Source organism: Mustelus asterias, chromosome 7, assembly GCF_964213995.1.
Source record: "Mustelus asterias chromosome 7, sMusAst1.hap1.1, whole genome shotgun sequence".
NCBI classification, from domain to species: Eukaryota; Metazoa; Chordata; class Chondrichthyes; order Carcharhiniformes; family Triakidae; genus Mustelus; species Mustelus asterias.
This window is the reverse complement of record NC_135807.1, coordinates 1487709-1630208: the sequence shown is the minus strand read 5'-3', so window position 1 is coordinate 1630208 and position 142500 is coordinate 1487709. Positions and strand designations below refer to the sequence as shown.

Below are 142500 nucleotides of genomic sequence, written 5' to 3'. Positions count from 1 at the left end.
GGTGTGGGTGGGGGGGTGGGTACTGGGTGTGGGTGGGGGGGTGGGTAATGGGTGGGGGGTGGGTACTGAGTGTGGGTGGGTAATGGGTGTGGGTGGGGGGGTGGGTACTGGGTGTGGGTGGGTAATGGGTGTGGGTGGGGAGTGGGTAATGGGTGTGGGTGGGGAGTGGGTAATGGGTGTGGGTGGGTGGGGGGGTGGGTACTGGGTGTGGGTGGGGAATGGGTAATGGGTGTGGGTGGGTAATGGGGGTGGGTGGGGGGTGGGTACTGGGTGTGGGTGGGGGGGTGGGTACTGGGTGTGGGTGAGGGTGTGGGTGGGGGGGTGGGTACTGGGTGTGGGTGGGGGGGTGGGTAATGGGTGTGGGTGGGGGTGTGGGTGGGGAGTGGGTAATGGGTGTGGGTGGGGGAGTGGGTACTGGGTGTGGGTGAGGGGGTGGGTGTGGGTGAGGGGGTGGGTGATGGGTGTGGGTGGGGGTGTGGGTACTGGGTGTGGGTGAGGGGGTGGGTGATGGGTGTGGGTGGGGGTATGGGTACTGGGTGTGGGTGATGGGTGAGGGGGTGGGTGGTGGGTGGGGGTGTGGGTGGGGGTATTTGGGGAGCTCTGAAGTAGATTCCAAGCTTTGGTCACTGGAATTTTGATATTTTTATTTTACTATTTTCCAGGAAAAATACAAGAAAGTGGAAAGAACTTTGAAAGCGGAATATGAGCAAAAGATGCAGGACTTCCTGAAAGGGAAGAAGGATTCAGGATCCTCGAGGAAAGGGATGTGGCCGGAAAGTCCCAAAACAGCGGAGAAGATGTGGGAACAGACAGTGATTAGCGACTACACAGCAAAACACCGGGTGTGTGGCAGCTTTTAATCAGTGTCACAATTCTCCCTGGGGATGTGGGTGTCGCTCACTGGACCAGCATTTAATACCCCTCCCTAACTGCCCCTGAGCTGCCTTCTGGAATCGCTGCAGCCCCTGCGGTGTAGGTACACTCACAGTGCTGTTAGGGAGTTCCAGGATTTTGACCCAGTGACAGTGAAGGAACGGCCAGGATAGTGAGTGACCTGGAGGGGAATCTCCAGGTGGGGGTGTTCCCAGGTATCTGCTGCCCTTGTCCTTCTAGATGGAAGCGGTCGTGGGTTTGGAAGGGGTTTCAGTGATGAGGAACAGACACCTGATTACAGATAGCTCCAAGAAAAATAGGGTGGTAATAGTTGGAGATTTTAATTTTCCCAACATTCCCAACAGCCATAGTATTAGAGGGTTGGATGGAGAGAAATTTGAGTGTATTCAGGAGGAATTTCTCATTCAGTATGTGGATGGCCCGACTAGAGAGGGGGCAAAACTTGACCTCCTCTTGGGAAATAAGGAAGGGCAGGTGACAGAAGTGTTCGTGAGGGATCACTTTGGGACCAGTGACCATAATTCCATTAGTTTTAAGATAGCTATGGAGAATGATAGGTCTGGCCCAAAAGTTAATATTCAAAATTGGGGCATGGCCAATTTTGATGGTATCAGGCAGAAACGGTTGGCAATCAGTGACTACTGGCGTGCCGCAGGGATCGGTGCTGGGGCTTCAACTATTTACCACATACACAGACGATCTGGAGGAGGGGACTGAGTGTAGGGTAACAAAGTTTGCAGATGACACAAAGATGAGTGGGAAAGCAAATTGCGTGGAGGACACAGAGAGTCTGCAGAGAGATTTGGATAGGCTAAGTGAGTGGGCAAGGATCTGGCAGATGGAGTATAACGTTGGTAAGTGTGAGGTTATCCACTTTGGAAGGAATAATAGTAAAATGGACTATTATTTAAACGGTGAAAAATTACAACATGCTGCTGTGCAGAGGGACCTGGGGGTCCTTGTGCATGAATCACAAAAACTCAGTTTTCAGGTGCAGCAGGTAATCAAGAAGGCAAATGGAATGTTGGCCTTTATCGCGAGAGGGATGGAGTATAAAAGCAGGGAGGTCATGCTGCAACTGTACAGGGTACTGGAGAGGCCGCACCTAGAGTACTGTGTGCAATTTTGGTCCCCTTATTTAAGAAAAGATATATTAGCTTTGGAGGGGGTACAGAGAAGGTTCACCAGGTTGATTCTGGAGATGAGAGGGTTAGCTTATGAGGAGAGATTGAGTAGACTGGGCCTGTACTCATTGGAGTTTAGAAGGTTGAGGGGAGATCTTATAGAGACATATAAGATAATGAAGGGGCTAGACAGGGTAGAAGCAGCGAGGTTATTTCCACTTACAATGGAAACAAGAACTAGGGGGCATAGCCTCAAAATACGGGGGAGTCAATTTAGAACAGAGTTGAGGAGGAACTTCTTCTCCCAGAGGGTAGTGAATCTCTGGAATTCTCTGCCCAATGAAGCAGTAGAGGCTACCTCGTTAAATGTGTTTAAGTCACAGATAGATAGATTTTTAACCATTAAGGGAATTAAGGGTTATGGGGAGCGGGCGGGTAAGTGGAACTGAACCCACTATCAGATCAGCCATGATCTTATTGGATGGCGGAGCAGGCTTGAGGGGCCAGATGGCCTACGCCTGCTCCTAGTTCTTATGTTCTTATAACTTTCGAAAGTTAATTGGGAGAGTCTGTGGGAAGGCAAAGGGACGTCTGGTAAGTGGCACGCTTTCAAAAGTGTGTTAACCAGGGTTCAGGGTAAACACATTCCTCTTGGAGTGAAGGGCAAGGCTGGCAGAAGTCAGGAACCCTGGATGACTCGGGATATTGAGGCCCTGGTCAAGAAGAAGAAAGAAGCACATGACATGCACAGGCAGCTGGGACCAAGTGAATCTCTTGAAGAGTATAGGGGGTGTAGGAGTCGTGTTAAGAGAGAAATCAGGGGGGCAAAAAGGGGACACGAAATTATTTTGACAGATAAGGCAAAGGAGAATCCAAAGAGCTTCTACAAATACATAAAGGGCAAAAGAGTAACAAGGGAGAGTGTAGGGCCTCTTAAGGATCAACAAGGTAATTATGTACAGATCCACAAGAGATGGGTGAGATCCTAAATGAATATTTCTCCTCAGTATTTACTGTTGAGAAAAGCATGGATGTTAGGGAACTTGGAGAATTAAATATTGATGTCTTGAGGAGTGTACATATTACAGAGAAGGAAGTGGTGGAAGTCTTAAAGCGCATCAAGGTAGATAAATCCCCGGGACCTGATGAAGTGTATCCCAAGACATTGTGGGAGGCTAGGGAGGAAATTGTGGGTCCCCTAGCGGAGATATTTGAATCATCGATAGTCACGGGTGAGGTGCCTGAAGATTGGAGAGTGGCAAATGTTGTGCCTTTGTTTAAAAAGGGCTGCAGGGAAAAGCCTGGGAACTACAGGCCAGTGAGCCTCACATCTGTGATGGGTAAATTGTTGGAAGGTATTTTGAGAGACAGGATCTACAGGCATTTAGAGACGCAAGGACTGATTAGGGACAATCAGAATGGCTTTGTGAGTGGAAAATCATGTCTTACAAATTTAATTGAGTTTTTTGAAGGGATAACCAAGAAAGTAGATGAGGGCAGTGCAGTTGATGTTGTCTACATGGACTTTAGCAAGACCTTTGACAAGGTACTGCATGGTAGGTTGTTGCACAAAGTTAAATCTCACGGGATCCAGGGTGAGGTATCTAAATGGATACAAAATTGGCTTTTTGACAGAAGCCAGAGGGTGGTTGTGGAGAGTTGTTTTTCAAACTGAAGACCTGTGACCAGCGGTGTGCCTCAGGGATCAGTGCTGGGTCCACTGTTATTTGTCATTTATATTAATGATTTGGATGAGAATATAGGGGGCATGGTTAGTAAGTTTGCAGATGACACCAAGATTGGTGGCATAGTGGACAGTGAAGAAAGTTATCTCCAATTGCAGCGGGATCTTGATCAATTGGGCCAGTGGGCTGACGAATGGCAGATGGAGTTTAATTTAGACAAATGCGAGGTGATGCATTTTGGTAGATTGAATCAGGGCAGGACTTACTCAGTTAATGGTAGGGCGTTGGGGAGCGTTACAGAACAAAGAGATCTAGGGGTACATGTTCATAGCTCCTTGAAAGTGGAGTCACAGGTGGACAGAGTGGTGAAGAAGGCATTCGGCATGCTTGGTTTCATCGGTCAGAGTATTGAATACAGGAGTTGGGACGTCTTGTTGAAGTTGTACAAGACATTGGTACGGCCACACTTGGAATACTGTGTACAATTCTGGTCACCCTATTATAGAAAGGATATTATTAAACTAGAAAGAGTGCAGAAAAGATTTACTAGGATGCTACCAGGACTTGATGGATTGAGTTATAAGGAGAGGCTGAATAGACTGGGACTTTTTTCTCTGGAGCGTAGGAGGCTGAGGGGTGACCTTATAGAGGTCTATAAAATAATGAGGGGCATAGACAAGGTAGATAGTCAATATCTTTTCCCAAAGGTGGGGGAGTCTAAAACTAGAGGGCATAGGTTTAAGGTGAGAGGGGAGAGATACACAAGTGTCCAGAGGGGCAATTGTTTCACACAGAGGGTGGTGAGTGTCTGGAACAAGCTGCCAGAGGTAGTAGTAGAGGCGGGTACAATTTTATCTTTTAAAAAGCATTTAGACAGTTACATGGGTACAAAGAACAAAGAACAGTACAGCACAGGAAACAGGCCCTTCGGCCCTCCAAGCCTGTGCCGCTCCTTGGTCCAACTAGACCAATCGTTTGTATCCCTCCATTCCCAGGCTGCTCATGTGACTATCCAGGTAAGTCTTAAACGATGTCAGCGTGCCTGCCTCCACCACCCTACTTGGCAGCGCATTCCAGGCCCCCACCACCCTCTGTGTAAAAAACATCCCTCTGATGTCTGAGTTATACTTCGCCCCTCTCACCTTGAGCCCGTGACCCCTCGTACAATGGGTATAGAGGGATATGGGTACAATGGGTATAGAGGGATATGGGTACAATGGGTATAGTGGGATATGGGCCAAATGCGGGCAATTGGGATTAGCTTAGGGGTTTTTAAAAAAAATAAAGGTGGCATGGACAAGTTGGGCTGAAGGGCCTGTTTCCATGCTGTAAACCTCGATGACTCTATGACCTTCCCTTGGTCTCTTCCAGTGAGAGATTCTTCTGCTCATGTTTATTGTAGAAAGTAATACAGATGCAGGCACCCCCACAGACACACCCCCCCACAGTGAGACAGACACACCCCCCCCCCACAGTGAGACAGACACACACCCCCACAGTGAGACAGACACACCCCCCCCCACAGTGAGACAGACACACCCCCCCCACAGTGAGACAGACACACCCCCCCACAGTGAGACAGACACACCCCCCCCACAGTGAGACAGACACACCCCCCCACAGTGAGACAGACACACCCCCCCCACAGTGAGACAGACACACCCCCCCCACAGTGAGACAGACACACCCCCCCACAGTGAGACAGACACACCCCCTCCCACAGTGAGACAGACACACACCCCCACAGTGAGACAGACACACCCCCCCCACAGTGAGACAGACACACCCCCCCCACAGTGAGACAGACACACCCCCCCACAGTGAGACAGACACACCCCCTCCCACAGTGAGACAGACACATCCCCCCACAGTGAGACAGACACACCCCCCCCCACAGTGAGACAGACACACCCCCCCACAGTGAGACAGACACACCCCCCCCACAGTGAGACAGACACACACCCCCACAGTGAGACAGACACACCCCCCCACAGTGAGACAGACACACCCCCCCCCACAGTGAGACAGACACACACCCCCACAGTGAGACAGACACACCCCCCCCACAGTGAGACAGACACACACCCCCACAGTGAGACAGACACACCCCCCCCACAGTGAGACAGACACACCCCCACACAGTGAGACAGACACACACCCCCACAGTGAGACAGACACAGCCCCCCCACAGTGAGACAGACACACCCCCCCACAGTGAGACAGACACACCCCCCCCACAGTGAGACAGACACACCCCCCCCACAGTGAGACAGACACACCCCCCCCACAGTGAGACAGACACACCCCCCCCACAGTGAGACAGACACACCCCCACACAGTGAGACAGACACACCCCCCCCACAGTGAGACAGACACACACCCCCACAGTGAGACAGACACACCCCCCCCACAGTGAGACAGACACACCCCCCCCACAGTGAGACAGACACACCCCCTCCACAGTGAGACAGACACACACCCCCACAGTGAGACAGACACACACCCCCACAGAGAGACACAGACTCACACCCCCACAGAGAGACAGGCACACACCCCCACAGAGAGACAGGCACACACCCCCTCAGAGAGACAGACACACACCCCCACAGAGAGACAGACACACACCCCCACAGAGAGACAGACACCCCCACAGAGAGACAGACACACACCCCCACAGAGAGACAGACACACACCCCCACAGCGAGACAGACACACACCCCCACAGCGAGACAGACACACACCCCCACAGAGAGACACAGACTCACACCCACAGAGACATGGATGCACAACACAGAAATACACACGCCCCCACATCAGAGATATGCACACACATCCACAGAAACACAGACACGCACCCACAGAGACACAGGCATGCACACGGAAATGCAGACACAAAACCACACAGACATGAACCCACAAAGACAGATTTTTGAACAGTAAAGGAATGATGGTGGAGCAGCTCGAGGGGCCAAATGGCCTCCTCCTGCTCTGAGTTCTTATGTTCTTGTGAGACACACACACACACACGCACAGGGACAGACATGTAGACACAGACACACATGTACCAGCTGACACCCACTTGCAGACAGGCACACACACACCTGCGGGCATGAACTCACAGACACACAAACATGCACAGAGACAGACAAATAGACACAGGCACGCGTGCAGACATGCCCCACACATACAGAGAAACCATGAGGGAGAGCGACAGGGAGGGAAAAGAAAAGAGAGACTGTGAGGGAGATGGAAGGAAGGATAGAGGAGGAGGAGAGAGAGAAAGAGAGGAGGGGGAGAGACCGGAAGACAGCGGGAAGAGAGAGAGAGGGACGGGGAATTGGCAGAGAAGGAATCATTGGGCAGAGACGGATGAAGGAACTGGAGGGAGAGACAAAGGGAGAGATGGAGAGAATGCTGCTTTGTCTTTCATTTGGCAAGTCACCCCCAGGATTCCAGCTGGAATCTGCCAGTGAGCAGAGCGGGTTTGTCGTGTTGAGTTGCTGTAAATTCTGAAATGGGTTTTGTTGTTTGAACAGTTTTTACTGATTGCTTCTCACATTCGCAGAATGATCGTAAGAAAGCGCAGTCAGCAATGGAGGCTGCCTGGAAAGCCATGGAGAAGAAGGAGAAGATTCCCTGGATTAAGAAGGCAGCCGATGACCAGAGGAGATATGAGGTATGTGCAAAGTTCATGGTAAAGCTCCCAGAGGCACGAGGTCAGGTTTCCATTTGATTTGATTTGATTTATTGTCACATGTATTAACATACCGTGAAAAGTATTGTTTCTTACGCGCTATACAGACAAAGCATACCGCTCATAGAGAAAGAAAGGAGAGAGTGCAGAATGTAGTGTTACAGTCATAGCTCGGGTGTAGAGAAAGATCAACTTAATGCAAGGTAGGTCCATTCAAAAGTCTGACAGCAGCAGGGAAGAAGCTGTTCTTGAGTCGGTTGGTACGAATATATAAAAAAAAAGAGCGGCGAAAGTAAACATTGGTCCTTTAGAGGATGAGAAGGGGGATGTAATAACTGGAAATGAGAAAATGGCTGAGGCATTGAACAGGTATTTTGTGTCAGTTTTCACAGTGGAAAACACAAATAACATGCCAAAAATTGATGACAGGAAGGCTATGGCAGGTGAGAACCTAGAAACTATCATCATCACGAAAGAGGTAGTGTTGGGCAAGTTAATGGGGCGAAAGGTAGACAAGTCTCCTGGTCCTGATGGAATGCATCCCAGGGTTCTAAAAGAGATGGCAGGAGAAATAGCAAATGCACTAGTGGTAATTTACCAAAATTCGCTGGACTCTGGGGTGGTTCCCGCAGATTGGAAAACAGCAAATGTGACGCCACTGTTTAAAAAGGAGGTAGACAAAAGGCGGGTAACTATAGGCCGGTTAGCTTAACTTCTCTGGTAGGGAAAATGCTTGACTCTATCATCAAGGAAGAAATAGCGAGACATCTGGATATAAATTGTCCTATTGGTAAGACGCAGCATGGATTCATGAAGGGAAGGTCATGTTTGACTAATTTGGTGGAATTCTTTGAGAACATTACATGTGCAGTGGACAATGGGGAACCTGTGGATGTGGTGTATCTGGATTTCCAGAAGGCATTTGACAAGGTGCCGCACCAAAGACTGTTACATAAGATAAAGGTGCACAGTGTTACGGGTAATGTATTTGCATGGATAGAGGATTGGTTAACTAACAGAAAGCAAAGAGTGGGGGTAAATGGGTGTTTTTCTGGTTGGCGATCAGTGACTAGTGATGTGCCTCAGGGATCAGTGTTGGGACCACAATTGTTTACAATTTACATAGATGATTTGGAGTTGGGACCGTGTAGTGTGTCAAAATTCGCAGATGGCACTAAGATGGGTGGAAGAGCAAAGTGTGCAGAGGACGCTGAAAGTCTGCAAAGGGATATAGATAATCTAAGTGAGGGGGCGAGGGTCTGGCAGATGGAGAACAATGTTGGTAAATGTGAGGTCATCCATTTTAGTAGGAATAACAGCAAAATGGACTATTATTTAAATGGTAAAAAATTGCAGCATGCTGCTGTGCAGAGGGACCCGGGCGTCCTTGTGCAGGAATCTCAAGGAATTGGTTTGCAGGTGCAGCAGGTAATTAAGAAGGCAAATGGAATTTTGTCCTTCATTGCTAGAGGGATGGAGTTTAAAAACAGCGAGATTATGTTGCAGCTGTATAAGGTGCTGGTGAGGCCACACCTGGAGTACTGTGTACAGTTTTGGTCTCCTTACTTGAGAAAGGATATACTGGCACTGGAGGGGGTGCAGAGGAGATTCACTAGGTTGATTCCGGAGTTGAGAGGGTTGTCTTATGAGGAGAGACGGAGTAGACTGGGGCTAGACTCATTGGGATTCAGAAGAATGAGGGGAGATCTTATAGAAACATATAAGATTATGAGATAGAAGCAGGGAAGTTGTTTCCACTGGCGGGTGAAACGAGAACTAGGGGACATAGCCTCAAAATAAGGGGAAGCAAATTTAGGACTGAGTTGAGGAGGAACTTCTTCACACAAAGGGTTGTGAATCTGTGGAATTCCCTGCCCAGTGAAGCAGTTGAGGCTACCTCATTGAATGTTTTTAAGGCAAGGATAGATAAATTTTTAAACAGTAAAGGAATTAAGGGTTATGGTGAGCGGGCGGGTAAGTGGAGCTGAGTCCACAAAAAGATCAGCCATGGTCTTATTGAATGGCGGAGCAGGCTCGAGGGGCCAGATGGCCTACTCCTGCTCTGAGTTCTTATGCTCGTGACTCAGACTTTTGTATCTTTTTCTCGACAGAAGAAGGTGGAAGAGAGAATGTTCGGGGTGTGTGGGGTCCTTAATTATGCCGGCTGCTTTGCCGAGGCAGCGGGAAGTGTAGACAGAGTCAATGGATGGGAGGCTGGTTTGGACTGGGCTTTGTTCACAACCCTTTGTAGTTCCTTGCGGTGTTGGGCAGAGCAGGAGCCCCATACCAAGCTGTGATACAACCAGAAAGAATGCTTTCTATGGTGCATCTGTAAAAGTTAGTGAGAGCTGTAGCTGACATGCCAAATTTCCTAGTCTTCTGAGAAAGTAGAGGCGTTGGTGGGGCTTTCTTAACTATAGCATCCGCTTGGGGAGACCAGGACAGGTTGTTGGTGATCTGGACACCTAAAATCCTGAAGCTCTCGACCCTTTCTACTTCGTCCCTGTTGATGTAGACAGGGGCATGTTCTCCACTCCGTTTCCTGAAGTCGATGACAATCTTCTTCGTTTTGTTGACATCGAGGGAGAGATTATTGTTGCCGCACCAGTTCACCAGATTCTCTATCTCATTCCTGTACTCTGTCTCATCATTGTTTGACATCTGGCCCACTATGGTGGTGTCGTCAGCAAACTTGGCCACACAGTTGGCCACAAATTTGGCCACACAGGTCCTGGGGCACCAACTGCCCTCAGGATTCCTTACCCCAATGAAAACAAACCAACTCCACCAGCATGAGAGAATTGCATTTAGATAGCAGCTTTCACCATCACACAGGTGAGGACATCCCAGAATAACAGAGACCAGAGAATCAAGCAGCAAAGTGATAATGGCCTGATAACCTGTTGTTTGTAATGCTGATTGGCCAGGCTAGTGGGAGAATTCCCCTGCCCTTTGATATACCGCCTGCGATCTCTTACATCCACCTGAGCTGCCAGGACCTCGCTTTAATGTCTTACCCAATGGATGAGACCTCGGGCAGTGCTGTGCTCCCTCGGTACTGCATGGTGTGTCAGCCTAACTTTGTGTGCTCAAGTCATGGTTGCACAGTGGTTAGCACTGTGTCTCACAGCGCCAGGGACCCGGGGATAATTCCAGCCTCTGGTCACTGTGTGGAGTTTGCTCGTTCTCCCCGTATCTGTGTGGGTTTCCCCCAGGTGCTCCGATTTCCTCCCACAGTCCAAAGATGTGTGGGTTAGATGGGTTGGCCGTGCTAAATTGCCCCTTAGTGTGAGGGGGAGCGAGAGTAAATGAATGGGGTTATGGGAATAGGCCTTGGGTGCGATTGTTGTCAGTGCAGGATCAATGGGCCGAATAGCCACTTTCTGCAGTGTCAGGATTCGATGAAGTCTTGGAGTGGGAATTGAACCCAGAAACCTGTGATTGACGGGGAATGTGTGAGTCACAGTCACCAAGTGTATCAATGTCATAAAGTAGAAAACATGACAGTTTGAAAACAGCAACAACAAAGACTAAACAAACTGTTTCAGTTGTGGATTGAGGGAGCAATGTTGGCCCAGGAAACGAGGTCAAACTCTGCTCATCTTCAGCCAATGACACGGGATCTTTTACATTGCCAGAAATAGCAGTTGGGACCTTGAGTTAACATTTCAGCCAAAAGAAAGCACGTCAACAGTGCGGCACTCCCTCAGCACTGACCCTCTGACAGTGCGGCACTCCCTCAGCACTGACCCTCCGACAGTGCGGCACTCCCTCAGTACTGACCCTCTGACAGTGCGGCACTCCCTCAGCACTGACCCTCCGACAGTGCGGCACTCCCTCAGTACTGACCCTCTGACAGTGCGGCACTCCCTCAGTACTGACCCTCTGACGGTGCGGCACTCCCTCAGTACTGACCCTCTGACAGTGCAGCACTCCCTCAATACTGACCCTCTGACAGTGTGGCACTCCCTCAGTACTGACCCTCTGACAGTGCAGCACTTCCTCAGTACTGACCCTCTGACAGTGCGGCACTCCCTCAGTACTGACCCTCTGACAGTGCGGCACTCCGTCAGTACTGACCCTCTGACAGTGCAACACTCCCTCAGTACTGACCCTCTGACAGTGCGGCACTCCCTCAGTACTGACCCTCTGACAGTGCGGCACTCCCTCAGTACTGATCCTCTGACAGTGCGGCACTCCCTCAATATTGACCCTCTGACAGTGCGGCACTCCCTCAGTACTGATCCTCTGACAGTGCAGCACTCCCTCAGTACTGATCCTCTGACAGTATGGCACTCCCTCAATATTGACCCTCTGACAGTGCGGCACTCCCTCAGTACTGACCCTCTGACAGTGCAGCACTCCCTCAGTACTGACCCTCTGACAGAGCAGCACTCCCTCAGTACTGACCCTCTGACAGTGCGGCACTCCCTCAGTACTGACCCTCTGACAGTGCGGCATTCCCTCAGTACTGACCCTCTGACAGTGCGGCATTCCCTCAGCACTGACCCTCTGACAGTGCGGCACTCCCTCAGTACTGACCCTCTGACAGTGCGGCATTCCCTCAGTACTGACCCTCTGACAGTGCGGCATTCCCTCAGCACTGACCCTCTGACAGTGCGGCACTCCCTCAGTACTGACCCTCTGACAGTGCGGCACTCCCTCAGTACTGACTCTCTGACAGTGCGGCACTCCCTCAGTACTGACCCTCTGACAGTGCGGCACTCCCTCAGTAGTGACCCTCTGACAGTGCGGCACTCCCTCAGAACTGACCCTCTGACAGTGCGGCGCTCCCTCAGTACTGACCCTCTGACAGTGCGGCACTCCCTCAGAACTGACCCTCTGACAGTGCGGCACTCCCTCAGAACTGACCCTCTGACAGTGCGGCACTCCCTCAGCACTGACCCTCTGACAGTGCAGACGATGGTCTGTTTCAATACAGAAGGCTGCTATTTGGATTAACATCATGCCTGCTCTATTCTAGAGACAGTAAGAAGTCTCACAACACCAGGTTAAAGTCCAACAGGTTTATTTGGTAGCAAAATCCACTAGCTTTCGGAGTGCTGCTCCTTCATCAGGTGAGTGGGAGTTCTGTTCACAAACAGGGCATATAAAGACACAAACTCAATTTATAAAATAATGGTTGGAATGCGAGTCTTTACAGGTAATCAAGTCTTAAAGGTACAGACAATGTGAGTGGAGAGAGGGTTAAGCACAGGTTAAAGAGATGTGTATTGTCTCCAGACAGGACAGTTAGTGAGATTTTGCAAGCCCAGGCAAGTCATGAGGGTCACTAACTGTCCTGGCCGGAGACAATACACATCTCTTTAACCTGTGCTTAACCCTCTCTCCACTCACATTGTCTGTACCTTTAAGACTTGATTACCTGTAAAGACTCACATTCCAATCATTATTTTGTAAATTGAGTTTGTGTCTTTATATGCCCTGTTTGTGAACAGAACTCCCACTCACCTGACGAAGGGGCAGTGCTCTGAAAGCGAGTGGCTTTTGCTACCAAATAAACCTGTTGGACTTTAACCTGGTGTTGTGAGATTTCTTACTGTGTTTACCCCAGTCCAACGCCGGCAGCTCCACATCTATTCTAGAGATCCAGGGATGAAATTCTGAGTGGTGTGAATGGTGTGCAGTGTTAATCAGATGGTATCTTCATTATGTTCAAGTGAGCAAGAGCACTTGAAGAATGTGGAAGCTACATTGGGACATCTGCAAAAACATCATCCCCAGGTCAAAAAGGAAAGGGGTAACTTATTCAGAACAAAGAAAAGTCCAGCACAGGAACAGGCCCTTCGGCCCTCCAAGCCCGTGCCGATCATAATACTGAAACTAAACTATAAAGAACCTTCTGCCCTTACTCGGTCCGTATCCCTCTATTCCCCCTATTCATGTCCCCATCCAGATACCTCTTAAATGTTGCTAATGTGAATACATCTTCTCAATCTACAAATTACTTGGGTAATATAATTGATAATGATGACTTACATAAAGAACCAAAAGAAATGGCAGCAATTTTAGAAGCACATCATAAGAACATAGGAATTAGGAAGAGATGCAGGCTAATTCAGCCCTTCGAGCTTGCTCCGCCATTCAATCCATGATCTAAAGTCCACCTCCCCACCTGTTCCCCATATCCCCTTATTCCTTTTTCTATTAGAGATATATCTATCTCAACATCCTCAAAATGTGACGCAACTGAGGTTGATTAACTATTTCTCAGCACGGTGGCACAGTGATTAGCACCGCTGCTTCACAGCGCCAGGGAGCCGGGTTTAATTCCAGCCTTGGGTCACTGTCTGTGTGGAGCTTGCACGTTCTCCCCGTGTCTGCGTGGGTTTCTTCCGGGTGCTCTGGTTTCCCCCCACAGTCCGAAAGACGTGCAGGTTAGGTGGATTGGACGTGCTAAATTAGTCTCCCAAATTGTGGAGTTGGGTGTATTAGCCATGGTAAATTGTGGAGTTGGGTGTATTAGCCATGGTAAATTGTGGAGTTGGGTGTATTAGCCATGGTAAATTGTGGAGTTGGGTGTATTAGCCATGGTAAATTGTGGAGTTGGGTGTATTAGCCATGGTAAATTGTGGAGCTGGGTGTATTAGCCATGGTAAATGTGCAGGGTAACGGAATAGGGCCGAAGAGAGTGGGCGTGTGAAAGAAGCTCTTTCGGAGAGTCGGTGCAGACTCGATGGGCCGAATGGCCTCCTACACTGTTGGGATTCTATGGATTATGGTAAATTCGTTCCAAATTTATCTCTCATTTCTCCTCTTCCACAATCTTCGCTTGAATCGACACATGTCAGCCCCGATAGCTTACTGTGCATCCACTTAACCAATCAGCAGCACACTGCAACACCACCTGGAGGCTATGTCACACTCCAGTGTCGCTCTCATCCTTCAGATGAGTTGGGTTAATGGAGGCTCCACCTCCTCAATGCCTGAGTAACCCCACTCCCATCATCAGCATGACTGGCGGACTCAGACAGAGTGAGTCTTGTTGTAACAGTATTCCTGTTGTGTTGTAGAGGGAACTTATGGAGAGACGCTGCTGCCCCTCAGCGCAGAGCTCCAAGAAACTGAAGTTTGACGGCGAGCCAAAGAAACCACCAATGTAAGTGACTGTCCATCCACTGAACCCCCACTGACCATCCTCTGTCCACCCTCCATCCACTGACCCCCTCCATCCACCCCAGAAAGAGTGGCTAAAGTAAACATTGGTCCTTTAGAGGATGAGAAGGGGGATGTAATAACTGGAAATAAGAAAATGGCTGAGGCATTGAACAGGTATTTTGTGTCGGTCTTCACAGTGGAAGACACAAATAACATGCCAAAAATTGATGACAGGAAGACTATGGCAGGTGAGAACCTAGAAACTATCATTATCATGAAAGAGGTATTGTTGGGCAAGTTAATGGGGCTAAAGGTAGACAAGTCTCCTGGTCCTGATGGAATGCATCCCAGGGTTCTAAAAGAGATGGCGGGGGAAATAGCAAATGCACTAGTGGTAATTTACCAAAATTCGCTGGACTCTGGGGTGGTTCCCACAGATTGGAAAACAGCAAATGTGACACCACTGTTTAAAAAAGGAGGTAGACAAAAGGCGGGTAACTATAGGCCGGTTAGTTTAACTTCTGTAGCAGGGAAAATGCTTGAATCTATCATCAAGGAAGAAATAGCGAGACATCTGGATATAAATTGTCCCATTGGGAAGATGCAGCATGGGTTCATGAAGAGCAGGTCATGTTTGACTAATTTGGTGGAATTCTTTGAGAACATTACATGTGCAGTGGACAATGGGGAACCTGTGGATGTGGTGTATCTGGATTTCCAGAAGGCATTTGACAAGGTGCCGCACCAAAGACTGCTACATAAGATAAAGGTGCACAGTGTTACGGGTAATGTATTAGCATGGATAGAGGATTGGTTAACTAACAGAAAGCAAAGAGTGGGGGTAAATGGGTGTTTTTCTGGTTGGCGATCAGTGACTAGTGGTGTGCCTCAGGGATCAGTGTTGGGACCGCAATTGTTTACGATTTACATAGATGATTTGGAGTTGGGGACCAAGTGTAGTGTGTCAAAATTCGCAGCTGACACTAAGAGGAGTGGCAGAGCAAAGTGTGCAGAGGACGCTGAAAGTCTGCAAAGGGATATAGATAATCTAAGTGAGTGGGCGAGGGTCTGGCAGATGGAGAACAATGTTGGTAAATGTGAGGTCATCCATTTTGGTAGGAATAATAGCAAAATGGACTATTATTTAAATGATAAAAAAATTGCAGCATGCTGCTGTGCAGAGGGATCTGGGTGTCCTTGTGCAGGAATCTCAAGGAGTTGGTTTGCCGGTGCAGCAGGTAATTAAGAAGGCAAATGGAATTTTGTCCTCATTGCTAGAGTTTAAAAACAGCGAGATTATGTTGCAGCTGTATAAGGTGCTTCTGAGGCCACACCTGGAGTATTGTGTACAGTTTTGGTCACCTTACTTGAGAAAGGATATACTGGCACTGGAGGGAGTGCAGAGGAGATTCACTAGATTGATTCCAGAGTTGAGAGGGTTGGCTTATGAGGAGAGACTGAGTAGACTGGGACTATACTCATTGGAATTTAGAAGAATGGGGGAAGATCTTATAGAAACATATAAGATTATGAAGGGAATAGATAAGATAGAAGCAGGGAAGTTGTTTCCACTGGCGGGTGAAACTGGAACTCGGGGGCATGGCTTCAAAATAAGGGGAAGCAGATTTAGGACTGAGTTGAGGAGGAACTTCTTCACACACAGGGTTGTGAATCTGTGGAATTCCCTGCCCGGTGAAGCAGTTGAGGCTACCTCATTGAATGATTTTAAGGGAAGGATAGATACATTTTTGAACAGTAAAGAATTAAGGGTTATGGTGAGCGGGCGGGTAAGTGGAGCTGATTCCACAAAAAGATCAGTCATGATCTTATTGAATGGCGGAGCAGGCTTGAGGGGCCAGATGGCCCACTCCTGCTCCTAGTTCTTATGTTCTTATCCATTCTCCAACCACTGACCCCCGACTGACCACTCACTCCCCACCCTCCATCCACTCTCCATCCACCCACTGACCACTGTCTGACCATTCACTGACCTCTCTCCATCCCCTGTCCAGCCACTGACCACCCTCTGTCCACTCTCCACCCTCTAACCACCCTCCATCCACCGTCCATCCACTGACCACCCTCTGTCCACTGACCATTAGTGACAGTCCATTCACCCTGCAGTCTGCCCGCACCCAGCCTTGTGCTGCCCATTCAGCACCAGAGGCTGTTCACTGCAGCCAGTGTGAGGGTGAGGGGGCCACCCAAGCTCACGGAGGCACCAACACCCAAAGCAGAACACTGGCCCGCGTTCCTCTGAGTTGGTGATTTGAACGATTGCAATGCGGAATGGACAGTGTTTCACCCATTGCCCCTTCCCCGCTCGCCCCACCCCTCCCTCCCCTTCCATTCCCACCTGCTAACTCCTCTCCGGCCCCTCCCTCTCTGGCCCCTCCCTCTCTGGCCCCTCCCTCTACGGCCCCTCCCTCTACGGCCCCTCCCTCTACGGCCCCTCCCTCCCCGCCTCCCCGGCCCCTCCCACCCCGGCCCCTCCCTCCCTCCCCCTCTGGCCCCTCCCCCTCCGGCCCCTCCCACCCCAGTCCCCCCTGGCCCCTCCCTGCCCAGCCCCTCCCTCCCTCCCTCCCCGGTCCCTCCCTCCCTCCCTGGTCCCTCCCTCCCCGGCCCTCCCTCCCACCCCGGCCCGGCCCCTCCCTTCCTCCCTCCCCGGCCCTCCCTCCCACCCCGGCCCCTCCCTCCCACCCCAGCCCCTCCCCCCTCCCTTCCTCCCCGGCCACTCCCCCCCCCCATCCCTCCCTCCCGGGCCCCTCCCTCCCTCCGCTCCCCGGCCCCTCCCTCTCACTCTGATGACCTGTGCTGTGCTGTTGATGCAGGAGTGGTTACCAGATGTTCTCCCAGGAGTTACTGACCAGTGGGGAACTCAACCACTTTGGGCTGAAGGAGAGGATGGTGGAGATCGGGAAGCGGTGGCAGAAACACAGCCAATCCCGGAAAGATGGTTACAAGAAGCTGGTGGAGGAGCAGCAGCAGCAATACAAGACTGAGCTGGAAGCCTGGCTCAAAGTGAGTGTCCTCAATGTGTTAACACCAGGACTGTGTACAATCAGAGAATCACACAGCGCAGAAGAGGCCCTTCAGCCCATCGAGTCTGCACTGACACATTAGAAACACCTGATCTCCCACCTAATCCCATCTGCCAGCACTGGGCCCATAGCCCTGAATGTTACGATGTGTCAAGTGCTGATCCAGATACTTTTTAAAGGATGTGAGGCATCCCACCCCCACCACCCTCCCAGGCAGCGCATTCCAGACCGTCACTACCCTCAAATCCCCCCTAAACCTCCTGCCCCTCACCTTGAACCTATGTCCCCTCGTGACTGACCCTCAACTCAGGGGGAACAGCTGCTCCTTACCCACTCTGTCCGTGTCCCCCATAATCTTGAACACCTCGATCAGGTCTCCCTCAGTCTTCTCTGCTCCAATGAAAACAACCCAAGCCTATCCAACCTCTCTTCATAACTTAAATGTTCCATCCCAGGCAGCATCCTGGTGAATCTCCTCTGCACCCCCTCCAGTGCAATCACATCCTTCCTATAATGTGGCGACCAGAACTGCACACAGTGCTCCAGCTGTGGCCTCACCAAAGTTCTATACAACTCCAACTCTACTTCCCTGCTTTTGTAATCAATGCCTCGATTGATAAAGGTGAGTGTCCCATATGCCTTTTTCACCATCCTACTAACATGCCCTTCCACTGCCAGAGATCTGTGGACAAACACGCCAAGGCCCCTTTGTTCCACAGAATTTATAAGTTTCCTACCATTCATTGAGTACTTCCTTGTCAAATTACTCCTTCCTCACACTTTTCAGGGTTAAATTCCATCTGCCACTTATCTGCCCATTTGACCATTCCATCTACATCTTCTTGTAGCCCAAGACACTCTGTCTCACTGTTAACCACCTGGCCGATCTTTGTGTCATCCACAAACTTACTGATCCTACTCCCCACATAGCCTTCAATGTCATTTATATAAATGATGAATAATAGGGGGCCCAGCACAGATCCCTGTGGTACGCCACTGGACACCGGCTTCCAGTCACTAAAGCAGCCGTCTGTCTCCACCCTCTGTCTCCTACAACTGAGCCAATTTTGAATCCACTTTATCAAATTACCCTGTATCCCATGTGAATTTACCTTCTTTACAAGTCTCCCATGTGGGACCTTGTCAAAGGTTTTGCTGAAATCCATATAAACTACATCGACTGCACTCCCCTCATCTACACACCTGGTCACCTCCTCAAAAAATTCAATCAAATTTGTTCGGCGTGACCTCCTCTGATGAAGCCATGCTGACTATCCCTGGTCAAGCTTTCCCTCTCCCAAGTGGAGATAGATGCTCTCCTTCAGAGGTTTCTCCAATAGTTTCCCTACCACTGACGTGAGACTCCCTGGTCTGTAGTTCCCTGGTTTATCTCTACAACCCTCCTTAAATAGCGGAACCACATTAGCTGTTCCCCAGTCGTCTGGCACCTCCCCCGTGGCCAGAGAGGAATTGAAAGTTTGGGTCAGAGTCCCTGCAATCTCCTCCCTTGCCTCCCACAGCAGCCTCGGGCACAATTCATCCGGACCTGGAGATTTATCCACTGTTAAAGCTGCCACCAACTCCAACACCTTGTTCTTCCCTGTGTCAATTTGCTCAAGAACCTCACAGTCTCTCTGTCTGAATTCCACACCATCGTCCTCATTCTCTTGGGTGAAGGCGGATGTGATGTTTCATTCAACACTCTACCAATGTCCTCTGGCTCCCCCCACAGATTGCCCCCTCGCTCCCTAATGGACCCCTGCTCTTTCCCTGGTTATCCTCTTCCCATTGATATACTTGGAGAATATCTTGGGATTTTCCCTACTTTTACCAGCCAGAGTTTTCTCATATCCCTTCATTCTTAATTGCTTCCTTAAGCTGCACCCTGCATTTTCTAAAACACTATAACTTTGTTGTGGGAAATTTACCACCGGAGTCAGACTGGAGGTTCAATAACACAGCTTTATTTCGGACACGAAGCTTCGGGGAGAAGGCACTGGTACTCCGCAGTACTTGGCAGCTACCTTCTCAATCATACAATAGCAGTCGATCATTTTTATACCTTTCAGACAATAGGTAGTCCGGACATTAGCCGTTTAACACATCATTATAGTTGAGTAGACAGATCATGGTGATCGATAGTTAACACATCGTTACAATCAGATAGGTACAGACATGGGCAGTTAACATCGCATTGTTCATAGAATGGATACATTTCCTCTATCAATGACTGGTTTCGATCTATACATACAGTGATTGGTTTTGTTGTATTTATGTTCCCATCTGGGGCTGATCTTATTATCAGTCTTTATTGTTCTGGGTCTGCCCTTATCTTTAAAGTGCCTCAAGCTCTGACTAGCTTCCTGCAGCATTTCGGTTCCTGCATGTTTTAACTTTAACTGTGCTAAAAGCCAGTGCCTGTTAATGTCCCTTCCCAGGTAACCATTTTGTGTGCCAGGCAACCATTCCTTTATTTTCCCCACTTCAACTTTCTATAACTCACTATAAAATAATGAGGGGCACAGATCAGCTAGATAGTCAATATCTTTTCCCAAAGGTAGGGGAGTCTAAAACTAGAGGGCATAGGTTTAAGGTGAGAGGGGAGAGATACAAAAGTGTCCAGAGGGGCAATTTATTCACACACAGGGTGGTGAGTGTCTGGAACAAGCTGCCAGAGGTAGTAGTAGAGGCGGGTACAATTTTGTCTTTTAAAAAATGTTTAGACAGTTACATGGGTACAATGGGTATAGAGGGATATGGGCCAAATGCGGGCAATTGGGACTAGCTGAGGGGTTTAAAAAAAAAAGGCGACAAGTTGGGCCGAAGGGCCTGTTTCCATGCTGTAAACCTCTATGACTAATGCCTCCTTTTTAAAAGCTGTTCTTTTTCTTCTAGAATCATAGAATCATAGAAACCCTACAGTCCAGAAGGAGGCCATTCGGCCCATCGAGTCTGCACCGACCACAATCCCACCCAGGCCCTACCTATCCCCACATATTTACCCGCTAATCCCTCTAACCTACGCATCTCAGGACTCTAAGGGGCAATTTTTAACCTGGCCAATCAACCTAACCCGCACATCTCTGGACTGTGGGAGGAAACCGGAGCACCCGGAGGAAACCCACGCAGACACGAGGAGAATGTGCAAACTCCACACAGACAGTGACCCGAGCCGGGAATCGAACCCGGGACCCTGGAGCTGTGAAGCAGCAGTGCTAACCACTGTGCTACCGTGCCGCCCGATTTCTATTTATATCCTGAATATCTCTGGTCATCCATAGTTCTCTGGGCTTGTTATTCCTATCTATCACCCCTGGGGAACACATTGGGCTGCATCCTCACCATTTCCTTTCTGAATGCCACCCACTGCTCTTCTGTAGATTTTCCCGTTAGTAGCTGTTCCCAGTCTACCTCGGCCAGATCCTGTCTTATTTTACTGAAATCCACTCTCCCTTCCTTGTTAGACCTTCCACATACTGATTAAAGTTCTCCTGTACACATTTCAAGAAATCCACTCCATCCAAGCCCTTAACACTATGTATAGAACCATAGAAAATTACAGCTGAGAAACAGGCCTTTTGGCCCTTCTTGTCTGTGCCGAACCATTTTATGCCTAGTCCCACTGACCTGCACTTGGACCATATCCCTCCACACCACTCTCATCCATGAACCCGTCCAAGTTTTTCTTAAATGTTAAAAGTGACCCCGCATTTACCACTTTATCCGGCAGCTCATTCCACACTCCCACCACTCTCTGCGTGAAGAAGCCCCCCCTAATATTCCCTTTAAACTTTTCTCCTTTCACCCTTAACCCATGCCCTCTGGTTTTTTTCTCCCCTCGCCTCAGCGGAAAAAGCCTGCTTGCATTCACTCTATCTATACCCATCAAAATCTTATACACCTCTATCAAATCTCCCCTCAATCTTCTACGCTCCAGGGAATAAAGTCCCAACCTATTCAATCTCTCTCTGTAACTCAGCTTCTCAAGTCCCGGCAACATCCTTGTGAACCTTCTCTGCACTCTTTCAACCTTATTTACATCCTTCCTGTAACTAGGTGACCAAAACTGTACACAATACTCCAAATATGGCCTCACCAATGCCTTATATAACCTTACCATAACACTCCAACTTTTATACTCGATACTCCGATTTATAAAGGCCAACGTACCAAAGGCACTCTTTACGACCCTATCCACCTGTGACGTCACTTTTAGGGAATTCTGTACCTGTATTCCCAGATCCCTCTGTTCAACTGCACTGTTCAGAGTCCTACCATTTACCCTGTACGTTCTTCTTTGGTTTGTCCTTCCAAAGTGCAATATCTCACACTTGTCTGCGTTAAATTCCATTTGCCATTTTTCAGCCCATTTTTCTAGTTGGTCCAAATCCCTCTGCAAGCTTTGAAAACCTTCCTCACTGTCCACTACACCTCCAATCTTTGTATCATCTGCAAACTTGCTGATCCAATTTACCACATTATCATCTAGATCATTGATATAGATGACAAACAACAATGGACCCAACACCGATCCCTGTGGCACACCACTAGTCACAGGCCTCCACTCGGACAAGCAATCCTCCACAACCACTCTCTGGCTTCTTCCATTGAGCCAGTGTCTAATCCAATTTACTACCTCCCCATGTATACCTAGCGACTGAACCTTCCTAACTAACCTCCCATGAGGGACCTTGTCAAAGGCCTTGCTGAAATCCAGGTAGACAACATCTACCGCCTTCCCTTCATCCACTTTCCTGGTAACCTCCTCGAAAAACTCTAATAGATTGGTCAAACATGACCTACCACGCACAAAGCCATGTTGACTCTCCCTAATAAGTCCCTGTCTATCCAAATATTTGTAGATCCTATCCCTTATCACACCTTCCAATAACTTGCCCACCACCGACGTCAAACTTACTGGCCGATAATTTCCCGGATTTCTTTTGGAACCTTTTTTAAACAACCCAGTTATATCCCAGTTAATGTTGGGAAAGTTGAAATCACCGAATATAATAATCCTATTATTGTTTTTACACTCCTCCACAAACTGAGCACAGATTTGCTGCTGAATATCCCGCTGACTACCTGGGGGGTCTATAATAAACACCTAACAATGTGCCTCCTTTTTTATTCCTAAACTCTACCCACAAAGCTTCATTTGATGCTTCCTCCGAGATATCGCCTCTCCCGACTGCAGTGACTGATTCCTTAACTAAGAATGCAATGTCTCCTCCTCTTTTACCCCCTTCCCGTCTCACCTGAACGGTCTATCTCCTGGCATGTCGAGTTGCCAATCGTGTCCTTCCTTTAACCACGTCTCTGTGATGGCGTCGATATCACACTTCTACATCTTAATCATTGCCCTCAACTCATCTGTTTTACATGCAACACTCCGAGTGTTAACGTAGAGGCCATCCAGCCTGACCTTACTGCCTTGAAACATAATACAGCTGCACTCCCTCTGACTTGTTTGTTTTGCTCTATGATTGTATTCCCTTATTCTGCAAACAATCTCTGTCCCCTCCGCCTGCCAAATTAGTTTAAATTGTACTCCAGTGTTATACAGCGATAGACCCGTTCCACCAGTACTGTACCCCAGTGTTATACAGCGACAGACCCGTCCCACCAGTACTGTACCCCGGTGCTAAACAGTGACAGACCCGTCCCCACCAGTACTGTACCCCAGTGTCACACAGCGACAGACCCGTTCCACCAGTACTGTACCCCAGTGTTAAACAGTGACAGACCCATCCCCACCAGTACTGTACCCCAGTGTTATACAGTGACAGACCCGTCCCCACCAGTACTGTACCCCAGTGTTATACAGCGACAAACCCGTCCCCACCAGTACGATACCCCAGTGTTATACAGCGACAGACCCGTCCCCACCAGTACTGTACCCCAGTGTTATACAGCGACGGACCTGTCCCCACCAGTACTGTACCCCAGTGTTATACAGCGACAAACCCGTCCCCACCAGTACGATACCCCAGTGTTATACAGCGACAGACCCATCCCCACCAGTACTGTACCCCAGTGTTACACAGCGACAGACCCATCCCCACCAGTACTGTACCCCAGTGTTATACAGCGACAGACCCGTCCCCACCAGTACTGTACCCCAGTGTTATACAGCGACAAACCCGTCCCCACCAGTACGATACCCCAGTGTTATACAGTGACAGACCTGTCCCCACCAGTACTGTACCCCAGTGTTATACAGCGACGGACCTGTCCCCACCAGTACTGTACCCCAGTGTTATACAGCGACAGACCTGTCCCCACCAGTACTGTACCCCAGTGTTATACAGTGACAGACCCGTCCCCACCAGTACTGTACCCCAGTGTTATACAGCGACAGACCCGCCCCCACCACCACTGTACCCCAGTGTTATACAGTGACAGACCCGTCCCCACCAGTACTGTACCCCAGTGTTATACAGCGACAGACCCATCCCCACCAGTACTGTACCCCAGTGTTATACAACGACAGACCCATCCCCACCAGTACTGTACCCCAGTGTTATACAGCGACAGACCCATCCCCACCAGTACTGTACCCCAGTGTTATACAGTGACAGACCCGTCCCCACCAGCACTGTACCCCAGTGTTATACAGTGACTGACCCGTCCCCACCAGTACTGTACCCCAATGTTATACAATGACTGACCCGTCCCCACCAGTACTGTACCCCAGTGTTATACAGTGACAGACCCGTCCCCGCCAGTACTGTACCCCAGTGTTACACAGCGACAGACCCGTCCCCACCAGTACTGTACCCCAGTGTTATACAGCGACAGACCCATCCCCACCAGGCCTGTACTGCTGCGGTATACAGCGACTTGTTGGACTATTTGCATTGGGTTTGTCGAGCAATAATCTGATTTTGTTTTTTCATCTCTTCCAGTCTCTGAGTCCGCAGGAACGCTCAGTGTATAAGGAATATTTGACCTTGGTGAGTATTACAGAGTGACAACAACAGAAAAATCTCTGTCTAAATGCAATTGTACCACAAAATAACCTGATACAAGTTCCCCTCAGTCCTCTGTCTGCGGGGATCCTTGTCTGGCCTTGGAAAGCCATTTCGATGCACTGGCATGGATTGAAGGGATTGAATGACCTCCTCCTGTTCCTGTGTAACAGACTCAAGGGGCTGAATGGCCTCTTTTAAAGCCAGGGATTTTGTCAGCCACAGGGGAAGTGCTTGCCAACGACATGCTGCTGTCTTACACCGAGCCCTCTGGGGACTCGCAGTGTGTTTTCCCCAACTCCAGTGGCGAGGGGTCGGCAAGTCAGAAACACGCTGCACGACCCGCGTGCTCCAGATTTTAAACACTCGCCGGTTCGTGCAGACGGAAAGTGTGGGCTCAAAATCACCCCAAAGAGTTTCACAGCGTGGGAAGAGGTCCATTGTGTCCATGCTGCCCATCAGGCACCTGTCTAATCTAATCCCAAACTGTGATGCTGCCTTTGCCAAATAGTCAGCTGCAAATCTGAGGGGGAGGTGCTGGGATACAGAGCTGTGGCTTTGGAGTAGAGGCTGGAGCGGGGACTGTTTCCACCCAGTTACCGGGGCCTTGAGGCAGTGCTGGGTGGAGCCGAGTTCGTGGCTCTCTGACCAAAGGTGATTTTCAGTGAATGAAACTCCGGTGAACTGCAGAGTGGGAACGGACGGAGAGAATCGAACCCTTCAGGTGAGTGTGAAATCCTGGACACAGCCAGAGTCTGTGACGTGACTCTCCCAGAACCTTCAGTCCAGCAGGGACTCCGAATTCAACTCTATTTCATTCTTATTCCAGAAACGGAAAGGAACAGCAAAGTCTGGCGGTCCCGTGGCCAAAATGAGAGCCGCCTCCCACCTCACATCGGCAAGTCACCTTCCACCATCACACTCACGCTCACTGAGCGAGTGACGCACATTCCGCTAAACCCCCCCCTCCCCTCACCCTCCCCCCTCCCCCAACCCCCCCCACCCTCCACCCTCCCCCCACCCTCCCCCCTCCCCCCCACCCTCCCTCCTCCCCCCACACTCCCCCCTCCCCCAACCCCCTCCCCCCCACCCTCCCCCCTCCCCCCCACCCTCCCCTCACCCTCCCCCCTCCCCCAACCCCCCCCCAACCTCCACCCTCCCCCCACCCTCCCCCCTCCCCCAATCCCCCCACCCTCCACCCTCCCCCCTCCCCTCACCCTCCCCCCACCCTCCCCCTCCCCCAACCCCCCCCACCCTCCCCCTCGCCCCACCCTCCCCCTCCCCAAACCCTCCCCACCCTCCACCCTCCCCCCACCCTCCCCTCACCCTCTCCCCTCCCCTCACCCTCCCCCCTCCCCCAACTCCCCCCACCCCCCCCCCCCCCCCCTCCCCCAACCCCCCGACAACCCCCACCCTCCCCCCTCCCCTCACCCTCCCCTCACCCTCCCCCCCTCCCCCAACCCCCCCCACCCTCCACCCTCCCCCCACCCTCCCCCCTCCCCCAACCCCCCCCCACCCTCCCCTCACCCTCCCCCCTCCCCCAACCCCCCCACCCTCCACCCTCCCCCCATCCCTCACCCTCCACTCACCCTCCCCCCTCCCCTCACCCTCCCCCAACCTCCCCCCATCCCTCCCCCCTCCCCCTCACCCTCCCCCTCCCCCCTCACCCTCCCCCTCCCCTCACCGTCCCCCCTCCACCCTCCCCCCACTCCCCTCCCCCCACTCCCCTCACCCTCCCCCACTCCCCTCACCCTCCCCCCCTCCCCTCACCCTCCCCCCCTCCCCTCACCCCCCTCCCCTCACCCTCCCCCAACCTCCCCCCCTCCCTCCACCCTCCCCCCCTCCCCTCACCCTCCCCCCTCCCCTCACCCTCCCCCAGCCTCCCCCCTCCCTCCACCAGCCTCCCCCCTCCCTCCACCCTCCCCCACTCCCCTCACCCTCCCCCACTCCCCTCACCCTCCCCCACTCCCCTCACCCTCCCCCACTCCCCTCACCCTCCCCCACTCCCCTCACCCTCCCCCACTCCACTCACCCTCCCCCACTCCCCTCACCCTCCCTCACTCCCCTCACCCTCCCCCCTCCCCTCACCCTCCCCTCACCCTCCCCCTCCCCTCACCCTCCCCCCCTCCCCTCACCCTCCCCCCTCCCCTCACCCTCCCCCAGCCCCCCCCTCCCCTCACCCTCCCCCCACCCTCCCCCCCCCTCCCCTCACCCTCCTCTCACCCTCCCCCCTCCCCTCACCCTCCCCCCTCCCCTCACCCTCCCCCAGCCTCCCCCCTCCCTCCACCCTCCCCCACTCCCTCCACCCTCCCCCACTCCCCTCACCCTCCCCACTCCCCTCACCCTCCCAACCTCACCCTCCCCCACCCCTCACCCTCCCCCCCTCCCCTCCCCCCCCTCCCCCCCTCCCCTCCCCTCCCCCTCCCCCCCCTCCCCTCACCCCCCTCCCCTCACCCACCCCCCCTCCCCTCACCCTCCCCCCCTCCCCTCACCCTCCCCCCCTCCTCCTCTCCCACCCTCCCTTTAACACCCAGTCTCTTCAGCTCCCTCTCTTGCTCCCAGTGCCAACTCCCCCTCACTCGCTCCTCCCTTCCACGCTCGCCCCACCTCTCGCTCCCCTCCCCCTCTTGTTCCCACTCCCTCTCTCGCTCACCCCCCTCCCCCTCCCCTTCCTCGCCCCCTCCCTCTCCCACTCGCCCCCTCCCTCTCTCACTCTTCACTCTCCCCCCCTCCCGCTCCCCTTCCTCTCCCCCCTTCTCTCTTGCTCCCCTCTCTCTCTGTCGCTCTCCACCCTCCCTCTCTCGCTATCCCCCTCCCTCTCTTGCTCTCCCCCCTCCCTCTTTCGCTCTCCCCTCTCTTTCACTCGCTCTCCCTCTCTCGCCCTCTGCCCTCCCTCTCTCGCCCTCTGCCCTCCCTCTCTCGCTCTCCGCCCTCCCCCTCCCTCTCTCGCTCCGCCCTCTCTCTCCCGCTCTCCCTCCTCCTTCTCTCGCTCTCCCCTTTCCCTCTCTCATCCTCCCTCTCCCGCTCTCCCCCTCCCTCTCCCGCTCTCCCCCTCCCTCTCCCGCTCTCCCCCCTCCCTCTCCCGCTCTCCCCCCTCCCTCTCCCGCTCTCCCCCCTCCCTCTCCCGCTCTCCCCCCTCCCTCTCCCGCTCTCCCCCCTCCCTCTCCCGCTCTCCCCCCTCCCTCTCCCGCTCTCCCCCCTCCCTCTCCCGCTCTCCCCCCTCCCTCTCCCGCTCTCCCCCCTCCCTCTCCCGCTCTCCCCCCTCCCTCTCCCGCTCTCCCCCCTCCCTCTCCCGCTCTCCCCCCTCCCTCTCCCGCTCTCCCCCCTCCCTCTCCCGCTCTCCCCCCTCCCTCTCCCGCTCTCCCCCCTCCCTCTCCCGCTCTCCCCCCCCCCCACTCCCTCTCCCGCACTCCCTCTCCCGCTCTCCCCCCTCCCTCACCCGCTCTCCCCCTCCCTCTCTCCCCCCTCCTTCTCCTGCTCTCCCCCCTCCTCTCGCTCTCCCCCTCCCTCTCTCGTCCTCCCTCTCCTGCGCTCCCCCCTCCCTCTCTCGCTCTCTGCCCTCCCTCTCTCGCTCTCCCCCCTCCCTCTCGCTCTCCCCCCTCCCTCTCTCGCTCTCCCCCCTCCCTCTCGCTCTCCGCCCTCCCTCTCTCGCTCTCCCCCCTCCCTCTCTCGCTCTCCCCCTCCCTCTCTCACTCTCCCCCTCCCTCTCTCGCTCCGCCCTCCCTCTCCCGCTCTCCCCCCTCCCTCTCCCGCTCTCCCCCTCCCTCTCCCGCTCTCCCCCCTCCCTCTCCCGCTCTCCCCCCTCCCTCTCCCGCTCTCCCCCCTCCCTCTCCCTCTCTCCCCCCTCCCTCTCCCGCTCTCCCCCCTCCCTCTCCCGCTCTCCCCCCTCCCACTCCCGCTCTCCCCCCTCCCTCTCCTGCTCTCCCCCCTCCCACTCCCGCTCTCCCCCCTCCCTCTCTCGCTCTCCCCCCTCCCTCTCTCGTGCTCCCCCCTCCCTCTCCCGCTCTCCCCCCTCCCTCTCCCGCTCTCCCCCCTCCCTCTCTTGCTCTCCCCCCTCCCACTCCCGCTCTCCCCCCCTCCCTCTCTCGCTCTCCCCCCTCCCTCTCGCTCTCCCCCCTCCCTCTCTCGCTCTCCCCCCTCCCTCTCGCTCTCCGCCCTCCCTCTCTCGCTCTCCCCCTCCCTCTCTCGCTCTCCCCCTCCCTCTCTCGCTCTCCCCCTCCCTCTCTCGCTCTCCCCCTCCCTCTCTCGCTCTCCCCCTCCCTCTCTCGCTCTCCCCCCTCCCTCTCTCGTGCTCCCCCCTCCCTCTCCCGCTCTCCCCCCTCCCTCTCCCGCTCTCCCCCCTCCCTCTCTTGCTCTCCCCCCTCCCGCTCTCCCCCCTCTCTCCCGCTCACCCCCCTCCCTCTCCCGCTCTCCCCCCTCCCTCTCCCGCTCTCCCCCCTCCCTCTCCCGCTCTCCCCCCTCCCACTCCCGCTCTCCCCCCTCCCTCTCCCGCTCTCCCCCTCCCACTCCCGCTCTCCCCCCTCCCTCTCTCGCTCTCCCCCCTCCCTCTCTCGTGCTCCCCCCTCCCTCTCCCGCTCTCCCCCCTCCCACTCCCGCTCTCCCCCCTCCCTCTCTCGCTCTCCCCCCTCCCTCTCCCGCTCTCCCCCCTCCCTCTCTCGCTCTCCCCCTCCCTCTCTTGCTCTCCCCCCTCCCACTCCCGCTCTCCCCCCTCCCTCTCTCGCTCTCCCCCCTCCCTCTCGCTCTCCCCCCTCCCTCTCTCGCTCTCCCCCCTCCCTCTCGCTCTCCGCCCTCCCTCTCTCGCTCTCCCCCTCCCTCTCTCGCTCTCCCCCTCCCTCTCTCGCTCTCCCCCTCCCTCTCTCGCTCCGCCCTCCCTCTCCCGCTCTCCCCCCTCCCTCTCCCGCTCTCCCCCCTCCCTCTCCCGCTCTCCCCCCTCCCTCTCCCGCTCTCCCCCCTCCCTCTCCCGCTCTCCCCCCTCCCTCTCCCGCTCTCCCCCCTCCCTCTCCCGCTCTCCCTCTCCCGCTCTCCCCCCTCCCTCTCCCGCTCTCCCCCCTCCCACTCCCGCTCTCCCCCCTCCCTCTCCCGCTCTCCCCCTCCCTCTCTCGTGCTCCCCCCTCCCTCTCCCGCTCTCCCCCCTCCCTCTCTCGCTCTCCCCCCTCCCTCTCCCGCTCTCCCCCCTCCCTCTCCCGCTCTCCCCTCTCCCTCTCCCGCTCTCCCCCCTCCCTCTCCCGCTCTCCCCCCTCCCTCTCCCGCTCTCCCCCTCCCACTCCCGCTCTCCCCCCTCCCTCTCTCGTGCTCCCCCCTCCCTCTCTCGTGCTCCCCCCTCCCTCTCCCGCTCTCCCCCCTCCCTCTCTTGCTCTCCCCCCTCCCTCTCTCTCCCATCCTCTGAATCTGTTATTTTGCTCTTCAGGATTCCTCTGAAGATGACGAGGATGATGAGGACGATGAGGATGATGCAGGAGGCAGCGATTCCTCTAATTCTGATGATGATGGAGAGAATTCCTCAGCATCGTCCAATAGCAGAGAGATCTCTGATGAGGAGGAAGATGGAGACGTGAGTTCCTGATCTGACGCCCGATCGCGATGAACTGTCCCCACACGCTACTTGTCCACTTGCACCCCCTCCCTGAGGCTGGTTTCCCGGTGTCCCAAGCTGGCTATTCAGCTGGGTGTGGAGAGATGGGAGTGGCTGGTGTCGCGATTGCAGCTGTTTCCAATCCTGCGCACACTCAATGTCCTCAAACATGTGCTGTGTGGCCAGGGGGGACCGCGAAGGAACAGCCAGGTATTTCCAAGTCTGGATCGTAAGTGAGGGAGGATTTTTTTTCAGGATGTGTGTGGGGCGGGGGGAGGGGTGTGGGTGGGGTGGGGGGAGGGGTGTGTGGGGGGGGGGGGGTGGGGGGGTGGGGGGAGGGGTGTGTGTGGGGCGGGGGGGGGTGGGGGGGTGGGGGGAGGGGTGTGTGTGGGGTGGGGGGGTGGGGGGTGGGGTGGGGGGGTGGGGGGTGGGGGGAGGGGTGTGGGTGGGGTTGGAAATGGAAATGAGATGTTTTAAAGGGAGACAACATTGACTGTTTTGTGCTCTGTTTTTTCCCGTTTATTCTAGAACAATGATGATGATGATGAGGACCGGTCTAACGGCAGCACCACCTCCTCATCCTCCTCACAAAACAGCTCCGATTCAGACTCTGACTGAACTCTTTCCCCAATCCTCCAAGAACATCAACTGTTGAATGTCGGGAGCAGTGGAGACGCCCCTTAATCACGGATCCACGTGATTGAAGATGGCAGTGGTAGCTGGATGGCTGTCGGTATTCAGGAGGCCTGTTGTTCTGTCCCTGTGTCCCCCCCTGCATGGAGTGTGCCATGGTGCTATCACAGTCGTAGACACAGCTCTCCCCTTTTCCCCTGTTCAGACTGAAATCTCTGCTCCAGTGAACTGCCCTGACAGCTGTAAATACACTTCCGTTTGTCGGTGTGATCAGTATTTTATATTTAGAAGTAGAAAGTGAACAGTCAAAGCATTATGTTTTTTAATTATTTTAATCTCCCATCAAAGTTTCTGCATTTCTGTCTCTGACTCCTGTTTGCTCCGTTCCTTGGCTGATAGGCTCCCTCTGAACCAATCACAGCTCCTCAGAAAAGGTGCCCGTAAACAGGTCCCCCCGCCCCAGATCCCCAGATCTCAGTTGGGTTCAATCCTTTCCCAGATTCCACCTTCTGTTTCAATAACCATTGGCCGCTCTCTCTCCCAACATCTCCCAGCTCTGCACTGAGACCCCAGTTTGGAGCTTCTTAAACCTCTGCAGTCCAGCTGTTGTAGGTACACCCATGGTGCTGTTAGGGAGGGAGTTGCAGCATTTTGACCCGGCACCAGTGAAGGAACGGCGATATATTTCCCAGTCGGGATGGTGAGTGGCTCGGAGGCAACCTCCCGGTGGGGGTGTTCCCGGATATCTGCTGCCCTTGTCCTTCTAGATGATGGTGGTTGAGGATTTGGAAGGTGCTGTCTGAGGAGCCTTGGTGAGTCCCTGCAGTGCATCTTGTAGATGGTACACACGGCTGTTACTGTATATTGGTGGAAATGGAAATGAGATGTTTTAAAGGGAGACAACATTGACTGTTTTGTGCTCTGTTTTTTCCCGTTTATTGAATGTTGAAGGTAATGGATGGACTCTTATCCAAGAACCCCAGTTATAATTGGATGAGGGAGAGTTGTACACTCCTGAATAAGTGTTGGTAAATAAGCCAGAGACAGACTCTATTATGTTGCAGAACGCTAACAGTAACCATGATTCACTGAACAGAGAGCGAAACTGATTGTTCAGAGTGTGGTGGTAAAGGATGGCTATTACCGGATATTAACTCACTGGATTGTGTTGAATTGAAACAGTGGTTATGTCCCTGGACTAGTAATCCAGAGAGCCGGGTTAATGAACTCATCGGGAAAGATGGGTTCAAATCCCACTATGGCAACTGGTAGAATTTAAAATTAAATTAATAAATATGGAATATAAAAGCTGAACTCTGTAATGGTGACCATGAAACTATTAATTGTTGTAAATGTCCTTTAGGGAAGGAAAACTGCTGTCCTTACCTGGCCTTCATCTGACTCCAGACCCACAGCCATGTGTTTGACTCTTAAACGTCCTCTGAAAATGGCCGTGCAAACCACGGGACCATTAGGGATGGGCAGTGAATGGTGGCCTCGCGATGCCCACATCCCATGGACAAAATATTAAAAAACTTCTTTTTATGTTAAGAATTTGATTGTTCCTTATCTGGATGCCAAACCGGGGATACTTGTGCCAGTAGGTGACGGCTGGGAGCCGGGGATTTCTATGGTACAGTTCGATAGTTTAGAAGATTTTGGGTTTTATTTGTGGCACTTTTGTAAATGTGGAAAATTATTGACCCCAAGTCCCGGAGCTGTGGAATTCGGAGAAAGGAAAATTCTGTTACTGGAGAAATTCTTTATGTTGAAGCAGAATTCACAGCTTGAATGGCACGAGGCGTTTGTACGATTCAAAAATTTGTAAAACATTTTTAAACTCATGATGGAGTTCAGTGTTGAGAATTCCATTGATTTTATCCAGATAATTGGAACGTGTGGAGATTCTGAACCAACTGAGGGCTTGGTAAATACTTGGTAAATACTTGGTAAATACTTGGTAATAAATGTCAACTTGAAATATTTGCCTGGAACCTGCTTTATTTTTAACACAAATCCTTAATCCTGGTTTCTGTGTTTTACAAATTAAGGATAAAATTTCAGGAGTTAAACTACAATTGCTGCTGCTCAGTGCCCCCTCCCCCCCTCCCTCACCCCCTTGCAAACCCCCCACCCCCCAACTGGGGAGAAAGGGTCAACTCATGATTCACAAGGAGATAACGTTTCTCCCAGGTTCTTGTACCCTTTGGACTCACCAGTGACTGAAACTGGAAATCCACTTGTACAAAGCACTGAAAATGTTCTGCTTGGGAACTCCAAGATTCATTTCCTTCCATGAAAGACCCCATGGATCCGAATGGAAACGCTGCCATTTCTCTTGCAGGAACTAGAAACTCGAGGCTGCTCAGTATGTTTCCACTGTCTTCCCAGTATTCCTCTTTTTTCCCCTGACTTTTTTATACCACGATGTGGAGATGCCGGGCGTTGGACTGGGGTAAACACTTTTTTATACCACACCAGCCGAACAGCAGAACATTTCCTCTTTTCAAATATGCTAGATGCTGCCTGGAATCTCTCCTCTGATCAGAAAAAAATCCTCTCTTTTAAAACCACACAGAGAGTTTCCACCCTTTTCAGTTGGACATTGAGTCTCCCGCTCTGCCGCGACACATTACAACACACACCCTGCAGCTTCCGGGCCTCCACCCCATTTATTTTCTGGTAAGAAACGTGATATTTTTTCCTTTTAGATCCAGTAAGATCATGGCTGATCAGACTGGGACTTCAGCTCCACATTCCACCCACCCCAATAACCTTTGACTCCCTCATTAGTCAAGAATCTACCTCAAAGGTAGTGATCTCAGGATTACTGCCCGTGCCATGTACTAGCCAGAGTAGAAAAAGCAGGATATATCAGATGAATACATGGCTGAAGAAATGGTGTGAGGGAGAGGGTTTCAGATCCCTGGGGCACTGGGACTGGTTCGGGGGGGAGGTGGGACCTGCTCAAGCTGGACAGGCTACACGTGGGCAGGACCGGGACTGATATACTAGGGGGGAGTATTTGATAGAGTGATTGGGGAGGGTTTAAACTAGAATGGCAGAGGGAAAACCAAGGGCCAGATTCAAACAGGGTCTCAGTGAAAAATAGTGGGATTGGAACCAGTCATGTTAAAAAGACGGGCTTAAAGGCTTTGTGCCTTAACACACACAGCATTCACAATAAAGTGGATGAACTAATGGCACGCTTAGATCTAAACGGGTATGATATAGTCGGGATTACGGAGACACGGCTGCAGGGTGACCAGGGACAGGAACTGAATGAACATCCAGAGATATTCAGTATTTAGGAAGGACAGACATAAAGGTAAAGTTAAGGTGGAGTCACATTGCTGGTTAGAGAGGAAATTAACACCAAACTAAGGAAGGATATTAGCTCCGACAATGTGGAATCTATCTGGGTAAAGCTAAGAAACACTAAGGGACAAAAAACATTTGCTGGGGTTGTATATAAACCCCCAAACTGTAGCGATGATGTTGGAAATGACACTAAATAGGAAATTAGAGATGCATGCGATAAAGGAACATTTGTAATTACGGGTAATTTTAATTTGCATATTGGTTGGGCAAATCAAATTAGTCACAATGCCATAGAGGAGGAATTCCTGGAGTGTATACGGGATGGTTTCCTGGACCAATATATGGAGGATCCAGCCAGTGAACAGGCCATTCTGGATTGGTTATTGTGTAATGAGAAGGGAATCATTGCCAATCCAGCTGCACAATTCCTTGGGGTTGAGTGACCAGAACATGATAGAATTCTTCATCATGATGGAGAGTGATGTAGTTGATTCTGAAACTAGGGTCTTGAATCTTAATAAAGGAAACTCTGATCATATGAGGCACGAGTTGGCCATGATGGATTGGGAAATGTTATTTACAAGGAGGATAGGCAAAGGCAAATATTCAAGGAGCACATGGGTGAACTGCAACAATTGTTCATTCCTGTCTGGTGCAAAAATAAAATGGGAAAGGCGACCAAACCATGGCTTATCGGGAAATTAGAGAGAGTATTAGATCCAAGGAAGACCCTTCTGCACTGTAGGGTTTCTATGATTTCTATGAAAAGGTTTGGTGAAGACAAATGTAGGTCCCTTACAGTCAGAAACAGGGGAATTTATAATAGGGAATAAAGAAATGGCCGAGCAACTGAATACATACTTTGGTTCTGTCTTCACAAAGGACACAAATAACATAGCAGAAATGTTGTGAGAGGGAGGAACTGAAGGAAATCAATATTAGTGGATGTGGTTAATTTGGATTTTCAGAAGGCTTTCGACAAAGTCCCACATAAGAGATTAGTGTGTAAAATTAAAGCACATGGGATTGGGGGAAGTGTGTTGAGATGAATAGAAAACTGTTGACTGATAGGAAACAAAAAATAGGAATTAACAAATCAATTTCCGAATGACAGGCAGTGACTAATGAGGGATCAGTGCTGGAACCCCAACTGTTCACATTATATATTAAGACTTGGTTGAGGGAACGAAATGTATAATCTCCAGATTTGCAGACGACACGAAGTTGGGTGGGAGGGTGAGCTGTGAGGAGGATGCAGAGATACTTCAGCGACAGGCTGAGGGTGTGGGCAAATGATTGGCAGATACAGTTAAATGTGGAGAAATGTGAGGTTATCCATTTTGGTAGCAATAACAGGAAGGCAGACTGTTATCTGAATGGCCATAAATTAGAAGAGAATGTACAATGAGACCTGGGTGTCCTTGTGCACCAGTCGCTGAAGGTAAGCATGCAGGTGCAGCAGGCGGTAAAGAAGGTATATTGGCCTTCACAGAGAGAGGATTCGAGAACAGGAGCAGGGATGTCTTGCTGCACCTGTATAGAGCTTTAGTGAGGCCATACCTGGAATATTGTGTACAGTTTTGGTATCCTTGCAGAGGAAGGATGTTCCTGCTCTAGAGGGAGTGCAGTGAAGGTTTACCAGGCGGATTCCTGGCGTATGAGTGGGGATCGAGTCGGTTAGGATTGTTTTCGCTGGAGTTCAGAAGAATGAGGGGGGATCTCATAGTAACCTATAAAATTCTAACAGGACAGAGTGGATAGTCAGAAGCTTTTTCCCAGGGGAAGAGTCAATTACTAGGGGACACAGGTTTAAGGTGCGAGGGGCAAGGTTTAAAGGAGAGATGGGGAGATCCTAAATGAATACTTTGCGTTGGTATTCACAAAGGAGAGGGATGTGTTGACTGGGAGTGTCTCGGAGGGGAGTGTTGACCCGTTAGCCAAAAATTCCATTACAAGGGAGGAAGTGTTAGATTTTTTAGGGACTACAAAGACTGACAAATCCCCAAGGCCTGATGGAATCTATCCAAGGCTGCTCAGGGAGACGAGAGATGAAATCGCTGGGCCTCTGACGCAAATCTTTGTCTTGTCATTGGACACAGGTGAGGTCCCAGAGGATTGGAGGATAGCTAATGTGGTCCCGTTATTTAAGAAGGGTAGGAAGGATAACCCGGGAAATTATAGGCCGGTGAGCTTGACATCCGTGGTAGGGAAGTTGTTGGAGAGGATTCTTAGAGATGGGATGTATGCGCATTTAGAAGGGAATAAACTAATTAACGATAGTCAGCATGGTTTTGTGAGAGGGAGGTCATGCCTCACTAACCTGGTGGAGTTTTTTGAAGAACTGACCAGAATGGTTGACGAGGGAAGGGCCGTAGATGTCGTCGATATGGACTTTAGTAAAGCGTTTGACAAAGTCCCTCATGGTAGGTTGGTGCAAAAGGTTGGATCTCATGGGATAAAGGGGGAGGTGGCTAGATGGGTGGAGAACTGGCTTGGTCACAGAACGAAGTTGCCTGGACCTGCAGAGTTTCACTGGCTGTCTTGTCTGGAGACAATACACATCTTTTTAGCCTGTCTTGATGCTCTCTCCACTCACGTTGTTTTGTTTCTTAAAGACTTGATTAGTTGTAAGTATTCGCATTCCAACCATTATTCATGTAAATTGAGTTTGTGTCTTTATATGCCCTATTTGTGAACAGAATTCCCACTCACCTGAAGAAGGGGCTTGCAGCTCCGAAAGCTTGTGTGGCTTTTGCTACCAAATAAACCTGTTGGACACGTAAAAACACATAAAATGTGTTTACCCCAGTCCAACGCCGGCATTTCCACATCTTGGTCACAGAAGACAGAGGGTGGTAGTGGGTCTTTTTCCGGCTGGAGGCCTGTGACTTGTGGTGTTCCGCAGGGCTCTGTATTGGGACCTCTGCTGTTTGTGATTTATATAAACGATCTGGAAGAAGGTGTAACTGGGGTGATCAGTAAGTTTGCGGACGACACAAAAACGGCTGGACTTGCAGATAGTGAGGAGCATTGTCAGAAGCTACAGAAGGATATAGATAGGCTGGAAATTTGGGCAAAGAAATGGCAGATGGAGTTCAATCCAGATAAATGCGAAGTGATGCATTTTGGCAGAACTAACGTGGGGGGAGCTATACGATAAATGGCAGAACTATAAAGGATGTAGATACGCAGAGGGACCTGGGTGTGCAAGTCCACAGATCCTTGAAGGTGACGTCACAGGTGGAGCAGGTAGTGAATAAGGCATATGACATGCTTGCCTTTATAAGACGGGGCATTGAGTATAAAAGTTGGGGTCTGATGTTGCAGATGTATAGAACGCTGGTTCGGACGCATTTGGAATACTGCGTCCAGTTCTGGTCGCCACACTACCAGAAGGACGTGGAGGCTTTAGAGAGAGTGCAGAGGAGGTTTACCAGGATGTTGCCTGGTATGGAGGGGCTTAGTTATGAGGAGAGATTGGGTAAACTGGGGTTGTTCTCACTGGAAAGTCGGAGGATGAGGGGTGACTAATAGAGGTGTATAAAATTATGAAAGGCATAGACGGTGAACGGTGGGAAGCTTTTTTCCAGATCGGTGGTGACGTTCACGAGGGGTCATAGGTTCAAGGTGAAGCGGGGGAGGTTTAACACAGATATCAGAAGGACGTATTTTACACAGAGGGTGGTGGGGGCCTGGAATGTGTTGCCGGGCAAGGTGGTGGAGGTGGACACACTGGGAATGTTTAAGACTTATCTAGATAGCCATATGAACGGAGTGGGAATGGAGGGATACAAAAGAATGGTCTAGTTTGGACCAGGGAGCGGCGCGGGCTTGGAGGGCCGTAGGGCCTGTTCCTATGCTGTATTGTTCTTTGTTCTTTGAGATGTATGAGGCAGATTTTTTACACAGAGGATGGTGGGTGCCTGGAACTCGCTGCCAGGGAAGTGTGGAGGCAGATACGATAGTGACCTTTAAGGGGCGTCTTGTCAAATACATGAAAAGGATAGGACGAGAGGGATATGGTCCCTGGAAGGGTAGGGGGTTTTAGTTCAGTCGGGCAGCATGGTCGGTGCAGGCTTGGAGGGCCGAAGGGCCTGTTCCTGTGCTGTAATTTTCTTTGTTCTTTGACTGATATGGGGCCTCACGGTGACAGTGGTTAGCAGTGCTGCCTCACAGTACGAGGGATCCAGTTTCGATGGAGTTTGCACGTTCTCCCCGTGTCTGCATGGGTTTCCCCCCGGGTGCTCCGATTTCCTCCCACAGTCCAAAGACATGCTGGTTAGGTGCATGGGCCTAGGTAATTGTGTGGGATTGCGAATGGAAGAGTAAGAGTTCTGGCAGACTCAAATGGACCCAATGATCCCCTCTGTGCTGTAGGAATTCTATGATTGGACAGGGTATGTAGGAAGGATATTCCTGAGTCCAGAATCAGAAGTCACAGTCTGAGGTGAGGAGAGCACTGCTGCCTCACAGCGTCAGGGACCTGGGTTCGATTCCCAGCTTGGGTCACTGTCTGTGCGGAGTTTGCACGTTATCCCCGTGTCTGCGTGGGTTTCCTCTGGGTGCTCCAGTTTCCTCCCACGGTCCAAAAGACATGCTGGTTGGGTGCAATGGCTAGGCTAAATTCTCCCTCACGTACCCCAACAGGCGCCGGAGTGGGGTGACTCAGGGATTTTTCACAGTAACTTCATTGCAGTGTTAATGTAAGCCTACTTGTGACACGAATAAATAAACTTTAAACTTCTTCTCTCTGAGTGGTCAGCTGTGGAATTCACTCCCGCAGAAAGTAGTCGAGGTCAAACTGCTTTCAATGCAATCTCAGATGCTGGAGAACTCAGCTGTAATTCCCTGTACTCCCAGCAGGAGAGGCTGATGAGCTGACTGCTCGAGGTGCTGACCACTCAGTTACTGAATAAAATTCACCCTCTCCCCCATTCATTATCCCGATGTTCCTAAAACAATTCCTGGGATCTGGACTCCACTGTACTATTCAGAGCACATTCTGTGTGTTATTCACTCTGTCAGCAATGTTCTGAATCCTGTTTGATCAGGAAAGGAATTGAGGACGTGAGGTTGATGCTTGTGGAGCACCAGAAGGTTTGGGAAAGATTTCAATTCAAAGAGCAGTTCACAATTTTGAAAGGTTTAGATGGAGCGAACAAGGAAAAACATCCCCATAGCCGGCTCCAACGCACCCCTCCCTGATGAGCTCAATGCATTCTACATTCATTTTGAGCAAGAGATCAGCGAGAGCATGCCCTCCACCCTGGATGAACCTGTATCTGGGGTCACCATTGCAGACGCCAGAGCAGCTTTCTCAAAGGTCAACCCACAGAAAGTGACTGGCCCGGATGGGGTACCCGGACAAGCACTCAGATCCTGCCCGGATCAGCTGGCAGGGGTAGATCTTCAACCTCTCTTTACAACAATCTGAGGTCCCTATCTGCTTCAAGAAGAAGACCATCATCATGGTACCTAAGAAAAACCAAGCAGCGTGCCTTAATGACTATCGGCCGGTGGCTCTGACATCCATCATTATGAAGTGCTTCGAAAGGTTAGTCATGGCGCGAATCAATTCCAGCCTCCCGGACTGCCTGGATCCACTAGTTTGCCTATTGCTGCAACAGGTCCACAGCAGACGCTATCTCCCTGGCCCTGCACTCAACCCTCGAACACCTAGATAACAAGGACCCCTATGTCAGACTCCTATTTACCGACTACAGCTCAGCCTTCAACACATTATTCCCACGAAACTCATCTCCAAACTCCGTGGCCTGGGCCTCGGCTCCTCCCTCTGCGACTGGATCCCCATGATCATCCTCAACACCGGTGCCCCACAAGGCTGTGTTCTCAGCCCCCTACTATACTCCTTCTACACCTATGACTGTGCGGCCAAATTCTCCTCCAATTTGATTTTCAAGTTTGCTGACGACACCACTGTAGTGGGTCGGATCTCAAGCAATGATGAGACAGAGCACAGGAATGAGATAGAGAATCTGGTGAACTGGTGCAGCAACAATAATCTCTCCCTCAGTGTCAACAAAACGAAGGGGATTGTCACCGACTTCAGGAAGCGTAAAGGAGAACATGCCCCTGTCTACATCAATGGGGATGAAGTAGAAATGGTCAAGAGCTTTAAATTTTTAGGTGTCCAGATCACCAACAACCTGTCCTGGTCCCCCCATGCCAACACTATAGTTAAGGAAGCCCACCAACGCCTCTACTTTCTCAGAAGACTAAGGAAATTTGGCATGTCAGCTATGACTCTCACCAACTTTTACCAATGCACCATAGAAAGCATTCTTTCTGGTCATATCACAGCTTGGTCTGGGGCTGCTGCTCTGCCCAAGACCGCAAGGAACTACAGAAAGTCGTGAACATAGCCCAATCCATCACGCAAACCGGCCTCCCATCCATTGACTCAGTCTACACTTCCCGCTGCCTCGGAAAAGCAGCCAGCATAATTAAGGACCCCACACACCCCGGACATTCTCTCTTCCACCTTCTTCTGTCGGGAAAAAGATTTTTAAAAGTCCGAGGTCATATACCAACCGACTCAAGAACAGCTTCTTCCCTGCTGCTGTCAGACTTTTGAATGGATCTACCTTGCATTAATTTGATCTTTCTCTACACCCTAGCTATGATTGTAACACAACATTCGGCACTGTCTCATTTCCTTCTCTATGAACGGTATGCTTTGTCTGTATAGCACAAGAAACAATACTTTTCACAGTATACTAATACGTGACAATAATAAAATCAAATCAATTCAGCGCCGTGGACCCAGGTTCGATTCCCGGCTTGGGTCACTGTCTGTGCGGAGTCTGCACGTTCTCCCCGTGTCTGCATGGGTTTCCTCCAGGTGCTCCAGTTTCCTGCCACAGTCTGAAAGACGTGCTGGTTAGGTGCATTGATCCGAACAGGTGCCAGAGTGTGGCGACCAGGGGAATTTCACAGTAAATTGCAATGTTAATGTAAGCCTTACTTGTGACTAATAATTTAACTTCAACTTTTAGTCAACTTTATCTTTATAACCTTGCAATTGTCTTAATTTAACTTTAAGGCAGTAGGTCAGGCTAATCTTTCCTACCTGTTAATGTGAAATTCAACCATGTTATGATCACTCTTACCTAGAGGATCCTTACAATGAGGCCATTAATTAATCATGTCTCATTACACATTATCAGGTCTAAAATAGTCTGTTCCCTGGTTGGTTCCAAAATGTATCGTTCTGAAATATTGATTCGAATTCACACTCCTGGAAGTTACTTTTGCCAATTTGATTCATCCAGTCCAAATGAAGATTAAAATCCCTAATAAATATTGCAGTGCTTTCTTACAAGCCCCCATTATTTCTCGAGCTGTTTACAGGTAAGCAGGTGTTGCTTACTGGCACTTGTTTTTTTTTAAAGCTTATTCAGGGGATGTGGACGAGGCTAGCATTTGTAGCCCACCTCTAATTGCCCTTGACAAGGTGATGGCAAGCTGCCTTCTTGAATTGCTGCAATCGATGAGGTGTAGGTACATCCACAGTGCTGTTAGGGAGGGAGCTCCAGGATTTTGACTCATCCTGTTCCTTACTGATTGGGAAAGTTGGCCACATTGAATTTGTTCCTTTTTCAGTGAATTGGATGTTCCTGGACAAGCTTCAACCACAGCAGGTTCATGCAAGAGATTTAATGGACAAGTGAGGCAAAGAGTAGGGGTAGGAAGGTAAGTGGAGTTGAGGCCACATCATATCAGTCATAATCTTATTGAATGGTAGAGCAGCTTGAGGGGCCAAATGGTCTGCTCCTAATTTGAATGTTTGTTGGAATTCGAAAGAGCATATCCCTCTGGGCAAGTGGTGAAACTGAATTGAATCAATCTGGGTAATCTGTGGTCTGACACCAGAAAAACCAACCACCATCAACACGGTCAGGTTGTTGCAATAACCCAACCAAGTCTAATGCTGTTCAGGGAAGATGCCAGCCCCACCTTGTCTGCACCACACGAACCTCTAGTCCCACACTTGTCATTGATTCTTGATGCCCTCAGGATTGCAGAGATGGGAAATCAGATCTGCGTGGCCTGTGTCGCAGAGTAAATGATGGGAAGAGATTCTGAAGATCCATAGTGCGACGGAGTACAACTGGGGCAGCGAGAGGTGACTCATGTCCTAATGTTCCAAAACTCAAGTAATGTTCAGTGTCTCAAATGATTTTACATGAAGACAGTCTGAGGATCTTGTGTGTGTTTATTCTCGGGTATTTTAGAATCCCAATCCAGGGTCACACTGGATCGATCATTCCGTAGTTGTGGTTGATACAAACAACTTAAAACTAGAAAGAGGTCGGTCCACCAGTGTCTCCCTTGAGATAAACACGTCATAAACTTTAACCTCGACCTTGCAACACTCCACACAGCTTGCATTAAAAAATATTCGACCTCAAACACACATCACATCGATATCGATGCATTTGCTTTGTAATTTCACCTCTTTTTGTTCGATTCACTGTTTAAACCCACCCCAAATCCACACTCAGAAGATCCTGTTAAAACCCCAAAACCCACCACCCAAAAATTCATCTAATTTAAAACACTACGTTTATCTGACCTCCCCATCTCCCACCAAACTACCCCATAAGCCCCATCTTCCCTCACCCCCATCCCCCGAAACCCCCCCTCCCCTGACATCCCCCATCCCAATTGGAATTAAAGTATACTTGCATTCTGCACACCAGTGACTACCTACATCCCACGCACTAACATATCATCATTAACTACTGTACCCAGGTCAGCCATACTCACCCGGTCCATCGTTACCACGGCAAGGTGTATATTTTGTGGAAGTCACATTCTGTCATGTATCGACTGACAGAAAGAAAGCAGCTCCAGACAATATGGAGCCAGGCCTGATCATAATCATTTTGAGACTGTCCTTATTCCCAAACCCCTCCCATTGAACAGTATCCAGTCAATACTACAGCTAGGAACTCCCCTAGCAACCACCTTCACCAGTACCATCTCCCCTAGCAACTACCACCATCAATCCCCTCTCCCCTAGCAACCATCACCATCAATCCCCTCTCCCCTAGCAACCACCACCATCAATCCCCTCTCCCCTACCAACCATCATCAATCCCCTCTCCCCAGCAACCACCGCCACCAACACCCTCTCCCTAGCAACCACTTCCATCAACACCCTCTCCCTAGCAACCACCTCCACCAACACCCATTCCCCTCGCAACCGTCACCATCAATCTCCTCCTCCCCAAGCACCCACCTCCACCAACACCCTCTCCCTAGCAACCTCTTCCACCAACACCCTTGCCCCTAGCAACCACCTCCAACACCCTCTCTCCTGGCAACATCTCCACCAACACCCTCTCCTCCGGCAACCACTTCCACCAACACCCTCTCCCCTAGCAACCATCTCCACCAACACTCTCTGCTTCAGCAACCACTTTCACCAACACCCTCTCCCTAGCAACTACTTGCACCAACACCCTCTCCCCAGGCAACCATTTTCACCAACACCCTCTCCCTAGCAACCACTTCCACCCCCACCCTCCCCTGTAGCCAGCACTGAGTAAACAAGGATATGAAGCATCCTGCCTGATCCCAGTCCAATTTCACCGTCATATTCAAGTTCTCCAACAATCACACAAAATTCCATCATTTGTAGGGAAAGGATCTGCTGTTGGTTAAAGTGGATGGAAAGACAGGCTCACAATAACAAGTGACACACAGAGTATTGTGTGCTCCAGGTTAAATTGTCTGGATGAATACAGCTCCAACACCATTCAAAAAGCTTGATGGAGCCCGGGACAAAGCGGCCCAATTGATTGGCATCCCATCCGTCACTGACATAGTGGCAGCTGTGTGTACTATCAACAAGATGCACCACAGCAACTCACCAAGCTTCCTTAGGCAGCACCTTCCAAACCCACTACCTCCGCCACCAAGAAGGGCAAGGGCAGCAGATGCAAGGGAATATCTCCACATGCAAGTTCTCTCACTGTTCTTCATAGGGTTCACACTTGGTTCAGACAGATTCCCTTTAGGCAGTGTGCCAGTGAGAGGATGCTGGAGTAATTCAGCAGCATTTGGGGTCTTGCCCCCAAGGTTCGCCAGTTAGTATCTAGTTCCTGACTTGTCTCCTCAGTCGGGGACCAAGATTACTGAAGATGGGAGCCGGATTCCCTCTTCCTATTGAGAAGGTTGCAAGGTGATGAGAGGTAATGATAGGATGGAAGACAGCTGCAAGCCTCGAGAGGGCCAGTGAACACTCAATTTAAAAAAAACTTTCATGAAACCTCCCTGCAAATTCTTAACTTAACCAAAACTTCACTCACACTCCAAGATTCTTTGTTTAAAAGCCTGTCAGCTCCAAGGATGGTACAAAACGTCTGGCAGTAGTTAGCATGTGATCACACAAAAGCAAAAAAAAACACACAAGATTCTCGTTCCACTCTGAAAAACAGAGGAGAAATAAAAAGATTGAGCAGCCCCAGGATTCCAATCGCGATCGGTGCTCTGACGTCTGGGAGCTCTGACGGCCGAGGGGGAGGTGCCATCACCTTCTCCAAAATAGAAACAGGAGCAGGGTACAAAAAAGCTAGTCTCTGATCGTCATAACTGCACATCCAGGAGTCTTTTCCGTAAATAATGTTTAACTTCCTCGATCCCATTCAGCTTCTCCAGCTCATGGTAAGGTAGCTGTAAGTGAGAGCAAAGGAACACAGATTAGATTGAAACAGTGCGCTGCTGGCTTTCTGCGCGTGTGAGGTAGAGTATCTGTTCTTTAGCTCAATGAATCGTTATGACACAGACATCCCTCCCTGCACCTGGGCTAAGGTCAGCCTTCACAGCACAGGTCAGATGCCCGGTGTAAGCCCACTTTGGAGAGAGTGCAAAGAAGGTTCACCAGGATGTTGCCGGGTCTCGAGGGTGTTGGCTATGAGGAGAGGTTGAATAAACTGGGATTGTTTTCACTGGAAAGACAGAGGCTGAGGGGAGACCTGATAGGGGTCTACAAAATGATGAGAGGCACAGACAGGGTGGACAGTCAGAGGCTTTTCCCCAGGGTGGAAGTGTCAATTACAAGGGGGCACAGGTTCAAGGTGAGAGGGGGAAAGTTTAAGGGAGATGTGTGGGGGAAGTTTTTCACACAGAGAGTGGTGGGTGCCTGGAACGCGCTGCCAGAGGAGGTGGTGGAAGCAGGAACATTAGCAACATTTAAGAGGCATCCAGAAGGTTTTAAGTTTAAGTTTATTTATTAGTGTCACAAATAGGCTTACATTAACACTGCAATGAAGTTACTGTGAAAATTCCCTAGTTGCCACACTCCTGCGCCTGTTCGGGTACACTGAGGGAGAATTTAGCACGGCCAATGCACCCTAACCTGCATGTCTTTCAGACTGCGGGAGGAAACCGGAGCACCCAGGGGAAATTCACGCAGACACGGGGAGAACATGCAAACTCCACACAGACGGTGACCCAAGCCGGGAATCGAACCTGGGTCCCTAGTGCTGTGAGATAGCAGTGTTAACCGCTGTGCCACCCATACATGATGAGATGGGTACATGAATAGGGAGGGAATAGAGGGATATGGACCGAGTAAGGGCAGAAGATTTTTTTTTTAGTTTAGTTAGGGCATCCTGATCGGCATGGGGTTGGAGGGCTGAAGGGCCTGTTCCTGTGCTGTACTTTTCTTTGTTGTTTGTCTTGGTCCCCCTGCTTGAATAAGGCTGTAAATGCATTGGAGACGGTTCAGAGAAGGTTCACTAGATTGATTCCAGAGATGAAGGATGTCTTGTGAGGCCAATATTCTCTAGAGTTCAGAAAAATGAGAGGAGGTCTAATTGAGGTTTATAAGATGTTAAAGTAGATTGACAGGATCGATGTAGAGCAGATGTTTCCCCTGTTGGACATTTTAGAACGACAAGCCATAGTTTTAGGCTTAGATTTAAAATTGAAATGAGGAGGAATCACTTCTCCCAAAGGGTTGTGAACCTGTGGAATTCTCTATCCTAAGGTGCAGTGGATGCCCGAACACTAATCACATTTGAGGAGGAGATGAAGAGGTTTTTAATTAATAATGGGATGAAGGGATCTGGGGAGCGCGCAGGAAGGTGAAGGTGCACCTCTTTTCTATGTTTCTAAAAGCTGTTCCTATTCCTGATGTACAGGGACTAGTGGGGGCACAGATTGCAGATTTTGGGTGAGAGATACAGCGGGATGTGAGGAAGAACGTTTTACACAGCAAGTGGGAATAACCTGGAACACACTGCCTGTGGTGTTGTGGAAATGGAAAACAATAATCATTTCAAAAGGAAATTGGACATGTACTTGAGGAAAATAAATTTACACAACTATGGGGAGAGAGTAGGGCAGGGGGTTTAGTTTGGGATTGATACAGAGCTACAGGGAGAAAGTTGGACACTGGGATTAATTTGGATTTTGATACAGGGCTATGGAGAGAGAGCGGGGCAGTGGGATTATTTTGGGGATTGATACAGGGCTATGGGTAGAGAGTGGGGGCAGTGGGATTAGTTTGGGGATTGATAGAGGGCTATGGGGAGAGAGTGGGGCAGTGGGATTAGTTTGGGGATTGATAGAGGGCTATGGGGAGAGAGCGGGGCAGTGGGATTAGTTTGGGGATTGATATAGGGCTAGAGGGAGAATGGAAGGCAATGGAATTATTTTAGCAAAGAGCTGGCATTGACTAAACAGTTTCCTCCTGTGCTGTAATTCTCAATGATTTGATGAAGTTAAGCATTGTACCTGCAGAATGGTATATCCTAGTAGTCGCAGGTGTCGATCCCGCATTGCTCGAGACCCCACCAGCACGTCCGAGTTGTGGCAGTAATGCCATTTGTCATTGACTGACATCACAATCCTGTGGGAATTGGGGAGGAGGATGTGTTACTGATGAGCCTCAACAGACTGGACAGGTAGCTCAGGTCAATAGCACACCTGCCCAGGATTTAAACACCAAAACCCTCACAAGTCACAGCTATATAAGACCCTCGTCAGACCCCACTTGGAGTACTGTGCTCAGTTCTGGTCGCCTCATTACAGGAAGGATGTGGAAAAGATTGAAAGGGTGCAGAGGAGATTTACAAGGATGTTGCCTGGATTGGGTGGCATGCCTTATGAGGATAGGCTGAGGGAGCTCGGTCTTTTCTCCTTGGAGAGGCGTAGGATGAGAGGATACCTAATAGAGGTATATAAGATGTTGAGAGGCATAGATCGGGTGGACTCTCAGAGGCTTTTTCCCAGGGTGGAAATGTCTGCTACGAGAGGACACAGGTTTAAGGTGGTGGGGGGTAGGTACAGGGGAAATGTTAGGGGGAAGTTTTTCACACAGAGGGTGGTAGGCGAGTGGAATCGGCTGCCGTCAGTGGTGGTGGAGGCAAACTCAATAGGGTCTTTTAAGAGACTCCTGGATGAGTACATGGGACTTAATAGGATGGAGGGTTATAGGTAGGCCTAAAAGGTAGGGATATGTTCGGCACAACTTGTGGGGCCGAAGGGCCTGTTTGTGCTGTTGTTTTTCTATGTTTCTAAGTCTCTCAGCCTCCAACATTGCCACTGTTGGATATTGAAACTGCTAGGTTGCACAATTAAATAATCTCTAGCTCTTTGCTCCTCCACAACACCCAATGCCACTGATCTGCCCCCTCTCCAGAGAGCAAAAACCACATTGGTCGTTTTTAAACTAGGTGGGCAAGAGAAGAATCAAATTCATGCCGACTGAGTGACTGGTCAAGTGATTGCCTGCGTTTACCTGTTCACTTGTTCCATGTCCGGGTGTCTCTCTTTCTCAATCAGCGGTGATTGGTTGGAGATCTGTAGAGGTGCTGGCACTGGGCTCACCAATTCCACATGCCCAACGCTGCCCTGGCTCTCAGGGTAATGAGGACTGTCGTAAAAACCCGGAGCTGACTCCTCCTGTCTGAAAAGATTGTGCTCCTGATTCTGGGGGACTGCCTCTGTTTCCTCATCCAGGATCTTTCCGATGGGGAACTGGAAGAGGGAGCTGGAGCCCATGACCGGTGAGCAGCTGGTGGTGTTGGGGACCTGGTTCAAACAGTCAGACGGGCTGCTAAGCGTGGAGCTCTCCTGGCTTTCCAGCGATTGCTCCTTGGTCAGACTGGTGTAGTAGTTCGAAGGGGGATAATAAGCATTGTACTCGATCGCTGAGCTGGTCAAGATGGAGCGGCCACCGCTGCCCGGGGGCTGGATCCGAGTGACATAATCCACATCCGCTGTCAGGTCGCCGTCTGCCTTCTCCTTCGCTGCCACCTCGTCAAGCCCAAAGGGTGAGAACTTCTGGAACTCTGAGGTGAGGGAGGGGATGTCAGGTTGGATATGGAGGGTTGTAGGGTTCTCAGTGGGTTTTGAATTGGGGCCAGAGGGGCACAGCGGAGTGCCAGCATTGTGAATGGTCCCGTTAATATGAAGAACGGTCCCAGAACCATTTATCCACAGTAAGAAATCTGCAACGCAAAGAACAACCGTATATTAGCACATCCCTCATTCAGCCCCATTCCCATCTGCCCATCGTGAACCCTGAACTGGTGAGCTGCGGTGGAACAGGGCAATGTGACAATATATTAAATATCCAACTTTCCATCCCAAAAATACAGGTGGCCCTTCCTGCTGTGTGAACCAGTGTCAGGTATACATGCTAAGGGTACAATAACAGAAGCTCTGCTTCTGCACTGAGAACCCAAGAGTCATGAGTTCAAATCTATTACTCAGGAAATCTTAACAATACACTTAGAAAATGAGAGTATAATCAAATTAAATCAACATGGGTTTAAAAAGATGGAATCCTATTCCTTTTCCAAAAGGCATTCCGATGATGTGCCACACAAAAGATAAGGGCTCATTGGAGTTGGGTCAGATATAATCATAGAATCATACAGCGCAGAAGAGGCCCTTCAGCCCATCGAGTCGGCACCAACACATTAGAAACACCTGAACTCCCACCTAATCCCATCTGCCAGCACTGGGCCCAAAGCCCTGAATGTTACGATGTGTCAAGTGCTGATCCAGGTACTTTTTAAAGGATGTGAGGCATCCCGCCTCCACCACCCTCCCAGGCAGCGCATTCCAGACCATCACCACCCTCTGGGTAAAAAAAGCTTTTCCTCACAACCCCCCTAAACACCTCACCCCTTACTTTTAACTTGTGTCCCCTCATAACTGGCGCTTCAACTAAGAGGAATAGCTGCTCCCTATCCATTCCGTCCCTCACAATCTTGAACACCTCGATCAGGTCGCCCCTCAGCCTTCTCTGCTCCAACGAAAACAACCCAAACCTATCCAACCTCTCCTCATAACTTAAATGTTCCACCATGGGTAGATGATTGGCTAATAGACGGGAACACTGACATGTTGTGAAATTGAATAAACCAGGTAATTTGTGGTCTTGCATCAGGACAAATCAGCATGGAGGCCTGAGAAAGCAGCCCACACAGAGGGAGTTTCTGCACTGCCAGAGATGCCATCTTTTAGATAAGATATTAAACCAAAGTCCTCCCTCACTCCTTGTTCGGATGAATGGATGAGAAAAGGCGCAGAGAAATTCTCCCAGTGTCCTGTTCAATGTTCATCCCTCAAACAGCATCATCAAATTAGGAGGGATTCATTGGTTGTTTATCTCAGTGTTAGTTATAAATTGGCTGGCATGAAAGAAGCTAAACCAGTCGCGAGGCTTTATTACTAATGGAAAGAACTGGGCACAAGGGAGGTTCTGAAACCTGTGTTGAAACTTAGTTAGCCGACATTAAGAGTATTGTGAGCTGTTCTGGTCACCACATTATAAAAAGGATATACAGGCACTGAAGAGGGTGCAGAGAACAATGACAGGAATTACTTTTTAAAAAATCAATTCATTTACGTGATGTGGTGTCGCCAGTTAGACCAGCATTTATTGGGGTAGCGCGGTGGCACAATGGTTAGCACTGCTGCCTCACGGCACCAGGGATCCAGGATTGATTCCGGGTTTGGAATTCCACATCATGGAAATTCCCCCTTTCAAGGTGAGGGGGGCAAGGTTCAATACAGATATGCGGGGGACGTATTTTACACAGAGGGTGGTGGGGGCCTGGAATGCACTGCCAAGCAAGGTGGTTGAGGCGGACACGCTGGGATCATTTAAGACTTACCTAGATAGCCACATGAACAGACTGGGAATAGTCTAGTTGGGCACATGAGCGGCGCAGGCTTGGAGGGCCGAAGGGCCTGTTCCTGTGCTGTATTGTTCTTTGTTTCTTTTGGATCATTGTGTGAAGTTTGCACATTCTGCCTGTGAATGCGCGGGTTTCCTCCCACACTCCAAAGTTGCACAGATTAGATGGACTGGCCATGCTAAATTGCCACTTAGTGTCCCGGGACATGTGAGTTAAATGGATTAGCCATGGTAAAAGTGTGGGGTTATAGGGATAAGGCAGGGAGAAGGCCTGGGTAAGATACTCTGTAAGAGACACTCGATGGGCCTCCTTCTGCAATGTAGGGATTCTATGATTTTATATTGTCCATTCCTAGTTGCCCTTCAGAAGGAGGTGGGGAGCTTTCTTTGTGAAGCGCTGCAGTCCGAGGTGTTGGTACACCCACAGCGCTGTTTCAGAGGGAGATCCAGGATTTTGACCCTGTGACAGTGAAAGAACGGCAATATATTTCCATGATGTGGAGATTCTGACATTGGACTGGGGTGAGCACAGTAAGAAGTCTCACAACACCAGAAGTCAACAGGTTTATTTGGTATCACGAGTTTTCGGAGCGTTGCCTCTCACCTGACTCACCTGATGAAGGGGCAGCGCTCCGAAAGCTTGTGCTCCCAAATAAACCTGTTGGACTTTAATTTGGTGCTGTGAGACTGGATATATTTTCAAGTCAGGATAGTGAGTGACTTGGAGGGGAACTTCCAGGTGGTTCTCAGGTATTTGCTGCCCTTGTCCTTCCAAATGCTGGTGATTGTGGGCTTGGAAGGTGCTGTCTAAGGAACCTTGGTGAGCTCCTGCAGTGCACCTTGGAGGCAGTACACACGGCTGCCACTATTTGTTGGTGGTGGAGAGAATGAATGTCTGTGGAAGGGGTAGCAATCAAGTGGGCTGCTTTGTCCTGGATGGTGTTGAGCTTTTTGAGTGTTGTTGGAGCTGCATTCATCCAGGCAAGTGGGGAGTATTCCATCGCACTCCTGACTTGTGCCTTGTAGATGGTGGACAGGCTTTGGGGAGTCAGGAGGTGACCACAGGATTTCCAGCTTCTGACCTGCTCTTGTAGACACAGTAATGATATGGCTGGTCCAGTTCAGCTTCTAGTCAGCAGGATGTTGATAGTGGGGGATTCAGTCATGGTAATGCCATTGAATATCAAAAGGCGATGGACAGAACCTCTCTGACGTCAGAAATGTGTGGGTTAACATATGAGGAAAGGGTTAATAGGCTGGATATCTTTGCTCTTTAGAGGTTGAGGGGTGATAGAATTGGGTCTTGAAAATGATGAAAGGTTTTGACCGAATGAACAGAGAATCACAGAATGGTTACAGCACAGTAGGCCATTCGGCCCGTGCTGGCTTCCCCATTCACTTGGTACCATTCCCACGTAATCCTGCACATTCTTCCTTTTCACATAATAATCCAATTCTCTTTTGAATCTCCACGCACAGCCAGCGCACGCACAGCCAGCGCACGCACAGCCAGCGCACGCACAGCCAGCACACGCACAGTCAGCACACGCACAGCCAGCACACGCACAGCCAGCACACGCACAGCCAGCACACGCACAGCCAGCACACGCACAGCCAGCACACGCACAGCCAGCACACTCCACATTTTAAGCATTCAATGTGGAAAAAGGTTGTCTTGTTTCCGTTGCTTCTTCTGCCAATTGTCTTAAACCGAGTCACTCAGGAATACAGAAGTTGAGTATTGCTAAAAGGAGACACATGTTGTGGAAGCTTTTTGTCTTGCACTCATCAGGACAGATGCAAGAGTACCAAATGTTAAGTGGAACAACAATTTATACCACATGTGAAAAGGGGTGTTGTCTGGTTGGCAAGTTTACTCCCCAGCCAGGCTTGGCCAATGTGAGAGGGGCATGAGGAAATCTTGGTGAAAATGTGAATGTATAGCCAGGTGCTGGGTCAAAATCCTGGAATTCCCTCCCTAATGGCATTGTGGGTCAACCCACAGCACGTGGACTGCAGCGATTCAAGAAGGCAGCTCACCACCACCTTCTCAAGGGGCAACTAGGGATAAATTCTGGCCAGCGACGCCCATGTCCCACAAATTAATAAAAAAGAAAATCCAACATATTTATAGTGAGTTACATCTCAAAATTCCTTTTCCATGCCACCTTGAAGAATCCAAGAACAGTAAGAGAATTATTAGTAACAGACGCAAAGGGTCCAGTGTGCACTGTATGTAAAACTAGACACAGGGTTAAAAAGCTAACAATTCCCCAGCACCTTTCACAACTTTGTAAGTCCCAAAAGGCTTCACAATTAATGAAGTCTTTCTGAAGTGCGGTCACTGCTGTAATGCAAGGAAACATGACAGGGCATTGTGACATTCTGAGAACCGAGAAACTATCATTATCACAAAAGAGGTAGTGTTGGACAAGTTAATGGGGCTAAAGGTAGACAAGTCTCCTGGTCCTGATGGAATGCATCCCAGGGTCCTATAAGAGATGGGAAGAGAAAAAGCAAATGCACTCGTCGTAATTTACCAAAATTCACTGGACTCTGGGGTGGTTCCCGCAGATTGGAAAACAGCAAATGTGACGCCACTGTTTAAAAAGGAGGTAGACAAAAGGCGGGTAACTATAGGCCGGTTAGCTTAACTTCTCTGGTAGGGAAAATGCTTGAATCGATCATCAAGAAAGAAATAGCGAGACATCTGGATATAAATTGTCCCATTGGTCAGACACAGAATGGGTTCATGAAGGGCAGGTCATGTTTGACTAATTTGGTGGAATTCTTTGAGAACATTACATGTGCAGTGGACAATGGGGAACCTGTGGATGTGGGGTATCTGGATTTCCAGAAGGCATTTGACAAGGTGCCGCACCAAAGACTGTTACATATGATAAAGGTGAACAGTGTTACGGGTAATGTATTAGCATGGATAGAGGATTGGTTAACTAACAGAAAGCAAAGAGTGGGGGTAAATGGGTGTTTTTCTGGTTGGCGATCAGTGACTAGTGGTGTGCCTCGGGGATCAGTGTTGGGACTGCAATTGTTTACGATTTACAGAGATGATTTGGCGTTGGGGACCAAGTGTAGTGTGTCAAAATTCGCACATGACACTAAGATGGGTGGAAGAGCAAAGTGTGCAGAGGACACTGAAAGTCTGCAAAGGGATATAGATAATCTAAGTGAGTGGGCGAGGGTCTGGCAGATGGAGAACAATGTTGGCAAATGTGAGGTCATCCATTTTGGTAGAAGTAACAGCAAAATGGATTATTTAAATGGTAAAAAATTGCAGGATGCCGCTGTGCAGAGGGACCTGGGTGTCCTTGTGCAGGAATCTCAAGGACACCCAGGTTTGCAGGTGCAGCAGGTAATTAAGAAGGCAAATGGAATTTTGTCCTTCATTGCTAGAGGGATGGAGTTTAAAAACAGCGAGATTATGTTGCAGCTGTATAAGGTGCTGGTGAGGTCACACCTGGAGTATTGTGTACAGTTTTGGTCTCCTTACTTGAGAAAGGATATACTGGCACTGGAGGGGGTACAGAGGAGATTCACTAGGTTGATTCCGAAGTTGAGAGGGTTGGCTTATGAGGAGAGACTGAGTAGACTGGGGCTATACTCATTGGAATTCAGAAGAATGAGGGGAGATCTTATAGAAACATATAAGATTATGAAGGGAATAGATAAGATAGAAGCAGGGAAGTTGTTTCCACTGGCGGGTGAAACTAGAACTAGGGGGCATAGCCTCAAAATAAGGGGAAGCAGATTTAGGACTGAGTTGAGGAGGAACTTCTTCACACAAAGGGTTGTGAATCTGTGGAATTCCCTGCCCAGTTGAGGCTCCCTCATTGAATGTTTTTAAGGCACGGATATTTGCATTTTTGAACAGTAAAGGAATTAAGGGTTATGGTGAGCGGGCGGGTAAGTGGAGCCGAGTCCACAAAAAGATCAGCCATGATCTTATTGAATGGCGGAGCAGGCTCGAGGGGCCAGATGACCTACTCCTGCTCCTGGTTCTTATGTTCTTATGTTCTCATGACACAGCAAGATCCCACAAACCGCAATGTAAAAATGGCCAGATTCTGAACAATTTAAATGATGCTGCTTGAGGGATGCATGTTGGTCACGCCAATCCTCCGGTTCTTCATCACACCGTGCTATTAATGTCCACCAAAGAATGGAGACGGAGCATCAGTTAATGTCTTATTTTAAGGATGGCACATCCAAGAGTGCAGGACAATCTCAGTACTGACCCTCTGACAGTGCGGCGCTCCCTCAGCACTGACCCAAAAAACATCCCAAAGCTAATACCCAAGTGTCCATAACTTCAACGATCCCCAGCGTTGACTTTAAGAACTCAATACATTGCACCCTGCACTTGTGTTGCATAATTAAGAAATTGTTCACTGAGTTCTGTACAGCAATATGATAGGATGGCCGCTCATTGTGATTCAAAGTGGCCTTTACCTGTGTAATACCCTGGGGGAAGGACCTCATCCTGTTTGTAACATTGATCCCCAATCAGCTGCCTCAAAGCTTCAGCCACCAACCCTTTGTAACTGGAAAACACAAATCAGAGTCAAATTTCAGCAAAACACATGCAACTAACAGCTTTGATTTATTTTGCAACTTTCACACAGAGAAACATCACAAGGCCCTGCCCCGCAGTGCAATAAATAAAAACAGATGCCAAGGTTTGGTCAAAATGTTAGTTGGTGACCAGGAATCAGAGAGATGGATTTTAGGAAGACAAAGAGGGTTGAGAAGTGGATGGGTTCAGCAAGGCAATTCCAGTGTCTGGGTTCAAGGAGCGTCAATACACAGCCTCCAGTAGAAGGACAGAGAGAAGTGAAGTGCACAGGAGCCAGATTCAGAGGGATGAGGAGCTGAGGGTAAAGGTTATAGGGCAAGGAGAGGTTACAGAAATAGATGATGAACCGGGTACATTGCATGGTGCTATAGTTAAGTTGTGTGTGAATCCTCAGGCTACTCCTCGCTTTTTCTAGTCCAGGACAGTGCTGTACATCATTAACGGCAAAATGGAAGAGGAGTTGGAGCGGCTGCAGAGGTTTGGAATCATTGAGCTCATTCAGTTCTCAGGTTGCGCAGCTCCAATTCTCCTTATTCTTAAACGTGATGGTACAGTGCGCAGAGGCGGGGATTACAAACTCACCATTAATCAAGCCTCCAAGCTGGTCACTTACCATTGCCATGGGTGGAAAATCTGTTTTCAAATCTTTCAGGAGGCACAATGTTCTCAAAACTTGACACGAGCCATGCCTACCAGCAGCTCTTGTTAGGGGAGCACTCAAAACAGCACGTCACAATCAACACTCACAAGGGTTTGTTCAAAAGGTGGCACGGTGGTTAGCACCGCTGCCTCACAGTGCCAGGGATCTGGGTTCGATTCCCGGCTTGGGTCACTGTCTGTGCGGAGTCTGCACGTTCTCCCCATGTCTTCATGGATTTCTTCCGAGTGCTCCGGTTTCCTCCAACAGTCAGAAAGACGTGCTGGTTCGGTGGATAGGCCGTGCTAAATTCTCCCTCAGTGGACCCGAACAGGCACTGGACTGTGGCAAGGAGGGGATTTTCACAGTAACTTCATTGCAGTGTTAATGTAAGCCTTCTTGTGACACTAATAAATAAACTTAAACTTAAATACAACCGTCTGGTTTTCAGAGTGCCCTCCAGTCCAGTGAGTTTTTAGTGGACAGGGGATTTAAAGAACAAAGAAAATTACAGCACAGGAACGGGCCCTTCGGCCCTCCAAGCCTGCACCGACCCTGCTGCCCTAAACTAAACCTAGACTAAGCAAAGACCCCCTACCCTTCTGGGAACCATATCCCTCCATTCCCATCCTATTCATGTATTTGTAAGACGCCCCTTCAAAGTTGCTATCGTATTTGCTTCCACTACCTCCCCCGGCAGTGAGTTCCAGGCACCCATCACCCTCTGTGTAAAAAACTTGCCTCGTCCATTTCCTTTAAACCTTGCCCCTCGCACCTTAAACCTGTGCCTCCTAGTATTTGACCCTTCCACCTTGAGAAAGAGCTTCTGACTATCCACTCTGTCCATGCATGCCCCTCATAATCTTAGTGAGAAGTTTAACAACATCAGGTTAAAGTCCAACAGGTTTATTTGGTAGCAAAAGCCACACAAGCTTTCGGAGCCTTAAGCCCCTTCTTCAGGTGAGTGGGAATTCTGTTCACAAACAGGGCATATAAAGACACAAACTCAATTTACAGAATAATGGTTGGAATGCGAATACTTACAGCTAATCAAGTCTTTAAGATACAAACAACGTGAGTGGAGAGAGCATTAAGACAGGTTAAAGAGATGTGTATTGTCTCCAGACAGGACAGCCAGTGAGACTCTGCAGGTCCAGGCAAGCTGTGGGGGTTACAGATAGTGTGACATGGACCCAATATACCGGTTGAGGCCGTCCTCATGTGTGCGGAACTTGGCTATCAGTTTCTGCTCAGCGACTCTGCGCCATCATGTGTCGTGAAGGCCACCTTGGAGAACGCTTACCCGAATATCAGAGGCCGAATGCCCGTGACTGCTGAAGTGCTCCCCAACAGGAAGAGAACAGTCTTGCCTGGTGATTGTCGAGCGGTGTTCATTCATCCGTTGTCACAGCGTCTGCATGGTTTCCCCAATGTACCATGCCTCGGGACATCCTTCCTTGCAGCGTATCGGGTAGACAACGTTGGCCGAGTTGCAAGAGTATGTACCGTGTACCTGGTGGATGGTGTTCTCACGTGAGATGATGGCATCTGTGTCGATGATCCGGCACGTCTTGCAGAGGTTGCTGTGGCAGGGTTGTGTGGTGTCGTGGTCACTGTTCTCCTGACGGCTGGGTAGTTTGCTGCGGACAATGGTCTGTTTGAGGTTGTGCGGTTGTTTGAAGGCAAGAAGTGGGGGTGTGGGGATGTTCGTCTTCATCAATGACATGTTGAAGGCTCCGGAGGAGATGCCGTAGCTTCTCCGCTCCGGGGAAGTACTGGACAACGAAGGGTACTCTGTCCACTGTGTCCCGTGTTTGTCTTCTGAGGAGGTCGGTGCGGTTTTTCGCTGTGGTGCGTTGGAACTGTTGATCGATGAGTCGAGTGCCATATCGTGCTCGATATGGCGCTCACAAACATCACGATATGGCGCTCGACTCATCGATCGACAGTTCTGACGCGCCACAGCGAAAGACCGCACCGACCTCCTCAGAAGGTCACGGGACACGGTGGACAGAGTACCCTTCGTCGTCCAGTACTTCCCCGGAGCGGAGAAGCTACGGCATCTCCTCCGGAGCCTTCAACATGTCATTGATGAAGACGAACATCTCGCCCATGCCATCCCCACACCCCCACTTCTTGCCTTCAAACAACCGCACAACCTCAAACAGACCATTGTCCGCAGCAAACTACCCAGCCGTCAGGAGAACAGTGACCACGACACCACACAACCCTGCCACAGCAACCTCTGCAAGACGTGCTGGATCATCGACACTGATGCCATCATCTCACGTGAGAACACCATCCACCAGGTACACGGTACATACTCTTGCAACTCGGCCAACGTTGTCTACCTGATACGCAGTAGGAAAGGATGTCCCGAGGCATGGTACATTGGGGAAACCATGCAGACGCTGCGACAACGGATGAATGAACACCGCTCGACAATCACCAGGCAAGACTGTTCTCTTCCTGTGGGGAACACTTCAGCAGTCATGGGCATTTGGCCTCTGATATTCGGGTAAGCGTTCTCCAAGGCCGCCTTCACGACACACGACGGCGCAGAGTCGCTGAGCAGAAACTGATAGCCAAGTTCCACACACATGAGGACGGCCTCAACCGGGATATTGGGTCCATGTCACACTGTCTGTAATCTCCACAGCTTGCCTGGACCTGCAGAGTCTCACTGGCTGTCCTGTCTGGAGACAATACACATCTCTTTAACCTGTCTTAATGCTCTCTCCACTCACATTGTTTGTATCTTAAAGACTTGATTAGCTGTAAGTATTCACATTCCAACCATTATTCTGTAAATTGAGTTTGTGTCTTTATTTGCCCTGTTTGTGAACAGAATTCCCACTCACCTGAAGAAGGGGCTTAAGGCTCCGAAAGCTTGTGGCTTTTGCTACCAAATAAACCTGTTGGACTTTAACCTGTTGTTAAACTTCTTACTGTGTTTACCCCAGTCCAACATCGGCATCTCCACATCATGACCTCATAATCTTGTCGACTTCTATCAGGTCGTCCCTCAACCTCTGTCGTTCCAGTGAAAACAAACCAAGTTTCTCCAACCTCTCCTCATAGATAATGCCCTCCATACCAGGCAGCATCCTGGTAAATCTTTTCTGGACCCTCTCCAAACCTCCACATCCTTCTGGTAGTGTGGCGGCCAGAATTGAACACGATATTCCAAGTGCAGCCTAACTAAGGTTCTATAAAGCTGCAACATGACTTGCCAATTTTTAAACTCAATACCCCGGCCGATGAAGGCAAGCATGCCGTATGCCTTCTTGACTACCTTCTCCACCTGTGTTGCCACTCTCAGTGACCTATATACCTGTACACCCAGATCCCTTTGCCTATCAGTACTTGTAAGGGTTCTGCCATTTACTGTATATTTCCTCTCTGTATTAGACCTTCCAAAATGCATTACCTCACATTTGTCCAGATTAAACTCCATCGGCCATCTCTCCGCCGAAGTCTCCAACTGATCTATATCCTGCTGTATCCTCTGACGGTCCTCATTGCTATCCGCAAATCCACCAACCTTTGTGTTGTCCGCAAACTTACTAATCAAACCAGTTACATTTCCTCCAGGTCATTTATATATATTACAAACAGCAAAGGTCCTAGCACTGATCCCTGAGGAACACCACTTGTCACAGCCCTCCATTCAGAAACACACCCTTCCACTGTTACCCTCTGCTATTCCTCATGTAGCAGTTTACTTCGACATTTAATCACAGGGAAAACTGAGGAGGAAGAGTACCTCAGTCAGCTGACTCAAGTGTTGGAGATTTTCAGAGACAGGCTGTACCTGAAGCACAGCAAGTGCATCTTCCTGGCACAGTGTCACAAAATCACAGTGCAGAGTCTGTCCCTGATGGGAGACAAAGTCAGAGCTATCGAGGAAGCTCCAAACCCCACAAGTGTGTCTGAGCTCTGACCATTTCTGAGCACGGTAAGTTACTATGGGAAGTATCTGCCAGACCTTTCAATGGTGTTGGCACCACTGTACCTACTGCTTCACAAAGAAACAAAATGGAAGTGGGGGCCAGCACAAAAGAACGTTTTCAAAGATGTGAAAGCAGTGATACAATCCGCTAATCAGCTAATTCACTCTGATCAGACAGAGAACTCTTTCTCTCTGTGATGCCTCACCATAGTGTTGGGACAGCACTCTCAGAATTGGGATAATCGCAGTTCAACAAGGAAGGTCCAGCCATCGGCTTTGCTCCGAAATGGTTTCATCAGCTCCTTTACGGTCGTTCATTCACTGTATGTACTGACCACAAGCCATTGGTGAGTCTTTTCACTGAATCCAAGTTCATTCCTCCCACAGCCTTGGTGAGAATCCAGCGCTGGGTTGTTGCACTAGTTTATCAGTATAACATTGAGCACAGGGCAGGGAAGGACGGTGCAAAAACACACACACAGACACACACACACAGACACACACAGACACACACACACAGACACACACACACAGACACACACACACAGACACACACACACAGACACACACACACACACACAGACACACACACACAGACACACACACACACACACACACAGACACACACACACACAGTCGTCTCCCTTTACCAGACCTGCCAACAAAAACATTATTCCCTAAAAAAAAGTTTTCTTGCTCGAGAGACTTTCATATTCTCCAGTGAATGCCAAACAGATAGAGCAGTGGACGGATTGGGATTCTGTTCTATCCCAGCTGAAGACATGCCTTACGCAGGGATAGCCTGCTGTTGGTGGCTTTAATGGGGAAGGAGATGGAGACGGGATTGAAAGGAACAATAGCTGGAAAGCATCCCACATATCCTGATTTGAAACCATGGGGGCAATTCTCCAAGCCGACAGGCCAGGTGTCATATCATCATAGAGGTTTACAGCAGGAAACAGGCCCTTCAGCCCAATTTGTACATTCCGCCCAATTAAGGAGGCTCACGTGGAGGCCGTGTGGCTGATTTCCCACTCGGTGCCACTTGAATCTCCAGCTGTCAGATTTCCGGGACCATCAGCTCCGCGCCAGAAATCGGCTCAGAGCTGTATAATATATTCAAATGCTCATTTAAATCATGAGTGGGCCTGGGACTGAAGTCTCCACACCACGCCAGGAGTGTTTCACTCCCGCGGGGTTTACAATAGCTGCCCACTGCGGGGAACTGGCAGCCTGACCCTGCTGGAGTGAAGAGGGGCCATGGAGACCCCCAAAGAGTTCGGGGGTGAGCCCCCTGGCATTTCCCAAGGGGCAATGTCTCGGGGGCATCTTGGCACTGCCCAAGTGCCAAGGGGGCAGGGCCTAATGGCAGGTCAAGGCCGGTAGGGGGTCCCGCTGCCACTCTGCGGTGACAGAGAGAGGGAGGCCAGTGATCGAGGCTGGCCCGGGGGGTCAGCAATGCAGGGTCATAGGGCTGACCAGTGGTCAGGAGGCTGGCAGTGCGGGGCTACTGCGCATGCGCTGATCTTGGCTCTGACAGATAGCAGTGGCCCACCCAGTGCTGCCGGCCTCTCCAGTGGGAATAGAACATAGAACAGTACAGCACAGAACAGGCCCTTCGGCCCACGATGTTGTGCCGAACCTTTTCTGAAACCAAAATCAAGCTATCCCACTCCCTATCATCCTGGTGTGCTCCATGTGTCTATCCAATAACCGCTTGAAAGTTCCTAAAGTGTCTGACTCCACTATCACTGCAGGCAGTCCATTCCACACACCAACCACTCTCTGAGTAAAGAACCTACCTCGGACATCCTTCCTGTATCTCCCATCATGAACCTTATAGTTATGCCCCCTAGTAACAGCTACATCCACCCGGGGAAATAGTCTCTGAACGTCCACTCTATCCATCCCCTTCATCATTTTATAAACCTCTATTAAGTCGCCTTTCAACCTCCTCCGCTCTAAAGAGAAAAGCCCTAGCTCTCTCAACCTTTCCTCATAAGACCTACCCTCCAAACCAGGCAACATCCTGGTAAATCTCCTCTGCACTCTTTCCAGTGCTTCCACATCCTTCTTACAGTGAGGTGACCAGAACTGCACACAATATTCCAAATGTGGTCTCACCAAGGTCCTGTACAGTTGCAGTATAACCCCATGGCTCTTAAACTCCAACCCCCTGTTAATAAACACTAACACACTATAGGCCTTCTTCACAGCTCTAACCACTTGAGTGGCAACCTTCAGAGATCTGTGGATATGAACCCCAAGGTCTCTCTGTTCCTCCACATTCCTCAGAACCCTACCTTTGACCCTGTAATCCGCATTCAAATTTGTCCTACCAAAATGAATCACCTCGCACTTATCAGGGTTAAACTCCATCTGCCATTTTTCGGCCCAGCTCTGCATCCTATCAATGTCTCTTTGCAGCCTACAACAGCGCTCCACCTCATCCACTACTCCACCAATCTTGGTGTCATCCGCAAATTTACTGACCCACCCTTCAGTCCCCTCCTCCAAATCATTTATAAAAATCACAAATAGCAGAGGACCCAGCACTGATCCTTGTGGTACACCGGTGGAACTGATCTCCAGTCTGAAAATTTTCCATCTACCACCACCCTCTGTCTTCTATGAGATACAGTAAGAAGTTTAACAACACCAGGTTAAAGTCCAACAGGTTTATTTGGTAGCAAAAGCCGCACAAGCTTTCGGAGCTGCAAGCCCCTTCTTCAGGTGAGTGGGAATTCTGTTCACAAACAGAGCATATAAAGACACAAACTCAATTTACATGAATAATGGTTGGAATGCGAATACTTACAACTAATCAAGTCTTTAAGAAACAAAACAATGTGAGTGGAGAGAGCATCAAGACAGGCTAAAAAGATGTGTATTGTCTCCAGACAAGACAGCCAGTGAAACTTTGTGGGGGTTACAAATAGTGTGCCATGAACCCAATATCCCGGTTGAGGCCGTCCTCGTGTGTGCGGAACTTGGCTATCAGTTTCTGCTCAGCGACTCTGCGCTGTCGTGTGTCGCGAAGGCCGCCTTGGAGAACGCTTACACCTCATGTTCTATGAGATAGCCAGTTACTTCTCCAATCGGCCAAGGAATAGGCCATCGGAATAGGCCCCAGCCACTGATTTTTTCTGAGATTCACGCTAGTGTACTCTGCAGTGCAGTGTGGGCGATTCATTTTGAAAATGCCACTGAAAAAACAAGCAGGATTTGCTCCCAGTTTTACATGAAATTGACACTTAGGATTTTTTGGGGAGAATCCCACCCCATATGTGTCAAGAAAGCTTGTGTTGACCATCCAAGGTAGGTGCCTATTTTGGGGAATTTAAGTGATGTGTGTCTGCGTGGAAGAATTCTTGAATAACTACACGAAGGACACTCTGGTCTCGTGCAGATGAAGGGATTAGCACGTCGGCAGCAGTGTCTGGGTACTCAGGTTGAAGAAGAAGTGGGACAGTGTCAATCCTGTGCCTGGATAAGAAATACACCACTGCTGTGTCCCTTACACCTTTGGAAGTGGCCTAAAATGCCATGGCAACGATTGCATGTAGGTTTTGCTGGTCCGTTAGAGGGTTACATGTCCTTCCTCATATCTGATGCACACCCAAAGTGGCCAGATGTTGGTATCTACAGCAACTGAACAAAGCATTCAAGAACTTGACAAAGTTTTTGCAAGATCTGATAAACCGGAACAGTTTGTTGGCAATAATGGTGCACATTTTACATCACAGGCGTTTGCGGATTTTCTCAAAGTAAATGGTATTCAGTATATAAAACCCACACCTTATCATTCATCAACTAATGGATTAGCTGAAAGATTTGTACATCTCTGAAACATTCTTTAAAAGCTCCAAGAGAGCAAGGATCATTATCACGTCATGTAAATAGCTTTTGGCATCTTATAAAAACACTACTCATACAGCTACCCAAAGTTCACCTGTATTACCACTCCAAGAGAAATTTATGAACTGTGCTTGACTTGATATCAGCTCCAGCAAGTTCAGAGATAGTCACGCGTCAACGACAATCTCAAGTTGCTGGATGAGAAGTGAGGGCAAAACAACGCTCATTTCAACCAGGAGATCGAGTGTTAGTGTGTAATTATGCTGAGTGAGAAATGGGCACCACCTATAGTTTTAGCAAAAAACAGGTCCAATTTCATACACAGTTCAAACCAAAGGTGAACTAGTTTGGCGACACCATGCTGACCAATTGTTGTCATCTCAAAATAATTTCTCTGAATCATCTCCAGAAATACCAACTTCTTTAGTTCCTCGAGTTGTGAATATTACTACAGGAAACCGTATTGAATCGGAGTTGCCTGATGATTGTGTCTTTGCTGCTGCACCGTGTCAGAATGATGTAGAATTAGTTCCAAGACTGCAAAGAAGTTCCAAATCATACTTCTGGTGTAAAGAACAGTCATATTTCAGAATGTCATATACAACCAAAGAGGAAGAGGCATTTTCCTGATCGACTTTCCCGTTGACTGTCAATGATACATAATTCTGCGTCCAGGATATTATTGATCCAATGTATAACCCCATAGTAATTTGTTGTCATGACAACAGAAGTAAAGGGGGAGGGATGTTATATATTTAACAGGGCTGCATGATTACTGTAAGAGCTGATCACATGATTTGATGGTGATGTCATTGGGGTGTTGCACAGGCTGCTGTTTTATTTTCAGATTGTAATCGGGACAGGCCAGAGCTCCTGTACATAGATAGAGCCACTGTACATAGAAAGCCACAGCACAAACAGGCCCTTCGGCCCACAAGTTGCGCCGATCACATCCCCACCTCTAGGCCTATCTATAGCCCTCAATCCCATTAAATCCCATGTACTCATCCAGAAGTCTCTTAAAAGACCCCAACGAGTTTGCCTCCACCACCACCGACGTCAGCCGATTCCACTCACCCACCACCCTCTGAGTGAAAAACTTACCCCTGACATCTCCTCTGTACCTACCCCCCAGCACCTTAAACCTGTGTCCTCTCGTAGCAACCATTTCAGCCCTTGGAAATAGCCTCTGAGAGTCTACCCTATCCAGACCTCTCAACATCTTGTAAACCTCTATCAGGTCACCTCTCATCCTTCGTCTCTCCAGGGAGAAGAGACCAAGCTCCCTCAACCTATCCTCATAAGGCATGCCCCCCAATCCAGGCAACATCCTTGTAAATCTCCTCTGCACCCTTTCAATGGCTTCAACATCTTTCCTGTAACGAGGTGACCAGAACTGCGCGCAGTACTCCAAGTGGGGTCTAACCAGGGTCCTATAAAGCTGCAGCATTATCTCCCGACTCCTAAACTCAATCCCTCAATTAATGAAGGCCAGTACGCCGTACGCCTTCTTGACCGCATCCTCCACCTGCGAGGCCGATTTAAGAGTCCTATGGACCCGGACCCCAAGGTCCTTCTGATCCTCTACACTGCTAAGAATGGTACCCTTCATGCTCCTGGAATAACTCTGTTGTTAGTTTGAATCTACGTCCAAACCACATTGTTCTCAAAGCCAAAATACTACAACAATCTGAAACAAAAACAGAAATTGCTGGAAAAACTCAGCTTCTCTGACAGCAACTGTGCAGAGAGTGCAGAACCAACGTTTTGAGTCTGGATGACCCTCAACCACTAACAGTTAGGACAGGGTGAGGGATTTATATCGTTATTGTCAGGATCAGAGAATGACAGATTTACACGAAACCCAAGAGGAGATCGGGAAGAAATGGTCGAGAGCTTCAAGATTTTAGGTGTCCAGATCTCCAAAAACCTGCCCTGGTCCCCCCATGCCAATACTATAGTTAAGAAAGCCCACCAACACCTCTACTTTCTCAGGAGACTAAGGAAATTTGGCATGTCAGCTACGACTTTCACCAACGTTTACAGATGCACCATAGAAAGCATTCTTTCTGGTTGTATCACAGCTTGGTCTGGGCTCCTGCTCTGTCTAAGACCGTAAGAGCCTACAAAAGGTCGTGAACGAAGCTTGGTCTATCACACAAACCAGCCTCCCACCCATACTTCCTGCTGCCTCGGAAAAGCAGCCAGCATAATTAAGGACCTCACACACCCCGGATAGGCTCTCTTCCACCTTCTTCCGTCAGGCAGAAGATACAAAATTCTGAGGACATGTACTGCCCAACTCAAGAACAGCTTCTTCCCTGCTGCTGTCAGACTTTTGAATGGACCTACCTCACATTAAGTTGATCTTTCCCTACACCCTAGCTATGACTGTAACACTACATTCTGCACCCTCTCCTTTCCTTCTCTATGTACGGTATGATGTGTCCGTGTAGCACAAGAAACAATACTTTTCACTGTATACTAATATATGTGACAAGAATAAATCAAATTAAATCAAGAAATTCAGAGTTCCTCAATTTGGGGCTCATGAAGCGATGAATTGAAGTTCAGAGCAGGATGATGATGCTAGAACCCTAGCAGAGCCAAATTAAACTTACAGATTCTGTAGGATCATTTTATTCCATCTGTTACATGTTTGTGCATTCTGGCCAATCTATGTCCTGTCGCAGTCAATGGGATCTCTTCACTGTTTGCCACCTCTCTGAGTTTGCAAAGCTGGAAACTTTACTCTGTACTCCAATATCCAAGTCATCGATATATATCAAAAAGGCAGAGCTCCTCGATCTGAACAGCACAATCTAAAAAACAACCACTCACCACAACTCGCTGTTTTTATCCTTCTGCCAATTTTACATCCAGATTGACAATGACCCTCTTATTCCATGATCCGTGTGGGTGGCACGGTGGTTAGCATTGCTGCCTCACAGCGCCAGGGACCAGGGTTCGATTCCCGTCTGCACGTTCTCCCCGTGTCTGTGTGGCTTTCCTCCGGGTGCTCCGGTTTCCTCCCACAGTCTGAAAGATGTGCTGGTTAGGTGCATTGGTCAGGCTAAATTCTCACTCAGTGTACCCGAACAGGCGCTGGAGTGTGGCGACTAGGGGATTTTCACAGTAACTTCATTGCAGTGTTAATGTAAGCCTACTTGTGACACGAATAAATAAATTTAAATCCATAATTCTATAAACTGGCCTACCATGTGGTATCTTCTCTAACACTTTCTAAAATCCCTAAAGACAACATCCATGAGGCAGGACATTTTCCTCAGATTGGTTTTCCCACTGCTGGAAAGCGGAAAGTATGACAGTATCATGTAATAATTCAAGACCTGGAAAGGACAGGGTTCCGAGCAAAGCTCGGAGCGAGCACTGACCTGTACTTCCTGTTGACCTCATCCGCAGTCAGCACGCGGTCAAACATCATCACTTTGTACCTGTCCTCCAGCCGAGGACCCTTGTAGTCACGATGTTCCAACTCGACCGCAGCATCAAGTAGAGACAGGTAACGACGAACAATCAACCCATAGGGACTGTCTGAAAAAGCAAAGGCAATGCTACAAACAACCAGAGTTCCACTTGAGACCCCAGAGTGAGTGATTTACACAGTTACTCTCAGGATCTCAGAGTGGAGGAATTGCAGTTATCATCGGGATCACAGAGTGAGGGTTTTATAGAGTCATAGAGTCAGACAGTGCAGAAAAGGCCCTTCGGCCCATCAGCTCTGCACCGACAATATCTACCACTGAAGGCATGCTAATCCCATTTTCCTGCAGTTGTCCCATATCGTTGAACGTTATGATGTTTTAAGCCCAGATTAAACTGCATTTATTTCAGTGCAAGAGGCCTGACGAGTAAGGCAGATGAACTCAGCGCACAGATGGGTACATGGGAGTGGGATATTATAGCAATTACTGAAACATGGCTCAGGGAGGGACAGGACTGGCAGCTCAATGTTCCAGGGTACAGATGCTACAGGAAAGATAGAATAGGAGGCAAGAGAGGAGGGGAAGTTGCACTTTTGATTAGGGAGAACATCACGGCAGTACTGAGAGGGTATATATCCGAGGATTCGCCCGCTGAGTCTATTTGGGTTGAACTGAGAAATAAGAAGGGGGAAATCACTTTTATAGGGTTGTACTGAGGCCCCCAAATAGTCAGCGGGAAATTGAGCAGCAAATATGTAAGGAGATTACAGATAGCTCCAAGAAAAATAGAGTGGTAATAGTAGGGGATTTTAATTTTCCCAACATTGACTGGGACAGCCATAGTATTAGAGGCTTGGATGGAGAGAAATTTGTTGAGTGTATTCAGGAGGAATTTCTCATTCAGTATGTGGTTGGCCCGACTAGAGAGGGGGCAAAACTTGACCTCTTGAAAAATAAGGAAGGGCAGATGACAGAACTGTTAGTGAGGGATCATTTTGGGACCAGTGAACATAATTCTATTAGTTTTAAGGTAGTTATGGAGAATGATAGGTCTGGCCCAAAACATAAAATTCTAAATTGCTGCAAGGCCAATTTTGATGGTATCAGGCAGGAACTTTCAACAGTTAACTGGGGGAGTCTGTGGGAAGGCAAAGGAATGGCAGGTAAGTGGCACGCTTTCAAAAGTGTGTTAACCAGGGTTCAGGGTAAGCACATTCCTTTTTGGAGTGAAAGACAAGGCTGGCAGAAGTAGGGATGACTCGGGATATTGAGGCCCTGGTCAAGAAGAAGGAAGAGGCACATGACATGCATAGGCAGCCGGGATCAAGTAGATCCCTTGAAGAGTATAGGGGGTGTAGGAGTAGGGTTAAGAGAGAAATCAGGAGGGCAAAAAGGGGACACGAGATTGTTTTGGCAGATAAGGCAAAGGAGAATCCAAAGAGCTTCTACAAATACATAAAGGGCAAAAGAGTAACAAGGGAGAGAGTAGGGCCTCTTAAGGATCAACAAGGTCATCTATGTGCAGATCCACAAGAGATGGGTGAGATCCTAAATGAATATTTCTCGTCAGTATTCACTGTTGAGAAAAGCATGGATGTTAGGGAACTTGGGGAAATAAATAGTGATGTCGTGAGGAGTGTACGTATAACAGAGAAGGAGGTGCTGGAAATCTTAAAGCGCATCAAGGTAGATAAATCCCCGAGACCTGATGAAGTGTACCCCAGGACATTATGGGAAGCGAGGGAGGAAATTGCGGGTCCCCTAGCAGAGATATTTGAATCGATAGTCACAGGTGAGATGCCTGAAGATTAGAGGGCGGCAAATGTTGTGCGTTTGTTTAAGAAGGGATGCAGGGAAAAGCCTGGGAACTACCTGTAAACCTAACATCTGTAGTGGGTAAGTTGTCAGAAGGTATTTTGAGAGACAGGATCTACAGACACAAGGACTGATTAAGTACAGTCAGCCTGGCTTTGTGAGTGGAAAATCATGTCTCACAAATTTGACTGAGTTTTTTGGAGGGGTAACAAAGAAGGTCGATGAGGGCAGTGCAGTTTATGTTGTCTACATGGACTTTCGCAAGGCCTTTGACAAGGTGTCACACGATAGGTTGTTGCATAAGGTTAAATCTCACGGGATCCAGGGTAAGGCAGTCGAATGGATACAAAATTGGCTTCTTGATAGAAGCCAGAGGGTGGCTGTCGAGGGTGGTTTGCAGATGACACCAAGATTGGTGGCATAGTGGACAATGAAGAAGGTTATTTCGGATTGCAACGGGATCTTGATCAATTGGGCCAGTGGGCTGACGAATGGCAGATGGAGTTTAATTTAGATAAATGCGAGGTGATGCATTTTGGTTGATCAAACCAGGGCAGGACTTACTCAGTTAATGGTAGGGCGTTGGGGAGAGTTACAGAACAAAGAGATCGAGGGGTACATGTTCATAGCTTCTTGAAAGTGGAGTCACAGGTGGACAGAATAGTGAAGGCGGCATTCGGCATGCTTGGTTTCATCGTCAGAACATTGAATACAGGAGTTGGGACGTCTTGTTGAAGTTCCACAAGACATTGGTAAGGCCACACTTGGAATACTGTGTGCAATTCTGGTCACCCTATTATAGAAAAGAGATTATTAAACTAGAAAGAGTGCAGAAAATATTTACTAGGATGCTACCTGGACTTGATGGTTTGAGTTATAAGGAGTGGCTGGATAGACTGGGACTTTTTTCTCTGGAGCGTAGGAGGCTGAGGGGTGATCTTATAGAGGTCTATAAAATAATGAGGGGCATAGATCAGCTAGATAGTCAATATCTTTTCCCAAAGGTAGGGGAGTCCAGAACTAGAGGGTATAGGTTTAAGGTGAGAGTGGAAAGATACAAAAGTGTCCAGAGGGGCAATTGTTTCTCAGAATGGGGAGTGAATGGAACAAGCTGCCAGAGGTAGGAGTAGAGGCGGGTACAATTTTGTCTTTTGAAAAACATTGACATGGGTACGATGGGTATAGAGGGATATGGGTCAAACGCTGGCAATTGGGACTGGCTTAGGGGTTAAAAAAGGGGCGGCATGGACATGTTGGGCCCTGTTCCATGCTGTAAACCTCTATGACTCTATGCTCATCCATATATTTTTTTAAAGGTTGCAAAGGTTTCAAACCTCCACTATCTTCCCAGGCAGTGCATTCCAGATTCCCATCTCCCTCTGAGTGAAAAAATGTTTTCTCAAATCCCCTCAATCTCCTGCCCCTTACACCAAAACTACACCCCCTCGTGATTGACCCCACAACCAAGGCGAACAGCTGCTTTCTATTCGCCCTGTCCACACCCCTCATAATAAAGAACAAAGCAAATTACAGCACAGGAACAGGCCCTTCGGCCCTCTAAGCCTGCACCGACCATGCTGCCCGACTGAACTAAAACCCCCTACGCTTCCGGGGACCATATCCCTCTATTCCCATCCTATTCATGTACTTGTCAAGACGCACTATAAAAGTCACTACCGTATCTGCTTCCACTACCTCCCCCGGCAACGAATTCCAGGGACCCACTACTCTCTGTGTAAAAAATCTGCCTCGTACATCTCTTTTAAACCTTGCCCCTCGCCCCTTAAACCTGTGCCCCCTAGTAATTGACTCTTCCACCCTGGGAAAAAGCTTCTGACTATCCACTCTATCCATGCCCCTCATAATCTTGTAGACTTCTATCAGGTCTCCCCTCAACCTCCGTCGCTCCAGTGAGAACAAACCAAGTTTCTCCAACCTCTCCTCATAGCTAATGCCCTCCATATCAGGCAACATCCTGGTAAATATTTTCTGGACCCTCTCCAAAGTCTCCACATCCTTCTGGCAGTGTGCCGACCAGAATTGAACACTATATTCCAAGGGCGGCCGAACTAAGGTTCTATAAAACTGCAACATGACTTGCCAATTTTTAAACTAAATGCCCTGGCCAATGAAGGCAAGCATGCCGTATGCCTTCTTGACTACCTTCTCCATCTGCATTGCCAATTTCAGTGACCTGTGTACCTGTACACCCAGATCCCTTTGCCTATCAATACCCCCAAGGGTTCTGCCATTTACTGTAAGTTTCCTATCTGTATTAGACCTTGTATAATCTTATACAATCTCATATTATACAATCTTATTGTCAGGATCCCAGAGTGAAAGATTTACACAGAGCTCCAGTGGAGATAGGGAAGAAATTCAGAGTTCCTCAGTTTGGGGATCAGGAAGAGGTGAATTCAAGTTCAGAGCAGAATGATGATGCTAGGACTCAAGTGGAGGCAAATTAATGCACAAGTTTCTATTACTCTTTCACAAGATGTGGATGGCACTGGCTTCGCCAGCAAATGTAAATGTGAGTCATCCACTTTGGGAGGAATAACAGCAAAATGGACTATTATTTAAATGGTAAAAAGTTGCAGTCTGCAGTTGTGCAGAGGGACCTGGGTGTCCTTGTGCAAGAATCACAAGGAGTTGGTTTGCAGGTGCAGCAGATAATTAAGAAGGCAAATGGAATTTTGTCCTTCATTGCTGGAGGGATGGAGTTTAAAAACAGCTGTATAAGGTGCTGGTGAGGCCACACCTGGAGTACTGTGTACAGTTTTGGTCTCCTTACTTGAGAAAGGATACACTGGCACTGGAGGGGGTGCAGAGGAGATTCACTAGGTTGATTCTGGAGTTGAGAGGGTTGGCGGCTTATGAGGAGAGACTGAGTAGAGTGGGGCTATACTCATTGGAATTCAGGAGAATGAGGGGGGATCTTATCGAAACATATAAGATTATGAAGGGAATGGATAAGATAGAAGCAGGCAAGTTGTTTCCAGTGGCGGATGAAGCTAGAACTAGGGGGCATGGCCTCAAAATAAGGGGAAGCAGATTTATGACTGAGTTGAGGAGGAACTTCTTCACACAAAGGGTTGTGAATCTGTGGAATTCCCTGCCCAGTGAAGCAGTTGAGGCTACCTCATTGAATGCTTTTAAGGCAAGGAAAGATAAAATTTTTGAACAGTAAAGGAATTAAGGGTGATGGTGAGCGGGCGGGCAAGTGGAGCTGAGTCCACAAAAAGATCAGCCATGGTCTTGTTGAATGGTGGAGCAGGCTCGGGCGACCAGATGGCCTACTCTTGCTCCTAGTTCTTATGTTCCTATACAGTACCCCTGACAAGGACTCTGGAGTGCGGCGGTACTGATGGGCAGTCTGTGATGAGTAATTGGATAGTGACACGTGGGTTAACCAGTTCTTGGCTTTTTGCATCGTGTTAAGTAACCTCACCCCAGCTCTTTGCCATCTTCCCTCAGAGCCGATAGTTTGTTAACTGCCGCACTCCCACTCTGACTAAGATCCCATCCCCTCACCCCACAGTGGTTATAAAGTGAGCTCATACTCATCACGTTGTTAATGAAAGCGGCAGAGAAGACTCGGTCGAGTATCGCTCCCGGGAAGTGTCCAAGTTGGAACATGGACATGAAGATATTGACTGTGGCCAGGGGTGAGTTCATGGCTTTAATCTCCAGCACCGACTCCAGCTTTTCAAAGAACTTGGCTTCATTGGAAGGTTTGTAGTTCATGCGACTGAACGGGAAGACGAGCTTCTGAATTACCTGTAATACAATAAAACCTAGTCAAACACTGTCTAACGTGTTCCAAACTTGCCACATCCATAAGCAATGGCCATCAATGGCCCACTGCTGCGAGCAATATGTTATTTCACCATACAGATTCGAGGTCCCAGATCAATGCCCATATCAGGCTCTTAAATGATAAATTCACATTCAATCCCGGCAAACATTCACACCCTCCCAGGGACCCCCAGTAAATATCCACACAAACCCGGGGAACCACTGTAAACATTCACCCACTGTCTGGGATGCACTCTCGGGAACACTCTGTAATATTTATAGATTCCTGGAATCCCTCTGTAAATATTTTCATTTTCCCGCGGACCCCCTGTAAATATCCACGCTATCGATATCCACACACTCCAAGGGGCCATCTGTAAATATTCCCACCCCCCAGAGACCCCTGTAAATATTAACTCTCCTGGCAACTTCCTTTAGAAGCCTCCTGTGAATACTTAGAGTCCTAGGCATCCCCTGTAGATATTCACAAGTTCCCTATCTGCAGATCCCTCTGTGGGAATCACCTGGCCTATCCCTGGATCTTTCTGTGGGATCGCCCTCCCTATTGCCAGATCGCTCCATGGATTCCACCTCCCTGTTGCCAGATTGCTCTGTGGGAATTTCCTTCCCTAATCCCGGATTGCTCCATGGATTCACCCTCCCTATCTTCTGTTTGCTCCCTGGGATCACGTGCCCCACCTCCGGATCACCCCATGGGACTACCCTGGTCTTGTCCACCTCTGAATATCCTCCAACCTCAGAGTTCCTCTAATTCTGGCCTCTTGAGCATCTCTGATTTTAATCGCTTCACCACTGCGGCCAAAACCCTGAAAGCCTCTCTCCTGAAACCACTCCAACTCTCTCTCCTCCTTTAAGATTGTCTTTAAACCCGTACCTTTTAGAGTCAGAGAGGTTTACAGCATGGAAACAGGCCCTTTGGCCCAACTTGTCCATGCTGCCCTTTTTTTTTTAAAAAACCCTTAAACTAATCCCAATTGCCCGCATTTGGCCCATATCCCTCTATACCCATCGTACCCATGTAACTATCTAAATGCTTTTGAAAAGATATACTTGTACCCACCTCTACTACTACTTCTGGCAGCTTGTTCCAGACACTCACCACCCTCTGTGCGAAAAAATTGCCCCTCTGAACACTTTTGTATCTCTCCCCTCTCACCTTAAACCTATGCCCTCTAGTTTTAGACTCCCCTACCTTTGGGAAAAGATATTGACTATCTACCTTGTCTATGCTCCTCATTATTTTATAGACCTCTATAAGGTCACCCCTCAGCCTCCTACGCTCCAGAGAAAAAAGTCCCAGTCTATTCAGCCTCTCCTTATAACTCAGTCCATCAAGTCCCGGTAGCATCCTAGTAAATCTTTTCTGCACTCTTTCTAGTTTAATAATATCCTTTCTATAATAGGGTGACCAAAATTGCACACAGTATTCCAAGTGTGGCCTTACCAATGTCTTGTACAACTTTAACAAGATGTTCCAACTCTTGTATTCAATGTTCTGACTGATGAAACCAAGCATGCTGAATGCCTTCTTCACTATTCTGTCCACCTGTGACTCCACTTTCAAGAAGCTATGAACATGTACCACTAGATCTCTTTGTTCTGTAACTCTCCCCAACGCCCTACCATTAACTGAGTAAGTCCTGCCCTGGTTCAATCTACCAAAATGCATCACCTCGCATTTATCTAAATTAAACTCCATCTGCCATTCGTCAGCCCACTGGCCCAATTGATCAAGATCCCGCTGCAATTGGAGATAACTTTCTTCACTGTCCACTATGCCACCAATCTTAGTGTCGTCTGCAAACTTACTAACCATGCCCCCCCCCTACATTCTCATCCAAATCATTAATATAAATGACAAATAACAGTGGGCCCAGCACTGATCCCTGAGGCACACCGCTGGTCACAGGCCTCCAGTTTGAAAAACAACTCTCTACAACCACCCTCTGGCTTCTGTCAAGAAGCCAATTTTGTATCCATTTAGATACCTCACCCTGGATCCCGTGAGATTTAACTTTATGCAACAACCTACCATGCAGCACCTTGTCAAAGGCCTTGCTAAAGACCATGTAGACAACATCAACTGCACTGCTCTCATCTACCTTCTTGGTTACCCCTTCAAAAAACTCAATTAAATTTTTGAGACATGATTTTCCACTCTCAAAGCCATGCTGACTGTCCCTAATCAGTCCTTGCATCTCTAAATGCCTGTAGATCCTGTCTCTCAAAATACCTTCCAACAATTTACCCACCACAGATGTGAGGCTCACTGGGGTTCCCAGGCTTTTCCCTGCAACCCTTTTTAAACAAAGGCACAACATTTGCAACTCTCCAATCTTCAGGCACCTCACCCGTGACTATCAAACAAGCTTTAGGCATCTGAACATCACCTTCTGCAAACTGGTGTCAAACCTTGCATAATAACACTTGTGTGAAGTGCCATGGGACATTTTATGTTAAAGTTGCTGGATAAAAGCAAGTTGCTGTTTCATTTTCCTCCCAATCACCTCAATCAATACTGACCACGACCCTCACTAAGTGGTGAAGCTCCGGAAGGTTATGTTAGAGAAGCTAACAGTAATTACCTTACTGTCCAGGTATTCACCCTTTTTGATGAGAAATTCTGCAATTGTGTCCAGAAGCTTCGTCTCACGCAGTCGATGGCGAGCGATATACTTTGCAATGAGTGCCATGGTGTAGGGGGTGATGCTGTCCACTTTCTTTGGAAGTTCCTCTAAAGTAGAAAGAAATATCCTTACAAAAGAGGCTGTGTATCCTTCTTAGCGCAATGGCTTGGTGTGACCCAGAGCAACTTCAGCAGCCTTGGGATAGGCAATGGAATAACCAGGCTCCTATTCCTGATCTCAGGCTGTGACCTGTGCTGAGGTCACGAACATTTAGATCAGATAAAGACACAACATGGCCGAGCTGCAAAGCCCTTTTGAGCTGACTGGCCTTCAGATGCCCTCTGTCTCGGGTCACACACAAATACGGATCAAGAACAGCTTCTTCCCTGCTGTCATCAGACGTTTAGAACATAGAACATAGAAAGCCACAGCACAAACAGGCCCTTCGGCCCACAAGTTGCGCCGATCACATCCCCACCTCTAGGCCTATCTATAGCCCTCAATCCCATTAAATCCCATGTACTCATCCAGAAGTCTCTTAAAAGACCCCAACGAGTTTGCCTCCACCACCACCGACGTCAGCCGGTTTGAATGGACCTACCTTACATTAAGTTGATCTTTCTCTACATCCGAACTATGACTGTAACACTACATTTTGCACCTTCTTTCTCCCCTATGTACTCTATGAATGGTATGTTTTGTCTGTATAGCATGCAAGAAACAATACTTTTCATTGTATCCCAATACACGTGACAATGAGACAGGGAAGTTATGGTAGATTACAGGAACCGTGGTATACAAAGGTTGTAATGAATCTAGTCAAGAAGAAAAGAAAAGCTTACAAAAGGTTCAGAGAGCTAGGTAATGTTAGAAATCTTGAAGAGTATACGGCTAATAGGAAGGATCTTAAGAAGGAAATTAGGAGAGCCAGAAGGGGTCATGAGAAGGCCTTGGCAGGCAGGATTAAGGAAAGCCCCAAGGCATTCTACAACTATGTGAAGAGCAAGAGGATAAGACGTGAAAGAATAGGACCTATCAAGTGTGATGGTGGGAAAGTTTGTATGGAACCGGAAGAAATAGCAGAGGTACTTAATGAATACTTTACTTCAGTATTCACTATGGAAAAGGATCTTGGTGGTTGTAGTGCAGACTTGCAGCGGACTGAAAAGCTTGAGCATGTAGATATTAAGAAAGAGGATGTTTTGGAGCTTTTGAAAAGCATCAAGTTAGATAAGTCGCCGGGACCGGAGGAGATGTACCCCACGCTACTGTGGGAGGCGAGGAAGGAGATTGCTGAGCCTCTGGCGATGATCTTTGCATCATCAATGGAGACTGGAGAGGTTCCGGAGGATTGCGGATATTGTTCCTTTATTCAAGAAAGGGAGTAGAGATAGCCCTGGAAATTATAGACCAGTGAGTCTAACCTCAGTGGTTGGTAAGTTGATGGAGAAGATCCTGAGAGGCAGGATTTATGAACATTTGGAGAGGTATAATATGATTAAGAATAGTCAGCATGGCTTTGTCAAAGGCAGATCATGCCTTACGAGCCTGATTGAATTTTTTGAGGATGTAACTAAACACACTGATGAAGGAAGAGCAGTAAATGTAGAATATATGGAATTCAGCAAGGCATTTGATAAGGTGCCCCATGCAAGGCTTATTGAGAAAGTGAGGGGGCATGGGATCCAAGGGGACATTGCTTTGTGGATCCAGAACTGGCTTGCCCACAGAAGGCAAAGAGTGGTTATAGATGGGTCATTTTCTGCATGGAGGTCGGTCACCAGTGGAGTTTCCCAGGGATCTGTTCTGGGACCCTTACTCTTTGTGATTTTTAGAAATGACCTGGATGAGGAAGTGGAGGGATGGGTTGGTAAGTTTGCTGATGACACAAAGGTTGGAGGTGTTGTGGATAGTGTGGAGGGATGTCAGAAGTTGCAGCGAGATATTGATAGGATGCAAGACTGGGCGGAGAAGTGGCAGATGGAGTTCAACCCAGATAAGTGTGAGGTGGTTCATTTTGGCAGGTCAAATAAGATGGCGGAATATAATATTAATTGTAGGACTCTTGGCAGTGTGGAAGATCAGAAGGATCTTGGGGTCCGAGTTCATAGGACGCTCAAAGCAGCTGTGCAGGTTGAGGCTGTGGTTAAGAAGGCGTATGGTGTACTGGCCTTCATCAATCGAGGAATTGAGTTTACTAGTCGTGAGATAATGATGCAGCTATATGAGACCCTGGTCAGACCCCACTTGGAGTACGGTGCTCAGTTCTGGTCGCCTCATTACAGGAAGGATGTGGGAGCCATAGAAAGGATGCAGAGGAGATTTACAAGGATGTTGCCTGGGTTGGGGATTATGCCTTATGAGGATAGGTTGAGAGGGCTCGGCCTTTTCTCCTTGGAGAGACGAAGGATGAGGGGTGACCTGATAGAGGTGTATAAGGTGTTGAGAGGTATTGATCGAGTGGATAGTCAGAGGTTTTTTCCCAGGACTGAAATGGTTGCCACAAGAGGACACAGGTTTAAGGTGCTGGGGAGTAGGTACAGAGGAGATGTCAGGGGTAAGTTTTTCACTCAGAGGGTGGTGGGTGCGTGGAATGGGCTGTCAGCAAGGGTGGTGGAGGCAGATTCGATAGGGTCTTTTAAGAGACTTTTAGATAAGTACATGGAACTTAGTAAGATAGAGGGTTATAGGTAAGCCTAGTAATCGCTAAGGTAGGGACATGTTCGGCACAACTTTGTGGGGTGAAGAGCCTGTATTGTGCAGTAGTTTTTTTTTCTTTCTTTCGAATAATAAATCAAATTAAATATGTATTGAGGTAGCAGGCGGCGATCAGTAATAGTACAACTAAAGTCCCAACACAGAGTTGGAAAGGCAGGAAAGTGTGATAGATTTGTCACTGTTGTGTGTTGCGGTTGAAGTGAAAGAATAAAATCAGCTTATCAGGAAGGGTTAGAGATGAGCAGAAACAGTGATGAGTACCTGGAATGGACACAGGGTTAGGGGACTCACTCTAAGAGACAGTTGGATGCTGTCATGGATCAGGCATGAAGATGGTATAATGCTACGTAACAGTGCAGGGAAAGTCACAAAGGTGAAGGTATGTTGCAGTGCAACACTGGCTTAACAGATTTCCATTCTTACCAATTATGACAGAGTGATGAGTGAAAGTCTATCAGCATCCTACCTGCCAAGCTGCTGATGAATTTTTCCTGCCTGTTCTCATAGAAGAGTTGAGAACTGAAGATCAGCTCCAGTGATTTATTACTGGTCTCCCGGGAACAAGTGGCCAACATCTGATCCAGCAGGGTCAGCTCATGGTCCCTCACATTGGTAACATGGCCCAGAGTGTGCTTGACTAATCGCAGAATCTTCCGGTTGTTGAGAAGCTGATCACTGCTGTAACTATCAGATTGCAGCTCCTGGGCCTTCAGTTTGTAGTAGGACAGCAAGAGGAAGAGGGTCTGAGGGTGACGCTCCTTCTCAATGTTCTTCTCGAGGCCAGTGAGACAGCTTTCGACCAATGGGTGCTCGGTAGATGGATGTAGCTTCATAATGCTGCTGAAAACCATGGAGATATCTTTCTGATTGAACTGTGAGAGGCGGATCCGTGATTCCTCCTCCAGCACCTGAACAATCTTGGAATCGCTTGGAAGACCTGGCAGCCCAAAGAGAAGAAAAACTTGACTGACACAGAACAAGGATCAAAAACAAATTATTCTCTGGCTACTTTAAGGCTGTAAAGTGATGATAAAGTGAAGGTATGTTGGACAGCGGGATTCGTCTCACAACAAGGAAACACAGATAATGGGCCTCGTGTTCGCACAAATCATGCCTGAGGCTGAGGAATGGTCTTAATGTGAGGCTGGAAGATTGAAGTATCATCCAATCCCCCTGAACTCTCTCCATAAATACAGCCTTTCACCCCCGATACCCATCTCACTCAATCTGTTCTCACTCCAACGCTACACACATGCTACTGTTTGCAACTTCACTGAAGTTCTTTCAGGATGGAACAAGCAGGGTGGATAAAGGGGAATCAGTGGATGTAGTGCATTTGGATCCCCAAAAGGCACATCAACATACAAACTAGAAGCAAGAGTAGGCCACTGGGCCCCGCTCCGCCATTCAATAAGATCATGGCTGATCGACTGTAACATCCTCTAAATTCCCACCTACCCTTGATAACCTTTCACCCCCTTGCTCATCAAGAATCTATTAACCTCTGCTGTAAAAATATTCAAACACTCTGCTTCCAACACTTTCTGAGGGAGAGTTCCAAAGACTCACCATTAACTGAGAGAAAATAATTCTCACGTCTTAAACGAGCCTTATTTTAAAGTGACCCGAGTTCTAGATTCTCCCACAAAAGGAAACATCCTTTCCACATCCCCTGTGTCCAGATCCCTCAGAATCTTATATATTTCAATCAAGTCACCTAGGGCGACACGGTAGCACAGTGGTTAGCACTGCTGCTTCACAGCTTCAGGGTCCCGGGTTCGATTCCCGGCTCGGGTCACTGTCTGTGTGGAGTTTGCACATTCTCCTCGTGTCTGCGTGGGTTTCCTCCGGGTGCTCTGGTTTCCTCCCACAGTCCAAAGATGTGCGGGTTAGGTTGATTGGCCAGGTTAAAAATTGCCCCTTAGAGTCCTGAGATGCATAGGTTAGTGGGATTAGCGGGTAAATATGTGGGGGTAGGGCCTGGGTGGGATTGTGGTCGGTGCAGACTCGATGGGCCGAATGGCCTCCTTCTGCACTGTAGGGTTTCTATGATTCTATGATTCTACTCTTCGAAACTCCGATGGTTGTAAGCCTAGCCTCCAACCTTCCCTTGTCAGACAACCCGTGCATTCCAGGTATTAGTCTCGTGAACCTTCATTGAACTGCTTCCAATGCATTTGTATCTTTACTTAAATAAGGAGACCAATACTATACACAATGTTCCAGATGTGGTCTCACCAATGCCCCATACAACTGAAGCAAAAACCTCCCTTTTCTGTATTCAACAGACGATAATGATAGCTTTCCTGATTACTTGCTGTACATGCATACTATTACCAGGACACCCAAATCTATCCCAATTGCTGAGTTCTGCAATCTCTCACTATTTAAATAAGAAGTTTATTTTTTTATGCTTGCTGCCAAAATGGACAATTTCATATTTGCCCACATTATACTCCATTTGCCAGATCTTTGCTCACTCACTCAACCTATGGATGCCCCTGTGTAGCCTCCTTATGTTCTTTTCACAACTTGCTTAAGGTTTAGCTCAGTTGGCTGGACAGCTGGTTTGTGATGCAGAATGATGCCAACAGTACTGGCTGAAGTTATTCATGAACCTTGCCCCATGCCTGAGGTGTGGTGATCCTCAGGTTAAATCATCACCAGTCAGCTCTTCCCTGGAATATGGCGACTTTACCTTTTACTCCTTGAATTTTGGTACCCCAATATAGCATCTCCAACAATGGTCTCCAAAGCTTTCCCTCTGTCATTTATATTAATGATTTGGATGAGAATATAGGGGGCATGGTTAGTAAGTTTGCAGATGACACCAAGATTGGTGGCATTGTGGACAGTAAAGAAAGTTATCTCCAATTGCAAAGGGATCTTGACCAATTGGGCCAGTGGGCCGATGAATGGCAGATGGAGTTTAATTTAGACAAATGCGAGGTGATGCATTTTGGTAGATTGAACCAGGGCAGGACTTACTCAGTTAATGGTAGGGTGTTGGGAAGAGTTACAGAACAAAGAGACCTAGGGGTACATGTTCATAGCTCCTTGAAAGTGGAGTCATAGGACAGAGTGGTGAAGAAGGATTTGGCGTGCTTGGTTTCATCAGTCAGAACATTGAATACAGGAGTTGGGACGTCTTGTTGAAGTTCTACAAGACATTGGTAAGGCCATACTTGGAATACTGTGTGCAATTCTGATCACCCTATTATAGAAAGGATATTATTAAACTAGAAAGAGTGCAGAAAAAATTTACTGGGATGCGACCGGGACTTGATGGTTTGAGTTATAAGGAGAGGCTTGATAGACTGGGACTTTTTTCTCTGAAGGGTAGGGGGCTGAGGGGTGACCATATAGAGGTCTATAAAATAATGAGGGGCACAGAGAGCTAGATAGTCAATATATTTTCCCCAAAGGTCGGGGAGTCTAAAACTAGAGCGCATAGGTTTAAGGTGAGAGGGGAGAGATTCAAAAGTGTCCAGAGGGGCAATTTGTTCACACAGAGGGTGGTGAGTGTCTGGAACGAGCTGCCAGAGGTAGTAGTAGAGGCGGGTACAACTTTGTCTTTTAAAAAGCATTTAGACAGTTATATGGGTAAGATGAATATAGAGGGATATGGGCCAAATGCGGGCAATTGGGATTAGCTTTGGGGTTTAGTTGGACAAGTTGGGCCAAAGGGCCTGTTTCCATGCTGTAAACCTCTATGACTCTCTGACAGATATCTACAGTCAGTGCTTGTGGCTTGAGGAACTTCAGTTACTGAGCTGGAGGCTGAGCTGCAAACACTGCGACACATCAGCAAGGGAGACAACTTGTTTCAGGAGGCAATCATATCCCTCAGGACAGGGTCTTCAGGTTTGGAAAGTGGTCAGGGGACAGGAGGGGGTGACTGCAGCAGCTGAGGCTGGGAAGGGAATCCAGAGAGCAGGAGTGCAGAGTCAGCCCTTGCAATTGTCCGATAGGTTTGAGGTTCTCTCAGCTTGTTTGGATGAGTGTGGGGGCTGCAGGAAGGATGAGCTGACTGACCGTACTACAGGAAGACATTCAAGTTGGGGGAGCACATGAGAATGTACTCGTAGTAAGGCACAACATAGTGACGGAGATTGACACTGTTCTCTGTAAAAAGAGCCAGAATCCAGATGGCTGTATTGTCTGCCCGGTGCCAGGCTCAGGACATCTCCTGTCGGCTGAAGAGGAACCTGCAGCGGGAGGGAGGGGAGTGGATTCTATTGTCACAGTCCATTTAGGTAGCAATGACATGGTTGAACAAGGAAAGAGGTTCTGCATAGAGAGTTTGAGGAGACAGGGAATAAATTAAACAACAGAACCCCCAAGGTTATAATCTCTGGATTAATACCTGAACCATGTGCCAATTGGAACAGGGTACATATAGTTAGAGAGATGAATATATGGCTCAAAGACCGGTGTGGGAGAAGTGGGTTTCGGTTCATGGGGCACTGGTAGCAGTACTGGGGAGAGGGGGGGCTGTGCCATTGGGATGGTCTACATCTGAACTGTGCTGGGACCAGTGTTCTTGCAAACCGCATAACTAGGCCAGTAGAGGGGGCCCTCTAGTTTTAGACTCCCCTATCTTTGGGAAAAAATATTGACTATCTAACTGATCTGTGTCCCTCATTATTTTAAAGACCTCGAAAAGTTCACCTCTCAGCCTCCTACACTCAAGAGAAAAAAGTCCCAGTCTATCCAGCCTCTCTTTATAACTCAATCCATCAAGTCCCGGTAGCATCCCAGTAAATCTTTTCTGCACTCTTTCTAGTTTAATAATATCCTTTCTATAATAGGGTGACCAGAATTGCACACAGTATTCCAAGTGTGGCCTTACCAATGTCTTGTACAACTTCAACAAGACATCCCAACTCCTGTATTCAATGTTCTGACCGATGAAACCAAGCATGCCGAATGCCTTCTTCACCACTCTGTCCACCTGTGACTCCACTTTCAAGGAGCGATGAACATGCACCCCTCGATCTCTTTGTTGTGTAACTCTCCCCAATGCCCAACCATTAACTGAGTAAGTCCTGCCCTGGTTCAATCGACCAAAATGCATCACCTCGCATTTGTCTAAATTAAACTTCATCTGCCATTCGTCAGCCCACTGGCCCAATTGATCAAGATCCCGTTGCAATCCGAGATAACTTTCTTCACTGTCCACTATGCCACCAATTTTAGTGTCATCTGCAAACTTACTAACCATGCCTCCAATATTCTCATCCAAATCATTCATATAAATGACAAATAACAATGGACCCAGCACCGATCCCTGAGGCACACTGCTGGTCAAAGGCCTCCAGTTTGAAAAACAACCCTCTCCAACCACCCTCTGGCTTCTGTCAAGAAGCCAATTTTGTATCCATTTAGATACCTCACCCTGGATCCCATGAGATTTAACCTTATGCAACAACCTACCATGCGATACCTTGTCAAAGGCCTTGCTAAAGTCCATGTAGACAACATAAACTGCACTGCCCTCATCTACCTTCTTGGCTACCCCTTCAAACACTCAATCAAATTTGAGAGACATGATTTTCCACTCAGAGCCATGCTGAATGTCCCTAATCAGTCCTTGCACCTTTAAATGCCTGTAGATCCTGTCTCTCAAAATACCTTCTGACAACTTACCCACTACAGATGTTCAACTTACTGATAGTTCCCAGGCTTTTCCCTGCAGCCCTTCTTAAACAAAGGCACAACATTTGCCGCCCTCCAATCTTCAGGCACCTCACCTGTGACTATCGATGATTCAAATATCCCTGCTAGGGGACCCGCAATTTCCTCCCTTGCCTCCCATAACGTCCTGGGATACACTTCATCAGGTCTCGGGGATTTATCTATCTTGATGCGCTTTAAGACTTCCAGCACCTCCTTCTCTGTAATATGTACACTCCTCACGACATCACTATTTATTTCCCCAAGTTCCCTAACATCCATGCTTTTCTCAACAGTAAATACTGATGAGAAATATTCATTTAGGATCTCACCCATCTCTTGTGGATCTGCACATAGATGACCTTGTTGATCCTTAAGAGGCCCTACTCTCTCCCTTGTTACTCTTTTGCCCTTTATGTATTTGTAGAAGCTCTTTGCCTTATCTGCCAAAACAATCTCGTGTCCACTTTTTGCCCTCCTGATTTCTCTCTTAACACGACTCCTACACCCCCTATACTCTTCAAGGGATTCACTTGATCCCGGCTGCCTATGCATGTCATGTGCCTCTTTCTTCTTCTTGACCAGGGCCTCAATATCCCGAGTCATCCAGGGTTCCCTACTTCTGCCAGCCTTGCCCTTCACTCTAAGAGGAATGTGTTTACCCTGAACCCTGGTTAACACACTTTTGAAAGCATGCCACTTACCAGACGTCCCTTTGCCTTCCCACAGCCTCCCCCAATTAACTTTTGAAAGTTCCTGCCTGATACCATCAAAATTGGCCTTGCCCCAATTTAGAATTTTAACTTTTGGGCCAGACCTACCATTCTCCATAGCTATCTTAAAACTAATAGAATTATGTTCACTGGTCCCAAAGTGATCCCTCTTCTGTCTTCTGTCACCTGCCCTCCCTTATTTCCCAAGATGAGGTGAAGTTTTGCCCCCTCTCTAGCCGGGCCATCCACATACTGTACCTTGGAACATTGAGCTGCCAGTCCTGTCCCTCCCTTGGCCATGTTTCAGTAATTGCTATAATATCCCAGTCCCATGTACCCATCCATGCTCTTAGTTCATCTGCCTCTTGCATTGAAATAAATGCAGTTTAATCTGGACTTCCCTTGCTCTCTGTCTTACTTTTGCCTGATCTGTCTGGTACTGGGATTACTGACACTGCCTTTACTACTTAATGTGCTCTCTTTAACTTCTGTGCTGTCCTCCAACTTCTCTTCTGTCTCTGTAACTTTGTGTTAGTCTTTGCAGTAGAAGACACAAATAGCATTCCAAAAATACTGAAAATCAAGGGGCAAAAGGCATGGGGGTGGTGGGGAAGGAAATAAATATAACTATCACTGGAGAAGAAGTATTAGGGAAACTAATGGGACTAAATGCCAATATGTTCCCAGGACTGATGGGTTGCATCCTTGAATGTTAAAGGAAGTAGCTAGAGAGATAGTGGATGCACTGGTAATAATCTTCCAATAATCCTTAAATTCTGGAAAAGTCCCAGAGGATTGGGAAACTGCCAATGCAGTAACCTTATTCAAAAAAAGAGGGAGACAAAAACAGGTAACTATAGGCTAGTGAGGTTAACATCTATCATTGGGAAAATGTTCGAGTCCATTATAGAGGATGTAATAGCAAAACATTTAGAAATACATAATATAATCAAACAGATTCAGCATGGCGTCATGAAGGGGAAATCATGCCTGACTCATGTATTAGAATTCTTTCAGGTGTTCATGAGCAGGATAGATAAAGAGGAACCAGTAGACGTAACATTTCCAAAAAGCATTCGATAAGTTACTGCACAAAAGGTTACTTAATAAGATCCTATGTTCCTAAGGTAACAGCCTATGCTTTTGGCAATGACATATTAGCATGGAGTGAGGAGGGGGCCATTTAAAGGTTGGCAACCTTTAACCAGTGGAGTGCCACAGGCATCAGTGCTGGAGTCACAATTATTTACAATATATATTAATGACTTGGACGAGGGTGGTGGGAATGTGGAGCTCACTGCTTGAAAGGGTGGTACAAGCATTTTAAGAAGCGTTTCGATGAGCAAATAAAATGCCAGAGCACACAAATGCTGGAAAATAGGATTAGAACAGATAGGTGCTTGGTGGCCAGCACATACATGATGGGCTGAAGGGTCTCTTTGTGCTGTAAAACTCTTATGACATTGAACGTACTATTGCCAAGTTTGCAGATGACACAAAAATAGGTGGGAAGGCAAGTGGTGAGAATGACACAGATTCTCGAGTGACGTAGTGAGTGGATGAAAGCTTGGCCGATGGAATATGATGTTGGAAAATGTGACGTTATGCACTTTGGAAGGAATAATAAAGGTGTTGAATATTATTTAAATGGAGAAAGACTGCAGAAAGCTGCAGCACAGAGGGATTTGGGAGTCCTTGTGCATAAATCACAAACAGCTAGCATGCAAGTTCAGCAGGGAATAGGGAAGGCAAATGGAATGTTGGGTTTTTTTTTCAAAGGGAATGGATAAAAAAATAGGGAAGTCTTGCTACAATTATACTGCACTTGGAATACTGTGAACAGCTTTCGATCCCTTATTTAAAGGAAAGATATACTGTCAGAGAAGGTTCACTAGGTTGAGCCCGGGTATGGAGGGATTTGCATATGAGGAGAGGTTGAGTAAGTTAGGCCTGTACTCATTGGAGTTTAGAAGAATGAGAGGCGACCTTACTGAGATGCATAGGATTCTCAGGAGCTTGATAGAGTAGATGTTAAGTGGTTGTTTCCCTTGGTGGGAGATTCTAGGACCAAAGGTTATAATCTCAGTGTGAGGGGTCACCCATTTAAGACAGTGATGAGGAGGAATTTCTTCTCTGAGTGAATCTGCTTTTTCTTGGATTGCCACCTTGGCATTGGTGGAGAGGCTTGAACATTCTGCTGATCCCGAGAGCAATGCTGCTGGGAATATTAAACTCCTGGCAGGGTCACCCATGACAGTAAGTAATACTGTGTGCAGTTTTGATCTCTATACAAGGAAGGAAGCAGTACAGCAAAGGTTCACTGGACAGGCTCCTGAAATGAGATGATTGTCCTATGATAAGAGACTGAGTAAACTGGTCCGATACTCATTGAAATTGAGAAGGAGAGGTGATTGCATTGAAATATTTCAGATTCTGAAGGGGTTTAGCAAGGCGGACACAGAGATAGTTTCCCCAACCTGGGGAATCTAAAACATGGAGGCACAGTCTCAGGACAGCGCCAATCATTTCGGACCAAGCTGAGGAGCAATTACTGAAAGGCCTGTGAATCTTTGGAATTCTCTACCCCAGAGGGTTGTGGGTGCTCCAAGATTAAATATTTTTAAGGCTGGGATGGACAGATTTTGGTCTTCATGGGAATCAAGGGATACGGGGAGCAGGCAGGAAAAGGAAATTGAGGCAAAGATCAGGCATGATCGCATTGAATGGTGGAGTAGGCTCGAGGGACCATATGGTCTACTCCGGCTCCTACTGCCACCCTCTTATGTTCTGACAGCAGAGGAGGCCGCTCTCATTGTTTCTCTATCAACTTTGTACCATGTCATTCCTTGCACCCTCCCAGATACCTAGATAACAAGGACACCTATGTCAGACTCTTATTTATTGACTACAGCTCAGCCTTCAACATCATTTTCCCACGAAGCTCATCTCCAAACTCCGTTGCCTGGGCCTCGGCTCCTCCCTCTGTGACTGGATCCTGGACTTCCTAATCCACAGACCACAATCAGTAAGGATAGGCAACAACACCTCCTCCACGGTCATCCTCAACACCAGTGCCCCACAAGGCTGTGTTCTCAGCCCCGTACTATACTCCTTACACACCTATGGCTGTGTGGTCAAATTCCTCTCCAATTCAATTTTCAAGTTTGCTGACAATACCACCATAGGGGGTCGGATCTCAAACAATGAAGAGACAGAGTAAAGGAATGAGATAGAGAATCTGGTGAGCAAGCAGGCTTTTTCCACTGAGGCTAGGGGAGAAAAAAAACCAGAGGGCATGGGTTAAGGGTGAAAGGAGAAAAGTTTAAAGGGAATATTAGGGGGGGCTTCTTCACGCAGAGACTGGTGGGAGTGTGGAATGAACTGCCAGATAAAGTGGTAAAAGTGGGTCACTTTTAACATTTAAGAAAAACCTGGACGGGTTCATGGGTGAGAGGGGTGTGGAGGGATATGGTCCAAGTGCAGGTCAGTGGGACTCGGCAAAAAATGGTTCGGCACAGACAAGAAGGGCCAAAAGGCCTGTTTCTGAGCTGTAATTTTCTATGGTTCTATGGTAACTGGTGCAGCAACAATAATCTCTCCCTCAGTGTCAACAAAATGATGGAGACTGTCTTCGACTTCAGGAAGTGTAAAGGAGAACATGCCCCTGTCTACATCAATGGGGACGAAGTAGGAAGGGTCGAGAGTTTCACGTTTTTAGGTGACCAGATCACCAACAACCTGTCCTGGTCCCCCCATGCCGACACTATAGTTAAGAAAGCCCACCAACACCTCTACTTTCTCAGAACATAAGAACATAAGAAATAGGAGCAGGAGTAGGCCATCTAGCCCCTCGAGCCTGCCCCGCCATTCAATAAGATCATGGCTGATCTGAAGTGGATCAGTTCCACTTACCCGCCTGATCCCTATAACCCCTAATTCCCTTACCGATCAGGAATCCATCTATCCGTGATTTAAACATATTCAACGAGGTAGCCTCCACCACTTCAGTGGGCAGAAAAGTCCAGAGATTCACCACCCTCTGAGAGAAGAAATTCCTCCTCAACTCTATCCTAAACTGACCCCCCTTTATTTTGAGGCTGTGCCCTCTAGTTCTAGCTTCCTTTCTAAGTGGAAAGAATCTCTCCACCTCTATCCTATCCAGCCCCTTCATTATCTTATAGGTCTCTATAAGATCCCCCCTCAGCCTTCTAAATTCCAACGAGTACAAACCCAATCTGCTCAGTCTCTCCTCATAATCAACACCCCTCATCTCTGGTATCAACCTGGTGAACCTTATCTGCACTCCCTCCAAGCCAATATATCTTTCCGCAAATAAGGGGACTAATACTGCACACAGTATTCCAGCTGCGGCCTCACCAATGCCCTGTACAGATGCAGCAAGACATCTCTGCTTTTATATTCTATCCCCCTTGCGATATAGGCCAACATCCCATTTGCCTTCTTGATCACCTGTTGCACCTGCAGACTGGGTTTTTGCGTCTCATGCACAAGGACCCCCAGGTCCCTCTGCACAGCGACATGTTGTAATTTCTTTCCATTGAGATAATAATCCAATTTGCTATTATTTCTTCCAAAGTGAATAACCTCGCATTTGTTAACGTTATACTCCATCTGCCAGATCCTCGCCCACTCACTCAGCCTGTCCAAATCTCTCTGCAGACCTTCTACGCCCTCCACATGATTCACTTTTCCACTTATCTTTGTGTCGTCTGCAAACTTTGTTACCCTACACTCAGTCCCCTCCTCCAGATCAACTATATAAATGGTAAATAGTTGAGGCCCCAGTACCGATCCCTGCGGCACGCCACTAGTTACCATCTGCCAACCAGAAAAGCACCCATGTATTCCGACTCTCTGCTTCCTGTCGGATAGCCAATCCCCAATCCACGCTAACACCCTACCCCCAAGATTAAAGAAATTTGGCATGTCAGCTACGACTCTCACCAACTTCTACAGATGCACCATAGAAAGCATTCTTTCTGGTTGTATCACAGCTTGGTATGGCTCCTGGTCTGCCCAAGACTACAAGGAATTACAAAAGGTCATGAATGTAGCCCAGTTCATCACGCAAACCAGCCTCTCATCCACTGACTCTGTCTTCACTTCCTGCTGCCTCGGAAAAGCAGCCAGCATAATCAAGGACCCCACACATCCCGGACATTCTCTCTTCCACCTTCTTCCATGGGGAAAAAGATACAAAAGTCTGAGGTCACGTACCAACTGACTCAAGAACTGTCAGACTTTTAAACGGACTTGCCTTGCATTAAGTTGATTTTTCTCTACACCCTAGCTATTTCTGTAACACTATATTTTGCACTCTCTCGTTTCCTTCCCTATGTACGGTATGCTTTGTCTGTACAGCACACAAGAAACAATACTTTTTACCACACATGACAATAATAAATCAAATTAAACAGGCTTTCACCTTCCTGCTTTGAACGAGCCAGTTTTCCTCGAAGATATAATGATCTCTGCCTCAATCACTGTTTCAAAGCATTCTACACTCCAGCAGCTCATTGTGCAAAGGAATTTCTTCCAACCTTTCTCCTCACTCAGTGACAACTTCACATTGTTAACCCCAGGCAAGGGACATATTCCCCAATCACTGCATCTGTGTCAGACTATCGGCCCTCACTGCTCCTCTTTCAAGTTGGAGTCTATGCAGAAACCATCTATAAACCATTCTGCAGTAAAGACAGCTTTATGCAGGACCACCCCAACCCCCTCCCATGTGACTGAGGGCAGAAACATTTCAAATCCCACCCAGCACACGGCAATGATCCCGAATGGGGATGCAGGGAACATAAAGACTGACACCTAGAGTTTCTATAGATACGTGACGAGAAAGAGGTTGGTGAAGACAAATGTAGGTCCCCAAAAGACAGAAACAGGGGAATGTATAATAGGGGACAAAGAAATGGCCGAGCAACTGAATACATACTTTGGTTCTGGATTCACAAAAGGACTCAAATCAGATGCCAGAAATGTTGGAGAATGCAAGATTTAATGAGAGGGAAGAACTGAGGGAGATCAATATTAGTAGAGAAATGGTGTTCGGAAAGGTGATGGGATTGAAGGTGGATAAATCCCCAGGGCCTAAAAATCTACATCCCAGAGTACTTAAGGAAGTGGCTCTAGAAATAGTGGATGCATTGGTGGTCATCTTCCAGGATTCTATAGACTCTAGAACAGTCCCTGTAGATTGGAGGGTAGCTAATGTCACTCCAATATTCAAAAAGGGAGCTAGAGAGAACAGGGAATTATTGACCAATAAGCTTAACATCGGCAGTGGGGAAAATTCTCAAATCCATTATCAAGGACTTTATAGCAGAGCATTTAGAAAGCAGTGGCAGGATCAGACAGAGTCAGCATGGATTTATGAAGGGGAAATCATGCTTGACAAATCTGTTGGAATTCTTTGAAGATGTAACTAGCAGAGTTGACAAGGGGTAGCCAGTAGATGTGGTATTTACGAAGGGGAAATCATGCTTGACAAATCTGTTGGAATTCACTGTAGATGTAACTCGTAAAGTTGATAAGGGGGAGCCAGTCAATGTGGTATATTTGGACTTTCAGAAAGCGTTTGACAAAGTCCTGCACAAGAGATTATCATGCAAGATTAAAGCGCATGGGATTGGGGGAAGTGTATTGAGATGGATAGAAAACTGGTTGGCAGAGAGGAAACAAAGACTAGGAATTAATGGGTCCTTTTCAAATTGGCAGGCAGTAACTAGTGGGGTGCCACAGGGATCGGTTCTGGAACCCCAGCGATTCACAATATATGATGTGGAGTTGCTGGCGTTGGACTGGGGTAGGCAAACTAGGTAGTCTCACAACACCAGGTTAAAGTCCAACAGATTTATTTGGTAGCACGAGCTTTCAGAGCGTTGTCCACCTGATGAAGGGGCAATGCTCTGAAAGCTCGTGCTACCAAATAAACTTGTCGGACTTTCACAATATATATTAATGATCTGGAAGAGGGAACAAAATGTAACATCTCAAAGTTTGCAGATGATACCAAGTTGGGTGGGAGGGTGAACTGTGCCGAGGATGCAGAGATCCTTCAGAATGATCTGGACAGGCTGGGTGAGAGGGCTAATCAATGGCAGATGCAGTATAATTTGGATAAGTGTGAGGTTATTCACTTTGGAAGCAAAAACAAGGAGGCAGATTACTACCTGAATGGCTGCCAAATTGGGAGAGGGGAGTGTGCAGCGGGACCTGGGTATCCTTGTGCACTAGTCACTGAAGGTAAGCACACAGGTGCAGCAGGCGGTAAAGAAGGCAAATGGTATGCTGGCCTTCATTGCGAGAGGTTTCGAGTACAGGAGCAGGAATGTGTTGTTGCAATTATACAGGGCCTTGGTGAGGCCACACCTCGAGTATCGTGTGCAGTTTTGGTCTCCTTTTCTGAGGAAGGATGTTCTTGCTCTCGAGGGAGTGCAGCGAAGGTTTACCAGGCTGATTCCGGGGATGGCGGGACTGATGTATGAGGAGAGATTGACTGGGTTAGGATTGTTTTCACTGGAGTTCAGACGAATGAGGGGGGATCTCATAGAGACTTATAAAATTCTAACAGGACTAGACAGGGTAGATGCAGGGAGGATGTTCCCGATGATGGGGGAATCCAGAACCAGGGGTCACAGTCTGATGATTCGGGGTAGACTATTTAGGACGGAGGTGAGGAGACATTTCTTCACCCAAAGAATGGTGAGCCTGTGGAATTCATTACCACAGGAAGTAGTTGATGCCAAAACATTGAATGTATTCAAGAGGCGGCTGGATATAGCACTTGGGGGCGAATGGGATCAAAGGTTATGGGGAGAAAGCAGGATTAGGTTATTGAGTTGGATGATCAGCCATGATCGTGATGAATGGCGGAGCAGGTTCGAAGAACCAAATGGCCTCCTCCTGCTCCTATCTTCTATGTTTCTATGAATGGAAAAGACAGAAGGGAGGCAGTTTCTTACCCAAGGCAGCGACAGCATATAGACAATTCACAATGCTGAAATTGTCAAACTTGGAGCAGTCACCCACAATGGAGTCGCAGAGCGTCTGGAAATCTTCCAGGTCCAGTAGCTGGCTGTGGTACGTCTCCCCAGCGGATCCCCCAGACAGCTGCTGCAGGATCTGGCCAATTTTCTGCAGGGCAATGGGGTAATGATTGTAGGAGATTTTGCCAGGGTTCTGTGTCACCCAACGCAGCACCTCTCCCACGGTCCTCGAACGGTCAATCAGCCTCTTCATGGTGAAGAAAGTGTCGTAGCTCATCTTCTCATGGATGAAGTTCCAGGTTTTCTTTTTGGTGCGATGGTAATGGTGGTGATGGTGGTAGTGATGAGGTTTGTGCCCATTCTGTCTCCCCTGGAACAGGTGAGGGAAATGCTCCGGATAGGCGGCCCAGATGTGCGGCTTGCAGGTGTGGTAGCGAGCCGTGTACATGGCACCTGGGCTCCTCGACAGGCGGGCAGCGGTTGGGCGGCAGGCCTGACGGAGGAAGCGGAGAATGCAGTTCAGGCTGAGATGAGTCAGTCCGTCTAACGGCAGAATACTCGCACTCCTCGGCAACAGAGAACTGAAGCAGCACAGAGGCAACCTTTGCATCTTAGGTATCGCTCACCTTGAGGGGGTGTGGAGAACAGCAGAAACCTAGAAAAAAAAACACAAAGTGGATAAGGCCACTCTGAACAATAAAGTCTAACATTTAATATCACAAAACGCAGCTGAACTCAATGAAACCTCACTAATCTCACTCACAATCCAAGAATAGATTATGGGAAACCCAGCACAGGCAGGGCCGACACAGCAAGGTTCCAGAACAACCCTGGAAACTCAACACCCTGAGTAAAAGGCAACCAGTCATCGGACAAATACTAAGACCTCAAAGTCAGAGGGTGAATGAAACAGATCCCAGTCCACACACGTGAGCACAAAATGCAGACTGACATTCCATTGCTGTCCTGCGGTATCTCACTGACAGGTGGATGAGGGGGCCTGAGTGAAGCCCTTTCCATGACAGTCAGTGGTGTCGAGCTGCTGGGTCCATATAACATGAAATAAAATGCAGAGCTTTATTATGTTGCCATGTTCAAAATATTGACTCTCCATGAAACCAAAAAAAAATGGCTGCTGCAAATCACATGACCATCGAACTGTCCCTTTGTGCAGACCACTTGTAATCAATGAGAGGAAATGCAGATGAACCAGCTCTCCAACCTGAACTATCACAAGAGTGAGACTGAACTCGCTCTGCCTGCAGAGCTGCTAGCAGGCTTATCTCACACCTGGGACCGGACAGATCCATTTCAAATGGAACCACTGAGGGAACAATGGAATTCTGGCCAGTAGCACAGAAACTGAAAACTAAGCTGCAATTTTAGCTATAGAGTCAGAGAGATTTATAGCATGGAAAAAGGCCATTTGGACCAACTTGCCCAAGCCGCCCTTTTATTTTAAACCACTAAGTCCCAATGGCCCACATTTGATCCATATCCCTCGATACCCATCTTACCCATGTAACTGTCTAAATGCTTTTTAAAAGACATAATTGCACCCGCCTTTACTACTATCTCTGGCAGCTTGTTCCAGACACTCACCACTCTCTGTGCGAAGAAATTGCCCTTTTGTATCTCTCCCCTTTCACCTTAAACCTAAGCCCTCTAAGTTTTAGACTCCCCTACCTTTGGGAAAAGATATTGACTATCTAGCCGATCTATGCCCCTCATTATTTTATAGACCTCTCCAAGGTCACCACTCAGCCTTCTACGCTCCAGAGAAAAAAGACTCAGTCCATCCAACCTCTCTTTATAACTCAATCCATCAAGTCCCGGTAGCATCCTAGTAAATCTTTTCTGCACTCTTTCTAGTTTAATAATATCCTTTCTATAATAGGGGGACCAGAACTGTACACAATATTCCAAGTGTGGCCTTACCAATGTCTTGTACAACTTCAACAAGACGTCCCAACTCCTGTATTCAATGTTCTGACCGATGAAACCAAGCATGCTGAATGCCTTCTTCACCACTCTGTCCATCTGTGACTCCACTTTCAAGGAGCTATGAACATGTACCCCTAGATGTCTTTGTTCTGTAACTCTCCCCAATGCCCTACCATTGTAACTGTAACTCTCCCCAATGCCCTACCATTATGGTAGGTCTTAGCTATGAGGAGAGATTGGGTAGACTGGGGTTGTTCTCCTTGGAAAGACGGAGAATGAGGGGAGATCTAATAGAGGTATACAAGATTATGAAGGGTATAGATAGGGTGAACAGTGGGAAGCTTTTTCCCAGGTCGGAGGTGACGATCACGAGGGGTCACGGGCTCAAGCTGAGAGGGGCGAAGTATAACTCAGACATCAGAGGGACGTTTTTTACACAGAGGGTGGTGGGGGCCTGGAATGCGCTGCCAAGTAGGGTGGTGGAGGCAGGCACGCTGACATCGTTTAAGACTTACCTGGATAGTCACATGAGCAGCCTGGGAATGGAGGGATACAAACGATTGGTCTAGTTGGACCAAGGAGCGGCACAGGCTTGGAGGGCCGAAGGGCCTGTTTCCTGTGCTGTACTGTTCTTTGTTCTTTGTTCTTTATTAACTGAGTAAGTCCTGCCCTGGTTCAATCTACCAAAATGCATCACCTCGCAATTGTCTAAATTAAACTCCATCTGCTATTCGTCAGCCCACTGGTCCAATTGATCAAGATCCCATTGCAATCCGAGATAACACTCTGCACTGTCCACTATGCCACCAATCTTGGTGTCATCTGCAAACTTACTAATCATGCCTACCAAATTCTCATCCAAATCATTAATATAAATGACAAACAACAGTGGACCCAGCGCCGATCCTTGAGGCACACCGCTGGTCACAGGCCTCCTGTTTGAAATGCAACCCTCTATAACCACCCTCTGGCTTCTGTCAAGAGGCCAATTTTGTATCCATTTAGATACCTCACCCTGGATCCCGTGAGATTTAACCTTATGCAACAACCTACCATGTGGTACCTTGTCAAAGGCCTTGCTAACGTCCATGTAGACAACATCAACTGCACTGCCCTCATCTACCTTCATGGTTATCCCTTCAAAAAACTCAATCAAATTTGACAGACATGATTTTAGGGTTAGGTGGATTGGCCATGCTAAATTGACCGTGTTAGGAGGATTAGCAGGGTAAATGCATGGGGTTGTGGGGATGGGGACTGGGTGGGATCGTGGTCTGTACAGACTTGATGGGCCAAATGGTCTCCTTCTGCGCTGTAGGGATTCTATGATGATTCTATTATCCACTCACAAAGCCATGCTGACTATCCCTAATCAGTCCTTGCCTCTCTAAATGCCTGTAGATCCTGTCTCTCAGAATACCTTCTAACAACTTACCCATACAGATGTGAGGCTCACCGGCATGTCGTTCCCAGGTTTTTCCCTGCTGCCCTTCTTAAACAAAGGCACGCCCTCCAACCTTCAGGCACCTCACCTGTGACTATCAATGATTCAAATATCTCTGCTAGGGGACTCACAATTTCCTCCCTAGCCTCCCACAATATCCTCGGGTACACTTCATCAGGTCCCAGGGATTTATCTACCTTGATGCGCTTTAAGACTTCCAGCACCTCCTTCTCCGTAATATGTACACTCCTCAAGACATCACTATTTATTTCCCCAAGTTCCCTAACATCCAAGCCTTTCTCAACTATAAATACTGAGGAGAAATACTTATTTAGGATCTCATCCATTTTATGTGGATCCGCACATAGGTGACCTTGTTGATCCTTACGAGGCCCTACTCTCTCCTTCGTGACTCTTTTTCCCTTTATGTATTTGTAGAAGCTCTTTGGATTCTCCTTTGCCTTATCTGCCAAAGCAATCTCGTGTCCCCTTTTTGCCTTCCTAATTTCTCTCTTAACCACTAATTTCTACTCCTACGACCCCCCACTGCCTCGGGAAAAGCAGCCAGCATAAATAAGGATCCCACACACCCTGGACATTCTCTCTTCCACCTTCTTCTGTCGGGAAAAAGATACCAAGGTCTGAGGATGGGTATCAACTGACTCAAGAACAGCTTCTTCCCTGCCGCTATCAGACTCTTGAATGGACTACCTCACATTCAGGTGATCTTTCTCCACGCCCTAGCTATGACTGTAACACTACATTTTGCACTCTCTCGTTTCCTTCTCTATGAACAGTGTGCTTTGTCTGTAGAGCGTACAAGAAACAATACTTTTCACTGTATACCAATACGTGACAATAAATCAAATCAATGTTATACACCAACAGACCCGTCCCCACCAGCACTGTACCCTAGTTCTATACAGTGACATACCTACCCCACTAGTATTATACCACAGTGTTGTACAGTGATAGATCTGTCCCCAGTCAGTACTGTGCCCCAAGTATTATACAATGACAGATCTGTCACCACCAGTACTGTACCCAATGATATAGAGACATCCCCGCCACCACCAGTACTATATTCCAGTGTTATACACTGGAATCAGCCAGGTAAATCTTTGCTGCACTCCCTCTATAGCAAGGACATCCTTCCTCAGATAAGGACACAATATGCCTGCTGTGGCCTCACCAACGCCCTATACAATTGCAGTAAAACATCCCCATTCCTATATTCAAATCCTCTCGCTATGAAGGCCAATACATCATTTGTCTTCTTTCCTGCCTGCTGTACCTATGTGCTTACTTTCAGCGACTGATGCACGAGGACTCCAAGATCTCGCTGAGTATCCACCTCACAATTTATACCCATTCAAATGATAATCTGTCTTCATATTATCGCTACCAAAGTAGAAAGCCTCAAATTTATCCACATCATACTGCATCTGCCATGCACATGCCCACTCACTCAGCCTGTCCAAATCACACTGAAGCATCTGGGCATCCTCCTCACAGCTCACCCTCCCACCCAACTTCTATCATCTTCAAATTTGGAGATAAAATATTCATTTCCCTTGTCCAAATCATTAACATATGATGTGGACAGTTGGGGTCCGAGCACAGATCCCTGTGGAACCCCATTCGTCACTGCCTGCCAATCGGAAAAGGATCCATTGATGCCAACTCTTTGTTTCCTGCTTGCTAACCAGCTTTCTATCCATCTAAAGTATATTTATTCATGTCACAAGTAGGCTTACATTCACACTGCAAGTTACTGTGAAAATTCCCCAGTCGCCACACTCCGGCGCCTGTTTGGGTACACTGAGGGAGAATTTGGCATGGCCGATGCATCTAATCAGCACATTTTCATGTGGGAGGAAACCGGAGCACCCGGAGGAAACCCACGCAGACATGGGGAGAACGTGCAAGGCTCCGCACAGACAGTAACTCAAGCCAGGAATCGAACCCGGGTCCCTGACGCTGAGAGGCAGCAGTGTTAACCACTGTGCCACCCTCAAGATACTACCCGTAAACCCATGCGCTTTAACTTTACATAGTAGTCCGTTATGTGAGACCTTGTCGAAAACCTTCTGAAAGTCCAAGTAAACCACATCCACCGATTCTCCCTGATCAACTGTTCCAGTTACATCCTGAAAGAATGCTAATAGATTTGTCAAGCATGATTTCCCCTTTATAAATCCATGTTGGCTTTGTCTGATTATACCACTGCCTTCCAAATGCTGAGTTATGAAATCCCTTGATAATGGAGTCTGGAAACTTCCCCAGTACCAACATTAAGTTGACTGGTCTATAATTCTCTGTTTTCTCTCTACCTCCCTTTTTAAATAGCGGGCTTATATTAGCTACCCTCCAATCTGTAGGAACTATTTCAGAGTCCAAAGATTTTTGGAAAATAACCACCAATGGATCTACTATTTCCAGGGCCACTTCCTGAAGTACTCTGGGATGAAGATTATCAGGATCTGGAGATTTATCCACCTTCAATCCAATCAATTTACCTAAAACCATTCCTCTACTAATACTGATTTCCTTCAATTCCTCACTAAAACTTGTTTCTCTAAGAATTTCTGGTGCATTATTCATGTCTTCCTTTGCGAAGACGGAAGCAAAGTACCAATTTAGTTCCTCGGCCATTTCTTTGTTCCCTGTTATGACTGTAAGGGGTCTACATTAGTTTTTGACAATCATTTTCTCTTTACATATCTATAGAAACTTTTACAGTCAGTTTTTATGTTGCCCGCTAGCTTCTTCTTTTCTTAATCAATCCCTTGGTCCTCCTTTGCTGAATCTCAAACTGCTCTCAATCCTCAGGTCTATTGTCTTTTCTGCCCAATTTGTATGCTTCTTCCTTGAATCTAATGCTATCTCTAATTTCACTTGTAATCTATGGTTTGGCCACAGTTCCTTCTTGCTCCCACTCTTGCACTAAACAACTTTTGGAGGTCACACATTCGTTCCTTGAATGGCTGCCATTGCCTGTCCACTGCCCTTCCTTTTTGCAATGTTTTCCAGTCTATCATGGCCAACTCATGCCTCATACCATCATAGTTACTTTGATTTGATTTATTGTCACATTCATTAGTATACAGTGAAAAGTATTGTTTCTTGCACGCTATGTAGACAAAGCATACCACACACAGGGAAGGAAAGGAGAAAGTGCAGAATGTAGTGTTACAGTCATAGCTAGGGTGTAGAGAAAGATCAACTTTGTGCGAGGTAAGTCCATTCAGAAATCTGATGGCAGCAGGGGAGAAGCCGTTTTTGAGTTGGTTGTTGTGTGTCCTCAGACTTTTGGATCTTTTTCCCGACAGAAGAAGGTGGAAAAAAGTGTGTCCAGGGTGCGTGGGGTCCTTGATTATGCTGGCTGCTTTTCCGAGGCAGTGGGAAGTGTAGACAGAGTCAATGGATGGGAGGCTGGTTTGAGTGGATTGGGCTACATTCATGATCCTTTATAATTTCTTGTAGTCTTGGATAGAGCTGTGATACAACCAGAAATAATGTTTGCTATGGTGCATCTGTAGAAGTTGGTGAGAGTTGTAGCTGACATGCCAAATTCCCTTAGCCTTCTGAGAAAATAGAGGCATTGGTGGGCTTTCTTAACTATAGCGTCTGCATGGAGGGACCAGGACAGGTTGTTTGTGATCTGGACACTTAAAATCTTGAAGCTCTCGCCTATTTCTACTTCATCCCAATTGATGTAGAAAGGGGCATGCCCTCCACTACGCTTCCTGAAGTCCAAGACTATCTCCTTCATTTTGTTGACATTTAGGGAGAGATTATCATCGTCGTACCAGTTCACCAGATTCTCTATCTCCTTCCTGTACTCCGTCTCATCATTGTTTAAGATTCAACAGTGGTGCCATCAGCAAACTTGAAAATCGAGTTGGAGGGGAATTTGGCCACAGAGTCCTAGGTGTATACGGAGTAATAGTAAGAGGCTGAGGACTTAGCCTTGCACAGCACCAGTGTTGAGGATGATCGAGGAGGTGTTGTTGCCTATCCTTACTGATGGTGGTCTGTGGGTTAGGAAGTCTAGGATCCAGTTACCTGGATATTGTCTCGGTCTTGCTGCATATTGAGTATAATGCAGGGAAATGTGAGGTTGTCCAATTTAGGAAGAAGCACAGACAATCAGAAGATTATTTAAATGGAGAGAGATTGTAGAATGCTGTGGTACAGAGGGTTCTGCATGTCCTTGTACATGAATCACAATGTTAGCATGCAGGTACACCAAGTAACTAAGAAGGCAAAGGGAATGTTGGCTTTTATTGCAAGGGGTGGAGTATAAAGTAGGGATGTCTTGCTACAATTGTGTAGCGCAATGATGAGACCACACCAAGTGTAATTGTGTACAGTTTTGGTCTCCTTATTTACAGACGGTCATACTTGCATTCAAAGCAGTTCAAAGAAGGTTTTAGTGGTTGTTAAATATATTCAAGGCTGAGTTAGACAGGTTTTTGATTGACAAGGGAGTAAAAGATAAGAGATGGCCTGAATGGAATAGGAGCAGGCCAATGTTGGAATAATGTTCTTTAAAATGTTCGTTAATCACCTCCATTGAGGACAGTGGTGTGGTGGTAATGCCATTCTAGTAACCAATGCTCCACGCTGGGGGACGTGGGGTCAAATTAAATTCAACTAATCAATGAGGAATTCAAACTCAGTCTCAATAATGGTGACCATGAGGCAATTATCGACTGTCATAAAACCCATCCATTTCACGAATGATCTTTGTAAATCTGTCAGCCTATCCCGGTCTGGTCGACAGGTGACTCCAGATCCAAATCAACATGATTAACTCTGAAATGGACCAGCAAGTCACTCAGTTCAAGGACAACTCGGATGGGCAGCACATTGTGGCTTTGCCAGCAACACTCATCCCATGGAAGAAATGATTCTGTTTCAGGTGGAGAGTAAATATAAATTAAATGGAGATATTTAGGAAACTGAAGAATGGAATTGAGAGAAATTTGAAGTGTAAATTATATTTGATATTGTTGCATGAAAAACAATGAGATTTATTCAACCGGACACAATTTAGTGACAGAAATTATTATTTCACCGATATTGAATCCATCAATATCGACTTCAACACGTTAGGCCCCAGGGTCCCAACTCAAAACCATCAAACACCACAAACTGCCCCCTTAAAACCAGTCCAAATATCCAGCTTCACCCCAAAACCCAACACCCCCAACTCAAAACCATCCAAACCACCCCAAAAATAACCCCAAAACCACCATCTCTGAACCCCAACACTAAACCACCAAACCCTCAAACTCCACAAACTGCCCCCTCAAACAAAGCCCCAAAGCCCAACACCCAAAAGCCCCCACTCAAAACTATCAGCCCCCAAACTGCCTGACACTCCCCCCCCCAAAAACCAACAAACCACCCCCAATCGCCAACCCAAAACCATCAAACCCACCCCCACAAAAATAACCCCAAAACCACCCTCCCCAAATCTCCAACCCTAAACCATCAAACCCCAAACTGCCCCCTCAAACCAGCCTCAATAGCCCACCACCCAAAGACCCACCACCCAAACTCAAAACAATCGAACCCCAAACTCCACACACTTCCCCCCTCACAGCCAGCCCCAAAAGCCTCAACCCAAAACCATGAACTCCCCCAAAAAATAACCCCAAAAGTACCCTCCCCAAATCCCCAACCCTAAACCATCAAACCCCAAACCGCCCCTCAAAGCCAGCCACAATACCCCACCCCCAAAGACCCACCACCCCCAAACTCCACACACTCCCTCCCCCGACACCCAGCCCCAATTTCCCCAACACCCCCAACCCAAGACCATGAACTCCCCCAAAAAATAACCCCAAAAGCAACCTCCCCCAAACCCCAACCTTAAACCATCAAATCATAACCCCCCCAATCCCCAAACTACCCCCAGCCCAAACCCCCCCAATCCCCAAACTACCCCCAGCCCAAACCCCCCCAATCCCCAGCCCAAACCCCCCCAATCCCCAAACTACCCCCAGCCCAAACCCCCCCCAATCTCCCCCCACTCAAACCCCTCCCCCAGCAAAACCCCCGGGCCCGGGTCCTCCCCAAACCACAGCCCGCCCCCCCAACACCAAAACCCGCCCTCCCCCGGCTCCTCACCCCCGGAGACCCCGGTCCCAGTCCCGCTTCTCCCCGGGCCTCACTCACATTCTGGGCAGGCCCCGCTGGGCCGGGCCTCGAGCCGCGGCTGCTGCTGCTCCTGCGCCCGGCGCCGCTCCTCCAGCTCCGGCTCCGCGCGCCCCCGACAGCCGCCCAGAGGCGCGGACCCGAGACCCAGCGCAGCCCCGACACACCGCGCGCTGCGTGCGTGCGCGTCCACGGCACCACCAATCTGCAATCGCGCGCAGCCGAACACTGACCAACCAGACAGAGCGTCATCACTGAGGGAGCGCTGCACTGTCAGAGGGTCAGTGCTGAGTGAGTGCCGCACTGTCAGAGGGTCAGTACTGAGGGAGTGCCGCACTGTCAGAGGGTCAGTACTGAGGGAGTGCCGCACTGTCAGAGGGTCAGTACTGAGGGAGTGCCGCACTGTCAGAGGGTCAGTACTGAGGGAGTGCCGCACTGTCAGAGGGTCAGTACTGAGGGAGTGCCGCACTGTCAGAGGGTCAGTGCTGAGGGAGTGCCGCACTGTCAGAGGGTCAGTACTGAGGGAGTGCCGCACTGTCAGAGGGTCAGTACTGAGGGAGCGCCGCACTGTCAGAGGGTCAGTGCTGAGGGAGTGCCGCACGGTCAGAGGGTCAGTGCTGAGGGAGTGCCGCACTGTCAGAGGGTCAGTACTGAGGGAGTGCCGCACTGTCAGAGGGTCAGTACTGAGGGAGTGCCGCACTGTCAGAGGGTCAGTACTGAGGGAGTGCCGCACTGTCAGAGGGTCAGTACTGAGGGAGTGCCGCACTGTCAGAGGGTCAGTACTGAGGGAGTGCCGCACTGTCAGAGGGTCAGTACTGAGGGAGTGCCGCACTGTCAGAGGGTCAGTACTGAGGGAGTGCCGCACTGTCAGAGGGTCAGTGCTGAGGGAGTGCCGCACTGTCAGAGGGTCAGTACTGAGGGAGTGCCGCACTGTCAGAGGGTCAGTACTGAGGGAGTGCCGCACTGTCAGAGGGTCAGTACTGAGGGAGTGCCGCACTGTCAGAGGGTCAGTGCTGAGGGAGTGCCGCACTGTCAGAGGGTCAGTACTGAGGGAGTGCCGCACTGTCAGAGGGTCAGTACTGAGGGAGTGCCGCACTGTCAGAGGGTCAGTACTGAGGGAGCGCCGCACTGTCAGAGGGTCAGTGCTGAGGGAGTGCTGCACTGTCAGAGGGTCAGTACTGAGGGAGTGCTGCACTGTCAGAGGGTCAGTGCTGAGGGAGTGCCGCACTGTCAGAGGGTCAGCACTGAGGGAGTGCCGCACTGTCAGAGGGTCAGTGCTGAGGGAGTGCCGCACTGTCAGAGGGTCAGTACTGAGGGAGTGCCGCACTGTCAGAGGGTCAGTGCTGAGGGAGTGCCGCACTGTCAGAGGGTCAGTACTGAGGGAGTGCCGCACTGTCAGAGGGTCAGTGCTGAGGGAGTGCCGCACTGTCAGAGGGTCAGTACTGAGGGAGTGCTGCACTGTCAGAGGGTCAGTGCTGAGGGAGTGCCGTACTGTCAGAGGGTCAGTGCTGAGGGAGTGCCGCACTGTCAGAGGGTCAGTACTGAGGGAGTGCCACACTGTCAGAGGGTCAGAACTGAAGGAGCGCCGCACTGTCAGAGGGTCAGTACTGAGGGAATGCCGCACTGTCAGAGGGTCATCACTGAGGGAGTGCCGCACTGTCAGAGGGTCAGTGCTGAGGGAGTGCCGCACTGTCAGAGGGTCAGTGCTGAGGGAGTGCCGCACTGTCAGAGGGTCAGTACTGAGGGAGTGCCGCACTGTCAGAGGGTCAGTGCTGAGGGAGTGCCGCACTGTCAGAGGGTCAGTGCTGAGGGAGCGCCGCACTGTCAGAGGGTCAGTACTGAGGGAGTGCCGCACTGTCAGAGGGTCAGTACTGAGGGAATGCCGCACTGTCAGAGGGTCATCACTGGGGGAGTGCCGCACTGTCAGAGGGTCAGTACTGAGGGAGTGCCGCACTGTCAGAGGGTCAGTGCTGAGGGAGCGCCGCACTGTCAGAGGGTCAGTGCTGAGGGAGTGCCGCACTGTCAGAGGGTCAGTGCTGAGGGAGTGCCGCACTGTCAGAGGGTCAGTGCTGAGGGAGTGCCGCACTGTCAGAGGGTCAGTGCTGAGGGAGTGCCGCACTGTCAGAGGGTCAGTGCTGAGGGAGTGCCGCACTGTCAGAGGGTCAGTGCTGAGGGAGTGCCGCACTGTCAGAGGGTCAGTGCTGAGGGAGTGCCGCACTGTCAGAGGGTCAGTACTGAGGGAGTGCCGCACTGTCAGAGGGTCAGCGCTGAGGGAGTGCCGCACTGTCAGAGGGTCAGCGCTGAGGGAGTGCCGCACTGTCAGAGGGTCAGCGCTGAGGGAGTGCCGCACTGTCAGAGGGTCAGCGCTGAGGGAGTGCCGCACTGTCAGAGGGTCAGTACTGAGGGAGTGCGGCACTGTCAGAGGGTCAGTACTGAGGGAATGCCGCACTGTCAGTGGGTCAGCGCTGAGGGAGTGCCGCACTGTCAGAGGGTCAGTGCTGAGGGAGTGCCGCACTGTCAGAGGGTCAGTACTGAGGGAGTGCCGCACTGTCAGAGGGTCAGCGCTGAGGGAGTGCCGCACTGTCAGAGGGTCAGCGCTGAGGGAGTGCCGCACTGTCAGAGGGTCAGCACTGAGAGAGTGCCGCACTGACAGAGGGTCAGCGCTGAGGGAGTGCCGCACTGTCAGAGGGTCAGTACTGAGGGAGTGCCGCACTGTCAGAGGGTCAGTACTGAGGGAGTGCGGCACTGTCAGAGGGTCAGTACTGAGGGAGTGCCGCACTGTCAGAGGGTCAGTACTGAGGGAGTGCCGCACTGTCAGAGGGTCAGTACTGAGGGAGTGCGGCACTGTCAGAGGGTCAGTACTGAGGGAGTGCGGCACTGTCGGAGGGTCAGTGCTGAGGGAGTGCCGCACTGTCAGAGGGTCAGCGCTGAGGGAGTGCCGCACTGTCAGAGGGTCAGCGCTGAGGGAGTGCCGCACTGTCAGAGGGTCAGCGCTGAGGGAGTGCCGCACTGTCAGAGGGTCAGCGCTGAGGGAGTGCCGCACTGTCAGAGGGTCAGCGCTGAGGGAGTGCCGCACTGTCAGAGGGTCAGCGCTGAGGGAGTGCCGCACTGTCAGAGGGTCAGCGCTGAGGGAGTGCCGCACTGTCAGAGGGTCAGCGCTGAGGGGGTGCCGCACTGTCAGAGGGTCAGTACTGAGGGAATGCCGCACTGTCAGTGGGTCAGCGCTGAGGGAGTGTTGCACTGTCAGAGGGTCAGTACTGAGGGAGTGCTGCACTATCAGAGGGTGAGTGCTGAGGGAGTGCCGCACTGTCAGAGGATCAGTACTGAGGGAGTGCCGCACTGCCAGAGGGTCAGTGCTGAGGGAGTGCCGCACTGTCAGTGGGTCAGTACTGAGGGAGTGTTGCACTGTCAGAGGGTCAGTGCTGAGGGAGTGCCGCACCGTCAGAGGGTCAGTGCTGAGGGAGTGCCGCACCGTCAGAGGGTCAGTGCTGAGGGAATACCGCACCGTCAGAGGGTCAGTACTGAGGGAGTGCCGCACTGTCAGAGGGTCAGTACTGAGGGAATGCCGCACTGTCAGTGGGTCAGCGCTGAGGGAGTGTTGCACTGTCAGAGGGTCAGTGCTGAGGGAGTGCCGCACCGTCAGAGGGTCAGTACTGAGGGAGTGCCGCACTGTCAGAGGGTCAGCGCTGAGGGAGTGCCTCACTGTCAGAGGGTCAGTACTGAGGGAGTGCGGCACTGTCAGAGGGTCAGTACTGAGGGAATGCCGCACTGTCAGTGGGTCAGCGCTGAGGGAGTGCCGCACTGTCAGAGGGTCAGTGCTGAGGGAGTGCCGCACTGTCAGAGGGTCAGTACTGAGGGAGTGCCGCACTGTCAGAGGGTCAGCGCTGAGGGAGTGCCGCACTGTCAGAGGGTCAGCGCTGAGGGAGTGCCGCACTGTCAGAGGGTCAGCACTGAGAGAGTGCCGCACTGTCAGAGGGTCAGCGCTGAGGGAGTGCCGCACTGTCAGAGGGTCAGTACTGAGGGAGTGCGGCACTGTCAGAGGGTCAGTACTGAGCGAGTGCGGCACTGTCAGAGGGTCAGTGCTGAGGGAGTGCCCCACTGTCAGAGGGTCAGTACTGAGGGAGTGCGGCACTGTCAGAGGGTCAGTACTGAGGGAGTGCGGCACTGTCAGAGGGTCAGTACTGAGGGAATGCCGCACTGTCAGTGGGTCAGCGCTGAAGGAGTGCCGCACTGTCAGAGGGTCAGTACTGAGGGAGTGCGGCACTGTCGGAGGGTCAGTACTAAGGGAGTGCGGCACTGTCGGAGGGTCAGTGCTGAGGGAGTGCCGCACTGTCAGAGGGTCAATACTGAGGGAGTGCCACACTGTCAGAGGATCATCGATGATTTGGAATTGGGCACTAAGTGTGGTGTGTCAAAATTCACAGAGATCACAAAGATGAGTGGCAGAGCAAAGTGTGCAGAGGACACTGAAAGTCTGCAAAGGCATATAGATCGTCTGAGTGAGTGGGCGAGGGTCTGGCAGATGGAGTACAATGTTGGTAAATGTGAGGTCATCCATTTTGATAGGAATAACAGTAAAATGGACTATTATTTAAATGGTAAAAATTTGCAGCATGCTGCTGTGCAGAGGGACCTGGGTGTCCTTGTGCAGGAATCACAAGGAGTTGGTTTGCAGGTGCAGCAGGTAATTAAGAAAGCAAATGGAAATTTGTTCTTTATTGCTGGAGGGATGGAGTTTAAAAACAGCGAGGTTATGTTGCAGCTGTATAAGGTGCTGGTGAGGCCACACCTGGAGTACTGTGTACAGTTTTGGTCTCCTTACTTGAGAAAGGATATACTGGCACTGGAAGGGATGCAGAGGAGATTCACTAGGTTGATTCCGGAGTTGAGAGGGTTGGCTTATGAGGAGAGACTGAGTAGACTGGGGCTATACTCATTGGAATTCAGAAGAATGAGGGAAGATCTTATAGAAACATATAAGATTATTAAGGGAGCAGATAAGATAGAAGCAGGGAAGTAGTTTCCACTGGCGGATGAAAGTAGAACTAGGGGGCATAGCCTCAAAATAAGGGGGAGCAGATTTAGGACTGAGTTGAGGAGGAACTTCTTCACACAAAGGGTTGTGAATCTGTGGAATTCCCCATCCAGGGAAGCAGTTGAGGCTACCTCATTGAATGTTTTTAAGGCGAGGTTAGATACATTTTTGAACAGTAAAGGAATTAAGGGTTATGGTGAGGGTGGAGCTGAGTCCACGAAAAGATTAGCCATTATCTTATTGAATGGTGGAGCAGCCTCCAGGGGCCAGATGGCCTACTCCTGCTCCTTATGTTCTTATGTTTATTCCTACTGAGGGAGTGCCGCACTGTCAGACGGTCAGTACTGAGTGAATGCTGCACTGTCACAGGGTCAGTACTGAGGGAGTGCCGCACTGTCAGAGGGTCAGTACTGAGGGAGTACCGCACTGTCAGAGGGTCAGTCCTGAGGGAGTGCTGCACTGTCAGAGGGTCAGTACTGAGGGAGTGCCGCACTGTCAGATGCTCAGTACTGAGGGAGTGCCGCGTTGTCAGAGGGTCAGTACTGAGGGAGTGCCGCACTGTCAGAGGGTCAGTACTGAGGGAGTGCCGCACTGTCAGAGGGTCAGTACTGAGGGAGTGCGGCACTGTCAGAGGGTCAGTACTGAGGGAGTGCCGCACTGTCAGAGGGTCAGTACTGAGGGAGTGCCGCACTGTCAGAGGGTCAGTACTGAGGGAGTGCGGCACTGTCAGAGGGTCAGTACTGAGGGAGTGCGGCACTGTCGGAGGGTCAGTGCTGAGGGAGTGCCGCACTGTCAGAGGGTCAGCGCTGAGGGAGTGCCGCACTGTCAGAGGGTCAGCGCTGAGGGAGTGCCGCACTGTCAGAGGGTCAGCGCTGAGGGAGTGCCGCACTGTCAGAGGGTCAGCGCTGAGGGAGTGCCGCACTGTCAGAGGGTCAGCGCTGAGGGAGTGCCGCACTGTCAGAGGGTCAGCGCTGAGGGAGTGCCGCACTGTCAGAGGGTCAGCGCTGAGGGAGTGCCGCACTGTCAGAGGGTCAGCGCTGAGGGGGTGCCGCACTGTCAGAGGGTCAGTACTGAGGGAATGCCGCACTGTCAGTGGGTCAGCGCTGAGGGAGTGTTGCACTGTCAGAGGGTCAGTACTGAGGGAGTGCTGCACTATCAGAGGGTGAGTGCTGAGGGAGTGCCGCACTGTCAGAGGATCAGTACTGAGGGAGTGCCGCACTGCCAGAGGGTCAGTGCTGAGGGAGTGCCGCACTGTCAGTGGGTCAGTACTGAGGGAGTGTTGCACTGTCAGAGGGTCAGTGCTGAGGGAGTGCCGCACCGTCAGAGGGTCAGTGCTGAGGGAGTGCCGCACCGTCAGAGGGTCAGTGCTGAGGGAATACCGCACCGTCAGAGGGTCAGTACTGAGGGAGTGCCGCACTGTCAGAGGGTCAGCACTGAGAGAGTGCCGCACTGTCAGAGGGTCAGCGCTGAGGGAGTGCCTCACTGTCAGAGGGTCAGTACTGAGGGAGTGCGGCACTGTCAGAGGGTCAGTACTGAGGGAATGCCGCACTGTCAGTGGGTCAGCGCTGAGGGAGTGCCGCACTGTCAGAGGGTCAGTGCTGAGGGAGTGCCGCACTGTCAGAGGGTCAGTACTGAGGGAGTGCCGCACTGTCAGAGGGTCAGCGCTGAGGGAGTGCCGCACTGTCAGAGGGTCAGCGCTGAGGGAGTGCCGCACTGTCAGAGGGTCAGCACTGAGAGAGTGCCGCACTGTCAGAGGGTCAGCGCTGAGGGAGTGCCGCACTGTCAGAGGGTCAGTACTGAGGGAGTGCGGCACTGTCAGAGGGTCAGTACTGAGCGAGTGCGGCACTGTCAGAGGGTCAGTGCTGAGGGAGTGCCCCACTGTCAGAGGGTCAGTACTGAGGGAGTGCGGCACTGTCAGAGGGTCAGTACTGAGGGAGTGCGGCACTGTCAGAGGGTCAGTACTGAGGGAATGCCGCACTGTCAGTGGGTCAGCGCTGAAGGAGTGCCGCACTGTCAGAGGGTCAGTACTGAGGGAGTGCGGCACTGTCGGAGGGTCAGTACTAAGGGAGTGCGGCACTGTCGGAGGGTCAGTGCTGAGGGAGTGCCGCACTGTCAGAGGGTCAATACTGAGGGAGTGCCACACTGTCAGAGGATCATCGATGATTTGGAATTGGGCACTAAGTGTGGTGTGTCAAAATTCACAGAGATCACAAAGATGAGTGGCAGAGCAAAGTGTGCAGAGGACACTGAAAGTCTGCAAAGGCATATAGATCGTCTGAGTGAGTGGGCGAGGGTCTGGCAGATGGAGTACAATGTTGGTAAATGTGAGGTCATCCATTTTGATAGGAATAACAGTAAAATGGACTATTATTTAAATGGTAAAAATTTGCAGCATGCTGCTGTGCAGAGGGACCTGGGTGTCCTTGTGCAGGAATCACAAGGAGTTGGTTTGCAGGTGCAGCAGGTAATTAAGAAAGCAAATGGAAATTTGTTCTTTATTGCTGGAGGGATGGAGTTTAAAAACAGCGAGGTTATGTTGCAGCTGTATAAGGTGCTGGTGAGGCCACACCTGGAGTACTGTGTACAGTTTTGGTCTCCTTACTTGAGAAAGGATATACTGGCACTGGAAGGGATGCAGAGGAGATTCACTAGGTTGATTCCGGAGTTGAGAGGGTTGGCTTATGAGGAGAGACTGAGTAGACTGGGGCTATACTCATTGGAATTCAGAAGAATGAGGGAAGATCTTATAGAAACATATAAGATTATTAAGGGAGCAGATAAGATAGAAGCAGGGAAGTAGTTTCCACTGGCGGATGAAAGTAGAACTAGGGGGCATAGCCTCAAAATAAGGGGGAGCAGATTTAGGACTGAGTTGAGGAGGAACTTCTTCACACAAAGGGTTGTGAATCTGTGGAATTCCCCATCCAGGGAAGCAGTTGAGGCTACCTCATTGAATGTTTTTAAGGCGAGGTTAGATACATTTTTGAACAGTAAAGGAATTAAGGGTTATGGTGAGGGTGGAGCTGAGTCCACGAAAAGATTAGCCATTATCTTATTGAATGGTGGAGCAGCCTCCAGGGGCCAGATGGCCTACTCCTGCTCCTTATGTTCTTATGTTTATTCCTACTGAGGGAGTGCCGCACTGTCAGACGGTCAGTACTGAGTGAATGCTGCACTGTCACAGGGTCAGTACTGAGGGAGTGCCGCACTGTCAGAGGGTCAGTACTGAGGGAGTACCGCACTGTCAGAGGGTCAGTCCTGAGGGAGTGCTGCACTGTCAGAGGGTCAGTACTGAGGGAGTGCCGCACTGTCAGATGCTCAGTACTGAGGGAGTGCCGCGTTGTCAGAGGGTCAGTACTGAGGGAGTGCCGCACTGTCAGAGGGTCAGTACTGAGGGAGCGCCGCACTGTCAGAGAGTCAGTTCTGAGGAAGTGCTGCATGAAGTAGTAATGGCCACCACATAGAATTGTGATGTGGTGGCCATTACGGAGACTTGGATGTCTCAGGGACAGGACTGGGTGCTTCAGGTGCCGGGTTTTAGATGTTTCAGGAAGGACAGGGAGGGAGGCAAGAGAGGGGGGGGAGTGGCACTGTTGATCAGGGATAGTGTCACGGCTGTAGAGAAGGTGGACGCCGTGGAGGGATTGACTACGGAGTCTCTGTGGGTGGAGGTTAGGAACAGGAAGGGGTCGGTAACTTTGCTGGGTGTTTTCTATAGGCCGCCCAATAGTAACAGAGATGTTGAGGAGCAGATGGGGAAACAGATCCTGGAGAGATGTAGGAATAACAGAGTTGTCGTGATGGGAGATTTTAATTTCCCAAACATAGATTGGAATATCCCTAGGGCTAGGGGTTTGGATGGAGAGGAGTTTGTTAGGTGTGTCCAGGAGAGTTTCCTGACACAGTATGTGGATAAGCCTACTAGAGGAGAGGCTGTCCTTGATCTGGTGCTGGCTAATGAACCTGGACAGGTGGAGGATCTGTCGGTGGGTGAGCATCTTGGGGATAGCGATCATAATTCTATCTCCTTCACGATAGCATTGGAAAGAGATAGGATCAGGCAGGCTAGGAAAGTGTTTCTCTGGAGTAAAGGGAAATACAGTGTCATCAGGGAGGAAATTAGACGGGTAAATTGGAAGGAGGCATTCTTGGGGAAAAGTACCGAAGGAAAGTGGAGGATTTTCAAGGAATGTTTGTCTGGAGCTCTGCATGACAACGTTCCGATGAGACAGGGGGGTGTTGGTAGGGTACGGGAACCGTGGTGCACGAAGGTTGTGATGAACCTGGTGAATAAGAAAAGAGAGGCGTACAGAAGGTTCAGAGAGCTAGGAGGTGTTAAGGATTTAGAGGAGTATACGGGATGTAGGAAGGAGCTTAAGAAGGAAATTAGGAGAGCGAGAAGGGGTCATGAGAAGACCTTGGCGGGTAAGATTAAGGAGAATCCCAAGGCTTTCTACAAATATGTCAAGAGTAAAAGGATGAGATGTGAAGGCATAGGACCCTTAAAAGGTGAAGGGGGAAAAGTTTGTGCGGAACCGTTAGAAATGGCGGAGGTGCTTAATGAATACTTTACCTCGGTATTCACGGTGGAAAGGGATCTGGGTGGTTGTACTGCTGGTTTGCGGTGGACAGAAAGGATCAAGCATGTGGACATAAAGAAAGAGGATGTGTTGGAACTATTGAATGGCATCAAGGTTGGTAAGTCGCCGGGACCGGATGGGATGTACCCCAGGTTACTGTGGGAGGCGAGGGAGGAGATTGCGGAGCCTTTGGCGATGATCTTTGCATCGTCGATGGAGACGGGAGAGGTTCCGGAGGATTGCAGATGTGGTCCCTATATTCAAGAAAGGGAACAGGGACAGCCCGGGAAATTACCAACCGGTGAGTCTAACCTCAGTGGTTGGTAAGTTGATGGAGAGGATCCTGAGAGACAGGATTTATGATCATCTAGAGAAGTTTAGTATGATCAAAAGTAGTCAGCACGACTTTGTCAAGGGCAGGTCGTGCCTTACGAGCCTGGTTGAGTTCTTTGAAAATGTGACCAAGCACATTGACGAAGGAAGAGCGGTGGATGTGGTCTATATGGACTTCAGCAAGGCGTTCGATAAGGTCCCCCATGCAAGACTTCTTGAGAAAGTGAGAGGGCATGGGATCCAAGGGGCTGTTGCCTTGTGGATCCAGAACTGGCTTGCCTGCAGAAGGCAGAGAGTGGCTGTGGAGGGGTCTTTCTCTGCATGGAGGTCAGTGACCAGTGGAGTGCCCCAGGGATCTGTTCTGGGACCCTTGCTGTTTGTCATTTTCATAAATGACCTGGATGAGGAAGTGGAGGGATGGGTTGGTAAGTTTGCTGACGACACCAAGGTAGGTGGTGTTGTGGATAGTTTGGAGGGATGTCAGAAGTTGCAGCGAGACATAGATAGAATGCAAGACTGGGCGGAGAAGTGGCAGATGGACTTCAACCCGGATAAGTGTGTAGTGATCCATTTTGGCAGATCCAATGGGATGAAGCAGCAGTATAATATGAAGGGTACCATTCTTAGCAGTGTAGAGGATCAGAAGGACCTTGGGGTCCGGGTCCATAGGACTCTTAAATCGGCCTCGCAGGTGGAGGATGCGGTCAAGAAGGCGTACGGCGTACTAGCCTTCATTAATCGAGGGATTGAGTTTAGGAGTCGGGAGATAATGCTGCAGCTTTATAGGACCCTGGTTAGACCCCACTTGGAGTACTGCGCGCAGTTCTGGTCACCTCATTACAGGAAAGATGTTGAAGCCATTGAAAGGGTGCAGAGGAGATTTACAAGGATGTTGCCTGGATTGGGGGGCATGCCTTATGAGGATAGGTTAAGGGAGCTTGGTCTCTTCTCCCTGGAGAGACGAAGGATGAGAGGTGACCTGATAGAGGTTTACAAGATGTTGAGAGGTCTGGATAGGGTAGACTCTCAGAGGCTATTTCCAAGGGCTGAAATGGTTGCTACGAGAGGACACAGGTTTAAGGTGCTGGGGGGTAGGTACAGAGGAGATGTCAGGGGTAAGTTTTTCACTCAGAGGGTGGTGGGTGAGTGGAATCGGCTGACGTCGGTGGTGGTGGAGGCAAACCCGTTGGGGTCTTTTAAGAGACTTCTGGATGAGTACATGGGATTTAATGGGATTGAGGGCTATAGATAGGCCTAGAGGTAGGGATATGATCAGCGCAACTTGTGGGCCGAAGGGCCTGTTTGTGCTGTGGCTTTCTATGTTCTATGTTCTAATGGGATTCCTGTGCAGAGAGTTTTCAATGCCTTATACGAGTGCGTAAAATTGAAAACCAATTTCTTGTACCATTTATCTCAGTGCAATAGGAAGGACAACCTTCAATTTGCTACACAGCTTGATTCATCCAGCGAAGACAGGAGCCCAAACCTCTGAAGACTTGACAAAGATCCTTGAAGAGCATTACTCTCCATACCATGATCATCATGAAATGATTTGGGTTCCGCCGAAGGAATCAACTGGAAGATGAATGCATTGCTCAGTATGTGGCAATCTTAAAAAGACTGGCACAACATTGTGAGTTTGGTGAGACATTAGAAGATACCGTTTGAGATCGTTTAGTTTATGGTTTCCAAAATTCGGCTATCCAAAGAACAAAGACAAGTGCAGCACAGGAACAGGCCCTTCGGCCCTTCAAGCCTGTGCTGTACGTGATGCTGCAACGAAACTAAAAAAAAACTTTCTGCCCTTACTCCAGCCCTATCCCTCTATTCCCTCCCTAATCATGTACCCACCCAGATGCCTCTTAAATATTGCTAATGTGCCTGCTTCCACCACCTCCTCTATCTTCCATAGAAGATTGTTTACTGAACATGCTTTGATTTTAAAGACAGCAGTGGAAATTGCAGTGTCGATGGAACTCACTGCTGAAGAGGCCTTACAATTTGGTGCAGGAATGAAGATCCACAGATTGGGAACTGCCCATAAGAAGCCAAAACAGCAACAAGCATGTCACAGATATGCCAAAATGGGCATTCGGTGAGTGAATGCTGGAGCAAGGAGAGTCAATGCAAGAATTATGACAAACCATTGTAAAAGCTTGTTGGGTTAGACCAGCTTCCCTTGAGAAGAATATTCACAAGAAGAATCTATGTACCCTCAAGAAGAACAAGTTGCATTCTACAAAAAGAATTTACAACATATTAGGAAAGAATTATGACCGTCATAGAGGTTTCCAGCATGGAAACAGGTCCTTCGGCCCAACTTGTCCATGCCGCCTCTTCTTTTTAAAGCCCTAAGCTAGTCCCAATTGCCCACATTTGGCCCATATCCCTCGATACCCATCGTACCCATGTAACTGTCTAAACGCTTCTTAAAAGATAAAATTGTACCCGCCTCTACTACTACCTCTGGCAGCTTGTTCCAGACACTCACCATCCTCTGTGTGAAACAATTGCCCCTCTGGACCCTTTTGTGAAAAAATTGGCCCGAGAACCACAGAACATTACAGCTCAGAAACAGGCCTTTTGGCCCTTCTTGGCTGTGCCGAACCATTTTTGTGCCGAGTCCCACTGACCTGCACCTGGACCATATCCCTCCACACCCCTCTCATCCATGTACCTGTCCAAGTTTTTCTTAAATGTTAAAAGTGAGCCCGCATTCACCACTTCATCTGGCAGCTCATTCCACACTCCCACCACTCTCTGTGTGAAGAAGCCCCCCCTAATATTCCCTTTAAACTTTTCCCCCTTCACCCTTAACCCATGTCCTCTAGTTTTTTTCTCCCCTAGCCTCAGTGGAAAAAGCCTGCTTGCATTCACTCTATCTATACCCATCAAAATCTTATACACCTCCATCAAATCTCCCCTCATTCTTCTACGCTCCAGGGAATAAAGTCTTAACCTATTCAATCTTTCTCTGTAACTCAGTTTCTCAAGTCCCGGCAACATCCTTGTAAACCTTCTCTGCTCTCTTTCAACCTTATTTACATCCTTCCTGTAATTAGGCGGCACGGTAGCACAGTGGTTAGCACTGCTGCTTCACAGCTCCAGGGTCCTGGGTTCGATTCCCGGCTCGGGTCACTGTCTGTGTGGAGTTTGCACATTCTCCTCGTGTTTGCGTGGGTTTCCCCCGGGTGCTCCGGTTTCCTCCCACAGTCCAAAGATGTGCGGGTTAGGTTGATTGGCCAGGTTAAAATTGTCCCTGAGATGCGCAGGTTAGAGGGATTAGCGGGTAAATATGTGGGGGTAGGGCCTGGGTGGGATTGTGGTCGGTGCAGACTCGATGGGCCGAATGGCCTCCTTCTGCACTGTAGGGTTTCTATGATTTCTATGATTTCTATGAAAACAGTACACAATATTCTAAATTCGGCCTCACCAATGTCTTATACAACCTCACCATAACATTCCAACTCTTATATTCAATACTTTGATTTATAAAGGCCAATGTACCAAAAGCACTCTTTACGACCCTATCTACCTGTGACGCCACTTTTAGGGAATTATGTATCTGTATTCCCAGATCCCTCTGTTCTACTGCACTCTTCAGTGTCCTACCATTTACCTTGTATGTTCTACCTTGGTTTGTCCTTCCAAAGTGCAATACCTCAGACTTGTCTGCATTAAACTCCATTTGCCATTTTTCAGCCCATTTTTCTAGCTGGTCCAAATCCCTCTGCAAGCTTTGAAAACCTTCCTCACTGTCCACTACACCTCCAATCTTTGTATCATCAGCAAATTTGCTGATCCAATTTACCACATTATCATCCAGATCATTGATATAGATGACAAACAACAATGGACCCAGCACTGATCCCTGTGGCACACCACTAGTCACAGGCCTCCACTCAGAGAAGCAATCCTCCACTACCACTCTCTGGCTTCTTCCATTGAAAGAAGTTTAACAACACCAGGTTAAAGTCCAACAGGTTTATTTGGTAGCAAAAGCCACACTTTATAATTTACTGACTACTGACGTCAAACTTACCGGCCTATAATTTCCCGCATTACTTTTTGAGCCTTTTTTAAACAACGGAACAACATGAGCTATCCTCCATTCTTCCATTGAGCCAGTGTCTTATCCAATTTACTACCTCCCCATGTATACCTCGCTACTGAACCTTCCTAACTAACCTCCCATGCGGGACCTTGTCAAAGGCCTTACTGAAGTCCATGTAGACAACATCCACTGCCTTCCCTTCATCCACTTTCCTGGTAACCTCCTCAAAAAACTCTAATAGATTGGTTGAACATGACCTACCACGCACAAAGCCATGTTGACTCTCCAAATATTTGTAGATCCTATCTCTTAGTACTCCTTCCAATAATTTACTGACTACTGACGTCAAACTTACCGGCCTATAATTTCCCGCATTACTTTTTGAGCCTTTTTTAAACAACGGAACAACATGAGCTATCCTCCAATCATCCGGTACCTCACCCGTGGATACCGACATTTTAAATATATCTGCCAGGGCCCCTGCAATTTCAACACTAGTCTCCTTCAAGGTCCGAGGGAATACCCTGTCCGGTCCTGGGGATTTATCCACTCTGATTTGCCTCAAGACAGCAAGCACCTCCTCCCCTTTCATCTGTATAGGTTCCATGACCTCCCTATTTGTTTGCCTTATTTCCATAGACTGCGGACAAGTTTCCTTAGTAAATACGGATGCAAAAAATCTACTTAATATCTCCCCCATTTCTTTTGGTTCCATACATAGCCGACCACTCTGATCTTCAAGAGGACCAATTTTATCCCTCACTATCCTTTTGCTCTTAATATACCTGTAGAAGCTCTTAGGATTATCCTTTACCTTGTCTGCCAAAGCAACCTCATGTCTCCTTTTAGCCCTCCTGATTTCTTTCTTAAGTAGTTTCTTGCACTTGTTATACTCCTCAAGCATCTTATTTGCTCCCTGTTGCCTATACATGTCATACATCTCTCTCTTCTTCTTTATCAGAGTTCCAATATCCCTCGAGAACCAAGGTTCCTTATTCTTATTCACTTTGCCTTTAATCCTGACAGGAACATACAAACTCTGCACTCTCAAAATTTCTCCTTTGAAGGCCTCCCACTTACCAATCACATCCTTGTCAGAGAACAGCCTGTCCCAATCCACGCTTTTTAGATCCTTTCTCATTTCTTCAAATTTGGCCTTTTTCCAGTTTAGAACCTCAACCTGAGGACCAGATCTATCTTTATCCATGATCAAGTTGAAACTAATGGCGTTATGATCACTGGAACCAAAGTGTTCCCCTACACACACTTCCGTCACTTGTCCTAACTCGTTTCCTAATAGGAGATCTAATATTGCATCCTCTCTAGTTGGTACCTCTATATAGAACATAGAACATGGAACATTACAGCGCAGTACAGGCCCTTCGGCCCTCAATGTTGCGCTGACCAGTGAAACCAATCTAAAGCCCTTCTAACCTACACTATTCCAATATCATCCATATGTTTATCCAATAGCCATTTGAATGCTCTTAATGTTGACGAGTCCACTACTGCTGCAGGCAGGGCATTCCACGCCCTTACTACTCTCTGAGTAAAGAACCTACCTCTGACATCTGTCCTATATCTCTCTCCCCTCATTTTAAAGCTATGTCCCCTCATGTTAGCCATCACCATCCGAGGAAAAAGGCTCTCACTATCCACCCTATCTAATCCTCTGATCATCTTGTATGCCTCTATTAAGTCACCTCTTAACCTTCTCTCTAACGAAAACAACTTCAACTCCCTCAGCCTTTCCTCATACGATTTTCCCACCATACCAGGCAACATCTTGGTAAATCTACTCTGCACCCTTTCCAACACTTCCACATCTTTCCTATAATGCGGCGACCAGAACTGTACGCAATACTCCAAATGCGGCCGCACCAGAGTTTTGTACAGTTGCAGCATGACCTCATGGCTCCGAAACTCAATCCCTCTACCAATAAAAGCTCACACACCGTATGACTTCTGAACAACCCTATCAACCTGGGTGCCAACTTTCAGGGATCTATGCACATGGACACCCAGATCCCTCTGTTCATCCACACTACCAAGTATCTTTCCATTAGCCCAGTACTCTGTATTCCTGTTACTCCTTCCAAAGTGAATCACCTCACACTTTTCACGATATAAATCACTGTATTGATTTAGAAAATTTTCCTGAATACATTTTACAAACTCTAACCCGTCTAGACCTTTCACAGTATGGGAGTCCAAATCTATATCTGGAAAATTTAAATCCCCGACTATCACAACTTTATGTTTCCTGCAGTTGTCTGCTATCTCTCTGCAGATTTGCTCCTCCAATTCTCACTGACTATTGGGTGGTCTACAATACACCCCCATTAATGTGGTCATACCTGTCCTGTTTCTCAGCTCCACCCATATGACCTCGGTAGTCAAGCCCTCTGATCTGTCCTGCCTGAGCACTGCTGTAACATTTTCCCTGACTAGCAATGCCACCCCCCCACCCTTCATCCCTCTGCCTCTATCACGTCTGAAACATCGGAACCCTGGAACATTGAGCTGCCAGTCCTGCCCCTCCTGTAGCCAAGTTTCACTAATGGCTATAATGTCATAATTCCATGTGTCAATCCACGCCCTCAGCTCGTCTGCCTTCCCCACAATACTCCTGGCATTGAAATAGACACACCTCAGAAGATTATTACCACCACACACAACCCTTCTATTTGTGATTTTGCATGAACTATTAACATCATTTATTTTCAACATCATTTATTTTCACCCCCGCTCCACTATCTGCTCTGGACCCTTTTGTATCTCTCCCCTCTCACCTTAAACCTATGCCCTCTAGTTTTAGACTCCCCGACCTTTGGGAAAAGATATTGACTATCTAGCTGATCTATGCCCCTCATTATTTTATAGAACATAGAAAAACTACAGCACAAACAGGCCCTTCGGCCCACAGGTTGTGCCGGTCATGTCCCTACCTACCTAGGCCTATATATAGGCTTACCTATAACCCTCAATCCTATTAAGTCCCATGTACTCATCTAGAAGTCTCTTAAAAGACCCTATCGAGTTTGCCTCCACCACCACTGAGGGCAGCCGATTCCACTCACCCACCACCCTCTGAGTGAAAAACTTACCCCTGACATCTCCTCTGTACCTACTCCCCAGCACTTTAAACCTGTGTCCTCCAGTAGCAGCCATTTCAGCCCTGGGAAAAATCCTCTGGGAATCCGCCTGATCTATATCTCTCAACATCTTGTACACCTCTATCAGGTCACCTCTCATCCTACGTCTCTCCAGGGAGAAAAGACCGAACTCCCTCAACCTATCCTCATAAGGCATGCCACCCAATCCAGGCAACATCCTTGTAAATCTTCTCTGCACCCTTTCAATAATTTCTACATCCTTCCTGTAATGAGGCGACCAGAACTGAGCACAGTACTCCAAGTGGGGTCTGACCAGGGTCTTATAAAGCTGCATTATTATCTCCTGACTCCTAAACTCAATCCCTCAATTGATGAAGGCCAGCAGCACACCATACGGCTTCTTAACCACCTCCGCTACCTGCGAGGCCGATTTAAGAGTCCGATGGACCCAGACCCCAAGGTCCTTCTGATCCTCTACACTGCTAAGAGTCTTACCCTTGATATTATACTCCTTCATCCCATTTGACCTGCCAAAATGGACCACTACACATTTATCCGGGTTGAAGTCCATCTGCCACTTCTCCGCCCAGTCTTGCATCCTATCTTTGTCATGCTGCAGCTTCTGACATCCCTCCAAACTATCCACAACACCACCAACCTTTGTGTCGTCAGCAAACTTACCAACCCATCCCTCCACTTCCTCATCCAGGTCATTTATGAAAATGACAAACAGCAAGGGTCTCAGAACAGATCCCTGGGGCACTCCACTGGTGACCGACCTCCATTCAGAAAAAGACCCATCTACAACCACTCTTTGCCTTCTCCAGGCAAGCCAGTTCTGGATCCAGAAGGCAACAGCCCCTTGGGTCCCATGCCCTCTCACTTTCTCGAGAAGTCTTGCATGGGGGACCTTATCGAACGCCTTGCTGAAGTCCATGTAAACCGCATCTACCGCTTTTCCTTCATCAATGTGTTTAGTCACATTTTCAAAGAACTCCACCAGGCTCGTAAGGCACGATTTGCCTTTGACAAAGCCGTGCTGACTACTTTTGAGCATATTAAACTTCTCTAAATATTCATAAATCCTGTCCCTCAGGATCTTCTCCATCAACTTACCAACCACTGAGGTTAGACTCACCAGTCGGTAATTTCCTGGGCTATCCCTATTCCCTTTCTTGAATATAGGAACCACATCCGCAATCCTCCAATCCTCCGGAACCTCTCCCGTCTCCATCGACGATGCAAAGATCATCGCCAGAGGCTCTGCAATCTCTTCCCTCGCCTCCCACAGTAACCTGGGGTCCATCCCATCCGGTCCCGGTGACTTATCTATCTTGATGCTATTCAAAATTTCCAACACATCCTCTTTCTTAATATCGACAAACTCAATCTTCTCAGTCCGCCGCAATCCTGTAGTACAACCACCCAGGTCTTTTTCCACCGTGAATACCGAGGTAAAGTATTCATTAAGCACCTCTGCTATTTCTTCAGGTTCCGTACAGACTTTCTCACCTTCACATTTTATAGGTCCTATTCCTTCACATCTCATCCTTTTACTCTTCACATATTTATAGAACGCCTTAGGGTTCTCCTTAATCTTACCTGCCAAGGCCTACTTGTGACCCCTTCTGGCTCTCCTAATTTCCTTCTTAAGTCCCTTCCAACAAGCCGTATACTCATCTAGATCCCCATCATCGCCCAGCTCTCTGAACTTATTGTACGCTTTCCTTTTCCTTTTGACTAGGTTCAGCACAGCTTTCGTGCACTATGGTTCCCGTAACCTACCAAAACCTCCCTGTCTCATCGGAACGTTGTCATGTAGAACTCCAGACAAACATTCCTTGAAAATCTGCCACCTTACTTCGGTACATTCCCTCGAGAATACCTCCTTCCAATTTACGCCTCTCATCTCCTGCCTGATGGCTTCATATTTCCCCTTACTCCAGATAAACACTTTCCTAGCTTGCCTGATCCTATCTCTTTCCAATGCTAGCGTAAAGAAGATAGAGTTATGATCACTGTCCCCAAGATGCTCCCCCACTGAGAGATCCGACACCTGTCCAAGCTCATTAGCCAGTACCAGATCGAGTACAACCTCTCCTCTTGTAGGTTTATCCACATGCTGTGTCAGGAAACCCTCCTGAACACACCTAACAAACTCCTCCCCATCCAAACCCCTTACCCAAGGGATATTCCAATCGATGTTTGGGAAGTTAAAGTCTCCCATCACGACAACCCTGTTATTACTACATCTCTCCAGGATCTGTTTCCCTATCTGCTCCTCAACATCCCTGTTACTATTGGGCGACCTATAGAAAACACCCAGCAAAGTTATCGACCCCTTCCCGCTCCGAACTTCCACCCACAGAGACTCCGTAAACAACCCCTCCACGGCGTCCACCTTCTCTACAGCTGTGACACTATCCCCGATCAGCAGTGCCACTCCCCCCCCCTCTTCTGCCTCCCTCTCTGTCCTTTCAGAAACATCTGAAACCTGGAACCTGAAGTAACCAGTCCTGTCCCTGTCCCCAAGTCTCCGAAATGGCCACCACATCACACTTCCAAGCATCGATCCACACTCAAAGCTCATCCACTTTATTTACTACACTCCTGGCATTAAAATACACATATCTCAAACCATTGGTCTGAGCTCTCCCCTTCTCCATCACCCGTCTATTCTCCCTCTTACGCTGTCTACAATCCCTCTCTATTTGTGGGCTACCCTCCTCGCTCCCAGTCACCTCATCTCAATTCCCTCCCCGCAACCTTTCTAGTTTAAAGTCTCCCCAGTAGCCTTAGCCAACCTTCCTGCCAGAATATTGGTCCCCCTGGGATTCAAGTGCCACCCGTCTTTTTTATACAGGTCACACCTGCCCCTAAAGAGGTCCCAATGATCCAGGAACCCGAATCCCTGCCCCCTGCTCCAGTCCCTCAGCCACGCATTCATCCTCCACCTCACTCCATTCCTGCTCTCACTTTCCCGTGGCACAGGCAGTAATCCTGAGATTACTACCTTTGCGTTCCTCCTTCTCAACTGTCTACCTAACTCCCTATATTCTCTTTTCATGACCCCTTCCCTCTTCCTATCAATGTCAGCGGTACCAATATGTACCACGACCTCTGGCTCCTCTCCCTCCCCCCTCAGGATTTCTGGGACGCGACCAGAGACATCCCGGATCCCGGTTCCAGGGAGGCAGACCACCATCCGAGACTCCCGTCTGCCTCTGCAAAAACGCCTGTCCGACCCCCTTACTGTTGAGTCCCCGATTAATACTGCCTTCCTCCTCCTTTCCTTAACCCTCTGAATTACAGGGCCGGACTCCACTGCGGAGACATGGCCACTGCTGCTTCCCCCAGGCGGGCTGTCCCCCCCCAGCAGTACTCAGGCAGGAGTAGTTATTGTAAAGGGGCACATCCACTGGGGTGCTCTCTATCACCCGAGCTTTCCTCCTCCTGGCCGTTACCCACTTGCCTGCCTCCCGTGGCCCTGGTGTGACCACCTGATGATAGCTCCTGTCTATCACCTCCTCATTCTCCCTCACCAGACGAAGATCCTCGAGCTGCACTTCCAGTTCTCTAACACGGTCCCTTAGGAACCGCAGCTCGACACACCCATCACAGATATGGACGTCCGGGAGGCCAGGAGCCTCCAGGACCTCCCACATCCTACACTGGGAACAACAGACTGGCCTCACACTCATAATTTCCCTTTTTGTTTCAAGGAACACAGAGAAACGTACTTAAGAATTAAAGTTACCCCGCCTCGCCCTTTCCGCCTCGCCCTTTCCGCCTAAGCCCTTCGAGCCAAAGCCCTTACAGCTCTCGCTCAACTCCCAGCTCGCTCCGCTGCCCGCTCGCTCCGCTGCCCGCTCGCTCCGATGCTGCCCGCTCCCGATGCTGCCCGCTCCCGATGCTGCCCGCTCCCGATGCTGCCCGCTCGCTCCGCTGCCCGCTCGCTCCGCTGCCCGCTCGCTCCGATGCTGCCCGCTCGCTCCGATGCTGCCCGCTCCCTATGCTGCCCGCTCCCTATGCTGCCCGCTCCCGATGCTGCCCGCTCCCGATGCTGCCCGCTCCCGATGCTGCCCGCTCCCGATGCTGCCCGCTCCCGATGCTGCCCGCTCCCGATGCTGCCCGCTCCCGATGCTGCCCGCTCCCGATGCTGCCCGCTCCCGATGCTGCCCGCTCCCGATGCTGCCCGCTCCCGATGCTGCCCGCTCACTCCGCTGCCCGCTCACTCCGCTGCCCGCTCACTCCGCTGCCCGCTCACTCCGCTGCCCGCTCCCGATGCTGCCCGCTCCCGATGCTGCCCGCTCCCGATGCTGCCCGCTCCCGATGCTGCCCGCTCCCGATGCTGCCCGCACCCGATGCTGCCCGCTCCCGATGCTGCCCGCTCACTCCGCTGCCCGCTCACTCCGCTGCCCGCTCACTCCGCTGCCCGCTCCCAATGCTGCCCGCTCACTCCGCTGCCCGCTCACTCCGCTGCCCGCTCCTGACGCTGCCGCTGGTTCGAGCCGCCTGTTGTTTATACCTCGCGCGCTAAAAAAAAAAGACAAAAATCCTTCCCACGTCACCCCGCTCCCTTCCTACTTCCGGTTCCCACTTAAACTCTTAACTAACTAAAACCCCGCGAAAAAATAAGGATTTAAAGTCGCCCTCTTACCCTATTAACCGTAGCCACCAAACACTCCTCTCTCTCTTGCTCCGGTTGAACAATGAGAGCCCTCCCCCCAGGTAAGTAGCTTTTATATAAAAAACTGCAAAAATCCTTCCCACATCACCGTGCTCCCTTCCTACTTCCTACTTATAGACCTCCTATAAGGTCACCCCTCCACCTCCTACGCTGCAGAGAAAAAGGTCCCAGTCTATCCAGCCTCTCCATAGAAGAAGAGAATGTCCAGAAATATGATGAAGAGCTCCAACTGAATGTCTTACCCACACACGCTGAATCACATAGATTCTGGGTGATTCTGAAGTGGACAATCTATTCGGATGGATGTTGGTAGTTGTGCTGCTTTATCTTTGATTTCTGAGGCTACACACGAGGAAAAGATGAAGCATGTCTATTTAAAACCAGCTGATGTGGATTTAGGCGTGTACATGTTAAAAGGTGACATCATTGTCAACATGGAGTTGAGTGGACAAACAGCGGAGTTGCCTTTCCATGTGGTCCATGGTAATTTTGCAGCTCTATCTGGGAGATCATGGTTGCTCAAAGCTTAAGTGGAGTGCGGTCAACCGCTTGCCTGATGTGAAGTGACACTTTGCTGAAGATCGATGTCTATGCAATTCATCCCAAGGTTGATAAAGAACTTGTATGACTGATTAGAACTGGTGTGTTAGACCAGTTACAATGTGTGACTGGGCGACTCCCTTAAAGCTGTTGTGAAAGCAGATGGTTCAATTTGTATTTGTACTGATTTAAAAAATAACAATATACCCAGAAAACTAATCTGCAAGTCGGGCAGTAATGAAGGCAAATGGAATTTTGGCATTTATTGCTCAAGGACTAGAACCTAAAAATAGTGATGTGTTGCTGCGAGTGTAGAAAGATTCGTGAGACCCCGCTTAGAATATTGTGTACAGTTACAGTCTCCTTACTTGAGGAGGGATGCAGTGGCATTGGAGGCGGTTCAGAGTAGGTTCACTACATTGATCCCAGAGATGAGGGGTTTGTCTTACAAAGAGGGATTGGGCAGTTTAGGTCTACAGCTCCGAGTTCTTATGGTTCAGTGTTGTGTGCTGATCAATATCCTTTGATTGAAGATTTGTTTGCTGTGTTATCAGGTTATCAAGAGTTCACCAGGATTGATCTTTCATGAGCATATTTACAGATGCATATAGCCACTGAATATAAACTACTGCTTCCCTTCATTTCTGATAAAGGTATTTTTCATTGGAAAAAATTGCCGTTTGGAATAACTTCTGCACCAGCTCTATTCCAAAGATCTATGGATCAGAATTTAAGTGGTCTCTCTGGTGTACAATGTTCCCCAGATGATATTCTAATTACAGGGTCCAGTGAACAAGGGCATTTGAATAATTTAGAAGTCACATTGGAACATCTTCAAACATGTGGTCTGCATATCAAGAAAGAAAAGTGTGAATTTTTCCAGATATCAGTCCAGTACTTTGGTCACCTTATTGATAGTGAAGGCCTCCATAAAGCACCTAAGAAGATGGACGCTATTTTGACCAATGTGATTGAGGTCCTTTCTTGGATTAGTAAATTATTGTGGCAAATGTGTTCCTACTTCGCTGCACTATTGACCCGAGAAAGCATACAAAGATGGTTTGCAGGAGTATTTGTTCATTTTAATCTGAAGCTACCATTACTCCTTGCTTGCGACGCTTCACCTAATGGAGTAGGCAGCATGGTGTTAGCACTGCTGCCTCACAGCGCCAGGGACCTGGGCTTGATTCCCGGCTTGGGTCACTGTCTATGTGGAGTTTGCACATTCTACCCGTGTCTGCGTGGGTTTCCTCCGGGTGCTCCGGTTTCCTCCCACAGTCCAAAGATGTGCGGGTTAGGTGGATTGGCCATGCGAAATTGCCCCTTAGTGTCAGGAGGACCAGCTCGGGTAAATGCATGCGGTTATGGGGATAGGGCCTGGGTGGGATTGTGGTTGGGGCAGACTTGATGGGCTGAATGGCCTCCTTCTGCACTGCAGGATTCTATGGACGAGTGGCCAATAGCCTTTGCTTCACATACTCTGACTAGTGCTGCATCTAACTCTGCCCAACTAGAAAAAGAAGCATTGAGTATAATTTTTGAGTACAAAGGTTTCATCATTATTTGTATGGTTGTCATTTCACATTATTGACTGACCATTGACCCTTAACTACTGACTTTGGGTTGTATGAACACTGCTAGTCGATTGCAAGAATGGTCACTGATCTTTTCTGCACAATCTTACGTAATAAAGTATCGTCAGTCAGAATGCCATGCTGATGCGTTCTTGCTCTTACCTTTATCTGCCGAACAAACGCTATCAACTAGTTTTGCTAAAATTTCTTTATTTTTCACTGGTAAATCATTTGCCTGTGACAGGTTCTGAAGTTCAGAGACATACCAGAAATGATCCTGTGAGGGGGAAGGTGATGGATATAAAGTTTAAAGTTAAAGTTTAAAAGTTTAAAGTTTATTTATTAGTGTCACAAGTAGGCTTATGTTAACACTGTAATGAAGTTACTGTGAAAATCCTCTAGTCACCTCACTCCGGTGCCTGTTCGGGTACACTGAGGGAGAATTTAGCATGGCCAATGCACCCTAACCAGCACGTCTTTCAGACTGTGGGATGAAACCAGAGCACCCGGAGGAAACCCTCACAGACACGGGGAGAACATGCAAACTCCACACAGTGTGACCCAAGTCAGGAATCTGGCACTGTGAAGCAGCAGTGCTAACCACTGTACCACCATGCTGCCCCCATGGTATGGTATTGAGAGGAAAGATAGCTGGAATGCATCATATGCATCCTGATTTGAAATCCTAAGCAAAGATTTATAGACACCCACCATCCAAGGTGGGTGAATATTGTGGGAAATCTGAGCAATCATTCCTCCTAGTCTATGTGGAAGAGTTCTTGAACAACTACATAAAGGACATCCTGGTATAGTCTGGATGAAGGAATTAGCATGTAATTATTTATAGTGGCCAGATCTGGATGCTTAGATTGAAGAAAACTGGGACAATGTCAATCCTGTGTATGAATAAGAAATGCACAACCATTGTCTACTTTACACCCTAGGGAATGGCTTAAAATGCCACGGCAATGATTACCTGTAGATTTTGCTGGTGTGTTTGAGGTTTACGTTTTCTTAGTCAGAATTGATGTACACTCAAAGTGGCCAGAAGTTATGAGATCTGCCGAACACCCCATTGAAAAACTTGAAGAAGTTTTTGCAACATTTGGTAAACTGGAACAGATTGTTAACGATAGTGGTTTACTTCACATGCATTTAAAGATGATCTCAAAGTCAATAGAACCATAGAGATTTACAGCACGGAAACAGTCCCTTTTGTCCAACTCATCCATGACAACCAGGTTTCCCATACTGAACTAGTCTCATTTGTCTGTGTTTGGCCCATATCTCTCTAATCCTTTCCCATCCATGTACCTGTCCAAATGTCTTTTAAAAGTCATAATTGTACCTGCCTCGACCACCTCCCCTGTCAACTCATCCCATATATGCACCACCCTTTGTGTGAAAAAGTTGCTCCTCGGGTCCGTTTTAAATCTTTTCCCCCTCACCTTAAATCTATGCCCTCTTATTTTGGACTCCCCTATCCAGGGAAAAAGACCTTACCTATGACCCCCATGATTTTATAAACCTCTCTAAGGTCAGCCTCATTCTCCTATGCTCCAAGGAAAGAGATCCCAGCCTATCCAGCCTCTCCTGGGATCAGTGCTGGGACCTCTGTTGTTTGTAGTATACATAAATGATCTGGAGGAAAATGTGGGGGGTCTGATTAGTAAGTTTGCAGATGACACGAAGATTGGTGGAGTTGCTGATAGTGCTGAGGATTGTCAAAGAATATAACAGGATAGAGATAGATTGGAGACTTGGGCACAGAAATGGCAGATGGAGTTTAATCTGGACAAATGCGAGGTGATGCATTTTGGAGGATCAAATTTAGCTGTGAATTATACTGTAAATGGCAGAACCCTTCGGAACATTAACATACAGAGGGATCTGGGCGTGCAGATCCACAGTTCCCTGAAAGTGGCAACACAGGTGGCCAAGGTGATTAAGAAGGCATATGGCATGCTTGCCTTCATCAGCCGGGGCACTGAGTACAAGAGTTGGGAAATCATGTAGCAGCTATATAAAACCTTAGTTAGGCCGCATTTGGAGTATTGCAAGCAGTTCTGGTCACCACACTACCAGAAGGATGTGGAAGCTTTGGAGAGGGTGCAAAGAAGGTTCACCAGGGTGTTGCCTGGTCTCGAGGGTGTTGGCTATGAGGAGAGGTTGAATAAACTAGGATTATTTTCACTGGAAAGACAGAGGCTGAGGGGAGACCTGATAGAGGTCTGCAAAATTATGAGAGGCACAGACAGGGTGGATAGTCAGAGGCTTTTTCCAAAGGTGCAAGTGTCAATTACAAGGGGCACAGGTTCAAGGTGAGAGCGGGATAGTTTAAGGATGATGTGCGGGGAAGTTTTTCACGCAGAGAGCGGTGGGTGCCTGGAACGTGCTGCCAGAGGAGGTGGTGGAAGCAGGAACATTAGCAACATTTAAGAGGCATCTGGATGGGTCCATGAATAGGGATGGGATAGAAGGATACAGACCAAGTAAGGCCAGAGGATTTTTTGTTAGTTTAGTTAGGGCATCATAATCGGTACAGGCTTGGAGGGCCAAATGGCCTGTTGCTGTGCTATTCTTTGTTCTCCTTATAATTCAAACCTTCCAGGCACGGTAACATCCTTTCACAGTAACTTCATTGCAATGTTAATGTAAGCCTACTTGTGACACTAATTTAAAAATATCTTTTTTGCGCCCTTTCCAGTTTAATAACGTCCTCCCTATAGCAGGGTGACCAGAACTGTACGCAATAATCCAAATGTGGCCTTACCAATGTCTTGTACAGTTGCAACATAATGTCCCAACTCCTGTACTCAATGCTCTGACCGATGGAGGCAAGTGTGCCAAACGCCACCTTCACCACCCTGTCTACCTGTGACGCCACATTCAAGGAATTATGTACCTTCACCCTAAATCTCTCTGTTTGACAACACTCCCCAAGGCCCTACCATTAACTGTGAAAGTCCTGCCCTGTTTTGTCTTACCAAAATGTAACACCTCATATTTATCAGAATTAAACTCCATCTGCCATTCCTTGGCCCACTAGCCCAGTGTCATCGTGAAATGATTTCTCAGAATCATCTCCAGAATTACCAACTTCTTTAGTCCCTGGTGTTGAGAATATTACGACGGAAGACTTGGTTTAATCTGAGTTGCCTGATGATTGTGTCTTTGCTACTATATCACGTGCGAATCAAACAATTAGTTCCAAGAGAAGAATTTTCTACTGAATTTCTAAATCATAATTTTAGGGTCAAGAACAGCCAAATTCCAGAACATCGTATACAACCAAAGAGGAATAGATATCCTCCTGATTGATCTTCTTGTTGACTGTGTATGATGATTAATGATGCACTGTACTGTGTCTAGAGTATTATTGATCCAATGTATAACACTGCCGTAATTTGTTGTCATGACCACAGAAATAAAGGGGGAGGGATGTTATATATTTAAGTGATTGCATGATTGCTTTAAGTTTTGATCACATGATTTGATGGTGATGTCATTAGGGTGTTGCAGAGGCTGCTGTTTTGTAATCGGTACAGCAAGACCTCCTGGGATACATCTGCTGCTGTTAGTTTGAATCTATATGTGCAAACCACATCTTTACTTTTTGTTAAAACCTGCAACGCCTAACATAGTTTAAATATTAGAGGCAAGTCTTTGGAGGGTCAGTGCTGAGAGTGGGGCGCACTGTGAGAGGGTCAGTGCTGAGGGTGGGACCGCACTGTTAGAGGGTCAGTGTTGAGGGAGGGGTGCACTATCCTTGTGTCAGTACTGAGGGAGTGGCGCTCTCTCATCCATCCCAGCCTCCTATTCATTGACTCTGTCTACATTTCCCACTGCTTCGGTAAAGCAGCCAGCATAATTAAGGACCCCACACTCCGGACAGTCTCTCTTCCACTTTCTTCCATTGGGAAAAAGATACAAAAGTCAGAGGTCACGTATCAACTGACAAAAGAACAGCTTCTTCCCTGCTGCCATCAGACCTTTGAATGGATCTATCTCGCACTAAGTTGATCTTTTCTCTACACCCAAGCTATGACTGTAACACTATATTCTGCACTCTCTCCTTTTCCTCTCCTCTATGTGCTCTATGAACGGTATGCTTTGGCTGTATAGCATGCAAGAAACAATACTTTTCACTATGTTAATACATGTGACAATAAATCAAAACAAACTGTTGGCGGGTCACTGCTGAGGGAGAGGTACATTGTCACAAGATCAGTGGAGAGGTAGTGCCACATGGTTGGAGGGTCAGTACCGAGGGAGTACTGCACTGTTGGAGGAGGGTCAATATTGAGGGGGTGCTGCACTGTCAGAAGATCAATACTGAGGGAGTGCTGCACCATTGGAGGGTCACTGTTGAGGATGTGCCACATTGTTGGAGGACGAATACTGAGGGAGTGCTGCACTGTCAGATGCTCAGTGCTGATGGAGTGCTACTGTCGGATGGTCAGTATTGTGGGAACACTGCATTGTCAGATGGCCAATGCTAAAGGAGCACCGCATTGCCAGAGGGTCAGTGTTGAGGGTGTGCCGCGTTGTCAGAGGGTCAGTATTGTGGGAGCACTGCAATGTCGGAAGGTCCAGACAGAGAAACATAGAAAATAGGAGGAGTACGTCATTCGGTCCTTTGAGACTCCTCCGCCGTTCATTATGATCATGGCTCATCATGCAATTTCTGACCATACTGTGCCTTTAAGAAATATATTTGTGTCATGTTTCTTGTGCAGGATCTGTTTTGCATATATTAGGAGCAAGAGGGTAGCAAGAGAAAGAGTAGGTCCCCTCAAGGACAATGGAGGGAAGTTATGTATGGAGCCACAGGAAGTGGGTGAGTTCCTTAATGAGTACTTTGTATCGGTACTCACCAAGAAGAAGGACATGATGGATGTTGAGGTCAGGGATCGGTGTGTGAACGCTTTTGAGAATGTCAATATATCGAAGGAGGAAGTGTTGAGTATCCTAAATTACATTAAGGTAGACAAGTCCCCAGGGCCGGATGGGATCTATCCCAGGATACTGTGGGAGGCAAGGGAAAAAATAGCTGTGGCATTAATAGATATCTTCACATCCTCTTTGACCACAGGTGAGGTTCCAGAGGACTGGAGGCTAGCCAGTATTGTTCCCTTGTTTAAGAAACAAAACAAAAATGGACACGTGTGGAACCACAGGGCATTGTTGAGGTTATCATTGAATATTTCTCCTCTGTGTTTACCGTAGAGAACGACGTGAAGATTTGGGAACCTGGGAAAGTTAGTGGCGATATATTGGGGACAGTTCGCATTACAGAAGAGGTGATGGACATATTAAAATGTATGAAGGTGAATAAATCTCTTGGCCCTGACCAGGTGTATCCAAGAACACCGCGTGAGGCTAGAGAAGAAATTGCGGGGCCCTGGCTGAGATATTTGCATCATCATTAGGCATGGGTGAGGTACCAGAAAACTGGAGGGTAGCAAATGTTGTTCCCTTATTTAAGACGGGCTGCAAAGAAAAACCTGGAAATTGTAGACCGGTGAGCCTAACATCTGTGGTAGGTAAGTGACTGGAGAGGATTCTGAAGGATAAGATATACAGGCATTTGGAAAGACAGGGTTTGATTAGGAGCAGTCAGCACCACTTTGTGCATGGGAAATCGTGCCTTACAAATCTGTTAGAGTTCTTTGATGAAGTGACCAGGAAGGTTGATGAGAGCAGGGTGGTAGATGTAGTCTATTTGGATTTCAGTAAGGCCTTTGATAAAGTTCCACACGGTAGGCTGCTCTGGCAGGTTAGATCACATGGAATCCAGGGAGAGCTGGCAAATTGGATATACAATTGGCTTGATGGTAGGAAGCAGAGGGTAATGGTGGAAGGATGCTTGTCAGACTGGAGGCCTGTGACTAGTGGTGTGCTTCAGGGGTCAGTGCTGGACCCATTGCTGTTTGTTATCTATATCAACGATGAGAATGTACAAGGCATGATCAGTAAGTTTGGAGATGACACTAAAATAGGTGGCATTGTAGACAGTGAGGAAGGTTATAAAAAATTGCAGCAGGATCTTGAACAGCTGGGGAAGTGGGCCGAGAAATGGCAAGTGGAGTTCAATACAGATAAGTGTGAGGTGTTGTATTTTGGAAAGTCAAATCAAGGTAGGACTTTCACGGTGAAAGGTAGGACCTTGGGGAGTATCGTGGAACAGAGGGACCTTGGAGTTCAGATGCACGATTCTCTAAAGATGGAGTCACAGGTAGATAGGGCAGTGAAGAAGCTTTTGGCATGTTGGCCTTCATCAGTCAGGGCATTGAGTGTAGAAGTTGGGAAGTTTTGTTGCAGTTGTGCAGGATGTTGGTGAGGCCGCACCTGGAGTATTGTGTTCAGTTCTGGTCGCCTTGCTATAGAAAATATATTATTAAACTGGAGAGGGTGCAGAAGAGATTTACAAGGATGTTGCCAGGACTCAAGGGACTGAGTTATAAGGAGAGATTGGACAGGCTAGGACTTTTTTCTTTGGAGCGTAGGAGACTGAGGGGCGATCTTATAGAGGTGCATAAGATCGTGAGAGGGATGAATAAAGTGAATGCACTCAGCCTTTTTCCCAGGGTTGTGGAATCGAGAACGAGAGGGCAGAGGTTTAAGTTAAGAGGGGCAAGAATTAATGGGAACCTGAGAAGCAACTTTTTTACGCAGATGGTGGAACGTGTGTGGAATGAGCTGCCGGAGGAAGTGGTTGGGGCAGGGATATTGATAACATTTAAAAGGTATTTGGACAGATACATGGGTAGGAAAGGTTTAGAGGGATATGGGCCAAATGGAGGCAAATGGGGTTAGCTTAGATGGGCATTTTGGTCGGCATGGACCAGTTTGGGCTGAAGGACTTGTCTCCGTGCCGTAGATTCTATGATTCTATAAAAGAAATCGGATAATCCAGCAAATTATAGGCCAGTGAGCCTGATGTCGGTGGTGGGGGATCTTTTGGAGAAGATATTGAGGGACAGGATATATGCACATTTGGAAGAAAATGGACTAGTTAGTGACAGGCAGCATTGTTTTGTACGGGGAAGGTCATGTCTCACCAACTTGATTGAGTGTTTTGAAGAGGTGACAAAGATAATTGATGAGGGAAGGGCTGTGGATGTAGTTTATGTGGACTTTAGTAAGGTGTTTGACAAAGTACCACATGGCAGACTGACACACAAACTAAAATCAAACTGGATTTGAGGTGGACTGGCTAAATGGATACAGAACTGGCTTTGTTATAGAACTTCCTGTTGGGGAGCACTTCAGCGGTCACGGGCATTCGGCCTCTGATATTCGGGTAAGCGTTCTCCAAGGCGGCCTTCGCGACACACGACGGCGCAGAGTCGCTGAGCAGAAACTGATAGCCAAGTTCCGCACACACGAGGACGGCCTCAACCGGGATATTGGGTTCATGTCACACTATTTGTAACCCCCACAGAGTTTCACTGGCTGTCTTGTCTGGAGACAATACACATCTTTTTAGCCTGTCTTGATGCTCTCTCCACTCACGTTGTTTTGTTTCTTAAAGACTTGATTAGTTGTAAGTATTCGCATTCCAACCATTATTCATGTAAATTGAGTCTGTGTCTTTATATGCTCTGTTTGTGAACAGAATTCCCACTCACCTGAAGAAGGGGCTTGCAGCTCCGAAAGCTTGTGTGGCTTTTGCTACCAAATAAACCTGTTGGACTTTAACCTGGTGTTGTTAAACTTCTTGCTGTGTTTACCCCAGTCCAACGCCGGCATCTCCACATCATTTGTTATAGAAGACAGAGAGTAGCGGTGGAAGGGTGTTTTTCAGAATGGAGATCTGTAGCTAGCGGTGTTCCGCAGGGATCAGTGCTGGGACCTCTGTTGTTTGTAGTATATATAAATGATCTGGAGGAAAATGTAGGAGGCCTGATTTGTAAGTTTGCAGATGACACGAAGACTTGCTGATCGTGCCGGGGATTGTCAGAGGATACAACAGGATATAGATTGATTGGAGACTTGGGCACAGAAGCGGCAAATGGAGTTTAATCTGGACAAATGCGATGTGATTCATCTTGGAGGATCAAATTTAGGTGTGAATTATACTGTAAATGGCAGAACATAAGAACTAGGAGCAGGAGTAGGCCATCTGGCCCCTCGAGCCTGCTCTGCATTCAATAAGATCATGGCTGATCTTTTTGTGGACTCAGCTCCACTTACCCGCCCACTCACCATAACCCGTAATTCCTTTACTGTTCAAAAATTTATCTATCCTTGCCTTAAAAACATTCAATGAGGTAGCCTCAACTGCTTCACTGGGCAGGGAATTCCACAGATTCACAATCCTTTCAGTGAAGAAGTTCCTCCTCAACTCAGTCCTTAATCTGCTCCCCCTTATTTTGATGCCATGCCCCCTAGTTCTAGTTTCACCCGCCAGTGGAAACAACTTCCCTGCTTCTATCTTATCTATTCCCTTCATAATCTTATATGTTTCTATCAGATTTCCCCTCATTCTTCTGAATTCCAATGAGTATACACCCAGTCTACTCAGTCTCTCCTCATAAGCCAACCCTCTCAACTCCGGAATCAACCTAGTGAACCTCCTCTGCACCCCCTCCAGTGCCAGTATATCCTTTCCCAAGTCAGGAGACCAAATCTATATGAAGTACTCCAGGTGTGGCCTCACCAGCACCTTATACAACTGCAACATAACCTCGCTGTTTTTAAACTCCATCCCTCCAGCAATGAAGGACAAATTTCCATTTGCCTCCTTAATTACCTGCAGCACCTGCAAACCAACTCCTTGAGATTCCTGCACAAGGACACCCAGGTCCCTCTGCACAGCAGCTGCAATTTTTTACCATTTAAATAATAGTCCATTTTGCTGTTATTCCGATCAAAATGGATGACTTCACATTTACCAACATTGTACTCCATCTGCCAGACCCTCACCGAGTCTATCTATATACCTTTGCAGACTTTCAGCATCCTCTGGTTCAATCAAGCAGACACAGGATGGATTCATGAAGGGAAATCATAGAAACCCTACAGTACAGAAAGAGGCCATTCGGCCCATCGAGTCTGCACCGACCACAATCCCACCCAGGCCCTACCCCCATATCCCTACATATTTACCCACTAATCCCTCTAACCTACGCATCCCAGGACACTAAGGGCAATTTTTAGCATCGCCAATCAACCTAACCCGTACATCTTTGGACTGTGGGAGGAAGCCGGAGCACCCGGAGGAAACCCACGCATACACGAGGAGAATGTGCAAACTCCACAGAGACAGTGACCCAAGCCGGGAATCGAACCCAGGTCCCTGGAGCTGTGAAGCAGCAGTGCTAACCACTGTGCTACCGTGCCGCCCCATGTCATGTTTGTCATGTTTGACTAATTTACTGGAATTTTTTGAGGATATAACGAGTGCGATTAACAGAGGGGAACTGGTGGATGTGGTGTATTTGGATTTCCAGAAGGCATTCGATAAGGTGCCTCACAAAAGGTTGCTGCATAAGATAAAGGTACACGGAGTTGGGGGTAAAGTGTTAGCGTGGATTGAGGATTGGCTATCTAACAGAAAGCAGAGAGTCGGAATAAATGGATGCTTTTCCGGTTGGCAATCAGTGACTAGTGGCGTGCAGCAGGGATCGGTGTTGGGGCCTCAACTATTTACCATATACATAGACGATCTGGAGGAGGGGACCGAGTGTAGGGTAACAAAGTTTGCGGATGACACAAAGATGAGTGGGAAAGCAAACTGCGTGGAGGACACAGAGAGCTGCAGAGAGATTTGGATAGGCTAAGTGAGTGGGCAAGGATCTGGCAGATGGAGTATAACGTTGGTAAGTGTGAGGTTATCCACTTTGGAAGGAATAATAGTAAAATGGACTATTATTTAAACAGTGAAAAATTACAACATGCTACTGTGCAGAGGGACCTGGGGGTCCTTGTGCATGAATCACAAAAACTCAGTTTGCAGGTGCAGCAGGTGATCAAGAAAGCAAATGGAATGTTGGCCTTTATCGCGAGAGGGATGGAGTATAAAAGCAGGGAGGTCATGCTGCAACTGTACAGGGTACTGGAGAGGCCGCACCTAGAGTACTGTGTACAATTTTGGTCCCCTTATTTAAGAAAAGATATATTAGCTTTGGAGGGGGTACAGAGAAGGTTCACCAGGTTGATTCCGGAGATGAGGGGGTTAGCTTATGAGGAGAGATTGAGTAGACTGGGCCTGTACTCATTGGAGTTTAGAAGGTTGAGGGGAGATCTTATAGAGACATATAAGATAATGAAGGGGCTAGACAGGGTAGAAGCAGCGAGGTTATTTCCACTTACAATGGAAACAAGAACTGGGGGCATAGCCTCAAAATACGGGGGAGTCAATTTAGAACAGAGTTGAGGAGGAACTTCTTCTCCCAGAGGGTAGTGAATCTTTGGAATTCTCTGCCCAATGAAGCAGTCGAGGCTACCTTGTTAAATGTGTTTAAGTCACAGATAGATAGATTTTTAACCATTAAGGGAATTAAGGGTTATGGGGAGCGGGCGGGTAAGTGGAACTGAACCCACTATCAGATCAGCCATGATCTTATTGAATGGCGGAGCAGGCTTGAGGGGCCAGATGGCCTACTCCTGCTCATATTTCTTATGTTCTTATGTTCTCTGCACACTTTGCTCTGCCACTCCTCTTCGTGTCATCTGCAAATTTTGACACACTACACTTGGTCCCCAATTCCAAATCATCTATGTAAATCGTAAACAATTGCAGTCCCAACACTGATCCCTGAGGCACACCACTCGTCACTGATCACCAACCAGAATCCTTAGGAACATTAACATACAAAGGGATTGGGGCGTGCAGGTCCACAGTTCCCTGAAAGTGGCAACACAGGTGGCCAAGATGATTAAGAAAGCATATGGCATGCTTGTCTTCATCTGATGGGGCATTGAGTACAAGTGTTGGGAAATCATGTTGCAGCTATATAAAACCTTGGTTCGGCTGCATTTGGACTCTTGTGTGCAGTTCTGGTTGGCGCACTACCAGAAAGATGTAGAAGCTTTGGAGAGAGTACAAAGAAAGTTCACCAGGATGTTGCCTGGTCTCGAGGGTGTTGGCTATTGTGAGAGGGGGAAAGTTTAAGGGAGATGTGCGGGGCAAGTTTTTCACGCAGAGAGGAGTGGGTGCCTGGAACGTACTGCCAGCAAGAGGTAGTGGAAGCTGGAACATTAGCAACATTTAAGAAGCATCTGGATGGGTACATGAATAGGGAGGGAATAGAGGTCTATGGACCGAATATGGGCAGTATTTTTTAGTTAGGGAATCATGATCATGGAGGGCTGAAGGGCCTGTTCCTGTGCTGTACTTTTCTTTGTTTGAGCAGTTTGTTCAATTTTTGGTGCCATTTTGTCTGCATGTAGCAGCTGTTGTTCCTGCAGCAGCATAATTGATCTTAATTGTTATAATGTTTGTTTTAATCTGGAATAATGCAGTGTTGCCATTTTAGCTTTTTCCTCTGGCACCTTTCAGAGTGGGGCTTGATTTGGCTGATTGAAAAGTGAGGTCATGTGACTGGATGGAGCTAGGTTTACAAAGACATCAAGCTCAGTTATTGTTTGGGAACTATGAAGAGCAAAAATAGCTGTGTCTTTCTGGAGATTGGGACTTAGAGGGAATATGCCTCTTTCTCTTAAAGTTTAAAGTTAATTTATTAGTCACAAATAAGACTTGCATTAACACTGCAATGAAGTTATTGTGAAATTCCCCTCGTCGCTACACTCCTGTGCCTGTTCAGGTCAATGCACCGAACCAGCACATCTTTCAGACTGTGGGAGGAAACTGGAGCACCCAGAGGAAACCCACGCAGACACGGGGAGAATGTGCAAACTCCACATAGACAGTGATCCAAGCCAGGAATCGAACCCAGGTCCCTGACGCTGTGAAGTAGCAGTGCTAACCACTATGCTACCGTGCCGCCCCAAGTTCTGCTGTTTAAAGTTAGATCTTTCTCTGGAAACCACTTATGGGAGTCAGAAGGCAGGTGTCTTTCTGTATCTGTCCAGAGGGGTTAAAAAGCTGGAAATCTCACATCCACATGAGCAAATCTGTTTTTGGTTTTAACTGGATTTGAAGTAGAATTTATGTCTATGAGGATATTGCTTAAATTGGAACAATGGAGTGCAATAGCTGTTATATTTTGTCATGTTTAAGTATTTTAATTGGTAAAAGTTATGCTAATTCTTTTTTATATTCTAACTGTGTTGTTGAATAAAGTTTGTTTTGATAAAAGCTTCCGAGTAGGTCAATAGAATCACACCTGAAGAAAAACAGCTTATGCTTACACCAATATCAAAATCAAAGAAAGTTGGGGTCTAGGCTAGCTTCATAATATACCTTGGAGTTTCTGCTCTGGCCCTTAAATTCAATAACCAGTTCCCACCTTCCCCCAATATGATTTTTCCCCTGCACCCCAGAGCTATGTCTTATACTTTCTTGAAAATATACAATGTTTTGGGCTCAACTGCTTTCTATGTAGTGAATTCCACAGATTCACCACTCTCTGGGTGAAAAAATATCTCCTCATTTCAGTTCTAAAATGTGTATAAGATAACTTTTTTAGGCCAATATGTAGAGGATCCAACTGGGGAAGGAGCTGCCCTGGAGCTAATTCTGGGGAATGAAGGCAGACAGGTGATTGAAGTAGTGGTGAGGAAGCATTTCAGTGATAGCCATCACAACGTAATACAATTTAAGCTTGTTCTGGACAAAGAAATAGGGACTTGGGGGGGGGGGGGGGGGGAAGAGCCAGAGGACAATGAACTTCACAACTGTCTTCACCCAAGAGAATGAGGGTGAAGTTACAGGACTCGAGAGACAGACAGTGAATGTGAGACAAGGTATTGGAGGTGTTGGCAGACTTAAATGTGGATAAATCTCCAGGTCCAGGTGAATTGTGCCCGAGGCTGCTGTGGGAGGCAAGGGAGGAGATTGCAGGGGCTCTGACCCAAATTTTCAATTCCTCCCTGACCATGGGGGAGGTGCCAGACGACTGGAGAACAGCTAATGTGGTTCTGCTAGTTAAGGAGGGTTGTAGAGATAAACCAGGGAACTACAGACCAGTGAGTCTCATATCAGTGGTAGGGAAACTATTGGAGAAACCTCTGAAGGAGAGCATCTATCTCCACTTGGAGAGGGAAAGCTTGATCAGGGACAGTCAGCATGGCTTCATCAGAGGGAGGTCACGCCGAACAAATTTGATTGAATTTTTTGAGGAGGTGACCAGGTGTGTAGACGAGGGGAGTGCAGTCGATGTAGTTTATATGGATTTCAGCAAAACCTTTGACAAGGTCCCACATGGAAGACTCATAAAGACAACAAATGCACGTGAGATACAGGCTAATTTGATCAAATTGGCTCAGTTGTAGGAGACAGAGGATAGTGACAGAAGGCTGCTTTAGTGGCTGGAAACCAGTGTCCAGTGGTGTACCACAGGGATCTGTGCCGGGCCCCCTGTTATTCGTCATTTATATAAATGACATTGATGACGATGTGAGGGGTAGGATTAGTAAGTTTGTGGATGACACAAAGATCGGCCAGGTGGTTAACAGTGAGGTGGAGTGTCTTGGGCTACAAGAAGATATAGACGGAATAGTCTAATGGGCAGATAAGTGGCAGGTGGAATTTAACCCTGAAAAGTGTGAGGTGATACACTTTGGAAGGAGTAATTTGACAAGGAAGTATTCAATGAATGGTAGAACACTAGGAAGTTCTGTGGGACAAAGGGATCTTGGCGTGTTTATCCATAGATCTCTGAAGACAGAAGGACATATTAGTAGAGTGGTGAAAAAGGCATATGGGACACTTGCCTTCATCAATCGAGGCACAGATTACAAAAGCACAGAGGTCATGATGGATTTGTATAGAACTTTGGTGAGGCCACAGCTGGAGCACTGTGTGCAGTTTTAGTTGCCACATTATCGGAAGGATGTGATTGCACTGGAGGGGGTGCAGAGGAGATTCACCAGGATGCTGCCTGGGATGGAACATTTAAGTTATGAAGAGAGGTTGGATAGGCTTGGGTTGTTTTCGTTGGAGCAGAGAAGACTGAGGGGCAACCTGATTGGGGTGTACAAGATTGTGAGGGACATGGACAGAGTGGATAAGGAGCAGCTGTTCCCCTTACTTGAAGGGTCAGTTATGAGGGTACATAGGTTCAAGGTGATGGGCAGGAGGTTTGGGGGATGTGAGGAAAGACTTTTACCCAGAGGGTGGTGAGGGTCTGGAATGCGCTGCCTGGGAGGGTGGGAGAGATGGGTTGCCTCACATCCTTTAAAGAGTACCTGGATGAGAACATAAGACCATAAGAAATAGGAGCAGGAGTCGGCCATCTCGCCCCTCGAGCCTGCCCCGCCATTCAATAAGATCATAGCTGATCTGAAGTGGATCAGTTCCACTTACCCACCCGATCCCTATAACCCCTAATTCCCTTACCGATCAGGAATCCATCTATCCGTGATTTAAACATATTCAACGAGGTAGCCTCCACCACTTCAGTGGGCAGAGAATTCCAGAGATTCACCACCCTCTGAGAGAAGAAGTTCCTCCTCAGCTCTGTCCTAAACTGACCCCCCTTTATTTTGAGGCTGTGCCCTCTAGTTCTAGTTTCCTGTCTAAGTGGAAAGAATCTCTCCACCTCTACCCTATCCAGCCCCTTCATTATCTTATAGGCCTCTATAAGATCCCCCCTCAGCCTTCTAAATTCCAACGAGTACAAACCCAATCTGCTCAGTCTCTCCACATCACAGGTGGATAGGGTCGTAAAGAGTGCCTTTGGTACATTGGCCTTTATATATCGGAGTATCGAGTATAAAAGTTGGAGTGTTATGGTAAGGTTATATAAGGCATTGGTGAGGCCGAATTTGGAGTATTGTGTACAGTTTTGGTCACCTAGTTACAGGAAGGATGTAAATAAGGTTGAAAGAGTGCAGAGAAGGTTCACGAGGATGTTGCTGGGACTTGAGAAGCTGAGTTAGAGAGAGATTGAATAGGTTGGGACTTTATTCCCTGGAGCGTAGAAGATTGAGGGGAGATTTGATAGAGGTGTATAAGATTTTGATGGGTATAGATAGAGTGAATGCAAGCAGGCTTTTTCCGCTGAGGCTAGGGGAGAAAATAAACCAGAGGGCATGGGTTAAGGGTGAAAGGAGAAAAGTTTAAAGGGAATATTAGGGGGAGCTTCTTCACGCAGAGAGTGGTGGGAGTGTGGAATGAGCTGCCGGATAAAGTGGTAAATGCGGGGTCACTTTTAACATTTAAGAAAAACTTGGACGGGTTCATGGATGAGAGGGATGTGGAGGGATATGGTCCAAGTGCAGGTCAGTGGGACTAGGCATAAAATGGTTTGGCACAGACAAGAAGGGCCAAAAGGCCTGTTTCTGAGCTGTAATTTTCTATGGTTCTATAATCAACACCCCTCATCTCTGGTATCAACCTGGTGAACCTTATCTGCACTCCCTCCAAGGCCAATATATCCTTCCGCAAATAAGGGAGCACTTGGCACATCATAACATTCGCAAATATATCCTTCCGCAAATAAATGAGCACTTGGCACATCATAACATTCAGGGCTATGGACCAAGTGCTGGCAGATGGGATTAGGTGGGAGGTCAGGTTTTCCTCACGTCAGTGAAGACTCGATGGGCCAAAGGGCCTCTTCTATATGATTCTATGAAATTATGAAATAAGTTTTTTTTACACAGAGGGTGCTGGGTGCCTGGAACTTGCTGTCAGGGGAGGTAGTGGAAGCAGATGCGATAGTGACTTTTAAGGGCGCCTTGACAAATACATGAATAGGATGGGAATGGAGGGATGTGGTCCCCGGAAGGGTAGGGGGTTTTAGTTCAGTTGGGCAGCATGGTCGGTGCAGGCTTGGAGGGCCGAAGGATCTGTTCCTGTGCTGTAATCTTCTTTGTCCTTTGAAAAGGTTTACCCTGTATCTTTAGACCATGATCCCTGGTTCTGGACTTCCCCCACCATCGGGAACATTTTTTATCGAACAGTACAGCTCAGGAACAGGCCCTTCAGCCCACGATGTGCCAAACATGACCCCAAATTAAACTAATCCCATCTGCCTGCCTTGGTCCATATCCCTCTATTCCTTGCATATTCTAGAAAGCACTTGATAGGGACCTGGCTGCAAGAATGTTTACTGAAGTTGAAGCTTGTGGAATTGAGAACAAGTTCTTGACTCAGTTCGGAGTTTGGCTGAGACGCAGTTTGGAATCGACAGCATGTGGCTGGTGGTGTTCTACAGGGATCTGTGTTAGGTCCTCAACTATTTATCAAACTTATTCACAACTTTGATGGGGTGGAATGCCACAAATCCAAACCTACCATAAGCAGTGTAAACGGAGACATAAAACTACAAAGAAACATTGATAGATTACATGAATGGGTAAACTGTGCAAAACGGAGTCACATAAGGCAAATGTGAGGTCCTGAAAAGAGATACATTGGGCTGAATGGCATCCTGTTGGGTGGAAAATTCTAGTTTTAAGTGGACAACCTTGACTGCGATTGTAAAGCTAGTTCCTCCGTCATCAGGTACATTTAGCAGAGATAGAAGCATCTTCCCTGGAGGGTCTGTATCTGGACAGCAGCAGGGGTAGGGTTTCCGCTGCCCCCTCGTGTGGATATGAAAGCCACGGGGAGTCAGAAAAATGACCAGACTCCAAGCACAAGGTGCAAAGAGCTTTATAGATGAAAACGACAGCATTGGTCATCTTATTAAAACACAGCTCCATCGAAAAGTCACACAGTAATAATATAATCAGCACAACCTCCAAATTATTTTCGAGTTTGATTGATAAAAAACAGTTTATGTCAGTCCCAAGTCTTGTGTCCCTTATAATTGGTTTCCAGTCTGGAGGTGGT

General features: G+C 48.5%; 2 protein-coding genes across 4 annotated transcripts in view; one reads left to right on the top strand and one right to left on the bottom strand.

The window, feature by feature from the left end:
* ubtfl (upstream binding transcription factor, like) overlaps positions 1 to 32718 on the top strand; it is a 92577-nt gene extending 59859 nt beyond the window's left edge. For all 3 annotated transcript variants that reach the window (XM_078215536.1, XM_078215535.1, XM_078215537.1), the window contains 8 exons: positions 663 to 842; positions 7269 to 7379; positions 14432 to 14517; positions 17348 to 17537; positions 24466 to 24513; positions 25358 to 25426; positions 29936 to 30079; positions 30629 to 32718. In XM_078215536.1, coding sequence (XP_078071662.1) covers positions 663 to 842; positions 7269 to 7379; positions 14432 to 14517; positions 17348 to 17537; positions 24466 to 24513; positions 25358 to 25426; positions 29936 to 30079; positions 30629 to 30718 — 918 coding nt within the window. In that variant the 3' untranslated portion in view covers positions 30719 to 32718. The remainder of the gene's footprint in view (positions 1 to 662; positions 843 to 7268; positions 7380 to 14431; positions 14518 to 17347; positions 17538 to 24465; positions 24514 to 25357; positions 25427 to 29935; positions 30080 to 30628) is intronic.
* A 9554-nt stretch (positions 32719 to 42272) lies between these two features.
* Positions 42273 to 101873, bottom strand: fastk (Fas-activated serine/threonine kinase). Its single transcript, XM_078215534.1, has 11 exons — positions 101688 to 101873; positions 92087 to 92765; positions 78173 to 78643; positions 74947 to 75095; positions 72106 to 72322; positions 66677 to 66836; positions 54711 to 54802; positions 47829 to 48540; positions 46823 to 46937; positions 43543 to 44755; positions 42273 to 43420 (listed from the first exon to the last, which is right to left on the bottom strand). The coding sequence occupies exons 2-10, from the start codon at positions 92718 to 92720 to the stop codon at positions 44669 to 44671; spliced, it is 2637 nt and encodes an 878-aa protein (XP_078071660.1). The 5' UTR covers positions 92721 to 92765; positions 101688 to 101873; the 3' UTR covers positions 42273 to 43420; positions 43543 to 44668.
* Between the last annotated feature and the right edge of the window lie 40627 nt (positions 101874 to 142500).

Bases quoted from the DNA above. Each gene is read 5' to 3' on its own strand.
- fastk (XM_078215534.1), bottom strand. From the start codon at position 92,720: ATGCAAAGGTTGCCTCTGTGCTGCTTCAGTTCTCTGTTGCCGAGGAGT. The intron at 78,644-92,086 runs GTAAGAAACTGC...TTGGGCTGCCAG, and splicing joins ATATGCTGTCGCTGCCTTGG to GTCTTCCAAGCGATTCCAAG. The intron at 75,096-78,172 runs GTAGGATGCTGA...TTTCTACTTTAG, and splicing joins ATTCATCAGCAGCTTGGCAG to AGGAACTTCCAAAGAAAGTG.